The sequence below is a fragment of the Dendropsophus ebraccatus genome, chromosome 1 (genome assembly GCF_027789765.1).
Source record: "Dendropsophus ebraccatus isolate aDenEbr1 chromosome 1, aDenEbr1.pat, whole genome shotgun sequence".
Lineage (NCBI taxonomy): Eukaryota > Metazoa > Chordata > Amphibia > Anura > Hylidae > Dendropsophus > Dendropsophus ebraccatus.
Window position 1 is genome coordinate 223,421,322 of NC_091454.1, and position 138,687 is coordinate 223,560,008.

A 138,687-nucleotide genomic window follows, 5' to 3' on the forward strand; every position below is an offset into this window, starting at 1 on the left:
TCGAACGAACAGTAAAATGTTTGGTTTAAGAAAATCGAGATGTTTGACTTAAACCTAACTTTTCTCGAACAGTTTGATCAACACTATTAGTTATACCCAGATAACCATGACTGGGGCTTGTAATACCGTGACAGGACGGGTAGCTCGTAACTGTAGGGCAAAAGGTGGTCAGACCAAAGTCTAAACACAACTGCAAGTAAACAATACACTACAAAGTTTATCCTCAGGTTCCGGCAGAGTACACAGCTACATTGGGTTGGGGCTCCTTTGACTCACTCCTCCTCTACTCTTCAAGCACCGTCCGCTACAACTACCTATTCTCTACTCCTTGGGTTATTTTTTCCCCTTCTGTGGGTTGCGGTACCGATAGTCTGGGTGGGTCAGTTAGATCACAGGACTACTGTGATCAGGCTGCAGGCTTTGAAATCTACACATTACTACTGTAGATGTGCTCATCTCTAGTTGTGTTAGTTGTGTGATCTGGAAAAGTGGAGGAAGAGAAGACTTCCTGTGAGCTAGAGACTGTGGAGACTGTGTACAGTCAGTAAAGCACCAAGACTGTTGACGTGATGCCCATCGGTCATCTTGGGCTCCCTGAAGGCCTCCTACACCCTGTGTCAAAAACCCAACACATTTAGAGCACTATGAAGCAATAAACATCACTATTATAATTATTACATTATTTGTAGAATATAAATAAAGCTGGTATTAATCCTCCGGACAATGGTGCGGGCTGCGGAGGAGGATCCCAGGAGGAGGAGGGTCCCAGGAGGGTCTTGTAGGTGTATAAAGTGGCTTCATCTGTGTAACTATAGATTATATGTCTTATATCAGGTAAGATGCTGCAGGGTCTACGTTCTATTCCTATACCTGGATATTACCTGGTATCAGCTGATCTATAACCTTCCATGTGAACACGGCCAGATCTGATCATAGGTCCAATGGGGCAGCTGCTGTGGGCAGGGGGGAGGCAAGTCCAGAAATGATGGCGACTTCATGCTCAAGTTATATAGAAAAAACAGTCGCACAAATCTGCCTTAAGGCAACCATACCCACTGTCGGATCTCCACCGATCCCTTTAAAGTCCAATGAAACAACAAAATTAGTGACAGTAGATAGGTGTTTGACCACCCTGTACCTGCGTATCCCAAGGTCGTAGTCCTCTTTTAAGCCAGGATACCCATGATGAAAGGAATCCACACTCTTGAACTGCTGTCCAAACACTGGTTTATTTACGGATACTTGGTACAATATTGCTCACAGGCTGAACCACACAAGGACTTCATGCTCAAGGCCATATTATGGGTAATTATAAAGCACCTATAAAAATCTATGGGCCCATATCGTATAGCGGCTTCTCACAGAAGTATAGAGAGGTGTCAGTAATTGTTCTAAAGGCCACCAGATGCTGTATTAAAGAGGTATCCTAGAACAATGTCTACAATAGAAGCAGTGCCATATGGAGGCGCTATAGGGTGCTATACAGGATGTCACATCACATTGCTAGGGGGACTGCAGTATGGTGAAATTATGGGGGCTTTGTAATATGGTGAGATTATGGGGGCTTTGTAATATGGTGAGATTATAAGTGCATTAGACTATAGTAATATTAGGGGAGCTATATAGCTTATTTACTTAAAGGGAATGTATTCACATTAGACTAAACTCTAGGATCTGCACAGTTTAGCTGCTCTGTTTAAGAATAAACACTCATACTTATAGAAGAACTGTGCAAATCTGGCACACAACACCAGGAGGGTTGAATACAGGAGAATGATCACCGACAGGGATGCTGATCAGCACCATTTTTGACTAAGATGAGAAGAAAATGGTAAATGCCAGAGGGCCCTTGAGCTAATTAACCAACCCTGGACTAGAAGAAGGTGGTTGTAGAACATAAAGCTCTTTCTTGCAGCATGAACTTGACTAGTGACTTGTGTGTAGCAGGTTCAGGTCCTGAAGAGATTTCACATCTCTTTAAATAGAGGAAAGATCTTCTTCTTTGGCCTGACCTTTGCAGACTACCAGGTAGAGCTCAGAGGTAACTTTAGGAGCTGGGAACTTGTCCTGGAATATCTCCCTATTTGCTTGTCTCTCCCTGTATACTGTTATGCAGGATACTGAGAAAACTTAAAGCTTAAGAGGTGAATGAATGGTCTGACTAGCAGGAGCTGAGACTAATTCCAGTCCTCCCCTTTCAAGGTTAACAAGAAGCTAGACTAGGGACTACTCTTCCTGGTTGATAGACATCATGTGACCAAAGCATCTTCCATACATGTGACACTGGGTGTGGTAAACACACAGCAGAAAGGTTACCACTTGCACTGATGATATCTAGCAGTGAGACAAGTAAAATAGCAGCACATACACAGAGACCATATAAAATATTAAGTTTTCCTTGGCCACATGACAACCTTATTCATGGCAGAGAAGCAGGTATGGGGACACTGCATTTGCCACTCCTATACTCACGTGTGGGTGATAATGACTGGCCATAACAATAACGGTCTTGTACATATATTGTTTTCAGCTTTTTTTTAAAAAATTTTTTTTACTTTGACTGACAGATGATAACACTCCGGGGTTTGTCGAGCTTTGTGTGCTTGGTTTCCTTTTGCAGTGGGGGAGGGCTTGTGCTGCAGCCAGGTACCTTACAGCCATAGTCAGGTCTGGTCTGAGGTTTGCATAAAGGAATAGTAGACACTTACAGTATAGTTTGAGGCTACTCTGATCTTCTTCCCATCTTCTATCCTCTAGGGAATGGACAAGAGAAATCAATCAACAATCACAGAATTTCTCCTCTTGGGATTTGGAGACCTCCATAAAGTCAAGATCTTAGTTTTCACTCTGTTCCTGATCGTCCACATCATGGCCCTGACCGCTAATGTCCTGGTGATTGTCCTGGTCGGGGTCACCAGGAGCCTCCACTCCCCCATGTACTTCTTCCTCAGCCAGTTGTCCTTGTCTGAACTCCTGTTCACCAGTAACATTGTGCCCAACATGTTATGGCTGATCCTGGTGGGAGGAGGAAGAGTATCGGTAGCCCGGTGTATAGTTCAGTTCCACTTATTGGGAGTTCCAACCATTGCTCAGTGCTTGCTGTTGGCGGCCATGTCCTTTGATCGCTATGTGGCCATCTGCAGACCATTACACTATGCCACCATGATGACCTTCACTTGTCAGCTTCAGATGGTCGCCTCTTGCTGGTTATTGGGGGTCAGTTTGATTCTATTTGTATATTTTTTTTTCAGGGAGTTAAAATTTTGTTACCTCAACACCATCAACCACTTCTACTGTGATATGGCTCCTCTTCTACGGTTGTCCTGCTCCAATACGTCTGCCGTAGAGCTGGTCGCTGCTGTGGTGTCATGTCCCCTTCTTCTGTCACCATTCATATTTATCATAGTCACCTACGTTTCTATCATTCGGACCATCCTTAAAATTCCCTCCAGCACTGGAAGACATAAAGCCTTCTCCACCTGCAGCTCCCACCTGATCATTGTGTGCATGTACTACGGGACACTGACGTCCATTTATATCTTCCCACCAAGAGATAATTCCATAGACCTGAACAAGGGTCTGTCTGTCCTCTACACACTGGTGACTCCCTTGTTCAACCCTCTTGTCTACAGCTTGAGGAACCAGGAGATCAGAGCCGCCATTTTTAAATATTTTCCATCTTTAAGGTCTTGGAAATGAAATCCTAGCACACAATCTAATGTATATGAGGTCATCTTATGCTTTTGCCATAGTAGATTGCTAGGTTTGGTCTTGAGTTGAGCCCAGGGAGAAAAAGTTTATTTCTGATAAGCGGGCGTTCACTCTACGTAATTCTTGCGGATTCCGTTGATTTAATGGAGTGTATGGCACGGGCGGAGAGTCAAGCGGGAGTGTGCGGGGGCAAGAAGCAGAGTCCCTGCAATGTGCTCTGCATGGATTTCGCAGTGTAAACGCACCCTAACCCTACATTCCGGGAGATGGTAACATAATGGATGACCATGGCTTTCAAACACTCCTAGAGATGGAAGTTGGTGGAGACAACCTTCAGGTACAGAGGAGCCTTTTGTGGTTTCCCCTCAAGTGAAATGCTGAAACCTTGTCCACCCTGGGTGACTGTGATAATGCTGCAGTAGTAACATTAAGATCCTAAAAGTTCTGTACCCCTGCCAAGCACCCAGTCACTATCTTAGATCTAAGGAGCTTGCACCGATTTCTGAGGATCACAGGCCCTGAGTGAACTGTTGAAGACCCAGGGGGCATAGACTCCACTCCATGCTGTGGCCCAACGTCAAACCGGTTTACTATCACAGCAGGTTTTCTTCCCATTACAGTAAGCTTCCTTAAGGCTGAGTTCACTTCCATGTGATCATCTCCATCTTGAACGTGCGATAAACAATCCACCTGGTTAGAAATTTAAGTGATGTAGATGGATTTCTAAAACAAAGACCCCTTATAGGGACCATCATTGTCTGTTATGGTATGGGGGCTCCGTTTCTATTCTCCATAGTAACTGGAGTTCAGCGCAAGTTCTTGAAATTCCCTCTGGCAGCTGACTACTGCCAGCATTGTGACTGATCATGCATTCCATGTTTCATCACTGCATCACACATAGATCACCATAACATCACATATACACTCACCGGCCACTTTATTAGGTACACCTGTCCAACTGCACGTTACCACTTAATTTCTAATCAGCCAATCACATGGCGGCAACTCAGTGCATTTAGGCATGTAGACATGGTCAAGACAATCTCCTGCAGTTCAAACCGAGCATCAGTATGGGGAAGAAAGGTGATTTGAGTGCCTTTGAACGTGGCATGGTTGTTGGTGCCAGAAGGGCTGGTCTGAGTATTTCAGAAACTGCTGATCTACTGGGATTTTCACGCACAACCATCTCTAGGGTTTACAGAGAATGGTCCGAAAAAGAAAAACATCCAGTGAGCGGCAGTTCTGTGGGCGGAAATGCCTTGTTGATGCCAGAGGTCAGAGGAGAATGGGCATACTGATAGAAAGGCAACAGTGACTCAAATAGCCAACCGTTACAACCAAGGTAGGCGGAAGAGCATCTCTGAACGCACAGTACGTCAAACTTTGAGGCAGGTGGGCTACAGCAGCAGAAGACCACCCGTTACTAGCATGGTGTACCTAATAAAGTGGCCTGTGAGTGTAGATCACCATTACATCACACATATATAGAAAGTGCTATTTCAACAACCCCTTCTTGGTGCATTCAGATCATCCGAGGTCCCTACACACTCCTCTCCAAAAAATACTCTGCTGACCCCAATGACATCTTGGCGGACAAAGTAGATGATAAAATAAAACTAATGTTTATTGGTAGTGCAGTCGTCTCCAGTTCTTACAATGATAAATAGTGTTATCCCTATAGTAGCACAGCTCCATGGAGGACGTCGTACTATAGAGAGTGCATAGTCACAAGCCTTCATTATACAAGAAGCTGAGATGTCCTCTCTGTATTATAGCACAGAGCAGACTGACATGTGATGGGCGTCCTCTGCGAGCCCCAGGTCCTAAAACACACACGTCCCCTCTTCATCAGCTGGGATGGCTGATGTGTAGTGTCCACCATGTATACCAAGACTAGAGATCAGGAGGAAGGGAAGAGGATACAGGGCGGGAGGTGATACTGAGTGTAGGAAGCTGTGATCTGGGTACTGGATATAGGGAGCAGTGATCTGAGTACTGGATGGAGGAAGCAGTGATCTGGGTACTGGATATAGGGAGCAGTGATCTGGGTACTGGATATAGGGAGCAGTGATCTGGGTACTGGATATAGGGAGCAGTGATCTGGGTACTGGATATAGGGAGCAGTGATCTGGGTACTGTATATAGGAGCAGTGATCTGGGTACTGGATATAGGGAGCAGTGATCTGGGTACTGAATATAGGAAGCTGTGATCTGGGTACTGGATGGAGGAAGCAGTGATCTGGGTACTGGATATAGGAAGCAGTGATCTGGGTACTGGATATAGGAAGCAGTGATCTGGGTACTGGATATAGGAAGCAGTGATCTGGGTACTGGATGGAGGAAGCAGTGATCTGGGTACTGGATATAGGAAGCAGTGATCTCTACAGAATGATACAGAACTGTGTGTGATCTCTTCTGGATGTGTATACCGAGGAGAGAGCTCTGCTAGTTACTATGTATAGAGGTTTGATCTGTTCTTGTTACTGTGTATACAGAGGAGTGATCTCATGTGGTTACTGTGTATACAGAGGAGTGATCTCATGTGGTTACTGTGTATACAGAGGAGTGATCTCATGAGGTATGTAGAGGAGTGATCTCTTCTGGTTACTGTGTATACAGAGGAGTGATCTCTTCTGGTTACTGTGTATACAGAGGAGTGATCTCTTCTGGTTACTGTGTATACAGAGGAGTGATCTCTTCTGGTTACTGTGCCTATAGGGGACTGTGTGTATACAGACCAGCGGTCTCTTCTGATCACTGAGGGGTGATCTCTTCTGGATACTGCCCACATGCAGAGTGGTGATCCCCCATATACCAGTCAGATTGGTCGGGGTTGCTGCATAGACTGTGGTGTTTTCTTGCCGGACACAGAGGGTAACACAGCGATATGAGAAATGATGCTGATCACACAATGGCCGACAGTTCTGTGGATCTTGCAGATCTTCTGTAACAATGTCTGAGATGTTAAAAAGAGTAGGGATCCTGTGCGGGTGGGTCACGTCCAGACCTCAGTAGGGATCACCCCCTCTTTGCTGCTGAGTGGTGGAAGAAGATTCTCCTCTATAAGAAAGTAGAGCGGGAACTCCACCACGTGTCCCTTCACCCGGGTCAGGAGCTCCCGGGAGAGGCTGGGGTTAGTGCTGGCCAGATTGGGGATGGCCGTGTAAGTCTGGCGGACACGATGACTCTGCACAGCGTTGGTCGGAAGGCAGCGGAACACCTTGGGGGGGAAGATGAGAAGATGGGGACATCAGTATCAGACTGTGTAGTCAGGCCATCTACATCAGTGAATGTGACAGGTGTATAGGACTTCATGTCCATGTCACAGGCCAACCATGATGGCAATCCATGGGACGGGCCAACAATGGTGTTGTGCTGTGTATGCGGCTACTAATACTGGTACCTGGTCATAAAGTGCTGTGTTATTCAGTGCTGTCTGACACCAAACTTCATTAAAGAAATTATCAGATATTGGATCCAAGACATCCAAACATGGCGGCGTCTGTGCACCCAGGATTGTACTAGAGGGACAGAGAGACAATAGTCAGACAAAAGATGAAGCATGTGATGGTGTAGAGGTATGAGGAGGAGGAGGAACATGGGATGGTGTAGAAGTATGAGGAGGAGCATGGGATGGTGTAGAAGTATGAGGAGGAGGAGGAGCGCGGGATGGTGTAGAAGTATGAGGAGGAGGAGCATGGGATGGTGTAGAAGTATGAGGAGGAGGAGGAACATGGGATGGTGTAGAAGTATGAGGAGGAGCATGGGATGGTGTAGAAGTATGAGGAGGAGGAGGAGCGCGGGATGGTGTAGAAGTATGAGGAGGAGGAGCATGGGATGGTGTAGAAGTATGAGGAGGAGGAGCATGGGATGGTGTAGAAGTATGAGGAGGAGGAGGAGCATGGGATGGTGTAGAAGTATGAGGAGGAGGAGGAGCATGGGATGGTGTAGAAGTATGAGGAGGAGGAGGAACATGGGATGGTGTAGAAGTATGAGGAGGAGGAGGAACATGGGATGGTGTAGAAGTATGAGGAGGAGGAGGAGGAGGAGGAGGAAAAGCATGGGATGGTGTAGAAGTATGAGGAGGAACATGGGATGGTGTAGAAGTATGAGGAGGAGGAGGAACATGGGATGGTGTAGAAGTATGAGAAGGAGGATCATGGGATGGTGTAGAAGTATGAGGAGGAGGAGGAGGAGCATGGGATGGTGTAGAAGTATGATGAGGAGGAGGAGCATGGGATGGTGTAGAAGTATTAGGAGGAGGAGGAGCATGGGATGGTGTAGAAGTATGATGAGGAGGAGCATGGGATGGTGTAGAAGTATGAGGAGGAGGAGGAGCATGGGATGGTGTAGAAGTATGAGGAGGAGGAGCATGGGATGGTGTAGAAGTATGAGGAGGAGGAGCATGGGATGGTGTAGAAGTATGATGAGGAGGAGCATGGGATGGTGTAGAAGTATGAGGAGGAGGAGCATGGGATGGTGTAGAAGTATGAGGAGGAGGAAGAGGAGGAGCATGGGATGGTGTAGAAGTATGAGGAGGAGGAAGAGGAGGAGCATGGGATGGTGTAGAAGGAAGAGGAGGAGCATGGGATGGTGTAGAAGTATGAGGAGGAGGAAGAGGAGGAGCATGGGATGGCGTAGAAGGAAGAAGAGGAGCATGGGATGGTGTAGAAGTATGAGGAGGAGGAGCATGGGATGGTGTAGAAGTATAAGTATGAGGAGAAGGAGGAGGAGCATGGGATGGTGTAGAAGTATAAGTATGAGGAGGAGCATGGGATGGTGTAGAAGTATGACGAGGAGGAGGAGGGGCATAGACGGTGTAGAAATATGACGAGGAGGAAGAGGGGCATAGACAGTGTAGAAGTATGAGGAGGTGCAAGGGATGGTATAAAAGTTTGAAGAGGAGGATGTGGGGAGGGTGTAGTAGCAAGAGGAGGAGGCTACTATGGTATCAGTGGATGATGTAGTAGTAGTATGAGAGGATGATGTAGTAGTAGTAGTAGTAGTAGTATGAGAAAAAGTTTGGCCATGTGATAATGTGATCTGGGGGTTCAGGATGTATAATAATTACTTGAAGCAGTCCATGCGGAGGCTGTGTGCGTATCTCCCGGCTTGGTACGGCTGCCCGTCCATCACAGACTTCTCATACTCCGTGTCTTCCACTATGACGGCCAGTTCACTGTCCCTCTTTCCCAGCATGCTCCTGTCATTGATATTAGCTGAGCCTTCACCAAGACATAGAAAAGCAGACTGTCATACACTGCAATGGAGGGATCAACATAGGAGTACATCTATCCCATCATGGATTCCTCATTTAGTAGCCTTGTCTGGGAACGTCCCTTTCTAGGTCAGATCTCCTGGACCCGGTAACAGTCACCTAATTGGTCAGACATCCGGCCTATCAGTGGCTTGTAGGTAGTGACGGTAGGTTATTGGGGGGGTTGTAGTAATCTGCTCAGTAACAGCCACTCGATTGGTCCTGCCTAATCCTGAGTTTGGCCCTTAGGGAGCTCGTCACCTCCTGGTTCTTGTGGTTCTCCTGGCTCTCTTCCCCATTATCTGTGTTCTTCCTCCCGTCAGACTGTATTGTGTGATCTGTACTCCTATGAACCCTTGTATGACCGCAGCAGATATAAGGGGGGGAAATCGGGCAGTGCCCCGGTCCACGTCGCCCCTGAGCAGCACTTACCTATGATAACCTTCCTGTCATCCACAATCAGCATTTTGCTGTGTATATAAATGAGTTCCGTCACCAGAGACCCGTCCGGCATCTCCCCGTGTGTCCTCAGGCCGCACACCGACAGGTACTGGCGCCAGGCGTCGCCCACTGCCAAGAGAGAAGCACACAGGACTAGTGATTCCCATCCAGGACAGAACCTCTCAGAGTATTATATACAGTATATAGTATAGTATAGTATAGTATATAGGATATCACGCTCCTCTTTAGCCCACACTTACTTTGTTCCTTCAGCCGAGAAATTATAGAATTCTCTCCACGGCAAATGGAGCTACGAAAGAGGAAAATTGAGTCAAAGGACAAAAACGTTAACGTGAGACCTCAGTCCAGGCCCAGTATGGAGGTTCTCAGCATGTCAGTGTGGGAGACAAGAGGGGTCTAGACTGAGGCGAGAGCAGTGGGGGCTTCTAGACTGAGGCGAGAGCTGTGGGGGCTTCTAGACTGAGGCGAGAGCAGTGGGGGCTTCTAGACTGAGGCGAGAGCAGTGGGGGCTTCTAGACTGAGGCGAGAGCAGTGGGGGCTTCTAGACTGAGGCGAGAGCAGTGGGGGCTTCTAGACTGAGGCGAGAGCAGTGGGGGCTTCTAGACTGAGGCGAGAGCAGTGGGGGCTTCTAGAATGAGGCGAGAGCAGTGGGGGCTTCTAGACTGAGGCGAGAGCAGTGGGGGCTTCTAGACTGAGGCGAGAGCAGTGGGGGCTTCTAGACTGAGGCGAGAGCAGTGGGGGCTTCTAGACTGAGGCGAGAGCAGTGGGGGCTTCTAGACTGAGGCGAGAGCAGTGGGGGCTTCTAGACTGAGGCGAGAGCAGTGGGGGCTTCTAGACTGAGGTGAGAGCAGTGGGGGCTTCTGGACTGAGGCAAGAGCAGTGAGAGCTTCTAGACTGAGGCGAGAGCAGTGGGGGCTTCTAGACTGAGGCGAGAGCAGTGGGGGCTTCTAGACTGAGGCGAGAGCAGTGAGAGCTTCTAGACTGAGGCGAGAGCAGTGAGAGCTTCTAGACTGAGGCGAGAGCAGTGAGGGCTTCTAGACTGAGGCGAGAGCAGTGGGGGCTTCTAGACTGAGGCGAGAGCAGTGGGGGCTTCTAGACTGAGGCGAGAGCAGTGGGGGCTTCTAGACTGCGCTGAAAGCAGTGGGGGCAGCTGTGGACTGAGGCAAGAGCAGTGAGAGCTTCTAGACTGAGGCGAGAGCAGTGGGGGCTTCTAGACGGCGGCGAGAGCAGTGAGGGCTTCTACACTGAGGCGAGAGCAGTGGGGGCAGCTATAAACTGAGGCGAGAGCAGTGGGGGCTTCTAGAATGAGGCGAAAGCAGCGGGATCAGTCTGGTCCTAGACTAAGGGCAGACCACCTTGGAGATCTAGACCAACATCCACCCTCTCCATCCTCCAGCACCCCCGATATATGAAGATCTGAGGATAATATAGAGAAAAAATGTGGCAATTCCACATCCACAAATGCACTGACAGAAATGATGCCCCCTGTGCAATATATAGGAAAACCTGAACACATGGCATGGAGAAAAGCTGATCCAGACTAATGTTCATGAGATCAGAAGCATCATTTCCTATGCAGGAAACCATTGTTGGTGTGAAGTGTCCCCCCTATAACACCTTCCCCCACCTCCAGTACTACAGACCACCGACAACTCTTCTGGATCAGCTGATGGCGGCGGTGTTACCTGAATGTAAAGTGCAGGATGGCCTGGATGGAGTTTCCTCCTCCCATCTCAATATTACCCTCAAAGCCGGGCAGCAGAGGAATCACAATGAAGACGCGGAATTTCTTCCCTTCCCTGTAGATCATGGAGGAAAAGAAAGCTGTGAGGGGACTAATACCAATGGGGGGGCACAATTATAAAATCTGTAAGAATTATCCAGTACTGAGATCTAATCTGAGGCCCTACAGAAGTTTCCTGCACCCCAAGTGTCAGTATCATTATCCTTTACCCCAAGTGCCAGCATCTGACTCCAGTATCTGTCAACATCTCCTCACCTGTGAGCCCAGGATATTCTCTGTACAATGGCATCTGCGATCATATTCTGGATTGTTCTTCCATCTGTAGAACTGATAAAAAATTGGTTCTAAAGAGAAAAAGGAAATTAGATTGTGATGTCACTCAGGAGCCGGCTGCTATTCACTGATCATCTGGTTCTAAACCACCAAATACATGAGCACCGCCATTAAAAACTACTTTGCGTATTCTGACAGAGGCATCCATATCTTGTACATTCGTAATTCACTTTATTTAAAAAAAAACAAATAAGAAAAAAAGTCGTTTACTGTGTGACGTTATAACATCGGCCACTAGATGTCACTATTTTGAGGTCCACTGCTTGTTGTCTGTGAATGAACGTCAATAATTAGAGCAATTTTGACAGTGACCAGGAAGTGAAGATGGAATCTTCAAAATTCCGTTCCCAGGCTGTCAATCACAGTGCAGGGAGAGAGGGACAGACATTGGAGAGACAGACAGAGAGGCATAATCTCCTGACCTAATGCAATATACTTTCTGTAAATGATCGCAACATCTGTCATTTAATTTTATTTTTTCAATATAAATAAAATTCTGGTTATATTGAAAAACAGTTTTGTATATTTTTATATGCAATTTTGTCGCAATTTATGCAATCCTTGCTAAAATTGCACCATTTTTTACCGCAAATTCACAGTAAAAAATTCAGCAATTTCACAGTGATTGTGGCATATTTTTTTTTACCGCAAATTCATGCTAAAAAAAACTTTTTTTTACAGCAAATTCACAGTAAAAAATGCAGTCCTACCGCGGTTAGTGGCTAAAATAGCGCCATGTTTTAGGGGTCAAAACGGCAGTATTTTGACAAATGCTGCAGCACAAAATAAATGTGAAGCAAAATCAAATTACTGTACAAAAACATGCAAAAAGCTATTTTTCATATTATTATTTATACTATGCAAATAAAATTCAATTATAGATGTCACAATCATGAACACAAAGTATATGGAATTAGGTCATCTAATGTGCCTCTCTGATGTCTGTCACTCTCTCCCTGCACTGTGATTGACAGCATAGGAGCAGAGCTTTGAATCTCCCTCCATCACTTCCTGGTCACCATCTAAATTGCTATAATTATTGATATTCATTCATTGACAACAGGTAGTGGAGCTCAGAACAGTGACACCTAGTGGCCAATGTTATAAGTTTGAATTTCACACAAAATAATACATGATTTTTGGCGCCTCTGTCCGAATGTGCAAAGCTGTTTTTAATGTCAGGTACTCGAAGGATAATGATGATGATGATGATGATGATGATGATGATGATGATAATAATAATGATGATGATGACGACATCTGACTCAATAACCTTTTTATATTTTTTTTTTTTCTTGGCCTGAATATATTCATAGAATGTATTAGTATCAGGGTGACACGTAAGCATCTTTTCTTCATCTTCTGGATTTTTCTTTTGCTTGGCTTTCAGAAGAACCACAGATGAGTCACCCGTCCCGGCGGTGCCAGGAATACGCGGTGGTAGCGGGCCGGGTCATGCTGCTTCATGCCCTCGTGTCTGAGCTCATAGAGGAAGTGGTTTCCCTGCACCAGACACAATGCGTCACCTCTGCACATTACACCACGGCTCAGCTACATCTCTGTTATTAATGTTGGCTCCAAAACGCGCTGGTCCATGTGTAATCCACAGAGCTGAGGAAAGCTGAATGACAACCAAGATGGCTGACGTATACCCAGCTGTATAAGGGTCCGGGGATATAGGAAATGGATGAGTGTGGACTATGGAGGACACTGGCCATACTGTACAAACACCAGACAGCACTCTTTATTATAGAAGCTGCAGAACCTCTTGGGAAGTGTCAATGACTGGCGTCACAATGCACTGGTCGTATATGATGTATATAGAAAGGGTGACCTCACCTCTATGTATATGTAGTGCTCGGCCTGGGATATACATTGCAGGTAAGCATTGAGGATGGAGCATTCATTACACCCGGCCGACCAGCGATCTACAGAGCGCAGCAACTGCAGGGAAACAAAGGAGACGGGTTAGAGGACTCACCGCCATCACCTGCTGAAAACATACCGCACACTACAATGTCTGCTATCTGCTATCCAGACACATATACTATCCAGTACAGATATATTATTAGTATGGATAATAGGTGTTACTAAGGTACATAGTCATAATGTACAAACTGTACAATACTGCACCTGCAATGAGAACACACACAGAGTACACAAACTGAACAGATACAGAGAACACACGGTACACACACTACACAGGTATACAGAACACACATTGCACACAGTCTTGCACAGATATAGAGAACACACACTGCACAGGTAAAGAGAACACACACTGTAGACACTGCACAGGTACAGAGAACACACACAGTAGACTGTCTACTGTGTGTGTTCTCTGTACCTGTACAGTCTGATTTCTGTACAGAGAACACACACGCACAGTAAACACTCAACACAATACTGCACCTGTACAGAGAACACACACACAATATATATATATATATATATATATATATATATATATATATATATATATATATATATACACACACACACACACACACATTATATATATATATATATATATATATATATATATATATATATATATATATATATAAATAATGCACAGTCTGAACCAGTACAGAAAACATACATAGTACACACACTCCACGCAATACTGCACCTGTACTGAGAACACACACAGTATTGCGCACACATACACAGTACACACACTCTCTCTCTCTCTCTCTAACCGTGCACAATACCGCACCTGTACAGAGGCGCTGTGACATCCTGGTACTGTGTAGTGATATCTATCTGCTGTGGTCTGAGATTTCGGGAGCAGATGCGGGAAGGCCGACCGCTTATACTTGCTTTTCATCGTCTATAACAGAGAATCAAAGGGTTAATACACCATATAAGCATTAGCCATAACCCCCGAGATCCCTGCGTCCTGACGCCTCTCACCTTGTTAAAGTTCCATCTCTGAATGAAGTGTCGGGAGGCGTCTCTGGCCGCTTTGCCGTGAATCACCGCCCCCACGTCTCTCCACGGCATTCGAGGATTGCTCATCCGATCAATGAAATCTGGAATTATACATAGATAAGAGGAGGAACTAGGGGTCCGGGGGTGAAAACTCAGATACTGTCCCTTTAAGGAACTTAAGAGATTGCAAATGTTTGGATTGGTCAGAGTCACCGATCGCTAGAACCAGCAGGAACCCAGTAGGCTCTCATCTATTGTAGCGACAGCAGAGTACAGACTGTGCACTTGGCTTTGTGAGAAAAGAAGGGACTAAACACCCATCTGGGAACTCGTGTCCAGTGATCTGAGCCGCCGGATCCCTACCGAGTTTCCCTTACCCTCGAATGGTTTGTCCAGTTGTACCCAGTCCTTAAGGATGAGGTTACTGTAGTCTTTGCCCATCCAGGTCTGGCAGTCCATGATGGGTTCCTCTGCGGGCGAGTCGACAGCTGATGTTCCATTCTGGTGAGAGACAGCGGGAGTCCACCTTAAAGGAGCAGAGAAGACAACCAACAAGAGGACAGACAGTGAAAGAGAAGAGAGATCAGAGAAAGGGAGGAGACCTAGAAGGGTTACATGATGTCACGGGGAGTACTGTCAGCAGGAACCATAGGGGGTTATAATAGGCAAGAGGGATGGGGAGATGTTATAGTGAGGGAGAAGGTATAAGAGGGTTATACTGAAGAGTACAGGGGTGGTTGTATGGTTATGGTGGATGAAGACGAGAGTGGAGTAATAGGAGTAACGTCATACAGTATTGTGCTAGTCCATTGACTTGGTAGAAGAGGAGTAAGAACAGTACCATACTGGGTCACGGGCTGTGATCTGGGCAGATGGCTACCTGCTGCTGTTTCTCCGTAGGTCCCACATCAGTCAGTCGGTAATCATGATCGTCCCATCTGCCATAGGCCAAGTCCAAACCGCCCAGAAAGACAACAGACTGGTCGATGGCCACCATCTTCTCATGGTGAGCCCAGAGGAAGACGATGGAAGACACGTGATCCGGGTGCCGCATCACCTATGATGGCAAGAGAGCACAGAGGCAACTATGAGACCCCGCCACTTGCCATGACCCTGTAATACCAACACAACTTTGAGGTCCTCACCTTAATATTGGGGTGCAGGAGCATGAGTGCCCTCTTGCTGTATCCACTGTTAATACCCAGAGCCAGCTCCACCTCCTTAAAGAGTATGATGCATACGCGCACTCCGGCCTCCTACGGAGAGTGAAACCATCATGAAAATCATACAGTCCCCCAAGTTTAGATGTACTCTACCCAGGGGATCAATATGGTGGCCTCTTGTAGCATTGAGGAGCATGTTCTACCTAATAGTGAATTCTAGATCGGGAACTTCAGGCTTTTAGACTTGACCTGACTTCACTAAAGTCACTTGGGGTTATGCAGAATTTTTTATTTCTAAAGCTCAGCAAAAATCCTTTTTTCAAGGGCAGACCCGCTTCTTAGAGGGGCGTAAGCCCGGGAAATATTTGGCGAATATAGTTAAAAACCAAGACCCGAGGAAGTGTGTAACCTCACTGACTGATAGACAAGGGCTCCTCACACACGAACCTGACAAGATTAGAAATATAGTATTACATCATTTTCAGGAGGTATATAAGTCTGCTGGTAATATTGATGTGGGGAGGGTGAATGCACTGTTAGATGGCCTAGATATGCCCAAAATGAATCCTGAACAAAAAGTTATTCTGAATAGGCCAATAACGATGGAAGATCTGGTTCGCTCTCTTAATAGCCTTCAAGGTCAATCTACGCCTGGTACAGATGGGCTCCCATTTGAAATATACAAAGAGTTTCAGGATGTACTCCTCCCTAAATTGCTAGAGACTTTCAGGGACTCGTGTCTGGAAGAAGTTCTCCCCCGCTCTATGCGGCAGGCCTGTATAGTCCTTGTAGGGAAGAAAAATAAAGATCTAACAAAAATTGACTCATACCGGCCCATCTCCCTATTGAATACGGACTGTAAAATTCTGGCGAAAGTACTCGCCCAAAGACTTGCAGAGGTGGCGCCAGAGGTGATTGGGGAGGAGCAGACGGGCTTTGTCCAGGGTAGGTTCATTCAGGATAATATTTCCAGAGTATTTGCAAACTTACAGTTGGATGAGGATGTCCCCCGCTCCATCCTGTCGCTTGATGCCACAAAGGCGTTTGACAGGGTGGAGTGGGGGTTCCTCTGGAGTGTACTGGGAAAGATGGAATTAGGTGCTAATTTTATTTCTTGGGTGAAGTTGTTGTATTCCCTTCCTCTGGTTAAGGTGCTGGTTAACAACGAGACCTCTGATTGGTTTTCCAGTTCAAGGTGCACGAGACAGGGCTGCCCCCTCTCCCCCCTGTTATTTGTTTTTTATATTGAACCTCTTGCAACTCTAATCAGGTCTTCCCCACAAGTGTTGGGGTTTGGGCTGCAAGGACAAGAAGAAAAAATTCTACTATATGCGGACGACATTTTGCTGTTCGTAAGGGGAGGGGCCAGTCAGTAAAGTTATGGATCTTGTAGATAGTTTTGGAGTGGTGTCAGGACTACAGGTAAATTGGAGCTAATCGGCTTTGCTCCCTCTCAAACCAGATATCTCGTTGGGTGGAGTGAAAATCCTGGTTGTTCAGTTGGGGGGGGGGGGGGTCACTGGAGTATTTGGGTGTCCGTATCTCAAGTAAGGTCAATGACTTTGTGGAATTGAATTTAACCCCATTACGTAAGAAGATTCAGATTAAGATCATTTTTTGATCACGCTTGGCTATTCCGATGGCCCATAGGATGGCTTTGATAAAAATAATTATTCTGCCTCAGGTGTTGTATCTATTATATGCAGCTCCTATTTGGATCTCTAAGAAGTGGTTTGAGAAGCTGGTGGTAGCTCTGAGCCTTTTTATCTGGAGTGGCAATAAGCCGAGACTCAGATATAGAAATTGGACTCCTCCATTGGAAGAAGGTGGGTGTGGATTACCAGATTTCTTTATATATTATTTAGCCATAGGAGCACAAGATTTGCACAAGGGTGAGAATTCCCCGGTTCTAAAATTCATTATGGAGCACAGTAACTGGAGATATGATAATGTTATGGCTGGGGTAGATGCAGGGTTCGGAGGAACAAAAATTTTATCACACGTTAATAAATATTGTAATATTTGGAAGCACTTGAAGAAGATTTGTAACTGCACAGGTAATTTTGATTTTTCATCACTATGGGGTAATGTTATATATAATAGACTATATAGTTAAAACACTTGGAATATCTGTGGAGGATGATGATACATTCCTGATATTGATGGGGACATACGCCAATGACTCTGTAGATGGCAGAATAATAAACAAACTCACTGCGCTAGCCAAAGTAATCATCTCTCGGTATTGGATGGGAACTGCCCTGCCCCCATTTGAGGAGTGGCTATTTTTAGTAGACCGGGTCCATAAATATGATGTTTCTGTTTTATTTTTTTATGTCTTTTCTATTTTTTATTGGTAGAATGTTGCAAATGTATGTAAAAACAAAAATATTAATTCTTGTGGTTATTTTTAAAAGGCTGTAATTGTGGGGAAAATAAAGTATTTAAATATAAAGGTGAAAAAAAAAAAGTCACTTGGGGTCAGGGAATCCACCAAGGATACAATTTGCTTGCAGTGTATGATCTCCCAGGAATAATTCTTCAAAGGTTTTTTATAATCTTAGTACTAAGCACAGACGTCCTTGAAGCACTTCAGATATATGGGCTCCTGAAGGGGCAGCAAGGTTTGCAGTTGCCCCTTAAAGCATTAGTAGACATCAAGGAGCCTTAACTTATCTCTATGGGCCCAAACTGATGTCCCATACTGGATACACAAAAGAAACCTATTAGATTGGTCTTTTGGGCCTAAAGCGCCTTCATGCTACTTCTAGATCCTCCACCATGGTGGATCACAATCTATGACCACAGCACCACCACCACCACCACCATAATCCTGTATTACCATAGATGCATTGTTGCTGACTTATAATAGTTATTGGTGGCTTAAAGGGATGAAACCTTCGATACTGACCGCCTTATGTTTTAGGATAATGTCCAGTCTAAAGTGATCATCCACTGCCGGCCGCTTCAGGTGGATTTCCGGGCTGAGCCTACACACACGAGATAAAGATATATAACTTGTAGGTATACATTTATCTATGTACCCATGATGCCCTTAATGAAGAGAATCTGCTCCCCCATAGACATCTACTGTCTAATAAACTCTGCTGGAACCACGTTATCTCAGACATTAAGATGTTCTAGATTACCTCACTATGTTCTGGAACACCCTGTCTGGGATCTAGGGCACTCTGCTTACTTCTAGACCATCTCACTGCAGTAAAAAGAGACTTTTTTCACCTACTAAACTAAATAGAGTCCATCGATAATGGTCAAATACATATCTAGGTATTTGCAAACATCTGGAGATCAGACCTGAGCTCTGAGCTTGTTCAGAATACCACATTCTAGAGCAGATGCCCAGATATTTTAGGTAGTCCTGATATTGTAGACAGTTCTACTGTGTACACTTGATGCAGTTGTCTTCCCACTATAGTCTACACATCCTATAGATATACCAGGGAAGTTATCCCACCCCTCCAGCTTACCACCAGTCAGTGATGAAGATTTCCTCTCGAGCTTGCAGCAGGGCGTCCGCAACAGCCGCAAAATAACTGGCGCCATTGACAAACCTAGAGAGAACAAAGGATACATAAACCAATGGATGATGACCAGACAATGGTGGTCACATATAAACCAATGGATGATGACCAGACAATGGTGGCCACACATACAAGGATGGGGAAGAAGAGAACAAGGAACATATAAACCAATGGACGATGACCAGACAAGGGTGGCCACACATACGCAGAGGAGAAAGAGGAGAACAGAGGATACATAAACCAATGGATGATGACCAGACAATGGTGGTCACACATGCACGGAGGACAGAGAAGACAACAGAGAATATATAAACCAATGGGCGATGACCAGACAGTGGTGGTCACACATACACGGAGGACAGAGAAGACAACAGAGAATACATAAACCAATGGACGATGATCAGATAATGGTGGTCACAGATACACGGAGTAGAGAGAAGAGAACAGAGGATACATAAACCAATGGACGATGACCAGACAATGGTGGTCATACATAAACCAATGGCCGAAGACCAGACGATGCTGATCACACATACATGGAGGAGTGATAAACTAGAGGACTATCCTCACCATTTCACTTGGGTCTTATGTCTCGCTGGAGCGTGAGCGTCAAACCGGTGCAGACTCAGATAGTCCTTCCCGTGCTCCTCAGCGATCTGGGTGATCTGCTGCTTCCACCAGCGAGCCTGACGGTATCCACTGAACTTCAGGATCAGCGTCCTGTATGGTTTACAAGGTAAAAAAGCAAGACAAAGTTTTACATCACTGGTCACTAAAGCCTCCTCTTACAATAGCAAAACTGATTCCTTGGGCTTCCGTATCAGAGTGTTACATACAGCTCCGTGTCAGGCTGCAGCATGAAAGCTCTGTATCTTTTCCTGTAAATGCTGCAGGCCTTACCGGACATGAGACATGGCTGTCTAACCTACAAGACTAAGACCAGCCATACACATCCAATAGCAGCGGGCTACTTACTGGTGCAGCCAACAGCTCCTAATCATGTATGATCGGCAGGGCTGCATGTGCATGTATTCTGTATGGAGGGGAGGGGGGGAGCCTCTGTCAGACTCCCCAATCCTCACCAGACTCCTACTGTCCACGTCTGCTGAATTAATAAGGATTAAATCTATGGATGAAAGATGTTATACCGCATTGAGTCTGTAGGTGTCACTGTAAGCCATGCAGTTACAGCAAGCACATGCTGCAGGACCTTTTTGTGTTAACGTGTATGTGACACCTGCTTCAGATGAGGCCTGTCAGGTCAACCCTAGGTCAACCAGCTACAGTAACTGTATAAATTATCTGGCCTATCAGAGCCCAGATTCTGTGTCTCCTCATCTTTCTGTCCAATCCCATGTCAAGTTCTCCAATGGAAGCCCTGTCCCTGCAAGATAAAAAGGATTGAGAGCTCCTTGTCAGGGGGTTCAGTTCATTGAGTCAGTGGTCTTAGTCTCTTCATTTGTGTCCCTGGTTTTTGCCAGTGGTGTCTAGTTGTATCTAGAGTGTCTTACACAGGGCCTGGCCCTCTGGCCAGTACCTGATTCTGAGCTGCTGTGCTTTAGTCATGCTACTGTTCTAGTTCCAGTGTTCTTGAGGGACCAGCTGTGGTGTGACTACCACCTGAGGGAACCAGAATGTCCACACTGAGGGGGTCACCTTCAGGTCAAGTCTTCTAAGTCCACAATGCTTCAGTCTCAAGTCAGTGGTTGGAGAAGTGCCTTTCGCCTACGTACCCGCTGCATTACACTGTATATCAGCCAGCGGCCTGCACTCCTGGATGTGCCAGTCGACAGCTTGACAGATTTCATCGTAACTGAACCAAGGTTGTCAGGACACCTTTTCAGCAGAGTACCATGCATATTGGAGAGCGCCCCTCTAGGTAGTCGGCCTCTGTAGTCAAGTCTACCTCTAAGTCACACAGCTAAAAGACTAGTTAAACCCTAAATCTAAACTATCTTAAAAACTCAGTATACCTAAAGGGAAACTCCAACAGGCCAATTCTCCAGCTAAAAGAAAAAGCACCTTGTGAACAGTGACTTTGTACTTTCTCCTGTACTTTTACTTTAAGAGACTCAAGTTCTTGGTTCTGCAACTATCCCTGAATCCATAAGTTACAAACAACATTGGGGGGGGGGATGACTAGGAACACTAATGCGTGTGTGGAGAGCCGTCTACCACACAGGCCCCCATGACAAGTGCGGCAGCCATACCGCATCATCATCATGCATCCCTAGGTCTTGACACTGGCAGAGGCTTATCTCCCAAAGCACAGTCAAGCTGTTACAATCCAGCATGTCTAATTCTTCTCTGCCTTGTCTGAAGTTTGCCATATAAATCAGATGGATGTCCGGGCCTGACTTTCGTCTAGTGTGTTTGGTGGAGGACGTGTCCGTGAATATTAGTGAGCCACCAGGTGACCTAGGACAACGCTATAAGAATACAAGATGGCCGCCAGTTACGTATGAAGAGCAGCTCTGGAGCTCAAAATGCAAGAGGAACGGGATTTCAAGAGCAATGGAAAGCTTATGGCTGATGGTGAAATGCAGCCGCAGCCGCCGGTACCGGGGAGAGGATCTCCACATCTAGTATATCCGAGGTCGACTTGTCTGGTCTGGAAAAACTTGTCCAGCTTTCTAAGTGTTCAGATTCCCCGGAGAAGTCTGGTGCGACACAGAAAGCTGAACAGCTATATGTAAAAACGAATAGACGGCCGATTCCAGATTCCCACTTCTCTAGTGATTTTCACAGGAAAAAAAAATTGTTCAGTTTCAGAGGGGAAAATAGGGGTAATGGTTCCTATTAATGGCCACGTTATCAGCTGGAAGAGGGAGGTCTCTGTATACAGGGTCACATGACAGAGATTTTGGAGGTCACTTGATTTTCCAGAATAGTAAAAACAGATTTTGGAAGGAAGCCGCTCCCCCCCCTTCCCCCAGTGCTGAGGGTCCTGGCAGAGAGAGAGCTGGGAAGGGCCGAAACACAAAGAAGAAAACATCCAAAACTCCAAGAAGGAGGCTCAGCAGCGGTATATACAGAGCTGTGATAATAACACAGCATATTATAGGTCTCCACTATAAGCATTATACTATAGCAAGGCTGGTCAGTGACTGGACCCATATACGAGCTGACAACCCCCCCCAAATAGTTGTCTGAACTGACCCCGTATACCAGCCCCCCCTTACCTCAGATAGTTCTCTATACTGACCCCGTATACCAGCCCCCCTTACCTCAGAGATAGTTCTCTATACTGACCCCGTATACCAGCCCCCCTTACCTCAGAGATAGTTCTCTATACTGACCCCGTATACCAGCCCCCCTTACCTCAGATAGTTCTCTATACTGACCCCGTATACCAGCCCCCCTTACCTCAGAGATAGTTCTCTATACTGACCCCGTATACCAGCCCCCCTTACCTCAGATAGTTCTCTATACTGACCCCGTATACCAGCCCCCCTTACCTCAGATAGTTCTCTATACTGACCCCATATACCAGCCCCCCTTACCTCAGATAGTTCTCTATACTGACCCCGTATACCAGCCCCCCCTTACCTCAGATAGTTCTCTATACTGACCCCGTATACCAGCCCCCCTTACCTCAGATAGTTCTCTATACTGACCCCGTATACCAGCCCCCCCTTACCTCAGATAGTTCTCTATACTGACCCCGTATACCAGCCCCCCTTACCTCAGAGATAGTTCTCTATACTGACCCCGTATACCAGCCCCCCTTACCTCAGAGAGTTCTCTATACTGACCCCATATACCAGCCCCCCTTACCTCAGATAGTTCTCTATACTGACCCCGTATACCAGCCACCCTTACCTCAGAGAGTTCTCTATACTGACCCCATATACCAGCCCCCCTTACCTCAGATAGTTCTCTATACTGACCCCATATACCAGCCCCCCTTACCTCAGAGAGTTCTCTATACTGACCCCATATACCAGCCCCCCTTACCTCAGATAGTTCTCTATACTGACCCCGTATACCAGCCCCCCTTACCTAAGAGAGTTCTCTATACTGACCCCGTATACCAGCCCCCCTTACCTCAGAGAGTTCTCTATGCTGACCCCGTATTTAGTCTCTGTGGTTTTCTTGCCGACATCAGTCTTGAATTGAGGATCGAAGAGCAGAACAAAGGAGACCTCTCCGGAGTCCGGCTTTATGTAAAGAAGGAAGGAGTCTTTAACCACAACCCACCTGAGGAAGACATGGAGGACATGGACCGCTCAACAACACACATCATCAGAAGATTATAGGAACACTAGCAATAATATATTATATATATATATATATATAGTAATATAAAAGCATAGTAATACTATCCAGTAGAAGAAGAGCATAATATACTATATACAATATATATGAAGAGTATAATATACAATATATAAAGACTGCCCATGTACTCCTGTATGACGTGGACATGGAAGAAACTTACCAGGTAGATAGAAGGAAGAACAGAAGAATGGTGGAGAGAAGGAAGAGAATACACAATGTAAGGATCATGAGGAGAGTGTAAGGAGAACGATGGAGAAAGATGTTATAATAAGGAAAACATAGTCACATACAGTACAGAGATGTCTGTGGAACAGAAGTCACCTCCACCAGATGGAATCCCAACCAGGCCTCCATACAGACTGATCCTGATCTGATCCTACACACGAGCCTCAGGGCCTGGGTTATGACATCATACATTGTGTCCACCACGATCTTCTCTAGAACATGTGATGGTCAGGGAATGGCAATGACCAGTGAAGGTTTGGGTTTATAACACAGGATTGGGATGTGACTGGTTACCAACCAACCTATGGAGGGCCAAGGTTATCATCCAACCTATGGAGGGCCATGGTTATCAACCAATCTATGGAGGGTCATGGTTATCATCCAACCTATGGAGGGTCATGGTTATCATCCAACCTATGGAGGGTCAAAGTTATCAACCAACCTATGGAGGGTCAAAGTTATCAACCAACCTATGGAGGGCCAAAGTTATCAACCAACCTATGGAGGGTCAAGGTTATCATCCAACCTATGGAGGGCCAAAGTTATCAACCAACCTATGAGGGGCATGGTTATCAACCAACCTATGGAGGGCCATAGTTATCAAACAACCTATGAGGGCCAAGGTTATCAACCAACCTATGGAGGGCCATGGTTATCAACCAACCTATGGAGGGTCAAAGTTATCAACCAACCTATGGAGGGCCAAGGTTATCAACAAACTATAAAGGGCCAAGGTTATCATCCAACCTATGGGGGGCATGGTTATCAACCAACCTATGGAGGGTCAAAGTTATCAACCAACCTATGGAGGGCCATGGTTATCAACCAACCTATGAGGGCCATGGTTAACAACCAACCTATGAGGGCCATGGTTAACAACCAACCTATGAGGGCCAAGATTACAGGATCTGTAACATGGCCCAATGTTTTTACCTTTTTGACCAGCGATAACAGATCTGGTGATGGCCGAAGCAATTGAGACCTTGAATTCGATGGCCGCCGGATCTCTTTAGAATAAAACCTTCTCTGAAAGAGAGTATAGAATATGTGAGATGATCAGAAAAAAATTATGATGGACAACATCACAGTGACACCTATGGGACCCCAGCCACGTTAGGGCGTTGTGCACCAAAAGCGCAGATGCTGAATACTCACAGTCCTTTGGTCCCCAGATCTGTAATGAAGGAGAGCCGGCTGACCTCCAGAAACTCCATCTGTAAGAGAAGGTGTGATGTCAGAATATAACCCTGAAGACCTGAGCCTGGAGACCAGACCTTCAGCATGACGGTACTACCACTATAATAGGGTGACCCCTTAGCCCGTTCTGTGCACAGAGACATCTGCGTAGGCCAGGTTCATGAGTGGAGACCCCTATCTACGGCTAGAGGACCCCTACTAACATAGTTTAAGCGACATCAATGTGACTACAGACAAGATGGCAGACATTCCCTTTACACGTTAAGCGGTGGGGTTGGCCATGCTGTGCCCGGTTCCGGCCATTGCTTACCATAGCGTGATAGTTTCGGTAGAAGGCCTTGGCCAGCAGCACATTGAGGTATTCTGCAAGGTACTTCTGCAAGACAAAGAATGAGATACAGAAATGTAATACATCGTACCCAAACTCAGCCCCAGCACAGTCCACCACTGTATCTAAGCCCACCATGTGTGATACTGTCTGTTAAACTTGTATATTTAAGCCTATGTGCAACCGTGTATGTTGAGATGGTGTATCTAAATCCATCATGAATAACATGGTCTGTGTAAGCCTATAATATCTGATAAGGACAGGTGTATCTAAGCCTATTACGTGTAACGCTGCCTGGTGTATCTAAGCCTATCATGTGCAACACTGTATGTGAAGGTGGTGTATCTATATCCATCATGTGTGATACTGTTTAGTGCACACCTGTTTACTCGCTGTCCGTCGCGAGGACTCTCCGGAGGCGTGAGGCAGGGAAGGCATTTCTTCTGAGGTGGTTTCAGCTCGGGATCGTGTTATGGCAAATCTGTGGTTGGGAAGACTGATTAGAACGTCCAATAACTTGACCAATTGGGGTCAGAGGTCAAAGATCACAAATGGCAAGAAATGGGCTAGGCTGCTATGGTATTCAAAGCCATTAGGGTACAGCTAGGGTACAGAAGACATCCAAGCTCCTTGAGAACCACCACAAGACCCTACCAGCCCCACCCCGCCCGCGAGGGGCCTACCAGCCCCTCCCCACCCGCGAGGGGCCTCCCAGCCCCACCCCGCCCGTGAGGGGCCTAACGGACACACCCCGCCTGCGAGGGGCCTAACGGACACACCCCGCCCGCAAGGGGCCTACCAGCCCCACCCTGCACGCGAGGGGCCTACCAGCCCCACCCCGCCCGCAAGGGGCCTACCAGCCCCACCCTGCACGCGAGGGGCCTACCAGCCCCACCCTGCCCGCGAGGGACCTACCAGCCCCACCCCGCCCGCGAGGGGCCAACCAGCCACACTCTGCCTACAAGGTGGTAAGAATGACCCTATGCCTAGGAGTGACCCCATGATTGACCCTCAGGTTCAAGTCTGCCCCCCTCCACAGGACATCATAGAATGGCCCTTCTTACCGGGACAGAGGGTTGAGGGGCAGGAGGGAGACAAAGATTTTGTGTCTTAGAAGATCTCGGTGAAGCTCCTGGAAATGCTTGAACTTCTTCTTGATGGTCCATTGGAAGGGACCATGTGTGAGGTTAAAGGAGTATAAGGTGCTGGTCCGGACCTGTAATACAGAGGAGGGGGACCCATCACACCAGAACCGATATCACCTATATACTGGGCTCTATCACCCTGCGGGGGAGGGGCTGACTTCTAGCGCTTCCTGTCGTTGATCACCTTGGAGCCGCTGGTGTAGCGCTCGGTCTGCAGGATATTCGCAGTCACAGGGACGCCTTTCAGGAACACAGGCCCCTGATGCTTGAGCGGCATCATGTCATAGACTGCGAGGAAGGGGCTGAGATGAGACTCTGGAGAGAGAGAAAATAGACATCACCCTGAGGACATTGACAGCCATTTAAAGGGGTTATCAAGCCATAGAAAAACATGGCCACTTTCTTCCAGAGACAGCACGAATCAACCAGTGTCCAGTTCCGGTGTGCTTTGCAATTAAAGGGGTACTCTGGTGAAAAATATTTTCCTCCAAATAAACTGGTTTCAAAAAGTTATATAGATTTATAGTTTACTTTTATGTAAATATCTCCAGTCTTCCAGTACTTAGCTGCTGTATGTCCTGCGGGAAGTGGTGTATTCTCTCCAGTCTGACACAGTGCTCTCTGCTGCCACCTCTGTCCATGTCAGGAACTGTCCAGGGCAGCAGCAAATCCCCGTAGAAAACCTCTCCTGGACAGAGGTGGCAGCAAAGAGCAGTGTGTCACACTGGAAAGAATACACCACATCCTGCAGGACATACAGCAGCTTATAAGTACTGGAAGACTGGAGATTTTTTAATATACGTAAATTACAAATCTCTATAACTTCCTGAAACCAGTTGATTTTAAACAAAAATATATTGTTGCCGGAGTACTCCTTTAAGCTCCATTCACTTCAATGAAGCAGAGTTGCAAAAACTGCACCCAAACTGGAGACAAGAGCGGTGCTGTCTCTGGAAGAAAGCGGTCATGTTTTTCTAACGCTGGATAACCCCTTTAATCTGTCCCCGGCTCCTCCATGGCTGGGGGCGGGGGTGCACTTTCCGCTCTAGTTCTTATGAGATCAACCCAAGGTGTTTGTTTTTCCTCCTTACGTGATCTCTGACAATCAGATGAGACGGCGGGCATCTCTAGTGCAAACCCCAGGTGAGTGTGAGTATATATAAAAGGGCGGGTGTGGGAGGGAGTGTGTGGGGGCCGTCATGCTGAGGGCTCACACCAGTTATACTATAAGTGCAGAAGGTATTGGTGAGTAATAAGTGGAGTAAGGTTGTAATCTCAGTGAAGTGCAGCTCAGGAGCACAAACTGCTGCTCTTATAAGTAAAATGCCACACAGGGAGCAAGGAGGAATAATTTGAAAGGGATACTCCAGCAAAAATCTTTTCTTTCAAATCAACTGGTTTATGAAAGTTATATAATTTTGTAATTTACTTCTATTTAAAATTCTGCAATTATTCCAGTACTTATCAGCTGCTGTATGCCCTGCAGGAAATGGTGTTTTATTTTGCCGGAGTATCCCTTTTAGTGCACATAAGAGATATAGTTGCGGGGTAGGTGATAATGACTGGTGCAGGATACCTCCATCGTCTTCTCGCATACAGTCCAGCTCATCGTTGTCCAGGTCCAAGGCCTTGGTGTCCAGGTGCTCCGGCAGGAAGCAGCCATCGGGGGAGTCCGGGGTCTGCATGTTACACTGCACCTGATAAGGTAAGGGACAGGCTGATGAAATCAACAACATGGTGAACGTTACACGGTCACAACATATGCCTATTGTGGTGTCCCACCACAGGTGTTTCGTATGTCACACCTATCGCAAAAGCCTTTTTACGCCCAGCTAAGTGGCGATGAAGGTAGTCCATTATTTCACCACTAGATGTCAGTGTATTGTATGTAAGCTTTTATCTATTGCACAGCTGTAGTGAACAAAGTCTTACTGTTCCTTATGAATTATATATTTTATTGTCCAATTGAGATACTCTTCTTTTAAAGCCCATCACTTCCCTTCTTTATACAAGCACCTCTCCACCAATCCCAGGGAAGCACACTAGAAAGCCCCTGTAGGAGGAGTTTTGCACTGGTGGGAGGAGGTGGAAGTAGCTCAGTCTAAGGGTACTATTACTCAGAACAATAATCGGCCCTATCCGGCCGATTATTGCTCCGTGTAATAAAGACAACGATCAGCCAATGATCGTTGTCGTCCGCTGATCGTTGATATAGGTTCTGACCTATAATTGTCGGGCGCCGACCGCACACCGCTACGTGTAATAGCGGTGCGTGACCGGCGCTGACGATTAGCAAAGAAGAGTACATTACCTATCCAGGCTGCAGAGCTCCTCTTGCTCTGTGCTTCTCCCCGGGTCCCGTGAGCTCCAGCTTCAGAGTGGCCTGTCTCAGCTGAAAGGCCGCTCAGCCAATCACTGGCTGGGACCGTTGCGGCCACTAAATGGCTGTGTGGCCTGTCCGTTGACGCTGGAGCTGTAGCGCGCGGACCCGGGGAGAAGCACAGAGCAAGAGGAGCCCTGCAGCATGGACAGGTAATGTATAAAGTTTAAACAAGGGCTGCAAGGACATCGGTAACAATGTCCCTGCAGCCCTTGTAAAACGATTATCTGGCCGTGTAATAGGTCCAATAAACGAGCACCGATCTAACAGATCGGCGCTCGTTTACATTTATCGGCCTATGTAATACTACCCTTACTCAGATACCCATAAGAGGAAGACACACAGAGCAAACGTCCCTGCTGTAGTAAAGCCAGGGCTTGGCTCTGCCAGGACCCCTGTCCGGGACAGTTCAGTCTAGTCTAGACAGTGTGAAGTGAGGTAGTGAGACATATGTGTATGAAGCAACAAAGTGCAGGGCAGTATTCTACCATACAAGAGGAAGTAGCATGCATAGGACAAAGCTACCAGAGAATCTACATATCCTATCTCGCAGTGCAGGTGACACCGGGAAGGCTCTGACACTTAGCTTCACCCAGCTAACCATGGCTGGGGCTTGTGTCACTCTATTAGGACGGGTAACTCGACACTGTAGGGCAGTAGGTGTTCAGAAAACAGTCTAAACACGGCCACAAGTAACTTCTCACTCTCAGGTATCTCTCAAGTTCCGGCAGAGCTCAGTACTACATTGGGCTGGAACTCCCTTGACAAACTTTACACTGCCTCCACTCTACTCTAAACTATCTAAGCACCACTACAATTACCTCTATTGTATTCAGCACTTACAAGTATTTCTCAGCACAGATCCAGTGAAGCACTAAAGTCTGTACCAAGGTTATCTACTGCCAAAGTGTTTATATTGTTCAGGGACTGTACAGTAAAGCTGTTCTATTTATTTCACTTGGACTCACTCTCCCTTGCACCAGCACCTATACACCTCCACTACACACCTTTCCCCTTTCTGTGGGTGGCGGTACCGATAGTCCAGGTGGATCAATTGCCACTCAGGACTACCATGACAAGAGCCCAAGGGGCCCATCACAGCCCGGCAGGTCACCGACCATTGGGGAACAGTACAAACGGCCATATATCCAAAGCAGGTACCAACATCACACCTGTGTGCTGGACTAGCACTGGCGTCACGACAATTCCACCATCACTGGCCATGTACTGCACCGTCAGATCATCCCTCACCAAACTATCTCATCTGTACAATTGCTGTAAACATCCTTTATCAAAAAGTTAAAAGTCTTTGCCACTAGATGTCTCCCTTCTCTGCAACCAGCTGTCCCCTGCCTGTTGATAGGAGGATTCTGTCTCTAGCAGCAGATAGACCAAGACTGAAAACTGGAAGTGAGGAGGGGGTTAACTTATGGAGGGAGGCTCCAGAGGCTCAGTGCTGTCCCTAAAAGATAAATCAAGGCTTCCTCGCTCATCTCTTATCATACATAAAGTTCTAGGCAGCTGTCCCCTCTGTAAATACAGGTGTTGTTTCTATGTGCACAGTGCTGCTTCCTGAATGTAATCTCCCCCTTCATTTAGTCATCACCACTACCAGCATTGCTCAGACCAGGGCTGCTTTAGTGATGTAACCCCTTCCTTACTGTGATCCTCTGGGCAGCAACAAGCCCGACCTGGACAGGTAAGGAAGAAGGACGCCCCCTGCTGGGTAGGGCAGTATCATCCTGGGTATTCTCGCCCCGCCAGGAGTCTGGTACAGTCCCTGCGGCCCGGAATAACCCTCTGTGTTTGTATCAGTTATATCAAGATGTTCCCGTAACCAACAAAAAACAAAAAGTAATGTCTGCGCCAGACTGAGAAAGTATTTATATCATAAAGTGATTACATGATGGAGCAGAGCCAAGACACGGCCGTCCTGCCAACCCCACACTACACCAGCCAGACATCCCCTGGGCATCTCCCTGCTGCTCCGCACTGTGTATATACAGAGGGGGAGAGGAAGATTCTCAGGAGCCTGGGAAAGCTGGATGACAGCATGGTTATCAGGCTCCAGGACCTGAGCGTTATATCACTAGGTTATAATAAAGCAGGGACTCACAAGGACCTCACTAACATCACTACCACCCCCTCCACCGATGTCCGGACACTCAGAGAATATCAATGTGAGAAGAGACAAAGCCCCGGCCGGCTGAGTGTTATATAACGGCCACTCCCTGCCAGGATCAGATGAAGATCAGCAGCTCTCTGCCAAGGAGCCGAACGCCAAGTACCAGGAACTACCAGGAGGAATTACTGAGGAATTACTGCTAATAACTACACTGGGCAATCTCCGTGTAATACTACATAACCATATACTATATAATACTACATAACCATACACCATGTAATACCACAAACACTGTGTATTACTATATAACCATACACTGTATAATACCACATAACCATATACTGTATAATACCACATAACCATACACCGTGTAATACTACATTACCATACACTGTATAATACTACATTACCATACACTGTATAATACTACATAACCATATACTGTGTAATACCACATCTAGCACGGCCAACACCACTATAGACAACACTTCTTATACCAGCTGTACATATATAATTATATACCGTATATACCCAGGTTATACCAGCTGTACATATATAATTATATACAGTATATATACCCAGGTTATACCAGCTGTACATATATAATTATATACAGTATATACCCAGGTTATACCAGCTGTACATATATAATTATATACAGTATATATATCTAGGTTATACCAGCTGTACATATAGAATAATATATAGGAGATCCCCAGGCTATACCAGCTGTACATATAGAATTATATACAGGAGATACCCAGGTTCTAGCAGCTGTACATATAGAATTATATATAGGAGGAGATCCCCAGGTTATACCAGCTGTACATATAGAATAATATATAGGAGATCCCCAGGCTATACCAGCTGTACATATAGAATTATATACAGGAGATACCCAGGTTCTAGCAGCTGTACATATAGAATTATATATAGGAGGAGATCCCCAGGTTATACCAGCTGTACATATAGAATTATATATAGGAGATCCCCAGGTTATACCAGCTGTACATATATAATTATATATAGGAGATCCCCAGGTTATACCAGCTGTACATATATAATTATATACAGAAGATACCCAGGTTCTAGCAGCTGTACATATATAATTATATATAGGAGATACCCAGGTTATACCAGCTGTACATATAGAATTATATATAGGAGATCCCCAGGTTATACCAGCTGTACATATATAATTATATACAGAAGATACCCAAACCTGTACATATATAATTATATATAGGAGATACCCAGGTTATACCAGCTGTACATATATAATTATATACAGGAGATCCCCAGGCTATACCAGCTGTACATATATAATTATATATAGGAGATCCCCAGGTTATACCAGCTGTACATATATTATTATATACAGTATATACCCGGGGGGGGGGGGGGGGGGGGGGGGGGGACGGGGGTACTCTTTTTTTTCTGCTCTTTTCAGCCTGACTCACCTGTGTACATAGTCACACACTACATCTGTAGTCACTGGCAGCTCTCCCTGTACTGTCAATAATCTCTGTATAACACTCGAGGTGATGACCCGGGAAAGTAAAAAAGTTATTGCAAGTTTATTTGCAAAGAACAATCAACCAAGTTTCTCATGTTGTCACAGCCCCGCCCCTTTTGGCGACTCCACTCAGAGTATATAGTCCCCAGATTTCTTTGTTTTCGCTCCTGTATTCTAGTTTTTGAGATCTAGTTTTTGAGATCCACCATTATCAGTGGTCACGCAGTGTCCCAGTCCGTGTAACTTGGGGGATCCCGTATATAGTGCCGTCTGTTTATACTGAATCACTAAGTCACACCCTGTCATATGCCTAGGAGTCTGTCAGTCTGGTCACCACCCCTCTCTGAGCCTATCGCAGGGCTCCCAAAATCAGTCTGTTCCTGCCAGCCATGCAGCTGTGATCTCTTCAATGTCGGCTACATCAGTCCACACTGCTGCCATCCATCCTGCATGTTTTCTCATCTAGGTCCAGGGTTGGAGACATTGCGTTCTTGGTTTCGGGCCCCCTGGCTTCACCATCTTCCTTCAGGCCTCCGGTCTGGTACAGATCAGCTTCCACATGAATGGTCACGCTTCGGGTGTCGTGTGGCAGTCTGCAGAGCGTTGAGAGTATGATTTCTCTCTTTTATCAGGTCACAGCAGCCATACTGTGCCGCTCTTCATCAGTGGAGTGTAATAATAATAGGACTGTACTTCTTTTAAAGGGGTTGTTCACCAAATGTTCTATTTTTTATTATAATTTTTTTACAAATCAACAGGTGCCAGAAAGTGTCAGAGATTTCTAATTTACTTCTATTAAAAAAATCGGCAGTCTTCCAGTACTTATCAGCTGCTGTATGTCCTGCAGGAAGTGGTGTGGTCTTTCCATTCAGGAGAGCAGGAGAGGTTTTCTATGGGGATTTGCTGCTGATCTGGACAGTTCCTGACACAGACAGAGGTGGCAGCAGAGAGCGCTGTGTCAGACTGGAGAGAATACACCATTTCCTGCAGGACATACAGCACCTGATAAGTACTGGAAGACTGGAGATTTTTTAATAGAAGTAAATTACAAATCTCTGGCACCAGTTTTTTTTTGTGAACTACCCCTTTAAGTAGTCACTTTCTTAAAGTGAACACGACAAGTCTCCCAGGTCTAAGTCTTCAGTCTACCTACCAAAAAGGAGTGAAATATAAGGGCCAGCGACCCTAATAAGCCGTCTCCACCTTGTGAGCAAGGAACTGTATGTTATATCGGATTTTATGGTTGCAGCCCCCATGACCACCACCAGAGTCACAGCCCCGCCCATTATTTAAAGGGTAACTCCACCCAATCATGACATCTCTGGAGTGCTCCTGCAAGGAGAGCACTGCTTGATGTTATGGGGTAAATAGAGGAACAGAAAGCGGCCTCCTGGGCTTCGGAGTGGTCGCAGCTAGCGGGATATTGCAGAGGTGATGACTAGACGCCTAGGATACACTCAGACGCTAATTACCTGGTGACAATGGCTCCTGTCAACAGAACTGCCATAAAGCGAATTGCTGAAAAGTCCCTGCAGGCTATGATAGAAAGATGTGGAATCATACAAGACCCGGCAGCCTGCTGTGTACGAGGCCCTGCAGACCTGTCAGGGGGCCCGGGCCGACCCCTGGCCACCACCAATGGGGACCTGAGCATGAGAACTGGAGCCTGGGGCCATGCAGGAAGGACCTGTTAGGGCTTCAGGTCAGACCTAGAGACCATGCGGCCACCCAAGCTACACGTCCTCCGAGGATCTGCCGCCACCATGTAAGGGACCTCACTAGGGAAGCAACCAGCGGCCATCCACCTCAGGCCTTATCCCTGCACCTCCCTGTCACGGACGCCCAATATACCATGAGGCCAGACTGTGCCGGCTGTATCCCAGAGGAAACCATCACCAATATCTGTGCCCGCCCGCACAGCATGGCATACCCTCCTCATAGGTAATAACGCTATAATAGAACAGGAGATGGGATAACTTATAGCAGTCCTCTTATGTGTCCCAGCTTGTGTCTGACGTAACCATGGAGACGTCCCTGTATATGTGCTGGATGGTTACCTCTGTACAGCTGGTATATACATATAGACACCCCCCCCAGAGGATATACACCCAGGTATATAGTGGTGTATGGTTACGTCTGTACAGCTGGTATATACATATAGACACCCCCCCCCCCCCAGAGGATATACACCCAGGTATATAGTGGTGTATGGTTACGTCTGTACAGCTGGTATATACATATAGACCCCCCCCCCCCCCCAGAGGATATACACCCAGGTATGTATCCTGTATATGTGCTGGATGGTTACGTCTGTACAGCTGGTATATACATATAGACCCCCCAGAGGATATACACCCAGGTATATAGTGCTGCATGGTTACGTCTGAACAGGTGTTATATACACATAGACCCCCTTCCCCCATAGAGGATATACACCCAGGTATATAGTGGTGTACCCGGGCATATATCCCGTATCTCGCAGCCGGTTACACCCTGTAGTATAATAAGTTATTATAGGAACAGGAAATAACTCACAGGATGATTCATAAGATTTGGGGAAACTTCTCCGGCATTCAGCTCAAACTGGGAAAATATAGAGAATCCTCCATATAGTACTGGAGGAGCCGATATACAGTATATAGAGAAGGTATACAGCCCGGCCTCATATATACAGTATATACAGAAGGTATACAGCCCCGCCTCATATATACAGTATATACAGAAGGTATACAGCCCGGCCTCATATATACAGAAGGTATACAGCCCGGCCTCATATATACAGTATATCCAGAAGGTATACAGCCCTGCCTCATATATACAGAAGGTATACAGCCCGGCCTCATATATACAGTATATCCAGAAGGTATCCGGCCCGGGCTCATATATACACATCAGTACATAGAGAATATATACATGTACACAGCCCGGCCTCATATATACAGTATATACAGAAGGTATACGGCCCGGCCTCATATATACATTATATCCAGAAGGTATACAGCCCAGCCTCATATATACAGTATATAAAGAAGGTATACAGCCCAGCCTCATATATACAGTATATAAAGAAGGTATACAGCCCTGCCTCATATATATAGTATATACAGAATGTATACAGCACTGCCTTATATATACAGTATATAAAGAAGGTATACAGCCCTGTCTCATATATATAGTATATACAGAATGTATACAGCCCTGCCTCATATATACAGTATATACAGAATGTATACAGCCCTGCCTCATATATACAGTATATAAAGAAGGTATACAGCCCTGCCTCATATATATAGTATATACAGAATGTATACAGCCCTGCCTCATATATACAGAATGTATACAGCCCTGCCTCATATATCCATGTATATAGCTGCCTACACCCGGGTATATACCTGTGGGGCTCAGGCAGTGAGGGGTTAACCTGGGCCAGGTGTGGCAGCACTACATTAATAATGGAGAGGGGAGGGGGCGGAGGGGATATGTATAGTGTATAGTGACATGGAGGATGACACATGATGTGGTGTGTACACCGAGCACATGGTGATACTACACACTGGTAACCATGTCACAGCTCAGCCGGCTCTGCTTCATTCCTGCCCCATACAGCCTGCACAACCCAGTCATGGATCAGAGCCGTCACATCACCCACACTACAACCATACCATACAGCTCCACTACACCGCAATCCAACACCATCCCCACATTATACACACTGGTCACATCACCCACACTACAACCATACAGCTCCACTACACCTGCAGAGCATACACCACACTGCAATCCAACACCATCCAGACGTTATACACACTGGTCACATCACCCACACTACAACCATACCATACAGCTCCACTATTCCTGCAGAGCATACAGCACCCCGCAATCCAACACCATCCAGACGTTATACACACTGGTCACATCACCCACACAGCTCCACTACACCTGCAGAGCATACACCACACAACACCATCCAGACGTTATACACACTGGTCACATCACCCACACTACAACCATACCATACAGCTCCACTATTCCTGCAGAGCATACACCACACCGCAATCCAACAACACCATCCCCACATTAGTCACAATGGTCGCCCTCAACACAGCTCTGCTATTCCTGCACTGCCACTACACCATTATATGCGGCTCTGCTATTCCTGCACTTCCACTAAACCATTATATATAGATCTGCTATTTCTGCACTGCCACTACACCATTATATGAGGCTCTGCTATTCCTGCACTGCCACTACACCATTATATGAGGCTCTGCTATTCCTGCACTGCCACTACACCATTATATGCGGCTCTGCTATTCCTGCACTGCCACTACACCATTATATGCGGCTCTGCTATTCCTGCACTGCCACTACACCATTATATGCGGCTCTGCTATTTCTGCACTTCCACTACACCATTATATGCGGCTCTGCTATTCCTGCACTGCCACTACACCATTATATGCGGCTCTGCTATTCCTGCACTGCCACTACACCATTATATGCGGCTCTGCTATTCCTGCACTTCCACTACACCATTATATGCGGCTCTGCTAATGTTAGATTAGTCATACGCTGTGCTGTCTCCACCGCAGACATCTCTGCTATTCCATCATTAGTCACGTCACCAGCACTACAGCAGATATTACATCCAGCTGCTCTGCTATTCCATCACTAGTCATGCACCAGTAATACATACAGCTCTGCTATTCCTACACTAGTCATGCACCAGTAATACATACAGCTCTGCTATTCCTACACTAGTCATGCACCAGTAATACATACAGCTCTGCTATTCCTACACTAGTCATGCACCAGTAGTACATACAGCTCTGCTATTCCTACACTAGTCATGCACCAGTAGTACATACAGCTCTGCTATTCCTACACTAGTCATGCAGCAGTAATACATACAGCTCTGCTATTCCTACACTAGTCATGCACCAGTAGTACATACAGCTCTGCTATTCCATCACTAGTCATGCACCAGTAATACATACAGCTCTGCTATTCCTACACTAGTCATGCAGCAGTAGTACAGCTCTGCTATTCCATCACTAGTCATGCAGCAGTAATACATACAGCTCTGCTATTCCTACACTAGTCATGCAGCAGCAGTACAGCTCTGCTATTCCTACACTAGTCATGCAGCAGTAATACATACAGCTCTGCTATTCCTACACTAGTCATGCAGCAGTAGTACAGCTCTGCTATCCCTACACTAGTCATGCAGCAGTAATACATACAGCTCTGCTATTCCTACACTAGTCATGCAGCAGTAGTACAGCTCTGCTATTCCATCACTAGTCATGCAGCAGTAATACATACAGCTCTGCTATTCCTACACTAGTCATGCAGCAGTAATACATACAGCTCTGCTATTCCTACACTAGTCATGCAGCAGTAGTACAGCTCTGCTATTCCATCACTAGTCATGCAGCAGTAATACATACAGCTCTGCTATTCCTACACTAGTCATGCAGCAGCAGTACAGCTCTGCTATTCCTACACTAGTCATGCAGCAGTAATACATACAGCTCTGCTATTCCTACACTAGTCATGCACCAGTAGTACAGCTCTGCTATTCCATCACTAGTCATGCAGCAGTAGTACAGCTCTGCTATTCCTGCTCAGATTACATCACTGGCTCTTCAGTGCAGGAATCACAGAAACATTTCCCTTCAAAACTTCGCCACATATCGCTCTGCTATTCCTGCACACATCACATCTCTGACACTGCAGCTGACTCTGCTATTTCTGCGCTAGTCATGCACCAGTAGTACAGCTCTGCTATTCCTGCACAGATCACTATTCCTGCACTAGTAGTACAGCTCTGCTATTCCTGCACTAGTCAGGCACCAGTAGTACAGCTCTGCTATTCCTGCACTAGTAGTACAGCTCTGCTATTCCTGCACTAGTCAGGCACCAGTAGTACAGCTCTGCTATTCCTGCACAGATCACTATTCCTGCACTAGTCATGCACCAGTAGTACAGCTCTGCTATTCCATCACTAGTCATGCACCAGTAGTACAGCTCTGCTATTCCATCACTAGTCATGCACCAGTAGTACAGCTCTGCTATTCCATCACTAGTCATGCACCAGTAGTACAGCTCTGCTATTCCATCACTAGTCATGCACCAGTAGTACAGCTCTGCTATTCCATCACTAGTCAGGCACCAGCAGTACAGCTCTGCTATTCCTGCACAGATCACATCGCTGCCACTCCAGCTGGCTCTGCTATTCCTGCACAGCCCCTGGAGAGCTGCCCTCTCTTCTCTCTGCAGTGCAGTATTGATCCCAGACAATGCTCAGCAAATCCCACTGTGCAGACACTACTACACCCATCCAGTCCCAGCACTACAGTCACCTCTGCTGTTCTTCACTGCAGTCGCCTCATCTCACTGCTCCTCCATCCTGGAAACCAACACCGACCCCGTCCTGTCCAACACCGCCCGCCCCTCCCTATAACATCCCGAATACAGCAACGCCCAGACAGGAAGAGCCTGGAGACCGCTCAACTACACCGCGATGGAGCAGAGCCCAACTACACCGAGACCTGGATATACACTACTACACCGAGACCTGGATATACACTACTACACCGAGACCTGTATATACACACTACTACACCGAGACCTGGATATACACACTACTACACCGAGACCTGTATATACACACTACTACACCGAGACCTGTATATACACACTACTACACCGAGACCTGTATATACACACTACTACACCGAGACCTGGATATACACTACTACACCGAGGCCTGGATATACACTACTACACCGAGGCCTGGATATACACTACTACACCGAGACCTGGATATACACACACTACTACACCGAGACCTGAATATACACTACTACACCGAGACCTGTATATACACACTACTACACCGAGACCTGGATATACACTACTACACCGAGGCCTGGATATACACTACTACACCGAGACCTGGATATACACACACACTACTACACCGAGACCTGGATATACACTACTACACCGAGACCTGTATATACACACTACTACACCGAGACCTGTATATACACTACTACACCGAGACCTGTATATACACTACTACACCGAGACCTGTATATACACACTACTACACCGAGACCTGTATATACACACTACTACACCGAGACCTGTATATACACTACTACACCGAGACCTGTATATACACACTACTACACCGAGACCTGTATATACACACTACTACACCGAGACCTGTATATACACACTACTACACCGAGACCTGGATATACACTACTACACCGAGATCTGGATATACACTACTACACCGAGACCTGTATATACACACTACTACACCGAGGCCTGGATATACACTACTACACCGAGACCTGGATATACACTACTACACCGAGACCTGGATATACACTACTACACCGAAACCTGGATATACACACACGCACACACACTCTACTACACCGCGATGGAGCAGAGCCCAACTACACCAAGACCTGCATATACACTACTACACTATGACCTGTATATACACTACTACACCGCGATGGAGCAGAGCCCAACTACAGCGATACCTGGACAACACTACCACACCATGACCTGTATATACACTACTACACCATGACCTGTATATACACTACCACACCATGACCTGTATATACACTGCTACACCATGACCTGTATATACACTGCTACACCATGACCTGTATATACATTACTACACCATGACCTGTATATACACCGCTACACCATGACATGTAAATACACTACTACACCATGACCTGTATATACACTACTACACCGAGACCTGTATATACACACTACTACACCATGACCTGTATATACACTACTACACCATGACCTGTATATACACACAGCCCAGATCCTGTATATACACTACTACACCAACACCTGTATATATACTACTACACCATGACCTGTATATACACACAGCCCAGACCCTGTATATACAGATTACTGCTCCACCACTGAGTCTCCGCCTGATATAGTAGCTCGGTCCATAGGTCATGTCGGGTTACTATCTGACGCTCTTGCTCACTCATCCACTACAGCTCTTTCTGCTGGTAAAGCTCCTATGTTTCGGGTCACTGCTCTTCTTAATCCACATCAGGTTTTTGCTGGTTCTGACATCTCTAGACGACAACAGGGTTGGCGGCTTATTCTAAGAGGATCTCTGGCCATTACATGACTGACATCCACCATCTCTTCCCGGTTGTTGGTTATCGGTCATCTGGTCATATTCTTTGTCATCTCCTGGAGTATGAATGTTATGTAGACCACTTTGAGTGAACGCACCCTAAAAGGTGGAAAACCATGGAACTCCCCACCTCTATCCTGCATCAAACCGATCACAGCTTTCGGGGTCCACATCCTCTTACATGACTCCAAGAGAGCTATGGAACCATAAGGTTGGTGCCACATTTATTCTATTACCTACTGAGGTCTTATGTGGCTAAACAAGTGGTCCAGCAAGGAACATTACCGTAGGAACTCATACAGACTCTCCAAGGAGTCACAAGTCATCTGGATGCTCTGTAGTCCTTCTATGTCCATGGCCCATCAAGCATCCAGTACGTCTACTCAGCTTGACTTCTTCTTGGGTCTAAAGCTGCATCTACCTAGTCCACCATGTTATGTTATACACTTTCAGTAGTGTCCCATCGGTTTCTCTCCATGCCACAGTAACTTACATATCATCTTTACTGTCTGGCAAAGCTCTGGTCTGACCATCACCACTAACAATTGTCAGGAATATTTTATGAAGAGTTACCTGGCCACAACATTCACAAGGCCTTAGATAACCAGGAGAAGTTTCAGGACATGTCCCATGGTATTGGGTCTCTCAGCCCTACCTTTAGAGAAGAGAGCTTGCTACCTCACCCTGTGCACTGCAAAGTAGGAGATCTTCACGAGAACTGTCCCGAACTCCCCAGGATGGTGGAATTTCCCAGACCTTGCTAATTCTTGGGTATTCACTTTCATTTTATCTCAATGAAAAGTTTCTGTTGCCGCTGGCCGTAAACTACAGGAGCAATTGAGGATTGGAGTTCAGAATGGTAGAGATTTTTTTTTTTATCTGCTCTGCCCTTAGGATCCACTTTGCCACCTTCTCAGGATCCATTGCATCTTATCTTTTCCAATAGGTCACAAAGGCCATGTCTCATATTAACCAAATCCTGTCCACATAGCCTTAGGGCTTTATCCAACTTCAGCAGCCACCGCTAATCAAATGCCGAAGGTTCGGGTTCGGATGGACTAGAGCATGCTCGAGGTTCGCTCATCTCTATTCAAGACTTATTGTGGACTCCATCAGTCCTATGACCCTCACCTACGATATACAAGAAGACTATGTCCATTTCTGAAGACTAGTGATCACCACTGGATGTGCCACCATCCAAATCACGGATAGGCCTAACGAATGATTAGAAGATGAAGTGAAGAGTCGTTATGGTTGTCATCAGCATGGAGGAGGTCCTCTCTGTATGGTCAAATATAACGGTGGTTGCTATGAAGTGACTATATGATATCAATATTAACCATCTCAAGTAAAACCGTTAGGGCCATAGTACAGGGGTCAATATCAGCCAAATCTGTGTAATAGGGCTAGCAATCAGCAAAAGAACGAGCTTGATCTTTAGCCACTCTAACCTGCAGAAAAGTCATCATCCATCGGCTGGACATGTCCTTGTGCACTAGAGGGTGTGCGACCGAGGGGAGATTGCCAGAAAGGTCCTTATGAACCATCCAGCTGTCGTCCGTGTGACCTGGCTCCAAGACTGATCGTGCTGCATGAAGGCTCTTTAATCCACTGGTGATCACAGAGATCGGCGCCTATTTATAGATGGCCTGGAGCCTTCTCATAGGGCCCCAAGACTTCCTGTCTAGAACACATTGGCTAGAGCTTACTGAGGAGGCCCCTACCTGTCTGCTGAGAAGACCCTATGTTATAGACATTGGCCCCCACCATGCGGCAGCTATCCCGTCTAGAGCTTACTGAGGAGGCCCCTGCCTGTCTGCTGAGAAGACCCTGTCTTATAGACATTGGCCCCCACCATGCGGCAGCTATCCCGTCCCCAAGATCTTCTCATGTTCTTCATATCCAGCACACTACGTAGTAATAGTGACACGTCTTCTGTATACACTGCTGGGACAGGGCAATGAGAAGCTATAGAGATAACAGTGTTGTATATTGATAAGGAAGAGATAAAAGGTAACTCCGACTGATAACAGCGGGCGTGCGCTACACCGGGATCAGGTCACTGGGAAAATCAGCACTCGCAGCTTTTTCTCACGCTCGTACTCGCACTTCCACCTTTATGTCAGTTTCAATCACTCAAAGTGTCCTGAATTTACACCCGTTCTATTAGTTTGTGCACCAACTAGTGATTTGCACGACTTTTAGAAAGTTAAACGATATTGTTGAGCGAATCTGTCTGATCGGAACTGTTGGGGTTCAACAACGTTCTCTGGACTTGAACACCCGTCGTTTGATTCCCCGTGGCTGCAGAAGTTGGATGCCGCACTAGAAAGTCCTGGAAAACATGGATCCCGCCATAGGCCATAGCTTGTATCCATAGTTTCCAGGCAGCCCTAGAGCGGCATCCAACTTCTGTAGCCATGGGGTAACCAAACGCCGGGTGTTCAAGTGCAGAGAACGTTGCCGAACCGGAGCAGTTTGACAGATCCGCTCAACAATATTTGATATCGATACTTGCTGCCCAATGGTAAGACTAACAATTCCTTCCATACTTGTTATTATCTATTCAGTCTCCTTTCCCCAGTTCTCAGCTGCTGCTTTCTGCTGAAAACACAAAAATCTGTGTGAGCTTATCTCTTTGTCTCCCCCTCCTCGCCCCTCTATTCTGAGTTGGCTGATGTAAACAAGTCCCTGGCAGGCTTTATCTGCAACATTGTAGCTTCTTATGCTGCGTTTATACGGAACGATAATTCGCCCGATCGTACGATTAATGATTTCAAAGTAACGATCAGCGTTTAGACGGAACGATATATCGCATGGAAAAATCGTTCTGCGATCATTTAAGCCTATCTTGCACATAAGTAACATCGGTGAACGACTGTTTACACAGAACGATCTGCAAATTTTTTGCGAACAACGATTTAAGAACATGTTGTAAGATCAAAATGAACGATTTCTTGCTCGTCGTTTGATCGTTCGCTGCGTTTACAAGTGCGATTATCGTTCGAATTCGATCGTTATCGCGCAAATTCGAACGATAATCGTCCCGTGTAAACGCAGCATTAGTTTTGCTGGGAGGGATAATCATCAGCAACTTGACCTCAGATTAACCCCTTTCAGCATTCGAAAGAAGCTGTTGCAGATAAAGCCTGCCAGGGACATGCCGTCTCAGAAGGGAGGGGGGGGGGAGACAGAGAGAAAAGCTCACACACAGATTTGTGTGTCTTCAGCAGAAAGCAGCAGCTCAGAACTGGGGAAGGAAATTGAACAGATAATAACAAGTATGGAAGGAACCTTGGAGTCTCACCATGGGCAGCAACATATCAAAAGGTATGTTTGAGTGAAATAGGGATTTAAGAACTTTTTTACCTAAACCACTTACGGGAAGCCACGGCCCATCGCTGGACAAGATGCAAAAGGATCTAAAACTAAAAAAACTCCCAATTGAGTAAGGTTGCACAAATTATTGTGACTTCTTCACCCCGGAAAGGTGGCATGCCCACCAAAATACCCCCCCCCCCCCCCCTATATAATAAAGGTGACCGACTGTTCTCTATAGACATCAGAATGACTGAACTATCCGACCCCGGATTTGGCACATAGGTACATTGGGGGCCCAGAAAGGTTTTCTGCCGGATGTAGATAGCACCTGCTCACTGTTCTCTGTTATCAGCCATTATCACAGCCTGTATTGGAATCAGAACACCTGAACTGTGTGTGTGGGGGAGATTTATGGCGCTGTCTTATAGTCAGATTCTCTGTGTTGCCCATAGCAACCAATTAGAGCTCCCATAGCAACTAAATCACAGCTCCCATAGCAACCAATCTTAGCTCAGTTTTCACTTTACCAGAACAATGTAAGAAATAAGAGCGGCGCTGTAATTGGTTGCTATGGGCAACAACCGCTGAAGCCTTCTGCTCCCTGGTGCTCGGTGTGAACCCACATCTTGGGAGGGGGTTGGTGAATATCCCGCTCATCACGTACGGGGGATTCTCAATAGCTGTGGGATATACGTCCAACCCCGAGCCGCAGATTCACCGGGAGCTGCAGGCCTCAGCCACTGGACAACCCCTTTAAGAAAGCGTTTATGGTGGTATATAACAATACACGGAGTGCGGAGTGCAGTTTTTGCATATAGACATTGCTATGAAGCTGGAAAGTTTCCATTTACACACCCTGTGCTAACAGATAGCTCTTATACATAGATCACCTGTACACTCCCCTGTGTCACCAGTGTATGTATGGGTACAAACACACACACCGTATATGCAGCGTATTTACTGCTGCGATACGCAGCAGATTAGATCTAAATAACTGAACACAGTATCAAATCTGCAGATCTGCTGCGTATACAGTGTGTGTGTCTGTACCCTAAATATGTATATATCACACAAGCTATACATTCATACATGACACCTTTGTATACAGATCACCTGCAAATATAATATATATAAATATATATACTCATGTGACACCTATCTCTATATATAACTTGTATACTGATATGTGACTCCCGTGTATATAGATCACCTGTATACTGATATGTGACTCCCGTGTATATAGATCACCCGTATACAGATATGTGACTCCCGTGTATATAGATCACCCGTATACTGATATGTGACTCCCGTGTATATAGATCACCTGTATACAGATATGTGACTCCCGTGTATATAGATCACCTGTATACAGATATGTGACTCCAGTGTATATAGATCACCTGTATACAGATATGTGACTCCCGTGTATATAGATCACCTATATACAGATATGTGACTCGCGTGTGTATAGATCACCTTTAGATATAACGTAGAAAAGTCCTGTATACTCCTGTTACACTTGTGCATAACACATGCATTTACAGGTTACCTGTCTATTTCTCTGACAGCTGTGCTGTATAACACCTGTACACCTAGATCTCACCTGTACGTATATATAACACATGTACACCTAGATCTCACCTGTACACACAGATCTCACCTGTACATATATATATATATATATATATATATATATATATCACCTGTACACCTAGATCTCACCTGTACATATATATAACACCTGTACACACAGATCTCACCTGTACGTATATATAACACATGTACACCTAGATCTCACCTGTACACACAGATCTCACCTGTACATATATATATATATATATATATATATATATATATATCACCTGTACACCTAGATCTCACCTGTACATATATATAACACCTGTACACACAGATCTCACCTGTACGTATATATAACACCTGTACATATAACACCTGTACACCTAGATCTCACCTGTACATATAACACCTGTACACCTAGATCTCACCTGTACATATATATAACACCTGTACACACAGATCTCACCTGTACGTATATATAACACCTGTACACCTAGAGCTCACCTGTACATATATATAACACCTGTACACCTAGATCTCACCTGTACGTATATATAACACCTGTACACACAGATCTCACCTGTACGTATATATAACACCTGTACACCTAGATCTCACCTGTACGTATATATAACACCTGTACACACAGATCTCACCTGTACATATATATAACACCTGTACACCTAGATCTCACCTGTACGTATATATAACACCTGTACACCTAGATCTCACCTGTACGTATATATAACACCTGTACACCTAGATCTCACCTGTACGTATATGTGATTCCCCCGTAGAGCTGTTGTGAGTTACAGAACACATCTAGATCATCGCTACAACAGGTACCTGTCAGCCGAGCACCTTCACTTCCTGCAGCACGCACACCTCCACCCTGCCCTCCGAAATCTGTCCAGCACACCTCCACCCTGCCCTCCGAAATCTGTACCACAGCAGGACTCCACCCTGCCCTCCCACTATCCCTACCAGTGCATAACTCCACCCAAGCACTAAGTGTGCAGCCATACCTCCAGCCTGCCCTCTCCAGATTACTTCACAGCAGAACTCCTCCCAGTCCTGTACATAACTTCATCTGGCAGTCAGGCTGCAGCTGTAACTCCACCCAGCACATGCTGCAGCTGTAACTCCACCCAGCACATGCTGCAGCCATGAGAGGCTACACACTATATAGTGAGCGGTGCACTCAGCTGCCAGCATGTGATCCTGTGTAGATCTAACTCGGCAAAGAGTGGAAAATCTCACTACAATAGCCTGTGTGTCTCAGTGTAACTCCACCCATCACTCACTCTGCAGCCTCCACTCCACCCAGTACTCACTGTGCAACCTCCACTCCACCCATCACTCACTGTGCAGCCTCCACTCCACCCATCATTCACTGTGCAGCCTCCACTCCAACCATCACTCACTGTGCAGCCTCCACTCCACCCATCACTCACTGTGCAGCCTCCACTCCACCCATCACTCACTGGGCAGCCTCCACTCCACCCATCACTCACTGTGCAGCCTCCACTCCACCCATCACTCACTGTGCAGCCTCCACTCCACCCATCACTCACTGGGCAGCCTCCACTCCACCCATCACTCACTGGGCAGCCTCCACTCCACTCATCACTCACTGTGCAGCCTCCACTCCACCCATCACTCACTGGGCAGCCTCCACTCCACCCATCACTTACTGGGCAGCCTCCACTCCACATAGCACTGCTCCATGTCTATGGGTGCTGCATGCTCATGGTGACTAGCAGATGATCTATATGCCCTGCAAGAAAAAGCCCAAGTAACTAATACATCTCCACCCAGGCCAGCACGGGCGACATAGTGGCTTTGGCTGCGGCACGTGTCGCATGCCCATAGATCACATAGTAAATGCGATTGTGCTGCGATACAATAGTGCTGGATGGTATTAGCAAGGACTGATGGCACTGTACTACTGCGGGACTTGTCACAAGGTCCCAACACACGTCCATTAAAGGTGCAGACCCTGGTGTCTCTTTTTTCTTTCAAATCAACTGGTGCCAGAAAGTGCCAGAGATTTGTAATTTACTTCTATTACAAAATTTCTAGTCTTCCAGTACTTATCAGCCTCTGTATGTCCTGCAGGAAGTGGTGTATTCTCTCCAGTCTGACACAGTGCTCTCTGCTGCCACCTCTGTCCATGTCAGGAACTGTCCAGAGCAGCATCAAATCCTCATAGAAAACCTCTCCTGCTCTGGACAGTTCCTGACATGGACAGAGGTGGCATCAGAGAGCACCATGTCAGAGAGAGTACACCACTTACTGCAGGACATACAGCAGGTGATAAGTAATGGAAGACTGGAGATTTTTTTAATAGACGTAAATTACACATCTACAAATTTCTGTCGCGAGTTGATTTGAAATAAATTCTTTTGCTGAATTACTCCTTTAAAGAGTGTTTAAAGAGTGTAATAGCCCTGACTCCTCCCTGCAATCACTATACAGCCCTGACTCCTCCCTGTAATCACTATACAGCCCTGACTCCTCCCTGTAATCACTATACAGCCCTGACTCCTCCCTGTTATCACTATAGAGCCCTGACTCCTCCCTTTAATCACTATACATCCCTGACTCCTCCCTGTAATTACTATACATTCCTGACTCCTCCCTGTTATCACTACACAGTCCTGACTCCTCCCTGTAATCACTATACAGCCCTGACTCCTCCCTGTAACCACTATACAGCCCTGACTCCTCCCTGTAATCACTATACAGCCCTGACTCCTCCCTGTAATCACTACACAGCCCTGAATCCTCCCTGTAATCACTATACAGCCCTGACTCCTCCCTGTAATCACTATACAGCCCTGACTCCTCTCTGTAATCATTACACAGCCCTGACTCCTCCCTGTAATCACTATACAGCCCTGACTCCTCCCTGTAATCACTATACAGCCCTGACTCCTCCCTGTAATAACTATACAGCCCTGACTCCTCCCTGTAATCACTATACAGCCCTGACTCCTCCCTGTAATCACTATACAGCCCTGACTCCTCCCTGTAATCACTATACAGCCCTGACTCCTCCCTGTAATCATTATACAGCCCTGACTCCTCCCTGTAATCATTATACAGCCCTGACTCCTCCCTGTAATCACTACACAGCCCTGACTCCTCCCTGTAATCACTATACAGCCCTGACTCCTCCCTGTAATCACTATACAGCCCTGACCCCTCCCTGTAATCACTATACAGCCCTGACTCCTCCCTGTAATCACTATACAGCCCTGACTCCTCCCTGTAATCACTACACAGCCCTGACTCCTCCCTGTAATCACTATACATCCCTGACTCCTCCCTGTAATCACTACACAGCCCTGAATCCTCCCTGTAATCACTGTACAGCCCTGACTCCTCCCTGTAATCACTATACAGCCCTGACTCCTCCCTTTAATCACTATACAGCCATGACTCCTCCCTGTAATCACTACACAGCCCTGACTCCTCCCTGTAATCACTATACAGCCCTGACTCCTCCCTGTCATCACTATACAGCCCTGACTTCTCCCTGTAATCACTATAAAGCCCTGACCCCTCCCTGTAATCACTATACAGCCCTGACTCCTCCCTGTAATCACTATACAGCCCTGACTCCTCCCTGTAATCACTATACAGCCCTGACTCCTCCCTGTAATCACTATACAGCCCTGACTCCTCCCTGTTATCACTATACAGCCCTGACTCCTCCCTGTAATCACTATACAGCCCTGACTCCTCCCTGTTATCACTATACAGCCCTGACTCCTCCCTTTAATCACTATACATCCCTGACTCCTCCCTGTAATTACTATACATTCCTGACTCCTCCCTGTTATCACTACACAGTCCTGGCTCCTCCCTGTAATCACTATACAGCCCTGACTCCTCCCTGTAACCACTATACAGCCCTGACTCCTCCCTGTAATCACTATACAGCCCTGACTCCTCCCTGTAATCACTACACAGCCCTGACTCCTCCCTGTAATCACTATACAGCCCTGACTCCTCCCTGTTATCACTATACAGCCCTGACTCCTCCCTGTAATCACTATACAGCCCTGACTCCTCCCTGTTATCACTATACAGCCCTGACTCCTCTCTTTAATCACTATACATCCCTGACTCCTCCCTGTAATTACTATACATTCCTGACTCCTCCCTGTTATCACTATACAGCCCGGACTCCTCCCTGTAATCACTACACAGTCCTGCCTTCTCCCTGTAATCACTACACAGCCCTGACTCTTCTCTGTAATCACTATACAGCCCTGAATTCTCCCTGTAATCACTATATAGCCCTGACTCCTCCCTGTAATCACTACACAGCCCTGACTCCTCCCTGTAATCACTATACAGCCCCGACTCCTCCCTGTAATCACTATACATCCCTGACTCCTCCCTGTAATCACTATATAGCCCTGACTCCTCCCTGTAATCACTATACAGCCCTGACTCCTCCCTGTAATCACAATACATTCCTGACTCCTCCCTGTAATCACTATACAGCCCTGACTCCTCCCTGTAATCACTATACATTCCTGACTCCTCCCTGTAATCACTATACATCACTGACTCCTCCCTGTAATCACTATACAGCCCTGACTCCTCCCTGTAATTACTATACAGCCCTGACTCCTCCCTGTAATCACTATACATCCCTGACCCCTCCCTGTAATCACTATGCATTCCTGACTCCTTCCTGTAATCACTATACAGCCCTGACTCCTCTCTGTAATCACTATACAGCCCTGACTCCTCTCTGTAATCACTATACAGCCCTGACTCCTTCCTCTAATCAATATACAGCCCTGACTCCTCCCTGTAATCACTATACAGCCCTGACTCCTCCCTGTAATCACTATACATCCCTGACTCCTCCCTGTAATCACTATACAGCCCTGACTCCTCCCTGTAATCACTATACATCCCTGACTCCTCCCTGTAATCACTATACAGCCCTGACTCCTCCCTGTAATCACTATACAGCCATGACTCCTCCCTGTAATCACTATACAGCCCTGACTCCTCTCTGTAATCACTATACAGCCCTGACTCCTCCCTGTAATCACTATACAGCCCTGACTCCTCCCTGTAATCCCTACACAGCCCTGACTCCTCCCTGTAATCACTATACAGCCCTGACTCCTCCCTGTAATCACTACACAGCCCTGACTCCTCCCTGTAATCACTACACAGCCCTGACTCCTCCCTGTAATCCCTACACAGCCCTGACTCCTCCCTGTAATCACTTTACAGCCCTTACTCCTCCCTGTAATCACTATACATCCCTGACTCCTCCCTGTAATCACTATACAGCCCTGACTCCTCCCTGTAATCACTATACAGCCCTGACTCCTCCCTGTAATCACTATACATCCCTGACTCCTCCCTGTAATCACTATACATCCCTGACTCCTCCCTGTAATCACTATACAGCCCTGACTCCTCCGTGTAATCACTATACATCCCTGACTCCTCCCTGTAATCACTATACAGCCATGACTCCTCCCTGTAATCACTATACAGCCATGACTCCTCCCTGTAATCACTTTACAGCCCTGACTCCTCCCTGTAATCACTATACAGCCCTGACCCCTCCCTGTAATCACTATACAGCCCTGACTCCTCTCTGTAATCACTATACAGCCCTGACTCCTCTCTGTAATCACTATACAGCCCTGACTCCTCCCTGTAATCATTATACAGCCCTGACTCCTCCCTGTAATCACTATACAGCCCTGACCCCTCCCTGTAATCACTATACAGCCCTGACTCCTCCCTGTAATCACTATACAGCCCTGACTCCTCTCTGTAATCACTATACAGCCCAGACTCCTTCCTGTAATCACTATGCAGCCCTGACTCCTCCCTGTAATCACTATACAGCCCTGACTCCTCTCTGTAATCACTATACAGCCCTGACTCCTCCCTGTAATCACTATACATTCCTGACTCCTCCCTGTAATCACTATACATCCCTGACTCCTCCCTGTAATCACTATACAGTCATGACTCCTCCCTGTAATCATTTTACAGTACTGACTCCTCCCTGTAATCACTATACAGCCCTGACTCCTCCCTGTAATCACTATACAGCCCTGACTCCTCCCTGTTATCACTATACAGCCCTGACTCCTCCCTGTAATCACTATACAGCCCTGACTCCTCCCTGTTATCACTATACAGCCCTGACTCCTCCCTGTAATCACTATACATTCCTGACTCCTCCCTGTAATCACTATACAGCCCTGACTCCTCCCTGTAATCACTATACAGTCATGACTCCTCCCTGTAATCACTGTACAGCCCTGACTCCTCCGTGTAATCACTATACAGCCCTGACTCCTCCGTGTAATCACTATACATCCCTGACTCCTCCCTGTAATCACTATACAGTCATGACTCCTCCCTGTAATCACTACACAGCCCTGACTCCTCCCTGTAATCACTATACAGGTGGGCACAGCAATGCGGGAGTGACGGGAGAGGTTAGTGCAGCAGGGGATATTATTGCCACCTTGGAGGACAGGAGGTGTCATTATTGCTATCTGGGAACACATGAGGGGGGGGGGGGAATTGTTACTTAGGGGTACAGGGGGGATTATTGTCCCTTGGGGCACAGGAGGGGCAGTTAATAATACTTATTGCTACTTTGGGGCACAGGAGGGGGTTACTAATACTCGGGGGCACAGGAAGAGGGATTATTGTCCCTTGGGGGCACAGGAGGGGGGATTATTGCTACTTGGGGGCACAGGACGGGTGGTTATTAATGCTTAGGGGCACAAAATGGGGGGTAATTAATGCTTAGGGGCACACAATGGGGGTTTATTGTCCCTTGGGGGCACAGGACAGGGGGTCACTGGCGGAACTACCGCCGTAGCAGCCGTAGCGGCTGCTACGGGGCCCCGCCGCATCAGGGGGCCCGTGACGCGGGCCCCTGGAGCTTACATATCCTGCAGCACCCGGCGGCTGAGCATGCCTCCCGGGTGCTGTAGCCGGGGGCCGGTCACGTGCTCCTCCCGACCCAGAGACTCCTTTCCCCAACCATAGGGAAAAGGAGTCACTGGGCCACCGCTCCTATCACCCCGTCTGATGCGCGGCTGCCGTCTGATGCCGCGTCCTAGCCCCGCAGCGCGCGTATCATAGAGTTCTGTGTGGGCTTGGGCTGCGGCCGCGACTTCCGGCACACGTCACAAGTCGCGGCCACAGGCCCACACAGAACTCTATGATACGCGCTCCCAGGGCTAGGACGCGGCATCAGACGGCAGCCGCGCATCAGGGGTGACAGGAAAAAGGCTCGACGGGGGAGCGTGTTGTTAGGTGAGTTTTTTTCTTTTTTTTTAAACTTGCTTTCCTCGGACGGAGTGGGGGGGAGAAGGGGGCATCTATAAGGAAGGGGGGGGGAGAAGGGGGCATCTATAAGGAAGGGGGGGGGAGAAGGGGGCATCTATAAGGAAGGGGGCGGAGAAGAGAAGGGGGCATCTATAAGGAATGGGGGAGAAGAGAAGGGGGCATCTATAAGGAATGGGGGGAGAAGAGAAGGGGGCATCTAGAAGAGAAGGGGGCATCTATAAGGAAGGGGGGGAGGGGGACATCTATAAGGAAGGGGGGGGAGAGGGGGGCATCTATAAGGAAGGGGGGGGGAGAGGGGGGCATCTATAAGGGAGGGGGGAGAGAGGGACCATCTATAAGGAAGGGGGGGAGGGGGACATCTATAAGGAAGGGGGGGAGGGGGACATCTATAAGGAAGGGGGGGAGGGGGGCATCTATAAGGGGGGGGCATAGGGGGAGAGCAGGCCATCTATAAGGGGAGAACATAGGGGGAGAGGGGGACAACATAGGGGGAGAGGGGGATATAAACGTACAACATTGGGGGAGAGGGGAACATCTATAAGGGGACAATAAAGGGGGAAAGGGGGCCATCTATAAGGGGACAATATAGGGGAAGAGGGGGCCATCTATAGGGGGGGCAACATAAGGGACCATCTATAAGGGGACAACATGGGGGGGCATCTATAAGGGGGACAGCGGGGGGGGGGGGGCAACATAAGGAAGCTATCTATAAGGAGGGGCGACAGAGAGGAGGGCCATATACTAAAATGGGATCACATAGAGTCAGCCTATGGGTGTAAAGGGGCAAATACAGATGTGCAGTTGTTAGATATGAGGATGGTGACTAATGTGTGTGGAGCCTAATATGTCTGTCTGGCAGATTCTGTGGATTCGTGGCCCGGAGAAGTTCTCATAACGGCCCAGGACAGATGGAGAAGAAAATGAAAAGGGAAGAACTCCGATCAGAGAAGACGTCTCCTGTAAGTCACCTGATGTAACTGTACTGTAATTTATATGGTGTACAGAACCTGTGTAGAGCTGAGTGTGTTGATGGCATAGTGGTCGATCGAGAGGGGGTGGGGCGGGGGGCCCCAATCAAAAGTTTGCTATGGGGCCCAGCCATTTCTAGTTACGCCCCTGCAGGGGGTTATTGTCCCTTGGGGGCACAGGACAGGGAGTTATTGTCCCTTGGGGGCACAGGAGGGGAAATTATTGTCCCTTGGGGGTACAGGAGGGGAAATGATTGTCCCTTGGGGGTACAGGAGGGGGTTATTCATACTTGGGGGTACAGGAGGGGCAGTTATTATTACTTGGGGGCACAGGAGGGGGTTATTGATCCTTGGGGGCACTGGAGGGATTATAATTTGGGGGCTTTATAGTGGAGGCACAGAAGGGATCTTATCGTCAGGGCAAACAGGGATGTATTTACGGTGTGGAGGCACAGAAGAGGCTGGTTACTGTGTGGGCCTCTAATAGGGGAAACTGTTCATGTTTGAGGCACTATGGATGGGTATCGTATATATTGTGTATATTGGGTATTGTATATATTGTGTATATTGGGTATTGTATATATTGTGTATATTGGGTATTGTATATATGGGATGGGTATCGTATATATTGTGTATATTGGGTATTGTATATATTGTGTATATTGGGTATTGTATATATTGTGTATATTGGGTATTGTATATATTGTGTATATTGGGTATTGTATATATTATGTATATTGGGTATTGTATATATTGTGTATATTGGGTATTGTATATATTATGTATATTGGGTATTGTATATATTGTGTATATTGGGTATTGTATATATTGTGTATATTGGGTATTGTATATATTGTGTATATTGGGTATTGTATATATTGTGTATATTGGGTATTGTATATATTATGTATATTGGGTATTGTATATATTGTGTATATTGGGTATTGTATATATGGGATGGGTATTGTATATATTGTGTGTATTGTGTATATTGGGTATTGTATATATTGTGTATATTGTGTATTGTGAGGAGGGTCTTGGGAAAGTGCGGAGCCTAAAATGTTTGTCTGATAGATGCTGCGGGAAAGAAGTCCTCATGATGTCCCAGACTGAAGGAAAGTGAGCGACTCTGATGTAAGAACCCCCCCCCCTCCCTGTGAGTTACTGACTGTAACTGCACTGTAATCACAATATTATCACTGTATGAGGTTAATGTTGGACTGTAATGTTGTATAGTGTTTTTTATTCAGTAGCAGTACTGGTGGTGTTTATCAGTCATTAGGCAGTGGTAACCTGGTCAGGATGTGGCGGTATTATTTGTCCCCTGTATATAGGTAATATTAGAGACTATACTCAGCCACTATGAGGCGGTACTGTGTGGGCATTGTGTGGCGGTATTATTTGTCCCCTGTATATAGGTAATATTAGAGACTATACTCAGCCACTATGAGGCGGTACTGTGTGGGCATTGTGTGGCGGTATTATTTGTTCCTTGTATAGTGGTAATATTAGAGACTATACTCAGCCACTATGAGGCGGTACTGTGTGGGCATTGTGTGGCGGTATTATTTGTCCCCTGTATATAGGTAATATTAGAGACTATACTCAGCCACTATGAGGCGGTACTGTGTGGGCATTGTGAGGCGGTATTATTTGTCCCCTGTATAGAGGTAATATTGGAGACTATACTCAGCCACTATGGGGTGGTAATGTAAGGGCATTGTGTGGCGGTATTATTTGTTCCTTGTATAGTGGTAATATTAGAGACTATACTCAGTCACTATGGGGTGGTACTGTGTGGGCATTGTGTGGCGGTATTATTTGTCCCCTGTATAGAGGTAATATTGGAGACTATACTCAGTCACTATGGGGTGGTACTGTGTGGGCATTGTGTGGCGGTATTATTTGTCCCCTGTATAGAGGTAATATTGGAGACTATACTCAGTCACTATGGGGTGGTACTGTGTGGGCATTGTGTGGCGGTATTATTTGGCAGTTTAGTAGTATGATGGTAAAATGTATGATGATAATGTGTGTCCCTTGTATAGCGGTATTACTGTATAGCAGTATTATTGTATGGCTATAGAGCTACTATATAGTTGGCTTTGCTGATAATTTTATATTTGGGGGGGGGGGGGGTCAGTTTTGGCCTCGGGCAGCGGATGAGCATGGTCCCCGGCCATGAGTCCCTCACACAGTCAGCCCTTCCATGGTCCTCTCTCTCTTCTGTTATTCTTGCTGACCTCGTGCTTTGTGCGCTACATTCCAGCCCCCTGACTACAGTGCCATGTGCTCCCATCCACATACAGCTATACACTGTGCTGGGATACTCCTCACCGTGCATTATTAGTCACCCCCCACCCCGCATTGTTAGTCACCCCCCACCCCGCATTGTTAGTCACCCCCACCCCGCATTGTTAGTCACCCCCCACCCCGCATTGTTAGTCACCCCCCACCCCGCATTGTTAGTCACCCCCCACCCCGCATTGTTAGTCACCCGCCACCCCGCATTGTTAGTCACCCCCCTCCCCGCATTGTTAGTCACCCCCCTCCCCGCATTGTTAGTCACCCCCCACCCCGCATTGTTAGTCACCCCCCACCCCGCATTGTTAGTCACCCCCCTCCCCGCATTGTTAGTCACCCCCCTCCCCGCATTGTTAGTCACCCCCCACCCCGCATTGTTAGTCACCCCCCACCCCGCATTGTTAGTCACCCCCCACCCCGCATTGTTAGTCACCCCCCTCCCCGCATTGTTAGTCACCCCCCACCCCGCATTGTTAGTCACCCCCCTCCCCGCATTGTTAGTCACCCCCCTCCCTGCATTGTTAGTCACCCCCCTCCCCGCATTGTTAGTCACCCCCCTCCCTGCATTGTTAGTCACCCCCCACCCTGCATTGTTAGTCACCCCCCCTCCCCGCATTGTTAGTCACCCCCCTCCCTGCATTGTTAGTCACCCCCCACCCTGCATTTTTAGTCACCCCCCACCCCGCATTGTTAGTCACCCCCCTCCCCGCATTGTTAGTCACCCCCCTCCCTGCATTGTTAGTCACCCCCCTCCCCGCATTGTTAGTCACCCCCCTCCCCGCATTGTTACTCACCCCCCTCCCCGCATTGTTAGTCACCCCCCTCCCCGCATTGTTAGTCACCCCCCTCCCTGCATTGTTAGTCACCCGCCACCCCGCATTGTTAGTCACCCCCCACCCCGCATTGTTAGTCACCCCCCACCCCCGCATTGTTAGTCACCCGCCACCCCGCATTGTTAGTCACCCCCCACCCCGCATTGTTAGTCACCCCCCACCCCGCATTGTTAGTCACCCCCCACCCCGCATTGTTACTCACCCCCCTCCCCGCATTGTTAGTCACCCCCCACCCCCGCATTGTTAGTCACCCGCCACCCCGCATTGTTAGTCACCCCCCACCCCGCATTGTTAGTCACCCCCCACCCCGCATTGTTAGTCACCCCCCACCCCCGCATTGTTAGTCACCCCCCACCCCGCATTGTTAGTCACCCCCCACCCCCGCATTGTTCGTCACCCCCTCCCCTGCTTGAAAAGGCTGATAACAGAGGGTAGTAGCTTATAGTCTTTTGTCTGAATTGTCTAATAACAGAGAACACATGAAGTGGCTGCATCACTGATCACTGAAGTAGGGTTACTAACAGCACAGAGCATTTCAGGAGAAGAGTGTGGTGGTCACAGAACGGGACTTAACACTGGAAAGTCCCAAGAATTTGTAGGAGGTCACAGACCTTACAGGCTATGTAGCTCCCAGCAGCACAGAGTATGTCAGGAGTGTGGAGTTCTCTGTAGGATTTTGCATACTATGTAGCTCCCAGCAGCACAGAGTATGTCAGGAGTTCTCTGTAGGAGATTACAGGCTAAGGAGCTCCCAGCAGCACAGAGTATGTCAGGAGCCCCCAGCAGCACAGAGTATGTCAGGAGCCCCCAGCAGCACAGAGTATGTCAGGAGCTCCCAGCAGCACAGAGTATGTCAGGAGTTCTGTTTAGGAGTTTGCAGGCTATGTAGCCCCCAGCAGCACAGAGTATGTCAGTAGCCCCCAGCGGCACAAAGTATGTCAGGAGCTCCCAGCAGCACAGAGTATGTCAGGAGCTCCCAGCAGCACAGAGTATGTCAGGAGCTCCCAGCAGCACAGAGTATGTCAGGAGCTCCCAGCAGCACAGAGTATGTCAGGAGTTTTGTGTAGATTATAGACTATGTAGCTCCCAGCAGCACAGAGTATGTCAGGAGCTCCCAGCAGCACAGAGTATGTCAGGAGCTCCCAGCAGCACAGAGTATGTCAGGAGCTCCCAGCAGCACAGAGTATGTCAGGAGTTCTGTGTAGATTACAGGCTATGTAGCTCCCAGCAGCACAGAGTATGTCAGGAGCTCCCAGCAGCACAGAGTATGTCAGGAGTTCTGTGTAGGAGTTTGCAGGCTATGTAGCCCCCAGCAGCACAGAGTATGTCAGGAGCTCCCAGCAGCACAGAGTATGTCAGGAGCTCCCAGCAGCACAGAGTATGTCAGGAGCTCCCAGTGCAGTGTCCCAGAACATGCAGACTACTACTCCTATTATGGCCATTTCTCTTGCTGTGTCAATGCCTGTTCTGGTAAGTGTTTGCACTGCAACTGCTGCTGGTTTTCCCCTAGTATTCTCTGGTAATGTGCATTTTCATGTGTATTGTCATGTATTCCTGTGTATTATTACAGTGTACAGTGGTATGCAAGGCTGTTGATCACGTGACCTGTAACCATGGTTCCTCCAATGGCCGACTGGTTCTGGCCAGGAGCAACCATGTGACCTCCCACTTCCTCCTAACAAGTTAGTCTTCCCCCTGCTTCCAAGCAAGGAGGATGTGTGTCGTCCCTCTCCTGCCTCAGAGGAGTTGGGCTTCTTCTCTGCAGCTCCCACTTCACCACCAGAAGTGTGGATTAGGTGCTCTGCTATATTCAAGTCTTCGGCTGTATCTGCCTGCTCAAGTGTCCGGAGTCTTCTCTCTCATCTGGGTGTCATTCCGTTATCTCTCCTCATCGCTGCAAGGATTCACAGCAAGTATTATTCTCAAGCTAATCCACCCAGCAACGCTATTTCTCTCATACTCCTACTCCCATCATCCGGCACGTATTCTCACAGCCTATGCAGCACCACTCCTGCTTTATTTGTCAAAGCCTGCTATATACCCGGTTGCATCCGGACAGAACTGTTGCTACTAGTTACCTTTTCTACAATAAAACCGCTGTTACTGAACCCTGGCATTGGTGTCCACTAACTGGTGCCCTGACTAAGTGCAGCGAAGAATCGCATGCCCATCATCACCCGCAGATTCCACAGACCGGCCCTACAGCTGTGCCGCCCTCAGGCCTATACCGTGACAAGTATAACCCCTGCAGCTGCCCCGGTCATTGCCCGCTCATAACACCAGCACTGCGGAAGTGGCCCCCAGGGGCCAGGGCATCGCATTTTTGGCGTCACGAACAGGATGCAGACTGTGTTGTGCCAACTGTCAGCGTTCCCAGAACTGTACTGCTAATCCCCCCCAGAGGCTTTGCTATTGCCGCGCTGCGGCCTGCTAAGGGATCAAGTCAGCCGGTGACGCACTGTCTTCGCGCGCGCGCGCGCGCTCCGCCCCGGCCCTGCAGTATCCAAGCCTCTGTTGCAGGAGGGAAGGAGATTGTGCCCGGACCGCCGGAAGTGTTGATGCTGACTTCCGCCCTAGTCCTCTCCGGTCCCGGACACCCTGCCTATCGGTGCCTGCTGTTCCCGCAAGCTCTCCTCGCCCCTACTTTCTTCCAGGCGCCTTACACCAGAACCCCTCGTCATGTCCACCGGCCATCACAGTGACTCTGACGGGTCCGGCAGTTCGCCGACGGCCCGAAGAAGGCTTCCCGCGGCTCCCGTTGCTATGGCTACCGCAGCGGTCCCGTTCTTCATTGGGCCCAACAATCTTCCCAGTTATAAAGGGGAACCCCACACGTTGGCTGATTTCGAGGAAAAAATTTCCCGCACCCTTGAACTTGTCTCACTCTCTCCCACTCAGCAGGTGCAGTTGCTGCTAGGACAACTTGAGGGTCCCGCTGCAGAGGAGGTGCGGTCGTGGCCAGCTACGGAGAAAGCTAATGTACAACAGATCCTGGCCCGGCTGAGTAAAGAATTTGAGGTACAGTCACCCACGGAGGTCCGCCTTAAGTTTTATGACCGACGACAAAGGCCAGGTGAGACCCTCAGAGACTATGCACTAGCCCTCCAATCTGCCTACCGGGCCCTGAGACAGGTTGATACCATAGCCCCCTCGGCTGTGGAGAGTATGATCACTGACCGCTTCATAGAGGGGGTGGACTCTAGACTCATCCAGAGCCAACTGCGTATGCTAGCTGCCCAAAACCCTACAATGCCTTTCCTGGACTTCAAGACTCTGGCTCTGAGGGTGGTTGGCATTGACAATCCCTGTGCCGGCTGTACTCCAGGTTCAGATTGCCCGGACCCGGTGGGACCTATACCCTCACCTTCAGTGCCCGCTATGGTTCCGCCGGTTTCCGCTATACAAGCTGCCCAACAGTCTATCCCGGCTAGTTCTCCAGCGATCCCTGCTCTCCTTACGCAAGTGGTTGACTCTCTCTGCCACGCCCTAAGGGGGCTACAAGGGGCTTATCCAACACCTCCACCACCACAGGACCCCTGCCCTGGGTATGCCGTTCCCGATCGGCCTCCTCCACAGAGACGTAGATCCCCTGAGCGCCCCTACTGCCGCCACTGTAGGCGACATGGACACTACCGCTCTCAGTGCTATCAGTTAAACGGGCTACCCCTGGGTCCGAGGGCCAACACCCAGGAGGTCGAGATCCAGGCCCGCAGGAAGCACAGTGGTTCTCAAGGTTCCTCTCACAATGCCCGCATGTGACTCTCTGGGTGGACGGAGTCCCCCTGGAGGCTCTGGTGGATACAGGTTCCCAGGTTACCACTATCCCGAGGCATGTGTTTGAAGAACATTGGGATCTGAGAACCCTAGGTCCAGTTGAGAAATACCGTCTGAAACTTATTGCTAGTAATGGTCGTCCTATTGTGCAACTAGGTTACTGGGAACCCACTATCTGCATAGGGAAGCGAGAGCTAGCACGTCAGGGTATCATTGTTACTGAGGCTCAGGGAGATAGTGGGACCGTGGTATTAGGCATGAATATTATCCGTCATGTATTCACTGAAGTGTTGGATGCCTTGAATGCCTCTATGTCTTGTGCTTCTCCTCAGTACAGGCAAGCCGTCCAGAAGACCATAAAAGTGCTCACCGCTCAGTGGAAATTTGCCAATCCTCGAGGAGAAATCTGCCGTGTCCGCACTAGAGATGCTCGTCCGGTCACCATCCCAGCTAACAGTGAGTTCCTCATCTGGTGCAGGGTCCGTCCGGGCCTCAACAATGCTGACTATGTGGCTCTTCTGGATGCTACTGAAATTGAGGGGCAACCTCTTGTCAGGGCCGCTAGAAGCCTGGTGACCGTCTCCAATGGTCAGGTCCCTGTCCGTCTGGTGAACCTTGGAGACTCCCCAGCTGACCTACCCAAGTTCACCACCGTGGCCATGCTATACCAACTCGATCCTGAGGACATCGTCTGTGAGGAGACCATCGCCTATCAGAGCTCCATCCGTGGCACTCAAAGGGACTCAAACAGGGCTCTCACCCCTTGGTGGGATGAACTCCATATTGGCGATACCAATACCCCACTTGAATACCTCCACGGCATCCTCAAGGTGGCCAAAAGGTATCACGAGGCCTTCAGCAAAAACTCCCTCGATTTCGGGAAGACCAATCTGGTCCAGCATCGGATCAACACTGGGGACCATTTGCCTATCAAAGAGAAACATCGGCCAATCCCTCCTGCTAGCTATCAGCAGGTCAAGAAACTTCTCAAGGAGATGAAAGACTCTAACGTTATCCAAGAGAGTCAGAGTCCGTGGGCTGCCCCTATTGTCCTCGTGAGGAAGAAAGACGGTAACATCCGGTTCTGCGTGGATTATAGGAAGATAAACACAATCACCCACAAGGATGCCTATCCTTTGCCCCGGATCGAAGAGTCTATTGCTGCTTTGGGGTCAGCCGCCTACTTCTCCACCTTGGACCTCACCAGTGGGTACTGGCAGGTGCCCATGGCACCCGAAGACCGTGAGAAGACGGCCTTCACCACCCCCATGGGGCTCTTCGAATTCACCAGCATGCCCTTCGGTCTGTGCAACGCCCCTGCTACCTTCCAGCGGTTGATGGAAAGGTGTCTCGGCCATCTCAACTTTCAGAGTGTCCTGCTCTACCTAGATGATGTGATTGTCTATTCACGTACCTATGAAGATCACGTCCATCATCTGGCTGAAGTGTTCCAGGTCCTAATCGATCACGGCCTGAAAATTAAGCCTTCCAAGTGCCACCTTCTCAAACCCCAAGTGAACTATCTGGGGCATGTTGTGAGTGCTGAGGGGATACGACCCGATCCAGAGAAGATCTCGGCTGTGGAACACTGGGATACCCCTAAGACCGTCAAGGAGGTGAGAAGCTTTCTGGGATTCGCCGGCTATTACCGCCGCTTCATTCCCCACTTTGCCCAAGTGGCCGAGCCCCTCAATGAGTTACTCCGGGGTTGCCCTCGAGAAAGTTACAACCGACGGCTCCCCGTAGTGTGGTCCGAACGGCAGGAGGTTGCCTTTCAAAACCTGAAGCGCCTGTTGACTACGCCTCCTATACTGGCCTACCCGGACTATAACCTTCCTTTCCGGCTCTACACGGACGCCAGCTTCCAAGGCCTGGGAGCTGTGCTGTCCCAGGTTCAAGATGGCCAAGAGAGAGTTGTAGCTTATGCCAGCCGGAGTCTTCGGGGCGCTGAAAAGAACGACAACAATTATAGCTCCTTCAAGTTGGAGTTACTAGCCCTAGTGTGGGCCGTCACCGAAAAGTTCAAGGACTACCTGGCTGCCACCCCTGTTACCATCTATACGGATAACAACCCGTTGGCGCATCTCAGCACTGCTCGGCTGGGCGCCCTGGAACAGCGGTGGGCTTCTCGACTGGCCAATTTCCAGTTTGAAATTAAGTACCGCAGTGGCAAGGCTAACGTCAATGCAGACCTCCTGTCCCGACTACCCAAGGGCGAAGAGGCCCCAGAGGACAGCGTTTGGGAAGATGTAGAAATGCCTCCCTTCTACCAAAGGTTCGCTACCCAGAGTGCTATTGATGCAGCTAGGCCTGAAACGCCTTCGCCTCCACCTAGGGCCCCGCAAGACTTGGCCAGGTGGCAGACCATCCAGGAAGAGTCCCGCGTCCTGGGAGAGATCTATGACTACCTCTCTACTGGTCGGGTTCCCATGCGGATAAAGAGGCCCTATCCTGATGTTGAGCTAAGGCGACTCTGGAGGCAAAGAAAGAGGCTCTTCCTACAGAAGGGACTGATCCTGCGGAACTCTCTTGACCCGGTCTCTGGGGAGAGGTGCCACCAGATCCTCATTCCCCGACGAGACGCTAAGATGGTGCTAGATGCCTACCATGACCGGTCCGGTCATTTCGGGGTACACAAGACGGAGGCCACTATCCGACAGCGGTTCTACTGGATCGGGATGAGGGCTGACATTGAGAACTGGTGTGCCGAGTGCCCTGCCTGTAATATCTCCAAAGCTGGGGGAAGAGAAGTCAGGGCCCCTTTGCACCCAATCACCTCCCACCGGCCGAATCAGCTAGTCGCCCTGGACCATGTGAAGCTGGCCCCTACAAGATGCGGGTACACCTACGCCCTCACCATGGTCGACCATTACTCCATGTGGGTAGTCGTGGTACCTGTCAGGGACTTGACCGCCAAGACCACCGCCCTTACTTTTTACAAGGAGTATGTAAAGCACTATGGGTGCCCAGAGTCTCTGCTGACGGACCGGGGTCCGGCCTTCGAGTCGCATTTTTTCCAGGAGCTGTGTGCCTACCATGAATGTAAGAAGCTCCGTACCACGGCCTATCACCCTCAAGGGAATGGTCTGTGTGAAAAAGTTAACCAGGTCTTTATCAACATGCTCCGAACGGCTGCAGTGACGAAGAGAGTAGAGTGGCCCCACTTGTTGGATGAACTAGTGGAGATCTATAACAATACCACTCATTGTTCCACTGGCTACTCCCCATTCTACCTGATGTTTGGCCGCCAAGGCCAACTTCCTCAGGACCGTGCTCTTGGAGTCCAAGCTCCTGACACCTTCAACCCCCTACCTGAAACTGACTGGGTTCGGGAGCATCAGAGGAGAATCCAGGATGCCCGGGAAATTGTTGACCGGAGGATGGGGGAGGCTCAGCAGCGCCAAGAGGATGCCTACAACCAAAGGGCGAATGCCACACCACTACAAGTGGGAGATAAAGTTTGGCTAAAGAAATATCATCGCTCTCACAAACTTGAAAGCCTTTGGGAGCCTGAGCCCTATGTCATCTCTTCTATCCCTTACCCAGAGACTGATGTGTATGAAGTAAAAAAACCAGGGCTAGCCCCGCAGACGGTGCACCGGAATAGGATAAAACGTTGCACTAAGGAGGACCTACAGGGCCTTACAGCACCGTGTCCGGTACCTGCATCCACACCTCCGGCTCCCCCAGCAGCTCCAGCTAAACCTCTCTCTCTGGAAGAAATGTTCCAAGTTGAACCGTTCCTCATGGCCATAGGCTATCCAGCGGTCCCTGTGCACATTCCAGTGGCCCCTCCACTTCCAATTGTGCCTCCAACAACTCCATCTCTACAACCAGACACTGGGGGTGATCTTCCACCTGTACCTGCACCAATCACTGTTGAAGAGGATCCTCCGCTGAGACGGTCTGAGCGCTCTACCAGAGGAATTCCTCCACTTCGCTACAGAGACCAGAGCCCTTAAACTGTTTCTGTTGTCTAACTGTTTTGTTCCAGTTCCTGCAATGTTTAAGGTTCGTGCCTGGTCCTCCTGACCAAGTTCCCTGTACTAACCAGCCATGAGCTGATGGACACTTACAGTAACAAAAAGTTCTCTAGTGCCTGTCCCAGAGCCTTTTACATGGACGATGTCTAATTGCCAAAAAGAGACTCTACCTAACAGAGACACTTAATCCATCCCTTCCTAATGCACTTTCCTGTGATTGTGTGTTCCACACAGGGTATTATTACACTTATTTCATTATTGCACTTTTTCTATCATTGCATTCCAGTGTTATCAAAGTCTTTGTATTTCCTCCTCTGAGTAAGCACAAGGTTACATAGATTGCCTCAGAGTAGAGCGCCTCTTTTGTAAAACTGTATATTTTCCAGTGTCTAAGTCAGATAGCTCCTCCTCTGAGTAAGAGAAGTCAGTCCACATATACCTCAGAGAAAGTCCAGTTTATGTAGGAGTGTATTTTCTCATCCAGTCTCATTATTGTGTATTATTATCATATCTATAGCTGGAAAGATTTAGTTGAGCCAGTTCGTATGCAGATTTTTCTCAGATTTTCATTCAGATTTCTCTCAGGTTTCATTCAGATTCATGTGAGCCAGTTCTCCTCAAGACCTCGCAGTATTTGTTGTCCCTTGTGTTTCCTTTCCTTTTGTTTCCAGTATTTGTTTACCTCTGTCTTGTCCCAACGCAGTAGTTATCACACATAGTCTTACCTAATATTCACACTGGTCCATACATATTGCACCTTGGATACCCTTTCGTGTGTTTGGCCTATTGAGTAATTGTGTTGTATGATTGACCGGTATGTAAGGGGCCCCCATGTATGTTTGCTTTTATTATTTTGTTCTTTTCTCTTCCAGGTATCCAAGACACTACTCAGACACGCCAAGGTAGTACACAGGTCTTCACGTTCTCCTCCAGTAGGGTAACACATGTAACAGAAAACCTACTGTCTAACTGGCTGGAATATTGAGGGTCCCCCGCCAGCAGTTAACTTGTCCTGGCTTACACGTCAGATGGTTCACGCACTAGCTACCTGGTCGCCAGAGTACGTTAGGCACCCCTAGGTGAAGTCCTGCCATTAGGGTTTCTCATTCTCTCTCTCTTCACACCTGTGCCTTGGGCGTGGGAAACACACACCTCATCACACTCACTCTCATCATTCATTCCTGTTGTTTGATTGTCCAGTCTCTTCATGTTTGCTGCCTTCTAGATTCGCCGAGGTCGGCTCAAATTTGCTAGGGAGGTATGCAGTGTCCCAGAACATGCAGACTACTACTCCTATTATGGCCATTTCTCTTGCTGTGTCAATGCCTGTTCTGGTAAGTGTTTGCACTGCAACTGCTGCTGGTTTTCCCCTAGTATTCTCTGGTAATGTGCATTTTCATGTGTATTGTCATGTATTCCTGTGTATTATTACAGTGTACAGTGGTATGCAAGGCTGTTGATCACGTGACCTGTAACCATGGTTCCTCCAATGGCCGACTGGTTCTGGCCAGGAGCAACCGTGTGACCTCCCACTTCCTCCTAACAAGTTAGTCTTCCCCCTGCTTCCAAGCAAGGAGGATGTGTGTCGTCCCTCTCCTGCCTCAGAGGAGTTGGGCTTCTTCTCTGCAGCTCCCACTTCACCACCAGAAGTGTGGATTAGGTGCTCTGCTATATTCAAGTCTTCGGCTGTATCTGCCTGCTCAAGTGTCCGGAGTCTTCTCTCTCATCTGGGTGTCATTCCGTTATCTCTCCTCATCGCTGCAAGGATTCACAGCAAGTATTATTCTCAAGCTAATCCACCCAGCAACGCTATTTCTCTCATACTCCTACTCCCATCATCCGGCACGTATTCTCACAGCCTATGCAGCACCACTCCTGCTTTATTTGTCAAAGCCTGCTATATACCCGGTTGCATCCGGACAGAACTGTTGCTACTAGTTACCTTTTCTATAATAAAACCGCTGTTACTGAACCCTGGCATTGGTGTCCACTAACTGGTGCCCTGACTAAGTGCAGCGAAGAATCGCATGCCCATCATCACCCGCAGATTCCACAGACCGGCCCTACAGCTGTGCCGCCCTCAGGCCTATACCGTGACAAGTATAACCCCTGCAGCTGCCCCGGTCATTGCCCGCTCATAACACCAGCACTGCGGAAGTGGCCCCCAGGGGCCAGGGCATCGCACCAGCAGCACAGAGTATGTCAGGAGTTCTGTGTAGATTATAGACTATGTAGCCCCCAGCAGCACAGAGTATGTCAGGAGCCCCCAGCAGCACAGAGTATGTCAGGAGCCCCCAGCAGCACAGAGTATGTCAGGAGCCCCCAGCAGCACAGAGTATGTCAGGAGCGGCCTGCACTTGTGGTGTCCTCACATGCGCTCCTCTTACGGGGCGTCCTCCTGAGGGACAATCTGATGTGAATGAGCTGCAGGGAGAGGAGTCGCCATCACACGCTCCTCTTATCTGATCCTGTGCCCGCCATGGGCAGGATGTATTAGTCACGGCTATGGGTCGGGCAGCGGAGCCCCCATGAGGCTGACTGCACCTGACAAACCAGTTTAATAACACCTTCCATAGCACGCCTAGATGGTTTATAAGGCAGTGATAACAATCCAGGCGCCCCTCCCTGCAGGACAGGAGCTGGCGGTATAGTGTACAGGGGGGCCCGGGGGTATCCATTATTATACCATACACTTACATAACACTGCTACATAACACAACCGCTACCACACAGCACTGACACTATATACTGCACTGTACAGAACAGGACTGAGATAATAGTCACCAAATATCAGCATCATATGTGTGTACAGCCTGTGTGTGTACGAGGGTATGTATGTGTACAGCCTGTGTGTGTGAGGGTATGTATGTGTACAGCCTGTGTGTGTACGAGGGTATGTGTGTGTACAGCCTGTGTGTGTACGAGGGTATGTGTGTGTACAGTATGTGAGTGTGAGGGTATGTATGTGTACAGTATGTGTGTGTACAGTATGTGAGTGAGAGTATAGGTGTGTACAGTGAGGGTATGTATGTGTCCGGTATGTGCGTGTGAGGGTATGTACGTGTCCAGTATGTGTGTGTGAGGGTATGTACGTGTCCAGTATGTGTGTGTGAGGGTATGTACGTGATCAGTATGTGTGTGTGTGAGGGTATGTATGTGTCCGGTATGTGTTTGTGAGGGTATGTATGTGTCCAGTATGTGCGTTTGAGGGTATGTACGTGTCCAGTATGTGTGTGTGAGGGTATGTACGTGTCCAGTATGTGTGTGTGAGGGTATGTACGTGTCCGGTATGTGTGTGTGAGGGTATGTACGTGTCCAGTATGTGTGTGTGAGGGTATGTACGTGTCCAGTATGTGTGTGTGAGGGTATGTACGTGTCCAGTATGTGTGTGTGAGGGTATGTACGTGTCCGGTATGTGTGTGTGAGGGTATGTACGTGTCCAGTATGTGTGTGTGAGGGTATGTACGTGTCCGGTATGTGTGTGTGAGGGTATGTACGTGTCCGGTATGTGTGTGTGACAGCCTCCCTGGCATAATGACAGTCTATGGGAGGCACACGCGCCTCCTCTCTCCGCACTGACATGTCCACTGAGGGGACGTGGCCTCTGCGTGGACGGGCTCTGTGTGCACAGGATTTATGTAGAGGCGGTGCACCTACACATGAACCCTCTGAGCTCCGAGCTGCGGGGACAATTGTAATCCCAACAAACTTAATAAATGTCCCCCTATATGTGTGTGTCAGGATATGTGTGTGCACTATGAGTGTGTGTCAGGATGTGTTTGTGCACTATGTGTGTGTGTCAGGATATGTGTGTGCACTATGTGTGTCAGGATATGTGTGTGCACTATATGTGTGTGTCAGGATATGTGTGTGCACTATGTGTGTCAGGATATGTGTGTGCACTATATGTGTGTGTCAGGATGTGTTTGTGCACTATGTGTGTGTCAGGATATGTGTGTGCACTATGAGTGCGTGTCAGGATGTGTTTGTGCACTATGTGTGTGTCAGGATATGTGTGTGCACTATATGTGTGTGTCAGGATGTGTTTGTGCACTATGTGTGTGTCAGGATATGTGTGTGTGCACTATGAGTGCGTGTCAGGATGTGTTTGTGCACTATGTGTGTGTCAGGATATGTGTGTGCACTATGAATGTGTGTCAGGATGTGTTTGTGCACTATGTGTGTGGGAGAGTTTGTGTGTTTACAGTATATGGCCATGTTGACATGGCGTAAGAGAACGGCCGTTCCGTTACCCGGCTGGGTCACGGAGCGGCTGGTCTCTGAAAAGATCATCCCGGCCGGTACTGTAATGCTGGCGGGATGATCTTTATGTCCGTAGAGATCTGATGCGGGTGCATCACCGCGCGCCCGCAATGGAACTTGCCACTGCACACTATGAAGCAAAGGTCCAGAGCCGCTCGCTCCATAGTGTGCACTGACAGGGTTTCCTACGGCCGCTATTCACTGAATTGCAGCTGCAGAAAACTGACATGTCAGTTGTTTGCGGCGCCGCGTGGGATCCTGGCCGGAGCATATACTATGTGTATACGCTACGGCTGGGATCCCATAGACAAATATGCAACATATTTTTCCGTATTAACTACGGCCGTTGTTGCCAAAAATACGAAAAAATATGTTGTATGAACATAACCTATATAGGCTGGGTTGACACTACGTATATTTCAGTCAGTTTTGTGGTCCTCATATTGCAACCAAAACCAGGAGTGGATTGAAAGCACAGAAATTGAGTGGATGGCCGCCATTTAATGGCAAATTATTGCTGTTATTTTAAAACAACGGCCGATGTATTGAAATAATGGCTGTTATTTACTGTTATATGGCGGCCATCCACTCAATTTCATCATTATGTGGACAGATCCTTTCTGTGTTTTCAATCCACTCCTGGTTTTGGTTGCAATATGAGGACCACAATACTGACTGAAATATACGTAGTGTGAACATAGCTGTAGAGTGTATATAGTATATGTGTATGAGTGCATGTATAGCGGTGCGACCATATACTACCATGGCGGCTGCGTCCTCCTCACTCCCATAGGAGGCGCCTGTCCACCACTAATGTGATTGTATATACTACAATCATACTTCTCTGTGCCAGTCATGTTGTGCGTGCTCTGTGTTACGCAGTCTCTGTGTTATTTGGTCTCTGTGTTGTTGTGTAGTCTCTGTGTTGTTGTGTAGTGTCTGTGTTCTGTGGTCTCTGTGTTGTTGTGTAGTCTCTGTGTTGTTGTGTAGTGTCTGTGTTCTGTGGTCTCTGTGTTGTTGTGTAGTCTCTGTGTTGTTGTGTAGTGTCTGTGTTCTGTGGTCTCTGTGTTGTTGTGTAGTGTCTGTGTTCTGTGGTCTCTGTGTTGTTGTGTAGTCTCTGTGTTGTTGTGTAGTGTCTGTGTTCTGTGGTCTCTGTGTTGTTGTGTAGTCTCTGTGTTGTTGTGTAGTGTCTGTGTTCTGTGGTCTCTGTGCTGTTGTGTAGTCTCTGTGTTGTTGTGTAGTGTCTGTGTTCTGTGGTCTCTGTGTTGTTGTGTAGTCTCTGTGTTGTTGTGTAGTGTCTGTGTTCTGTGGTCTCTGTGTTGTTGTGTAGTCTCTGTGTTGTTGTGTAGTGTCTGTGTTCTGTGGTCTCTGTGTTGTTGTGTAGTCTCTGTGTTGTTGTGTAGTCTCTGGGTTCTGCGGTCTCTGTGTTGTTGTGTAGTCTCTGTGTTATGCAGTCTCTGTGTTGTTACGCGGTCTCTGTGTGGTTACACGGTCTCTGTGTTGTTATGCAGTCTCTGTGCTATGCGGTTGTAAGGGGTGCAGGTGGATGGCGACAAACTCACTCTGACAGCTGAGTAATGTTGGGATAACTTTACTGTAGATAATTCAGCAGTACAACCAATTCTTTAACTTGTATAACAGGTAGATTCTTACTGAACAGGAACACTGTCTCTTTATGAAGCTAGGTAAGTAGCAGGGAGGATATCACTTCAGTCTATGTGGTGTAGCACAACTATATACAGTCTCTCAGGGGGCCCCACTTCCTGACTCTGCTGGTAACAATGGGCTCCCCTGCAGCACCAGCTCTGTCTCCCCTGAGCAGTACCTTTCTCCTTGCTGCAGTGATGAGGCTGGCTGGACACTCCTGTGTCAGTGTCTCTTTGTCCCAGGTGCGCTGCACTCCACTTGCTAGCACTGGGCTGTGTTGCTCTCTTCCTTCACTGCTGCACACTGCTCTGTCTGCTGTAGCTCTTATGGACCTGGCTGAGCTGTCCTGCTTTCTGTGGATCACCTTGTCACAGATCTCTTTAGCTCTGGCACAGGTCACTGCCCTTGACCTCCAGCACTGGAATCTTCTCTCTCTACAGGAACTGGGTGGGTGACACTTCCTGAGTCTCTGGCTCTTCCTTCCCCAGTTACCTCTGTTACTCCTAGCTGGGAACTGACTCCCTCTGCTGGACGGAGGTGATAACCTCCAACCTTTATGCTCTAATACTGCAGCAGAACCTTCTGGCATTACACCTTCCCCCCCTCGTTTGAGGGTAGCCGTCCCGGCAACCTGCATACCCAAGACATAGTCCTCATAACGTGCAGGCATCCTTCCAAAGTTAGCACGTCCAGAATGTCTTAGCTCAACTGAAGGCTCCACAGAGGGAGCGTTGTTCTCCTCTTGCTGCATATCTTCCCTTCTTTCCAAGGGGGTTGGATCTGGTTGGGGTGGTACCCACCATTCCTCTTCCCCAGAGGGTACCGTGGGCATGTTGATACTCTCTGGCTGGGGTTCAGGAACTCTTCTCAGAAAAGTGCATGGTCTAAGCATATTTCGATGCACTATGCGCATCGGTCCAGTTGCACCCTCCGGTCTTACCTCATACACTGGTATGGTTGGGTTGGGTTGCCGGATCACCTCATATGGCGTGACTTCCCACCGCCACTGCAGCTTTCCAGCCCTTCTGGCCGTGCGATTGCGTACCATTACCCGATCTCCCACCTGTAACGGCAACTCCTTCAATTTCTTGTTTGCTGGTAATGTGCGGGGGCCAAGGCGCTGGGCGACCAGGTCGTACATTTCTTGTACCTTCTTCCGATGGTCTCCCATCCAAGTCTCAGGGGTCCACCCTTCACCTTCTCCACTGTCAGGCATCATCATGGTCAGAGGGCATCTCCCATTTCTCCCAAACATCAACAAGAAGGGTGAATAACCGGTGGCTGAATGTAAAGTGTTGTTGTACACCCACACTAACTCTGCAATGTAGTCTGGCCATCTCTCCTTTTTCTGTTCCTCCAGTGTCCTCAAGAGCTGTAGAAGGGTTCTGTTCAGGCGCTCACATGCGCCATTTCCCTGTGGATGGTAAGGTGTTGTGCGTGTCTTCCGAATCTGGTACAACCGACAGAGCTCCTCTATCACTCTTCCTTCAAAGCAAGCCCCTTGGTCAGAGTGCAGTTGTGTAGGACAGCCATAAGGCAGAATGAAATTTTTCCACAGGCACTGTGCTGCTGATTCAGCAGTTTGGTCCCGGGTGGGGACCGCTACAGCAAACTTCGTAAAGTGGTCCACCATGACCAGCAAATACTTGTATCCTCTCGGGGACTCTCCTACTGTAAGATAGTCCATCATCACAAGTTGTAGTGGGTAGCTTGTCTGTATAACACCAATTGGGGCCTGCTGATCCCCAGCTCTTGCTAGGTTGCAGTTTCGGCAGCTTCTGCAAATGTCCTGGGCCACCTTTTGTGAGTTAGGATGATAGAAGAATCTCTGTAGCCATGCCCAAGTCTTGGCAGGTCCAAAATGCCCTTTCCTTTCATGCATCCACTCAGCTACGTTCCTTACCTCACTATCTGGTATTACTACTTGCCAGGTGGGACCAATCTCTGTGGGGAGTTGTACTCTTCTGCATAGGACTCCCTCGCGGAAGGTCAGACGGCCCCTCTGCAGCCACAACTTCTTTCCAAATGATGTCAAGGTCTCACACTCCCTGTACGCTGGCTGGTGATCAGTAAGGAGCCATTCTCTTACTCTGGCAATTTGTGGGTCTTGCTGTTGGCAGTCCTGCCACTCCTCCATGGACCTTCCCGCAGTGATCTCGACAGCCTGCTCCACCCTCTGAACCGGAGCACTCTTCAGTGGTTTAGGCACTTTCATGAAATTGGGGGTCTCGACCTCTTCCCGCTCTTCGTCTGTGGGGCCACTGGGATTCTCCAACGGGTTACGAGACAAGGCATCTGCATTAGCATTACTCCGCCCCGGCCTGTATTGTGTCTTGAAGTTAAATTTACTAAGTCGAGCTGCCCACCGCTGCTCCAAGGCACCCAGCTTGGCATTATTCAGGTGAACCAGTGGGTTATTGTCAGTCATCAACACAAACTCGACTCCTGTCAAGATGTCCGCAAACTTTTCTGTCACTGCCCACACCACTGCCAGGAGCTCAAGTTTGAAGGAGCTGTAGTTGTCGGGGTTCTTCTCACTCTCCCGCAGAGTTCTGCTGGCATATGCTATTACACGTTCTTGACCATCTTGCTCTTGGGTCAGTACAGCTCCAAGTCCCCTCAGGCTTCCATCAGTTTGCAGCACAAATGGCTTTGTGAAATCAGCATAGGCCAGGATAGGGGCACTGGTCAACAATTTCTTCAGCTCCCTAAAGGCCAGTTCGGCCTCCTCAGCCCAGACGAATGGCTTTCCTTTTGTATCTCCAGGCAAGCACCCCTGGAGGAGCGCATACAGAGGCGCTGCTACCTGGGCAAACTCCTTGATGAATCGCCGGTAATATCCAACCAGCCCCAGGAAGGCCCGAAGCTCACTGCTGTTGCTGGGTGTGGGCCACTGTTTAACGGCCTGAATCTTTGAGTCTATGGGCTGAACTCCTTGCCTTGTTACCACATGACCTAGATACTCAATGCTCTTCTGGAACAAGTGGCACTTAGTGGGTTTCAACTTCAGCCCATGCTCCTCTAGGCGGCCGAGGACCACGTCTAACCGCTCCAAATGTTCCGCAAAACTTGATGAAAAGATGATTATGTCATCTAGGTAGATCAGCAGGCATTCAAAATTCAGATCACCCAAGCACAGTTCCATTAGCCTCTGGAATGTAGCTGGTGCATTGTTCAGTCCAAAAGGCATGCGGAGGAACTCATACAGTCCCATAGGTGTAACAAAGGCAGTCTTCTCTCTGTCTTTTTCTGCCATTGGCACTTGCCAGTACCCACTTGCCAGGTCAAGGGTAGAGAAGAATTTGGCACGGCCTAGCGCTGCCAAGGATTCCTCAATTCGAGGTAATGGGTAGGCATCCCGGACTGTACATGCATTGAGGCGCCTGTAGTCAACACAGAATCGCAGGGTCCCATCCTTTTTCTTTACCAGCACAATTGGTGAGGCCCAGGGGCTCCTGCTAGGCTGAATGATGTGACTTTCCTGCATATGTTTCAGCAGGGCCTTGACCTCCTGATACAGTGCTGGGGGTATTTGTCGGTACCGTTCCCGTACTGGCCGAGCATCTCCAGTTGGAATTTCATGTTCAAGCGTCTGTGTCTTCCCAAAGTCTGCTTCGTGCCGGGAAAAAGCATTTGGGTGAGATCCCAGGACCCTGACTAACTGCTCCCTCTCCTCGGGAGTCATCTCTGCACCTTCCAAATGTACTTCGTTCAAGAGCTGCCCTCCTGTAGTCCTGACAGCTTCAGTTCTTACTTGGCACAATGTCAGGGTGGTGGTGGCCATATCAGTTGACTTGATGTGCCAGCTAGGCTCCTGTATGGCTTCAACCTCCTCAATAGGAAACACATCTGCCACCAGTTCTCTAGGTGCCAGTACCACACTGTGGCTGTTAATGTTCATTATTCTCATCAGGACTTGGCCACTCTGGACTGAGCACAAGGTTCGTCCCACTGCTACCCCTTCTTTCTGTAGCACAGGCTCTACCATCACTGTAGCTCCTAGCAATTGGTGACTGGTGCCCACTGGTAGGGGTACTACTACTTCATGGCCTGCTGGCACTTCCAAAGAGGTTGAACAGGGTACTCTCACACATCCCACTTTTCCTACATGGCAGGACAGGGTTGCCTGCATCCGGCACTGTTTCAGCGATCTCTGGAGGGCCACTTGTGGAGGTTTCAGGTTTGGGACATTCTTCCAATACTTGGGACCCAGCTCTTGAGCCATCAGACCATCTAATTCTTTTAACACATTCATTCCCAATATCACAGGGACTTCTGGGTCCATTGCACTCTGTACCACCACCACTCCTTTCTTCTTCATAAATCGGCCCCAAAGCTCAATGTCAACTTGCAACTATTGGAATAGGCAGACTATTGGCAGCTTTAAGATTTACCCATTCTGTACTTCCCTGGTGCAAGGAGGAGGGAAAGTAAGTCTCAAAGACTTTCCTGGCCATTGTCGTCACTTGTGACCCCGTGTCTAGTAGACAGGACAGTTCTATTCCATTAAACTTGGCTCTAACGACTGGACTTTCTCCTACTAAGTCCATAGCTTCCAGAAGGGGGCACAAACCTGTACTTCCTCCTGCGATTCGCCCCTCAATCGCAGGTGGAACTAGTTTAAATCTCTCCTGTTGCTGACAAAGCCACGGTTGGGGCAGTTTCTGGCTAGGTGCCCCTCCTGATTACATGTCCAGCATCTTCTTGCAGGTTGAGCTTCTCTGTAGGACTGTCTGGATGCAGGACAGGACTCCCCTCGGTAATGAGTCTGAGGTGCAGCCGTCTCCACTGTTATAGTCAGTGCCTCCTTGAGTTCTCTTATCACTTCTTCCAATGATGAGACACGTGCCTCCATACTTTTCTCTTTGACTGGCAGCACCTCTGCTTGCTGGGCTATTGTGACAATAGTACCTTGTTCCTCCTTTTCCAGAGTAATAGCTTCCTTAAGCACCTCATGTAAGGTTGAGTGTGGCTCTAGCTTGAATCTCTCACGTAGGGTTCTCCTTAAAGGCTGGCTCCTCAGGCCGAGAAGAAACTGATCACGCAACACTACTTCCGCATTAGTAAAGGAGGTGGCTCCCCGTCCTTCTTTTCTTTGTAATGTGGCCATAAGCTCTTGCAAGCCATTTGCATACTGGGGCAATGACTCATCTTCCCCCTGATATCTGGTGAAGAATTTCTTCCTCAGCATAGCTTCAGATGTTGTATCCCCATACACATCTTCAAGGATGCTTGAGATCTGTTCAAACGTCTGTCTCAGCCTTGCTGGTTGTAGCAATACTGTTTTTCTGGCTTCCCCTTCTAATGTGTTCAAGGCTAGCTCTGCTCTCAGATGTGGGGCAATATTACACAGGCGTGCGGCTCCCTCCAGCCTCTCTCTCCAGTCCTCTAGTAACACACTGGATCCATTAAACTTAGGCAGATGACTCAGTAGCGCCCCCACTGGAATCATGGGCTGCATGCCGCTAACAGATGATGTTGTGCCTTCTGTCGCCATATCCATTTCCATCCTGCCGACTACGCCACGTGTAAGGGGTGCAGGTGGATGGCGACAAACTCACTCTGACAGCTGAGTAATGTTGGGATAACTTTACTGTAGATAATTCAGCAGTACAACCAATTCTTTAACTTGTATAACAGGTAGATTCTTACTGAACAGGAACACTGTCTCTTTATGAAGCTAGGTAAGTAGCAGGGAGGATATCACTTCAGTCTATGTGGTGTAGCACAACTATATACAGTCTCTCAGGGGGCCCCACTTCCTGACTCTGCTGGTAACAATGGACTCCCCTGCAGCACCAGCTCTGTCTCCCCTGAGCAGTACCTTTCTCCTTGCTGCAGTGATGAGGCTGGCTGGACACTCCTGTGTCAGTGTCTCTTTGTCCCAGGTGCGCTGCACTCCACTTGCTAGCACTGGGCTGTGTTGCTCTCTTCCTTCACTGCTGCACACTGCTCTGTCTGCTGTAGCTCTTATGGACCTGGCTGAGCTGTCCTGCTTTCTGTGGATCACCTTGTCACAGATCTCTTTAGCTCTGGCACAGGTCACTGCCCTTGACCTCCAGCACTGGAATCTTCTCTCTCTCCAGGAACTGGGTGGGTGACACTTCCTGAGTCTCTGGCTCTTCCTTCCCCAGTTACCTCTGTTACTCCTAGCTGGGAACTGACTCCCTCTGCTGGACGGAGGTGATAACCTCCAACCTTTATGCTCTAATACTGCAGCAGAACCTTCTGGCATTACACGGTCTCTGTGTTGTTGTGTAGTCTCTGTGCTATGCGGTCTCTGTGCTATGCGGTCTCTGTGTTGTTACGCTGTCTCTGTGTTGTTGTGTAGTCTCTGTGTTGTTGTGTAGTCTCTGTGTTGTTTTGTAGTCTCTGTATTGTTGTGTAGTCTCTGTACTATGCGGTCTCTGTGTTGATGTGCGGTCTCTTTGTTGTTGTGTAGTCTCTGTGTTGTTGTGAAGTCTCTGTGCTATGTATTCTGTGTAGCAGGGTTACTGGCAGGCAGAGGATGGGTTACGTTACATTGTCTCGCATAGACACTACACTATACTAAAAGGCAACAGTGACCCCCGCAGGACACTGAGGGAACTGCTTTAGTTAGTGGTAGAGCGGTCCAGAACTTTCCAGTACTTTCTAGAACTTACTAGAAGATGGGTGGAGCATGCTACGGCTGAAGTGCTGCTGCAGAGGACATGGAGGAGTAAGCTTATGAAGAGAACATGGAGATGCTGCTGGAGAGGATACCTGAGGAGAAGGATGAGGAAGAGAACATGGAGATGCTGCTGGAGAGGATACCTGAGGAAAAAGATGAGGAAGAGAACATGAAGATGCTGCTGGAGAGGATATGGAGGAGAAAGATGAGGAAGAGAACATGGAGATGCTGCTGGAGAGGATACCTGAGGAGAAGGATGAGGAAGAGAACATGGAGATGCTGCTGGAGAGGATACCTGAGGAGAAGGATGAGGAAGAGAACATGGAGATGCTGCTGGAGAGGATACCTGAGGAGAAGAATGAGGAAGAGAACATGGAGATGCTGCTGGAGAGGATACCTGAGGAAAAAGATGAGGAAGAGAACATGAAGATGCTGCTGGAGAGGATATGGAAGAGAAAGATGAGGAAGAGAACATGGAGATGCTTCTGGAGAGGATACCTGAGGAGAAAGATGAGGAAGAGAACATGGAGATGCTGCTGGAGAGGATACCTGAGGAAAAAGATGAGGAAGAGAACATGAAGATGCTGCTGGAGAGGATATGGAGGAGAAAGATGAGGAAGAGAACATGGAGATGCTGCTGGAGAGGATACCTGAGGAGAAGGATGAGGAAGAGAACATGGAGATGCTGCTGGAGAGGATACCTGAGGAGAAGGATGAGGAAGAAAACATGGAGATGCTGCTGGAGAGGATACCTGAGGAGAAGGATGAGGAAGAGAACATGGAGATGCTGCTGGAGAGGATACCTGAGGAGAAGGATGAGGAAGAGAACATGGAGATGCTGCTGGAGAGGACATAGAGGAGAAAGATGAGGAAGAGAACATGGAGATGCTGCTGGAGAGGATACCTGAGAAGAAAGATGAGGAAGAGAACATGGAGATGCTGCTGGAGAGGACATAGAGGAGAAAGATGAGGAAGAGAACATGGAGATGCTGCTGGAGAGGATACCTGAGGAGAAAGATGAGGAAGAGAACATGGAGATGCTGCTGGACAGGATACCTGAGGAAAAGGATGAGGAAGAGAACATGGAGATGCTGCTGGAGAGGACATGGAGGAGAAAGATGAGGAAGAGAACATGGAGATGCTGCTGGAGAGGATACCTGAGGAGAAGGATGAGGAAGAGAACATGGAGATGCTTCTGGAGAGGATACCTGAGGAGAAGGATGAGGAAGAGAACATGGAGATGCTGCTGGAGAGGATACCTGAGGAAAAAGATGAGGAAGAGAACATGAAGATGCTGCTGGAGAGGATATGGAGGAGAAAGATGAGGAAGAGAACATGGAGATGCTGCTGGAGAGGATACCTGAGGAGAAGGATGAGGAAGAGAACATGGAGATGCTGCTGGAGAGGATACCTGAGGAGAAGGATGAGGAAGAGAACATGGAGATGCTGCTGGAGAGGATACCTGAGGAGAAGAATGAGGAAGAGAACATGGAGATGCTGCTGGAGAGGATACCTGAGGAGAAGGATGAGGAAGAGAACATGGAGATGCTGCTGGAGAGGATACCTGAGGAAAAGGATGAGGAAGAGAACATGAAGATGCTGCTGGAGAGGATATGGAGGAGAAAGATGAGGAAGAGAACATGGAGATGCTTCTGGAGAGGATACCTGAGGAGAAGGATGAGGAAGAGAACATGGAGATGCTGCTGGAGAGGATACCTGAGGAAAAAGATGAGGAAGAGAACATGAAGATGCTGCTGGAGAGGATATGGAGGAGAAAGATGAGGAAGAGAACATGGAGATGCTGCTGGAGAGGATACCTGAGGAGAAGGATGAGGAAGAGAACATGGAGATGCTGCTGGAGAGGATACCTGAGGAGAAGGATGAGGAAGAGAACATGGAGATGCTGCTGGAGAGGATACCTGAGGAGAAGGATGAGGAAGAGAACATGGAGATGCTGCTGGAGAGGATACCTGAGGAGAAGGATGAGGAAGAGAACATGGAGATGCTGCTGGAGAGGACATAGAGGAGAAAGATGAGGAAGAGAACATGGAGATGCTGCTGGAGAGGATACCTGAGAAGAAAGATGAGGAAGAGAACATGGAGATGCTGCTGGAGAGGACATAGAGGAGAAAGATGAGGAAGAGAACATGGAGATGCTGCTGGAGAGGATACCTGAGGAGAAAGATGAGGAAGAGAACATGGAGATGCTGCTGGAGAGGACATGGAGGAGAAAGATGAGAAAGAGAACATGGAGATGCTGCTGGAGAGGATACCTGAGGAGAAGGATGAGGAAGAGAACATGGAGATGCTGCTGGAGAGGATACCTGAGGAGAAGGATGAGGAAGAGAACATGGAGATGCTGCTGGAGAGGATACCTGAGGAGAAGGATGAGGAAGAGAACATGGAGATGCTGCTGGAGAGGACATGGAGGAGAAAGATGAGGAAGAGAAGATGGAGATGCTGCTGGAGAAGATACCTGAATAGAAGGATGAGGAAGAAAACATGGAGATGCTTCTGGAGAGGATACCTGAGGAGAAGGATGAGGAAGAGAACATGGAGATGCTGCTGGAGAGGATACCTGAGGAGAAGGATGAGGAAGAGAACATGGAGATGTTGCTGGAGGAAGGAGCTGAGGAGAAAGACGAGGAAGAGAACATGGAGATGCTGCTGGAGAGGACATGGAGGAGAAGGATGAGGAAGAGAACATGGAGATGCTGCTAAAGAGGATACCTGAGGAGAAAGATGAGAAAGAAAACATGGAGATGCTGCTGGAGAGGATACCTGAGGAAAAAGATGAGGAAGAGAACATGGAGATGCTGCTGGAGAGGATATGGAGGAGAAAGATGAGGAAGAGAACATGGAGATGCTGCTGGAGAGGATACCTGAGGAGAAGGATGAGGAAGAGAACATGGAGATGCTGCTGGAGAGGATACCTGAGGAGAAGGATGAGGAAGAGAACATGGAGATGCTGCTGGAGAGGATACCTGAGGAGAAGGATGAGGAAGAGAACATGGAGATGCTGCTGGAGAGGATACCTGAGGAGAAGGATGAGGAAGAGAACATGGAGATGCTGCTGGAGAGGATACCTGAGGAGAAGGATGAGGAAGAGAACATGGAGATGCTGCTGGAGAGGACATGGAGGAGAAAGATGAGGAAGAGATCATGGAGATGCTGCTGGAGAAGATACCTGAGTAGAAGGATGAGGAAGAAAACATGGAGATGCTTCTGGAGAGGATACCTGAGGAGAAGGATGAGGAAGAGAACATGGAGATGCTGCTGGAGAGGATACCTGAGGAGAAGGATGAGGAAGAGAACATGGAGATGTTGCTGGAGGAAGGAGCTGAGGAGAAAGACGAGGAAGAGAACATGGAGATGCTGCTGGAGAGGACATGGAGGAGAAGGATGAGGAAGAGAACATGGAGATGCTGCTGGAGAGGATACCTGAGGAGAAAGATGAGAAAGAAAACATGGAGATGCTGCTGGAGAGGACATGGAGGAGAAGGATGAGGAAGAGAACATGGGGATGCTGCTGGAGAGGACATGGAGGAGAAGGATGAGGAAGAGAACATGGGGATGCTGCTGGAGAGGATACCTGAGGAGAAGGATGAGGAAGAGAACATGGAGATGCTGCTGGAGAGGATACCTGATGAGAAAGATGAGGAAGAGAACATAGAGATGCTGCTGGAGAGGATACCTGAGGAGAAGGATGAGGAAGAGAACATGGAGATGCTGCTGGAGAGGATGACTGAGGAGAAGGATGATGAAGAGAACATGGAGATGCTGCTGGAGAGGACATGGAGGAGAAGGATGATGAAGAGAACATGGGGATGCTGCTGGAGAGGATACCTTAGGAGACTGATGAGGAAGAGAACATGGAGATGCTGCTAGAGAGGATACCTGAGGAGAAAGATGAGGAAGAGAACATAGAGATGCTGCTGGAGAGGATACCTGAGGAGAAGGATGAGGAAGAGAACATGGAGATGCTGCTGGAGAGGACACCTGAGGAGAAGGATGAGGAAGAGAACATGGAGATGCTGCTGGAGGAAGGAGCTGAGGAGAAAGATGAGGAAGAGAACATGGAGATGCTGCTGGAGAGGATACCTGAGGAGAAGGATGAGAAAGAGAACATGGAGATGCTGCTGAAGAGGATACCTGAGGAGAAAGATGAGGAAGAGAACATGGAGATGCTGCTGGAGAGGATACCTGAGAAGAAGGATGATGAAGAGAACATGGAGATGCTGCTGGAGAGGATACCTGAGGAGAAAGCTGAGGAAGAGAACATGGAGATGCTGCTGGAGAGGACATGGAGGAGTAAGCTGATGAAGAGAACATGGAGATGCTGCTAGAGAAGATACCTGAGGAGAAGGATGAGGAAGAGAACATGGAGATGCTGCTGGAGAGGATACCTGAGGAGAAGGATGAGGAAGAGAACATGGAGATGCTGCTGGAGATGATACCTGAGGAGAAGGATGAGGAAGAGAACATGGAGATGCTGCTGGAGATGATACCTGAGGAGAAGGATGAGGAAGAGAACATGGAGATGCTGCTGGAGAGGATACCTGAGGAGAAGGATGAGGAAGAGAACATGGAGATGCTGCTGGAGAGGATACCTGAGGAGAAGGATGAGGAAGAGAACATGGAGATGCTGCTGGAGATGATACCTGAGGAGAAAGCTGAGGAAGAGAACATGGAGATGCTGCTGGAGAGGACATGGAGGAGAAAGATGAGGAAGAGAACATGGAGATGCTGCTGGAGGAAGGAGCTGAGGAGAAAGATGAGGAAGAGAACATGGAGATGTTGCTGGAGAGGATACCTGAGGAGAAGGATGATGAAGAGAACATGGAGATGCTGCTGGAGAGGATACCTGAGGAGAAGGATGATGAAGAGAACATGGAGATGCTGCTGGAGAGGACACCTGAGGAGAAGGATGAGGAAGAGAACATGTGTTTATAGATGTAATACAGCAGGGGGGGGGGCTGGGTATATAGATGTGAAACAGCAGAGGGGGGGGGCGCTGTGTATATAGATGTAATACAGCAGGGGGGGGGCGCTGTGTATATAGATGTAATACAGCAGGGGGGGCTGTGTATATAGATGTAATACAGCAGGGGGGGTGCTGTGTATATAGATGTAATACAGCAGGGGGTGCTGTGTATATGGATGTGATACAGCAGGGGGCACTGTGTATATAGATGTAATACAGCAGGGGGGGCGCTGTATATATAGATGTAATACAGCAGGGGGTGCTGTGTATATGGATGTGATACAGCAGGGGGCACTGTGTATATAGATGTAATACAGCAGGGGGCGCTGTGTATATGGATGTGATACAGCTGTGATCCCTCCTCCCACCAGCAGGGGGCGCTGTGTATATAGATGTAATACAGCAGGGGGCGCTGTGTTTATAGATGTGATACAGCAGGGGGTGCTGTGTATATAGATGTGATACAGCAGGGGGCGCTGTGTATATAGATGTGATACAGCTGTGATCCCTCTTCCCACGCGCAGGGGGCGCTGTGTATATAGATGTGATACAGCAGGGGGCGCTGTGTATATAGATGTGATACAGCAGGGGGTGCTGTGTATATAGATGTGATACAGCAGGGGGCGCTGTGTATATAGATGTGATACAGCAGGGGGTGCTGTGTATATAGATGTGATACAGCAGGGGGCGCTGTGTATATAGATGTGATACAGCTGTGATCCCTCCTCCCACCAGCAGGGGGCGCTGTGTATATAGATGTGATACAGCTGTGATCCCTCCTCCCACCAGCAGGGGGCACTGTGTATATAGATGTGATACAGCAGGGGGCGCTGTGTATATAGATGTAATACGCAGGGGGCGCTGTGTATATAGATGTGATACAGCAGGGGGCGCTGTGTATATAGATGTAATACAGCAGGGGGCGCTGTGTATATAGATGTAATACAGCAGGGGGCGCTGTGTATATAGATGTAATACAGCAGGGGGCACTGAGTATATAGATGTGATACAGCAGGGGGCGCTGTGTATATAGATGTAATACGCAGGGGGCACTGTGTATATAGATGTAATACAGCAGGGGGCGCTGTGTATATAGATGTGATACAGCAGGGGGCGCTGTGTATATAGATGTGATACAGCAGGGGGCGCTGTGTATATAGATGTAATACAGCAGGGGGCGCTGTGTATATGGATGTAATACAGCAGGGGGCGCTGTGTATATGGATGTAATACAGCAGGGGGCGCTGTGTATATGGATGTGATACAGCTGTGATCCCTCCTCCCACCAGCAGGGGGCGCTGTGTATATAGATGTGATACAGCAGGGGGCGCTGTGTATATAGATGTGATACAGCAGGGGGCGCTGTGTATATAGATGTAATACAGCAGGGGGCGCTGTGTATATGGATGTGATACAGCTGTGATCCCTCCTCCCACCAGCAGGGGGCGCTGTGTATATAGATGTGATACAGCAGGAAGAGGGGGGGGGCGCTGTGTATATAGATGTAATACAGCAGGGGGCGCTGTGTATATAGATGTAATACAGCATGGGGGGGCTGTGTATATAGATGTAATACAGCAGGGGGGGCGCTGTGTATATAGATGTAATACAGCAGGGGGCGCTGTGTATATGGATGTGATACAGCAGGGGGCACTGTGTATATAGATGTAATACAGCAGGGGGGGCGCTGTATATATAGATGTAATACAGCAGGGGGCGCTGTGTATATAGATGTAATACAGCAGGGGGCGCTGTGTATATGGATGTGATACAGCAGGGGGCCCTGTGTATATAGATGTGATACAGCAGGGGGCGCTGTGTATATAGATGTGATACAGCAGGGGGCGCTGTGTATATAGATGTGATACAGCAGGGGGCGCTGTGTATATAGATGTAATACAGCAGGGGGCGCTGTGTATATAGATGTGATACAGCAGGGGGCGCTGTGTATATAGATGTGATACAGCAGGGGGCGCTGTGTATATAGATGTGATACAGCAGGGGGCGCTGTGTATATAGATGTGATACAGCAGGGGGCGCTGTGTATATAGATGTAATACAGCAGGGGGCGCTGTGTATATAGATGTGATACAGCAGGGGGCGCTGTGTATATAGATGTGATACAGCAGGGGGCGCTGTGTATATAGATGTGATACAGCAGGGGGCGCTGTGTATATAGATGTAATACAGCAGGGGGCGCTGTGTATATAGATGTAATACAGCAGGGGGCTCTGTGTATATAGATGTAATACAGCAGGGGGCACTGTGTATATAGATGTGATACAGCAGGGGGGGCTGTGTATATAGATGTGATACAGCAGGGGGCGCTGTGTATATAGATGTGATACAGCAGGGGGCGCTGTGTATATAGATGTGATACAGCAGGGGGCGCTGTGTATATGGATGTGATACAGCAGGGGGCGCTGTGTATATAGATGTAATACAGCAGGGGGCTCTGTGTATATAGATGTGATACAGCAGGGGGCGCTGTGTATATAGATGTGATACAGCAGGGGGCGCTGTGTATATAGATGTAATACAGCAGGGGGGGGGCTGTGTATATAGATGTAATACAGCAGGGGGCGCTGTGTATATAGATGTAATACAGCAGGGGGCGCTGTGTATATAGATGTAATACAGCAGGGGGCGCTGTGTATATAGATGTAATACAGCAGGGGGCGCTGTGTATATAGATGTAATACAGCAGGGGGGGGGCTGTGTATATAGATGTAATACAGCAGGGGGCGCTGTGTATATAGATGTAATACAGCAGGGGGCGCTGTGTATATAGATGTGATACAGCAGGGGGCGCTGTGTATATAGATGTAATACAGCAGGGGGCGCTGTGTATATAGATGTAATACAGCAGGGGGCGCTGTGTATATAGATGTAATACAGCAGGGGGGGGGCTGTGTATATAGATGTGATACAGCAGGGGGCGCTGTGTATATAGATGTAATACAGCAGGGGGCGCTGTGTATATAGATGTGATACAGCAGGGGGCGCTGTGTATATAGATGTGATACAGCAGGGGGCACTGTGTATATAGATGTGATACAGCAGGGGGCGCTGTGTATATAGATGTAATACAGCAGGGGGCGCTGTGTATATAGATGTGATACAGCAGGGGGCGCTGTGTATATAGATGTAATACAGCAGGGGGCGCTGTGTATATAGATGTGATACAGCAGGGGGCGCTGTGTATATAGATGTGATACAGCTGTGATCCCTCCTCCCACCAGCAGGGGGCGCTGTGTATATAGATGTGATACAGCAGGGGGCGCTGTGTATATAGATGTGATACAGCTGTGATCCCCCCTCCCACCAGCAGGGGGCGCTGTGTATATAGATGTGATACAGCTGTGATCCCCCCTCCCACCAGCAGGGGGCGCTGTGGATGTTATTAGCTGCACCTGGTGGTGATGCAGCAGCTGATCCTTATTCTGGGGGGATTTGTGGCCCCTGTGATTGCTGCAGGTTGTGGTATCAGGATGGGGGGAGGACACAGACGTGTATTGGTGAGTACAATGTATATTATATACTGGTATGATGTGAGTGTATACAGACTCCTCTGTGTTATGTGCGGTCAGTATACAGCTGGGGGGGTATATATATATATATATATATATATATATATATACCCCCTCCTTCCAGGACTGCCTGCTATGATATGGGGGGGGGGATTTAACCTTTTGTCAAGTTTTTATAATTTACCGATCTGTGTTGCTTTGGGTGCAGTGATATGGGGGTGCAGGGCCTGGGGGGGGCTTCCTGTTCTTGGGTTGTGGGGTGTCCTTTTCCTCAGCCATGTTGGCTTTCTATCTGCACTTTATCTGTTGTTGATGCCTTTCAGGCCGTGTAGTTTCTCTTTTTAATGTTTATACTGTAGATACTTGTAATTCTTGGCTGATGTGCGGTGGTGATCCTGCGATGTGTTCCCTTTGTACCAGTAGGGGGCGGTATCGGAGCCAGGAAGGGATTATTGCTATATTATGTTTTTAAGCTTTTAGAATTTTTTTTTTTGTCTATTTGTTAATGAAGTTTATTGATATCTTATGTTACTGTGGTTGTGCAGATCATATATACCTGCTTCTCTGGTTGTTTGCTGTGTCTGAGACATCATAGAGATTTGTCAAAACTTTTGTTCAGTCTGGATCTGTGTGGTCACACCTGTACCCAGCGGGAGAAGAAGCGCTGCAGCACAGTCCTCTCCGCTCTGTGTAGGAGAGTCGGCCTCCATTATAATCCTGATTTTATTTATTTTTTTCTTACTCAGAGCAGAGAGTGGACCGTGCTGCAGCAGAGTCTTCTCCCAGCTCGTTCTCGATGGGTACAGGTGTGGATACTCAGATTCAGACTGATCAAAAGTTTTGCAGTTTCTGACATTGCAAAAGGTTTTATGAAATAACAGGTACACTTTACTTTTGGTGTTGAGGCATGCCTGGTCTGGGGGTGATGGTGGTGGTGAGGCTGCCCCGTCTGGGGGTGATAGTGGAGGTGGTGTTGAGGCATGCCCGGTCTGGGGGTGATAGTGGTGGTGGTGGTGGTGGTGAGGCTGCCGGGTCTGGGGGTGATAGTGGAGGTAGTGGTGAGGCTGCCCCGTCTGGGGGTGATAGTGGAGGTGGTGTTGAGGCATGCCCGGTCTGGGGGTGATAGTGGTGGTGAGGCTGCCGGGTCTGGGGGTGATAGTGGAGGTGGTGGTGAGGCTGCCCCATCTGGGGGCGAAGGTGGTGGTGAGGCTGCCCCATCTGGGGGTGGAGGTAGTGGTGAGGCTGCCCCGTCTGGGGGTGGGGTGTCTGGGGGCGATAGTGGAGGGGGCAGTGAAGCATGGGGAGTGTGCATATCTTCCCTTCCCTTTGAGACATCGACTCCTGGTTCTTCCTAGAGATACATGTGTGGACTTATGGTGTGTTTACATAGGCAGATTTATCTGACAGATTTTTGAAGCCAAAGCCAAGCACAGACCATAAACAAGGAACAGGTATAAAGGAAAGACTGAGATTTCTTCTCTTTTCATATTCATTCCTGGTTTTGGCTTAAAAAATCTGTCAGATAAATCTGCCTGTGTAAACGCACCATTAGTTATATCAGACATCAGGAGCCTCTTAGGTTTCCTCCTCCTTGTGTTCTTCCTGGGGTTGGCTGCACAAAGTGGATTCGTCGCTCCGGATTGCTGCTGTGTATTTTCGCTCTGTTTCATGTTTTAGATTCCGCCTCCAGTGTGTGACTGTGGACTTTTGTGAAGGGTTTCTGTGCTGCCTTTCTACCCTTTTATTTGGGGGTTCCATCACATGAGGCTTTTTTATGCAGATCTTGGTGGGAGGGAAGCTAAGTAATAGAGGAAAGTTTTCACTTTCTTGTCTTTTTATAAAAAGGATTATTCTAAAAATGACACCATCCCTGTCCTCGGGATGTGTGGTATCACAACTCTGCTCCATTCATATCAATAGCTGCAATACCTCGCACTACCTGAGGACCACAGTGGTGCGATTTCTAGATGAGAACCTTCCGGCAGTGACCCTGATCTCCTCTTAGGTGTCTATAGTAATTAGTGTTGCCTTCTCTGCTGGTGTCGTCCCTTCAGGTTGGTGCTACGATTGTCTGATTTTTCCAGTTTCGTTCATGTCTGACATATGGAAATACTAAGGTATGAGATTTGTCAATGTTCTGGTAGAATCCAGGTCACTTACAGCAATAGAATTCTTAGTTTCGCTGACCCCCCACCCCCGGCCTTGTTCCCCTCAGGAAACGTAACCTTGTTGGATTTCACATGTGTAGGAGGACTACTGGAAGGGACTCTGATCGCAGGTTTTCACAGAAGTTTCTGAGGATCCCTCTCTCGATATACTTTCTCGCGGACTTCCTAAGAAGGTACGTGGGCTCCATAATATCAGTTGTAGATGAGTGTCTTGTGATGAGCTTCTCGGCTGTAACACGTCTGATCGGCCATGTTTCATGGTGCCCGTCCCTGATTGAGTTGTGTAGATGTTTGGTTTGAGCAGATCAGTCTCCTATCTGTTCTATGTCTGTGATTTCAGGGTTGACATCATCTCCACCTCATGGACCCATCTCCCAAGAACAGCAGGGTTAATCCCTCACCACCAGAGTACAATAATGGAACCACCTCAAGTATCGGGTGACCTCCTCAGTCAGCAATCCTCAAGCTTCTCTCAGATTTGGGCAGACCACCCACCTTGAAATTTTCTTCATGGATCAAGATGCCCGCACGAGATGTCTCTCATCATGGACAATGGTAATGTTGGGAATCCGTCCTCGGACTACAGACACGAGGTACAGTAATATATCCGATTACTGGGCCAGGATCTCCAGCTTGTGTAAGAGAGTTCTCTGAAGTCTTTGTAACTGGACCCGGGACATCGTACAAGATGTTCCTCATCATGTGGTCAAGTATCGTGTAGTTTGAGTGGTGGAAGATCATGGTCTTTAAGACGAGACCTCGTAGATGTGGATAAGGGGACCTCAACTATTCCGAGAATCCCCAAAGACCATACACAGTTGTCCTGGTCTACTAGCATTGAGTGATTCTGGTTCGGATGTTGTAGCCACTACCAAGTTGGACTGTCTTCTACATGGTCAACTTATCCAACATTGGTCAGTTTGTTCTGCTGCTTGGACAACTTGGCTTGTGGCTGTTGGGAATGGTGATACCTCCGAGCTTCCATCACACATCACTTTGATGTTGTAGGTATTGACTTTCCTGTTGAAGATAATTGGGAGAATCCATCGTCCAGTGTGAGGGCATCTCCACATGTCTTCGTGTTCCTCATTGACCCCCAGATCATATCCAGCATTAGAAAACTCTCTACCTACCGCTATAGAAGCAGTGCTGCTCTAGTCCTCAGTTTGTATTGACTTACAGTTGTGTCCCTTTAAAATAATTTTAGCGGAGTTGTAATACGCAACCTGAGGGTGGGAGGGGTTTCACCAGCCCCAAGTTACAGTAAATCACCTTTAAAAGGTTTCTTTACACTTGCTCGAAGGGCTTTGTTGGTGTCACAATATCTAGTCTCATATGATCTATCCTATAAGGGGTCTTCAGTAGTGATGAGTGACTAGTGAGATATTCGATCGAATATTTGATCCCATTAAAGTCTATGGGAACAAGTATTCGATTAGTGAAAAACAACTATTTGACCATTTGGATGGTAAAACCGGAAGCTGGGGGATTGAGCGCTTATCGAATGTGTCGAATATTCGTGGAATATTTGTACGAATATCGAATATTCGAATATCTCACTGTTCGATCGAATATCTATTAGATCGAACAGTATTCACTCATCACTAGTCTTCAGAACCCCCAGTTGGCGTTCCTTGAGTATTGGATGCAAAACCTTAATGCAGAGTACTGGAATATACTGGTCACGGAATCGCTTGTATAACTGTTGTATAAGGCAATTCTCCCCATTCTCCCCAATCATCTCCTAGTTTGGGTCGCTCCTCGTATACATTGACAGGATTTATTTCCCTATGACCCTGAGTTCTGTTATAACCCGGACAGTACATGGTGGCCACTTCAGCTGGGACTGTGAAGATAAGAACACTGGGGCCACATGTCCATGAACCCATCATAGGAGAGGCGGCCATCTTTACATATGTGATCTAATAACCTCCGTGTGGGTATACTGCCTGTAATATCGCACCCTGCTTACACAAAGTATGTGTGTGTGTATATATATATATATATATATATATATATATATATATATATATATATAATAATGATCTGTACAGTGGTGGACCGATCTGTCATGTATATCGATGCCCCTTCTGATTACATTTGCCTTGACAGCGTTCCCCGGTGTACATTTTGCCTTGTCAGTGTTTCCCGGTGTTCTCCTATTCAGTATGTAACCTAATCCATATACATAACCTTATTTTAATCTGTGTAACCCTATCCGCCATATCCCATCACCCAGCCTATCCTGATCCATGTGTAAAAGTCCTTTGTGTGGTGTAAATCGGGCTGCATGAATGATCTTTGTATTGTTTGTGCAGCCATTGAAACATGTATATATCTCTGTCCAGCCAGTATCCAAGCAGCAGTCTATACTTACCTTCTGTGCTGCTGTGCGATACGGCATCCTGGTCTCCCATCCTGCCTACTCTTCAGGCTGCCGCCTCTGCCGGAATGATTGACAGATGAAGGAGGCGGGGCCTAAAGAGACAGCTGGTGAATGGAAAGCCAAATGCCAAGCTGGGACAGGAACTGGGTACCCAACTGGAGAAGAAAGGGGGGGGGGGATACCCAGCTGGGACAGGTAGGTGGAGTAGTTATTAGTATTGCCGCCTCTACAAGCCTTGAGGGGCCCAATCCTAAACACATGACACAGATCCATGTGTTGGCTCCGATCTGAGGGTGACGGGTTATTGGGAGCTCACACCCCTGGATTCCCCTTGTGCTCCCAGTATAATTGTCTGTTACAGTTGGATCTCTCCTTTTTGCTCTTCTATGGTGCCCGGAGGTAATTCTTCCTTACAGACACCCAGTATAAGCATGGTGTCTGGGATGCTGTAGTCAGTATATATGGACGGCTCTTACTCTCTGGTTACAGGGAAGAGTTCCTGGAGAGGTTTGAATGGGCAGTGAGTGTTAGACAGAGTTCACACATGTCTGTTAGCTTTGGGCTGAATGGTCTGTTGCACAATAGACAACAGATTCCAACCATTTCCATTGACTTTAATGGGGTGTGTTGGGTTCCTGTCTGGGGCCCATTTATTTAGCAGGGTTGGAGCTGGGTAAATGCTCATCGCGGTCAACTCGGAGGCTCCCATACTGGGGACTTGGCCAGAAATGGAGGATATGGTTGTCTTATACTGTGGTGGAATATGTATGTTCTCAATGTTAGGCCGTTCTATGTTAGTAAGGTTACTACATTACCGCAGTCGTCGTACCCATAGTCATTCCTGGTTCCACACCTTTCTGTTCTTTTCTACGGCCCCTTCCGGTGGGTTTCCTAAAGGGCCTGATGGTTTCTGTGGCGTCTGTTTATTTTTGGAGCCTTCGTGGTTCTTCAGATACTCGAATCCAAAACTGTGGTCCAAAAGTCCATACATTCTAGTTTTTGGCGTTGGTGCTGAAATTTTCTGCTGTCCATTTTGTATGTTCCTGTTACTTTAATAATTTCAGACTCCTCCTACCCACCCGCTCCCTTCTGAACAATGTAAATCCTTGAATATTTATAGCCCAGTCATGTGAGGAGACCAGCCATGTGTCAGTCACACCAACCACATCAATAGACTCCTCCAGAACCAAGGTCTCTAGCGCCACCATTTTGCTGGCTAGACTTCTGGCATTAGTAAACAAAAAACTAGATGGTAATATAAAGTGTAACACCTTCAGTATCAGAAATGGGATTCCTTGAAGTGCTGTGGCTACAATCATCCCCACTGCTTATCCGCAACCAATGGATCTCCCCATCCACTGCTCCTATCCTCCCCCCACAGGACCCTTCTCTAACCTCTATGTTCTGACCCCTCTCTAACCCATCAGCCACTATTCAATAAAAAAAAAAGCTTTATTGGCAGGTCTAATATAGACATTTAGCATTGCCAAAGCAAAGAGTATAATACATATGGGGTGTGGGGGGGAGAGGGGGGTCATGTGGGGAGGAGGGTGGATATGGGATAAGGATTAGGGGATAAAAGGGTGTATAACAGTCCATGGTATCTTATAATCCTCTCAGCCGGTGGCAGGTGGAGACATACTGGGCCGCTACTTACAGGTGGCCTCCTCTTCTCCCAGCAGAATGTGGAGTTTCCTCTCCTCATCTATGGAGGTGAAGTCTGGGATGATGGTGGAGAGTCTCTGGAGTAGGTGACCCTGGGGGATGATGGTGGAGAGTCTCTGGAGTAGGTGACCCTGGGGGATGAGTATTTGCTGCAGTGTAGCAAGAAGGGGGCCTCTTCCTCCAAGGCCCCCTGCTCACAGTGCCGGCACAGTCGGCTCTCCCGCAGCTTGTATGTTTGTCTGTGCCGCCCCGTCTCTATCTCCAGGCTGTGGGCGCTCAGTCTATAGAGGCTTAGGGTCTGCCTGTGTTTGGGGTGGTGCAGCCTCTCCAGGTATGGCGCCATGGTGTAGTCTCTCTGCAGTGACTGGTAGATGGTGAGTTTCTGGGAGTTACTTATTTCTCTCCTCCATTCCTCAGTATATTGCCCCTGGTATGTCTCTGTATATTGCCCCGGGTATATCTCTATCACCCCCTTTTATTTGGGCTTTTATCAGGGCATGTTGTGGGGTTGATGCCCTGTTGGAGGGCACATTGGGCTCCATGGCTCAGGGAGCCTTTGTGGTGATAGGAGTCTGGGTTGCTTCTCTGTAGGTGCACCCAGAATGAGCGCGCCCTCCTCTGTACCTGGAATTATAGCGTGAACCTGCCCAACACACCATGTTGGAGGTGCTGCGATGAACCTGGAGGAGGTACTTACAGAACTAAAGATGAAAGGTCTCTGTTGGGCTTGAATCCCATTTTGACTGATCTGGGTAAGTGGCCGGACCCCAAACCTCACTGCCATAAAGCAGAATTGGGGCCATGAAGCAGAATTGGGGCAATGACGCCATCAAAGATTTTTAGCAAGACCCTCACCGGTGGTTTTAGGTGGTACAGTCGCTTTCGTATGGCATAGAAGGTTCTGCTGGCTTTTCCTTTTGAGGACCTCTATTACAGACTTGAAGCTCCCTGATTATTTAAAGGGGTTATACGGCGCTACAAAAACATGGCCACTTTTCCCCCTACTGTTGTCTCCAGTTCAGGTGCAGTTTGCAATTAAGCTCAATTTACTTCAATGGAACAGAGTTTCAAAACCCCACCCAATCTGGAGACAACAGTAGGGGGAAGGTGGCCATGTTTTTGTAGCTCTGGATAACCCCTTTAAGCTCCAGGCCCAGGTACGTGTAGCTGCTGGTTTTCTCCAGTGCTGAGGGGATAGAGGCTTTTTTTCCTGACCTTTCCTCTGGAACACCATGACCTTGGTCTTCTTAGAAGTAATGGGTAGTGCCCATGTAGTGCTGAATTTTTCCAGAAGGAACAGCCTGTCTTGGAGGCCGCTCTCTGTGGGTGTCAGCAGCAGGAGGTCATCAGTGTACAGCAGTAACTTCACCTCACGGTCATGCAGGAGGAGGCCGGGTGCTGAGGAGTCCTCCAGAGCTGCAGCCAGTTCATTGATGTAGATGTTGAAGAGCGTTGGGCTCAGGCTGCAGCCTTGTCTGACGACTCGGCACTGCTGGAAATAAGCTGTCCTCTTGCCATTCGCCTTCATGCTGCATTGGTTCCCAGTGTATGAGCTCTTGATGACATACGTCCTCCCTTCAATTCCACTCTGCAGGAGTTTAAAGAATAGTCCCGGGTGCCACAATGAGTCAAACGCCTTCCTAAAGTCCACAAAACAGGAAAAGATCTTGCCCCGTTTGGTGTTGTGGACGTGGGTCTTGATGAGGCTGTGCAGGGTGTAGATGTGGTGCGGTGGTTTAGCATGAAACCGGCTTGACTTTTACTGAGGACCTGATGCTGTCTGAGGAAGGTGAGGACTCTTCTGTTGATGATGCCGCTGAATAGCTTCCCCAGATTGCTGCTCACACAGATCCCACGATAGTTCGCTGGGTCAGATTTGTCCCCACTTTTATGGTTGAGGGTTATGAGGCCTCGGTTCCAGTCTTGTGGGAAGTGTCCGGAGCTCAGGACGAGGGAGAACAGTTTGGCCAGTGCGGTGTGGATGTCTGACGGGCTGTATTTCAGCATCTCGGGCAGGATGCCGTCAGCACCATTGGCCTTGCTGCATCTGAGTAGAGTGATGTTCTCCTGTATTTCCTGTGTGGTGATCGGCCGGTCCAAGGGGGTTTGATTGCCTCCTCCACGTGTCTCAGTTTTGTGGTTATTTCTTGTTGTTCCTGGGTTTGCTCTTCTTCAGGGATGTCTTTGTAGAGGTTCCTAAAGTAGTTGAGCCAGATGGTGCCATTTTGTATATGGAGAGAGGTTTTTCTTGGGCTTTGTGCCGATATAATGCCAGGTCTCCCAGAATGAGTTGTCCTGGAGGGAGTCCTCCAGCTGGTGGATCTTGTGGGAGAGGTAGCTCTGTTTTCTCTCTGAGGGTGCGCTTGTATTTCCTCTGTAGGGTGTCATAGGCTTCCCTCGCAGTCTTGTCTTTAGGGTCTCTGTGCTTTTTGTTTGAGGCTGTCCTTAGGGAGTGACGTAGGGCCTTGCATTCCTTGTCAAACCATTTCTGGGATTCTTCATCAGAGGGTCTCTTGACGCTGGTTTGTTCGAGGTCTGCTGGTTCTGCCATTGTGTACAGGATCTTGTTAAAGTCCTTCACTGCCAGAGTGACACCTTGTTGGCTTGGCTGATAGGGAGTGCTGTGAAGTTTTCGAGCATTCCTTTGATCTCTACTCGATTGGTCGCATTGGTGTATTTAGTGGCAGATTGTCTGCGCCTCTTGAAGGACAGTGGCAGGTTGTAGAGACCCGTCTGGCAGGGCTGTGTGGACGGTCTCTTGGTGGATCTCATTATACAGCAGAATCTGGTTATGGTCTGAGAGGTGTGTGTCCAGAGTGACTATGAAGGCGTTTATATTTTTGGGATCTGCATCTGTGATTGCATAGTCCACCACACTGTTGACCCCTCCACCCCTTCTGGGATTCTCTTTCCCCCAGCACAACCACCCCTTCTGGGATTTTCTTCCCCCAGCCCAACAGATCCCCTTCCATTCAGGTGCAAATTGTCTGTGGAAAACAGATTGTAGCCCAATGAGAGATCAGCCCAGTTGTCAGGATATGGGACCAGGATGACTAAGGACAGGTGTGGCCTTACACACTTGCACCCACCCTGCTGTCCCTGCCTATTTGCCTCAACAGCCCTAGCGGCAGCAGGCAACTGGTCGACTGTCCCTAATTATGTGAACACAGAATAAAGACAAGAAACAACAAAACACAATAAATCAGGGTAAGGGGTCAGAGTCAGTAACAGAGCGGTGCAGTTCAAAAAATGATCCAAAAGAGAACTCAAAAGTCCAACAGCCAGAAAGTCAGACTACCAAATACACAATGCAGGGAAATGCTAGGTGAGGACACTAGTAATCTAGGCTCTATCGCAGGCAAGGGAATGGTTTTATGGAGGCTGGAGTTTTAACCCCGGAACATGATTGGGGACTGGGAATTCAGCCCATGTTGGAGCTAACTGGCGGTGCCGGCCACCAGTTTGCAAATTAAAATTAAAATGACATTCACCTAAGTCGCTCTGCTGGGGGTGCCGAAGGCCCATCCGTGGCAACATTAGCTGGAACGTCCCAGCAACCCGGCCGGCAGCTAGGGATGCCGTCGGTGTGCCGCTAACAATCGACCGGGCCAGTTGTCAGGGATGACGTCTGCATTACCAGAGGGCCAGCTGTGTGCTGCTGAGGTGCGGGGAGCGGCCGAGCCCTGACAGAGGGCAGAGTTGTGGAGATGAGGGAGGAGATGTATGGAGGGACAGAGTTGTGGAGATGAGGGAGGAGATGTATGGAGGGCAGAGTTGTGGAGATTAGGGAGGAGATGTATGGAGGGCAGAGTTGTGGAGATTAGGGAGGAGATGTATGGAGGGCAGAGTTGTGGAGATGAGGGAGATGTATGGAGGGCAGAGCTGTGGAGATGAGGGAGGAGATGTATGGAGGGCAGAGTTGTGGAGATGAGGGAGGAGATGTATGGAGGGGCAGAGTTGTGGAGATGAGGGAGGAGATGTATGGAGGGGCAGAGATGTGGAGATGTATGGAGGGGCAGAGTTGTGGAGATGAGGGAGGAGATGTATGGAGGGCAGAGTTGTGGAGATGAGGGAGGAGATGTATGGAGGGCAGAGTTGTGGAGATTAGGGAGGAGATGTATGGAGGGCAGAGTTGTGGAGATTAGGGAGGAGATGTATGGAGGGCAGAGTTGTGGAGATGAGGGAGATGTATGGAGGGCAGAGCTGTGGAGATGAGGGAGGAGATGTATGGAGGGCAGAGTTGTGGAGATGAGGGAGGAGATGTATGGAGGGGCAGAGTTGTGGAGATGAGGGAGGAGATGTATGGAGGGGCAGAGATGTGGAGATGTATGGAGGGGCAGAGTTGTGGAGATGAGGGAGGAGATGTATGGAGGGCAGAGTTGTGGAGAGCTTTATGGGTGAGGAGTTTAAACTGAATTCTGGATTTAATGGGTAACCATTGCAGTGACTGGCACGGGGGGGGGGGGGGGGGGGGGGGGGACGTCAGTATAACGGCTGGAGAGGAAGATGAAAATGGCTACTGCGTTCAGGATAGACTGGAGAGGGGAGAGCTTAGAGAAAGGAAGACCGATTAGTAGGGAGTTACAGTAGTCAAGACTGGAATGGATCAGGGCGACTGTGGGAGTCTGATCGGTGTCAGTGGTGAGAAATGGGCGGATTGTGGAGATGTTTTTGAGATGTAGATGACAGGAGCGTGCAAGGGCTTGGATATAGGAAGTGAAGGATAGATCAGAGTCTAGCATAACCCCCAGACATCGAGCCTGATGCTAGTACCACAGACTGAGTGTAATGGTGCGTTTACACAGGCAGATTTATTTGACAGATTTTGGAAGCCAAAGCCAGGAATGGATTTGAAAAAAAGGAGAAAGCTCAGTCTTTATGATCCATTCTCTGTTTATGGTCTGTTTTTGGCTTTGGCTTCAAAAATCTGTCAGATCTGCCTGTGTAAACGCACCATAAGATGTCTGGTTTGGGTTGAATAGAGGGAAGGAATACAATAAGTTTAGTTTTTAGAAAGGTTGATTTTGAGAAATAGAGATGTCCTAGAGATGTCCTAGACCATAGAGAGGTCACTGTTAGAGCGGTTAGTCATTTTGCAGGAGTGATCTCACGGGAGGAGTGTAAGGAAAATTCTTCTCTATCAAGTAGGACCAAACACCAAGCAAGATTCCTGCTAGCAGGGAGAGCTCACACACAGACAGCGGCCAGATTGAGGTCTGGGGAAGACACAATGGGCGAAGCTTTTATAACAGCTGAATCAACAAGGAGCTGATTTTTTTTACAACATATGGTACAATACAGGGATAAAACTTGCTTATTCAGGAGTCAACTAAGCAGACCCTCAATCTTTATTTAGCCAAGAAGACCCATTCTCTAAGCATTCCTTCACTTGTCTCTTCTTCTATTTATCTTAAACTGTTCATAATAATAAGTATATCAATGTAACCTTTTATAATATATTTTAAAAAATTTTCTAACATTCCCCCCTGATTAACATTTTATCATAGAGTCCACAATTATTGCAGTTTCTTGCTTGTTTTGCAAGTTCCATCATGGAGTGGTCATCTCTTCATCATCATAAGATTCTTCAATTGTAATTACTTGTTACAGGGTTTTGGTTATCCAAGTGTCAATAAGTCTCTGGATTAACCCTCTGATACACGGAATGCAGCAACTTCCACACACAGTCAGTACACTGATAAGTGCAGAGGAGATTAGCATGGACTTCACTACTTCGGGTCATCTGCCAAACCATCCTTCAATCTATGATGTGAAGGGACCATAAACTCCAGAATTTTTCAGCCAGTTCCTCTGAGAGGGCGGTGAGGTCCTCTAGTGCTTTACGATGCTGCCATCTGGAGTGGTGATGTAGGGAATAAAAGTACAGCAATAAGTACCAACATTTTACAGACCCCCTCCTTCCTTCCTCATCCAGTAGCATATGGAGGACCATCCTATTCTCCCCTCTGTGAGGTTGGACCCAGCTGGTCTGCAATGCCCTTTATCAAATCTACATCTATTTTTTTTTTTTTATTGTAGACCACCAATGAAGGAAACCAGCTGCCACCTGGTTTCTGGCCTTGAACTCGTTCAGTACATCTGTAGGGACCCCAATCTTGCCTCTATATAGATTCTAGGGTCAAAGGACCCTCCGAGGACTGACCTCTTAGTTCTGTTCCATTCGGTAAGAGGTCCTCTCACTTTTCCACTTAGTCTCCTGTTGAGAACAGATGGAAGGGCATCAGTAGCTGGACCAGGGCCCAGCATCCCAGCCAGTAGGCCGGAGCTTAGGCCTCAGCTTCTTATCTCCACACAACCACCAAATATAGTCTCTCATTGAAGTCTGACTCTTGAACCCAGATGTTAAATGGCTTTCTGAGTCGTATGTTACGTTCCAGGTTTTTAATCAATAATCCCCTACATACCTACCTGATCCTAAACGAGCAAAGCCTGTATAGTTACCAGGGTAGGCAGTGACCAGGGGTGGTACGTCTGTTCCTTTCACTGTTGGACACAACAAAGAGAATGTTTTACATTTTCCACTAGAAGGTACGAAAGAGTCATTATACAATGAAGGATCCATTGCAGACCCCCAGGATCTGTGGTATTATACAGTCTGAATGGAGTGATACCCAGGTAAGAATGTGGTCTTGCACAAGCGATTGAGTTTGCCATATTGGTTTCCCTAGCTGTATACATCATTCATTTCTTTCTGTATATCCTGTTGTTCCTAAGGCTTATTTATCTTTGACCCATGTTAGTCCATCGATCTCTATTCTTACACTTATCCTGTATCAGGGAGCAGAACTCTACCTCTACCGTGGATGTTTCCGCCACATAGAATGTTCTATTCACAGGATTATAGTCTAAGCCAGTGTCCTAGTCAACCCTGACCTTCTACCTATTACCCTCCTAACATATCTGGTTATTTAATCATAAATTCTACTTTCCCCAAGGGTTTCTATATAGGGAACCATTGTCCCCAGCAGTATCATTACTACAGAGGAGAATATGATATGACTACTCTCTTTTATTAGCCTTTGATGCCCCATACTGGTCCCCCCCCCCCCCCCAGCCACAATTGCCCAGATGGTCTCCACACCCTACCATACTTCCTTTTCCCTATCAATTCCATTGTCACGTTAAGTCTGTCAGCCGTTGGTTTCTTTACTGAGGTTGAGACGAGTCTCCCCCGAATAGGTAGACCCTATTAATTAGAAATCCCTTAGATGTCACCTCTACCATACCCCCCCCCCCCCCCCCCCTATTGAGACATGACTTGTCCCATGGCTCAATATAGCTGCAAACCTGAAAAGATTACTAGGTAGTATGTATTTACCTAGTGGACATACAACTACAGCGTCTTTGTAGGATTGCACCTTAGTTTACCAATTCTGTTACTAATCTCATTATCCCTAATATTATGTTACACAAATTCTAATCAGCATTCAGATCCGCTATGTGTATAGCACCACTATGTGTATAACATCACTATGTGTATAGCACCAGGTATGTATCTAGATATCTGCAGGCTCCTTCATTTCATCTCGCTTTCTTTTTGTTTTTTCTTTTCTGATAGGACATAATATGATGGTTGGGAGGAGCAAAGCACTGTTCTATCTAACTTAAAGGACTGTCCTTCTCCCTCTGAGGTCCCACCTCTTTTCTCCCTCTCGTCTGACACCAGTCTCCACCCCCTTGAATTGGGTGGATTTCCTCTCCTCTTGTTTCCCCAGTTAGTTGCTGTCTGGGAATAAACTCTAACTGTCTGATAGTGACACAAAACATGAACAGACACATAATACAGACATATACAAGCATAGATCACACATGGGCCCATCACGCCATACAACTCATACAAAAATATGAAACTCCTTAAAAAATAACCAAAAAATAGTCAAAATATCTTCGCTCAAAAAATGTGATTTATCAAATCAAAATAGCAGCACTAAGTACAGCATATTATCTTTCTCTTTCTGGCCAAATGTGTTCCTGAAATGTAAGCAGATAATTAGTGACATTTTCACATGTCGGGACTTTCTCCACATCATCCTGCAACTGTGAAATAAAAAGTTATGACTGGACAGATTAGTTGTGGTGTCCCACCACTGCGATTCTTTGTTTCACACCTGTCACAAAAGTCCTTCGCAAGTTTAACTGGTGATGGAGGTAGTATTCTAGTTTCACCACTAGATGTTGCTGTTAAGTATAACTGTATATTGCACAGCTGTAGTATAACATGGGTTAATGGTTTTTGTACCACGTGCTCAATGACCTATTGGTGTTTTTTTTTTTTTTTTTTTCTCTTTTCAACCTATCCTGTCTGTTCATACACACTTCCTGTAGGAAATAGTGACTCGGTGGGTGCAGGCGTAGTATCTGTTTTTAGTGAATCCAGATTCTTGTAGAGTGAACACACTAGACAAAGGTTCCTGCTGTAGTTAAGCCAGGGCCTGGCTGCTCCCAGGACCCCTTACGGGGAACCTATTGCAGATGAAGGCAAAGCTCCAGGTTTCTCCCAAACTACCACAACCGCTATGCAGTGCTAAGCTCACAAAAGGGAGAGGAACATCCTACTCCACACCATGAACCAGTCTAAAAGGTGCAGGGCAGTATCCTGATACAGAGGAACTAGCCTGGATAGAGCAAAGTACCAGAAGGCAACATACTCTATCTTGCAGCGCAGGTAACCCGGGAAGGCTTGGAGGCCTTGCTACACCTAGACAACCAGGGCTGGGGCTTGTGTCACCCTATATAAAGGACTAGTCCCCTGACACTGTAGGGCAAGAGGTGGTTCAGACTGAAGTCTATTTGCGTACTGTACCTAGTATCAAGTGTTCAAGATATATTGCAACTGTGTACCGTTTTCTACGAAAGATCCGCAGCAAAGCTGCTATTTATTTTTCATCTTATCCGGGACTCCGTCGTCTTTCGCACCAGTGCCCGCACACCTTGGGTTATTTTTCCCCTCACTATGGGTCAGTTGCCACTCAGGAATACCATGACAAGAGCCCCAGGGACCCAAACTAGCATGGCAGGTCACCGACCATTGAGGGAACACAAACCGGCCTCTTTAAAAGCCGGTACTTACATCCCACCTGTTCACTACTACAGCGCTGGCGTCACGACAAAAACCACCACTGGCCGAGGACCACATTAGTAGCTTTTCTATAATTGTAAAAACGAACATAATGTGCCCGCGTCCCTGGTGACTGGTTCCCTTTATTGTCAGAGAGAATCCTAATGTGCTCTGTGCTCGGACCTATCACCACGCGGATTTACTTTGTTACACATCAATTCACATGGATCCATCACATCTTACACGTTCCATCAACCTAAGGGCCCTATTCCACCGGACAATTATCGTTGAGATTATCGTTAAATCGTTCGAATCTAAACGATAATCGTTCGATTGAAATGCAGTTAACGACCGAACGAGAAATCGTTGATCGCTTTATAAGACCTGGACCTATTTTTATCATTGCTCGTTCGCAAAACGTTCGCATTGTTCGGTCGTTCACAATAGATACGAACGCAATAGCGAAGAAAAAAAACTATCACAATTATGATCATAAGTGACGATTATCGTTCCATGGAAATGAGTGAACGTCTTCAGGTCTTTCGCAATAGCGGTCGTTTCAGATCGTTAATCGTTAAAGATTATGCAAACGATAATCGTCCGCTAGAATAGGGCCCTAAGATTCCAACAGCTTCACAATAGAACACATTTCTTGCAATCTATATCACACACGCATACTATAGTATATATTCTTTTCCTATATACTCATTGTAAATCTCCCAAATGTAGCTGTAAAGGAAACAAACGTATTAGTTATATCATAAGATGTCATCCATTCTATAGGTGTCATCCTATAACATCAGACCAGCAATTATCTTACTAGTCTCCGCGGCAAGAGAACTTACTCTGCTGTGACACAAACTCTTCCCACACAGCTTTCCCAGGTGTTGAATAACAAGTAATTATCAATGTATTCCTTTCTTTAATTTCTAACGCACAAAGTATATCCCTTCCTGTCTCCCATCACAACCAAGCCAACCACATCCCAATGATTAACATACTAAACTGTCCATTTTTACTCAGTTGACAATGTATTATTCTTAAAATAATTTAATATCCTTATCTGTGATCTCTATAGATATTAAAACACAATAGAAGAGTTAACAGCAGGAAGATAACAAGGAGAATCCCTCCAAACAATGACTATCCACCCAACAACCAGGAGAACCACAAGCATCACCAACACCGGACAATCTTTTGAGACCAGACACAATACATCTAATGGTTGTGATTTTACTTGGACGTGTTCCTTCCTCTTATTTCTTATTCATTAACAAGAAATCACTCCTAGCGGGATCCCTTATACAGTCAGGAGTTTTATCTATGAGTTCCTTATCAGTCACACAGACCACTCTGAGATCCTCATATATGGTGACACATTTGTTGGGCATGTGGGATGAACTAGAAATCTAGTTCGTGAATAACATTGCTCGCTGCGTTCAAGACTGTGGGGTCAAGAGCCGCTTACCAACCGTTATTCTCCTGGGACTTCAGTGCTCCCTGCACCCTGTCCGCACAGGGCCGCTTACCAAACCGTTATTCTCCCGGGACTTCAATGCTCACTGCACCATGTCCGCACAGGGCCGCTTACCAAACCGTTATTCTCCCGGGACTTCAATGCTCACTGCACCATGTCCGCACAGGGCCGCTTACCAAACCGTTATTCTCCCGGGACTTCAATGCTCACTGCACCATGTCCGCACAGGGCCGCTTACCAAACCATTATTATCCTGGGACGTTAGTGCTGGCTGCACCCTGTCCGCACAGGGCCGCTTACCAAACCGTTATTCTCCCGGGACTTTAGTGCTCCCTGTCCGCACAGGGCCGCTTACCAAACCGTTATTCTCCCGGGACTTTAGTGCTCCCTGTCCGCACAGGGCCGCTTACCAAACCGTTATTCTCCCGGGACGTTAGTGCTCGCTGCACCCTGTCCGCACAGGCCGCTTACCAAACCGAAGTCCTCAGAACAGTAAGGCCGCTCACCCTTGGTGACCACAGCGGGGGTGTAAGAGACTATCCCAACTCTTAGTTTTGCAACATTAATTCACGGACAAAATAGGAAGACCAAGACGCACAAGAAAACAAATGAACGTTCAATATAAATGATCTAGATCAGTTTCCTTATAAATCTACGTAGCACAATGGAAGTTATACCTTAGACATGTCATTATAGCCACTCTCTACTATCACACATCCTTTCGGTTATCGGGCATGCACGGAGTATTCTTTCCTGTAGCCTCTCGGATGGCTATGGACCATAGACCAGACCATAAGCAATAAAGACTCAAGCTACCTTCAAGCTATCCTTGCCCTATATCCGTATCTCTGTCTATCTTATACCTTAGTGACTCTAAACAAAATGGTCTTACCTTAACCCAGGTGAGTGGTCCCATTCTGAAGGACTACGAACCCGTCACTCCGCTCCAGTCCAGGTGGACTGGCCTCTTTTTACAGCAGTTCAGCTTGAGGTCTTTCCATCAGAAGTCCCAGACTTCCCTGTGCACAGTTTCAGGCCACGACTGGACAGGAGCTGGAGATGTTGGGTTCTTCGCTGACCCCTTCCTGGATTCTCTAACACATTCCTTAACTTGTCTCTTCTTCTCTGGCACACTACTTATCTTAAACTGTACATAAGTATATCAATTTAACCCTTTATGATATATTTTAAATATTTTGCTAACAAGGAGGTATATAACTGGGTGTCATCAGCGTAGAGATGTTAACGAAGGCCAAACCTGCTGATGGTCTGTCCGATGGGGGCTGTATAGAGGGAGAAGAGGAGGGGACCCAGTACTGATCCCTGGGGAACCCCAACAGTAAGAGGTAAAGGAGAAGTAGAGCCCAAGAAGGATATACTGAAGGAGCGGTCAGAGAGGTAGGAAGAGAATCAGGAGAGTCCTTAAGGCCAAGAGAGCGGAGCCTGGAGAGGAGGAGCTGGGGGTCTACAGTGTTACATACTACAGATAGAGCGGAGCATGGAGAGGAAGAGCGGAGCATGGAGAGGAGGAGCTGGTGGTCCACAGTGTCAAACGCTGCTGAGAGATCCAGTAGAATCAGCAAGAAGTTTCCTTGGGATTTGGCCTTCAGGAGGTTTGACACCTTGGTAAGAGCAGTTTCAATGGAGTGAAGAGTTATCGGAGAGATAGTGGGTTAGGAGAGAGTAGACAAGATGTTCCAGGAGCTTAGAGATGAAGGGCAGATTGGAGACGATAGTTGGCTGCACAGGATGGGTCTAGAAAAGGTTTTTTCAGTAATGGGGTTATAAAAGAGTGTTTGAAGGAGGAAGGAAAGATCCTAGAGGAGAGGGGAGAGGTTAAAAGTGACAGCGGGAGAGAGTGACTGGAGGAGGTGTGAGGGAATGGGGTCACTAGGGCAGATGGTGGGGCGAGAGGAGGAGAGGAGCTTGGCGACTTTTTCCTCTGTCACTGGGTCAAAAGCCGAGCGTGATGCGGGAGTGGGAGAAGGAATAGGGTCTATGGGACTTTGGGCTGGGAGGTGGTCAGAGCAGGTAGTGTCAATTTTAGATTTGAAGTAGGAGGCCAGATCTTTAGCAGAGGTCAGTGATGGGTGACTGAACTTTAGGCTTAAGAAGAGAGTTAAAGGTGTCGAAGAGGCGTTTTGGATTGTTTGACAGTGAGGAGATGAGAGGTGAAATAAGGTTGTTTGGCAAGGTGAAGGGCAGAGTAATAAGATTTGAGAGTGAATTTGTAATGAAATCTGGTGTTTGGTGGCCAGTTTGGGCAGGTGAGGGATGAGATTGGGGAAGGTGAGGATTGTAGGGAGTCTGAGATGTTGATACCACACAGATTTCTGTATATGTATGGGGAAGGAGTGTCGGGAGGGGGACGGATGTTTGTGATTGATAAAGACAGGACTTTGTGGTCTAATAATTCAGATGGATCGTTAGTAAAGTTAGAAACTGAACAGTGGTGGAAGATGATCAGGTCCAGAGAATTCCGACCCATGTGGGAGTCTGTTAGCTGTAAGAGGCCAAAGGAGGAGGTTCGGGAGAGAAGCTGAGAGGCTGAAGGAGAATGGAATATCCACAGGGATGTCACCCAGGAGTAGTGTGGTAACTTCTGTGGATAAGAAATGAGGGAGCCAGGTGGCAAAGTGGCCGAGGAATTGTCGTGGAGAGCCAGGGGGAAGATAGATAACAGCTACTCTAAGGGGAAGTGGGCGGAAGAGCCTGAGGGTGTGAACCTCAAAGTAGGGGAAAGAGGGTGAGGGCTCAGGGGGAATGACCTGGAAGGTGCACTGCGGGGAGAGAAGAACCCCAACTCCTCCACCATGCCTACCCTAAGGTCTGGGGGTGTGGGAGAGATGGAGACCACCATAGGATAGAGCAGCAGGGGAAGAAGTGTCCGATGGTTGCAGCCAGGGTTCAGTGAGGGCCAGAAGGGTGAAGGAATTTGGTGATGAAAAGATCATAAATCTCCGTGAGTTTGTTACACACTGAGCGAGAGTTCAGGAGAGCGCAGGTGAAGAGTACTGGAGAGACAGATGGAAGGGAAGATGGCAAATAGCGGTTCATAGGGAGATTAGAACAGTTCTGGGATGGAAGTGAATAAGAAGGATTAGCAGTAGAGGAAGGTGGACCAGGATTAGGGGAGATGTCACCACAGCAGATGGATAGAGAGAGACAGCAGGTGGTTAAGACTTGTGAGAGGGACTTCTGTGGTGCACAATGGAAGGAGTTATAGGGTGGTGAGAGAGTGTACTGGGTATGGGAGCCATACATGGGGGAGGAAAGGAGGGCTGATGGGAGCTATACATAGGGGAGGAGAGAGGGGCTGATGGGGCAATACATAGGGGAGGAGAGAGGGGCTGATGGGGCAATACATAGGGGAGGAGAGAAGGGCTGATGGGGCAATACATAGGGGAGGAGAGAAGGGCTGATGGGGCAATACATAGGGGAGGAGAGAAGGGCTGATGGGGCAATACATAGGGGAGGAGAGGAGGGCTGATGGGGCAATACATAGGGGAGGAGAGAAGGGCTGATGGGGCAATACATAGGGGAGGAGAGAAGGGCTGATGGGAGCTATACATAGGGGAGGAGAGAAGGGCTGATGGGGCAATACATAGGGGAGGAGAGAGGGGCTGATGGGGCAATACATAGGGGAGGAGAGAAGGGCTGATGGGGCAATACATAGGGGAGGAGAGAAGGGCTGATGGGAGCCATACATGGGGGGGGGAGAGGAGGGCTGATAGGGCAATACATAGGGAAGGAGAGAAGGGCTGATGGGGCAATACATAGGGGAGGAGAGAAGGGCTGATGGGGCAATACATAGGGGAGGAGAGGAGGGCTGATGGGAGCCATACATGGGGAGGAGAGGAGGGCTGATGGGAGCTATACATAGGGGAGGAGAGGAGGGCTGATGGGGCAATACATAGGGGAGGAGAGAAGGGCTGATGGGGCAATACATAGGGGAGGAGAGAAGGGCTGATGGGGCAATACATAGGGGAGGAGAGGAGGGCTGATAGGGCAATACATAGGGGAGGAGAGAAGGGCTGATGGGAGCCATACATGGGGGAGGAGAGGAGGGCTGATAGGGCAATACATAGGGAAGGAGAGAAGGGCTGATGGGGCAATACATAGGGGAGGAGAGAAGGGCTGATGGGGCAATACATAGGGGAGGAGAGAAGGGCTGATGGGGCAATACATAGGGGAGGAGAGGAGGGCTGATGGGGCAATAGATAGGGGAGGAGAGGAGGGCTGATGGGGCAATAGATAGGGGAGGAGAGAAGGGCTGATGGGGCAATACATAGGGGAGGAGAGAAGGGCTGATGGGAGCCATACATGGGGGAGGAGAGGAGGGCTGATGGGAGCTATACATAGGGGAGGAGAGGAGGGCTGATGGGGCAATACATAGGGGAGGAGAGAAGGGCTGATGGGAGCCATACATGGGGGAGGAGAGGAGGGCTGATAGGGCAATACATAGGGAAGGAGAGAAGGGCTAATGGGGCAATACATAGGGGAGGAGAGGAGGGCTGATGGGAGCCATACATGGGGGAGGAGAGGAGGGCTGATGGGAGCTATACATAGGGGAGGAGAGGAGGGCTGATGGGGCAATACATAGGGGAGGAGAGAAGGGCTGATGGGGCAATACATAGGGGAGGAGAGAAGGGCTGATGGGGCAATACATAGGGGAGGAGAGAAGGGCTGATGTACATGTAATTTACTGTGCCTATGGGTGTTGGGTAGGATAGACAGAGAACACAGGAAATGTAGACAAGGGCAGTTTATAAAGTTTAGAAAGTATTTCATGGTGATGAGAATTTGTAACTTGCAGCAGAGTGGGTTTTCAGCAGTTCTTCTCTGTTCAAATTCTGTATTCTGGCCTAATTCTGGATTTAGTAATTAAAGGGGTTATCCAGTGCTACAATAACATGGCCACTTTCTTTAGTGACAACACGACTCTTGTCTCCAGTTCGGGTGCGATTTGCAATTAAGCTCTATTCACTTCAATGGTACAGTACTTAGCAGCAAAACCCCGCCCAAGCTGGAGAGTGGTGCTGTCTCTGGAAGAAAGTGGCCATGTTTTTTGTAGCGCTGGATAATCCCGTTAAAGTTGGCACTTTAACATGTGCAAAAATTAGACCAGGGTCTAAAATAAGACCTTTACTCTGAATTTATACTGCTAGGTCCAGGAAATAGAATCAGATTTGGTGCTCAGGAGGGGAAAATGGGTGGAGATAGGGCAGATGGGAGAAACTTATCCGCAAGGAAAGTAAAGACTGTGCCATGCTAAGGTAACCAATAATACACATCCCAGTGCAACATGAAGACCATTACTGAAGGGATGATGGGGCTTGTAGTGGACACAACCTGTAACAAGAGAAAAGCAGATCAGATGGCAGTTGTAGTAATGTATACGTTTTTGGCCTAATTCTGGATATAGCACTTAAAGATGGCATATTAAGATGTGCGCCTGACACCCCATGGTTCTAGGTGAGGGCCCTATTACAGGGAGAGATTATGAACCAAATCGGCTCCGTGTAATAGAGACAACGATCAGCCGATGAAATGGTCGGTTAATCGTTTCATTAGGTCCGATCCTACATACATCAGACGTACATTAACCAGACGTATCCCTACATACCTCTCCGCGCTACCAACTAGATTCGGCCAGCTACCGGCACTGTCTGCGGTCAAATACTGCTCGTCCTATCAGCAGGATAGTGCTGCTGCGCTGTCCTGGTGATTGGCTGTGCGGCATGTGACCTCAGACAGTGCCGATACCTGACCAAAGGTATGACTTTTTTTTTTTTTTTAAGGCTGTTTATCCAGTCCATAAATCCCTGAACCTGCTCCCTGGGGGTTCTGCCCACTCCCCGCCACCTTCCTGTCTTCTGCCTCTGGCGCCTTACACTGAACAGCGGGGGCCAGAGGCAGAAGACAGGAAGTTACGGGGTAAGTATACAATCTGTTTGTACCCCGTCAGCCATAGACCGTCAGCACTATATTAATGTTAATACATTACTCGTCCACTGGTACCGGGATGCAAGCAGAGCACATGTGAAGACTGGGAGGGTGGACAGGTGATGTGTCACCTGTTTGTTGAATCATTGGATGTCGGCCACGCATCTCTATAAGACATATGTGATTTTCGTTCAGGTCCTAAAGAAATGATCAGATGTTTCATTGGCTGATCGTTGTCTCCATTACACGGAGCGAGAAGCTCTGCAATACCTGGATCAATGTTTAAACTAGCAGAAAACACTCAATGGGGGGGGGAATACTTGCCCATTTCGCTGGGGTTGTCATCCTCCTCGCTTGGCTAGTTTGGGAAAATCTATTTATTTTTTTTTTCCTTTTATATTGTAACGCTAGGTATGTAGATACATCAGTACTAGAGATGAGCGAACCTGGAGCATGCTCGAGTCGATCCGAACCCGAACGTTCGGCATTTGATTAGCGGTGGCTGCTGAACTTGGATAAAGCCCTAAGGTTATGTGGAAATCATGGATATAGTCATTGGCTGTATCCATGTTTTCCAGACAACCTTAGAGCTTTATCCAAGTTCAGCAGCCACCGCTAATCAAATGCCGAACGATCGGGTTCGGATCGACTCGAGCATGCTCCAGGTTCACTCATCTCTAATCAGTACGTTTTTGGTCCTACGATTGTCCTAAAGGGCAACAGCTCGGGGGCAGAGCTGGACAAGTCGATCTAACCAACCCCAAATAAACTTTACAAAAAAAATCTAGGGTGTGGGCAAAGGTGTGTTTCTTGTTAAATATTTGACTACTTCTTGATCAAAAGACTGATTATTCCACCAAAAAATATTGGAAACAAATAAGTTTGTAGCGGATAAATTACTTGTCTGAGGATTTGGTGTCCGCATCAATCAAAGGACCCGTGTTTGTAGTAATAGAAGAGCTTGGTCTGAAAGTAATCCGAATTTAATACACAAAAAATGTGGGGTCTTTCTATGACCACTATTGTAGAAACAACTTAAAAAAAAATACACATTTAGGGTATGTGCACACTACGGAAAACCCGCGGCTTGCATCCGCTCGCAGACTTGGTCATTCTTTGGACGGACGTAAGAATCCGCCTGTGCATAGAATGGAGTCTGACACGGACGGAGAAGCGTGCCGACAGAGTCCGCAAGCGGGTGTGAGCTGCGGAATCCACAGCTGGTTTTCCATAGCCATTCCGTAGTGTGCACATACCCTAATAAAACAGTTTAATACCATCTCCGCTCTTAACTTTTTTTTTTTTTTTCATTTGCTGAGTTTTCTGCGAATTTGGCGCAACTTGTCCGCCTCTTTTTAGCTTCAGATCGGACCACTTTTTTTATAGTTGGTCTTTTAACCTCCGGATGCCAAACTTTTTATTCAGTGCCCTTATGACTCTTTACTGTCCGGTCCTTGTGAGCATTTGGAAGGGAGTAGGTGCCGCTGAGCCGGTTGTAATCATGCCTGTCCATAAGTTGGACCAGCATCTCAGTTTTGAGCGAGCCGAGTGGTGACCTCCCTCCTGCGCTCTTCAGCCATGATGGAAGACTGAAAAGCAGAATAGCGCGCATGTCAGTTTTATTGGGTGCGAATGTAATGACGTATGTAGCATGCCCCATTCTGTGCGCCTTTAGACTTGCATTGCAAACGTATGTGGTACATGTCGTGCTCTATGACTCCGCCTCCGTTTCTGGTCTTTTTCTTAATGACGCATGTAAATATTTAACGAATATTCTCTCATGTGAATTCTTTTGCCGCAACACACGCCTCAGCGAATATGTACAAACTACAATACAAGTGCGTCACACTGTGTAAATGGTCCATGGCGCATGTTGTATTAGCAGTAGTGATGTAAAGTTTGCACACTGAGTTTTGTTTGCACGGGCGAGAAATATGGATGAAAAGTGGCCACAGTAATGTGTTTATGAAAGTACATACAATTTATATACTTGTAGTGTTTTGTGCAGATAAGTGCCGGTCCTCGGGTCGGGAGTCGTGGTATTTACTACTCATGGCACCTACCTACTGCTGCAGTGACTAGAAAGAAGATAAGGAATTTGTAAATGGACGTGCAGTGGGGCAAATGGTCAACACAAAAAAGAAACTGGACCAAAAATGAACCCCTTAAGCACAAGCCAATTTTCGCTTTTGCACTTTTTGTTTTTTTTCCTCCATGTATTAACCCCTTAGCGACCCATGACGTATCTGATACGTCATGGCGCCGCGGGGGGTGTTCAGAGCGGGGTCCCGCCGGGACCCCGCTCTGAACGGCGCTGATCCCGGCTGACACGTGCAGCCGGGCAGTGCCTCTGTTAGCCGGCGCGGGTCCCGTTGCCGCGCCGGCTAATTAAGCACTTCAATGCAGCTGTCAAACCTGACAGCTGCATTGAAGTGCTTTATACACACTTTCCCTGGTGTCTAGTGGGTCGGATCTCCCCCCCGCGATGCGATCGCGGAGGGGAGATCCGTTCTTCTGGCCGGGCCGGCACTCAGCGTCGGAATGACGCTGATCCCGGCTCGGCAATAGATTGCTATGGCCTGCAGCAGGCCATAGTAATCTATGACCGATCTCATGGATCTTTGCTGTGTATATACACAGCATTGATCTCTATGAGAGATCAGTGCTGTCTATATACAAGTCCCCCAGGAGGGCTTCTAGTTACAGTAAAAAAAAAAGTAAAAAAGTGTTTTTATTAATAAAAAATCCCCTCCCCTAATAAGTTCAAATCATCCCCCTTTTCCCATTTTATAAATATAAATTAATAAATAAATAAACATATTTAGTATCGCCGCGCGCGTAATCGCCCGAACTATTAATTAATCACATTCCGGATCTCGCACGGTAAACTGCGTAAGCGCAAAAAAAACCCAAAGTGCAAAATTGCGCATTTTTGGTCGCATCAAATCCAGAAAAAATGTAATAAAAAGCGATCAAAAAGTTGTATATGCGCAATCAAGGTACCGGTAGAAAGAACGCATCATGGCGCAAAAACTGACACCTGACACAGCCCCATAGACCAAAGGATAAAAGCGCTATAAGCCTGGGAATGGAGCGATTTTAAGGAACGTATATTTGTTAACAATGGTTTGAATTTTTTACAGGCCATCAGATACAATATAAATTATACATGTTATATATCATAGTAATCGTAATGACTTGAGGAACATGCATAACAAGTCAGTTTTACCATAGGGCGAACTGCGTAAATGCAAAACTCCCCGAAATCAAAACAAATTCGTTTTTTTTTTTCAATTTGACAGCGCAAATGATTTTTTTCCGGTTTCACAACATATTTTATGGAAAAATTATGCCTGTAATTGCAAAGTACAATTGGTTTCGCAAAAAATAAGCACTCATATAAGTCTCTAGGTGAAAAAATGCAAGCGCTATGGACTTTTAAACATAAAATGGAAAAAGCAAAAGCGCAAAAACGAAAATTGGCTTGGACCTTAAGGGGTTAAAGGTCATAGCACTTACATTTTTTCACCTATGGACCCACATGAAAAAAAAATCAAAAAGCTCTCTCCCTGCCTCTTGATGCGCCCACTTTCTTAACAGAGTGGCTTCAACCACAGTGCCGGTCCCTCCCTTTTAGGAAGTTCAACGGAAAAAAAAAAGGTGACTACAAACGTGGGACTAAGAACACAACAATCTATATACAGATCCGACTAATTTCTCCTGTCTCATGACACAGGTTCATCAGGGAAACTAGTGTAAAATGATATCTTGTTTCAGACTGCCATTTGGTTCATCTCAAATTGTACAACTAGCATGGACTGCTCTTCAGTCTATGATCAGTACTGATGTATTAAACTAGGTTGTGGCTACAATATATAATACATATGCCTAACAACTATAATCCAACAGGGATGTACACAGGGGCCCTTGTGTGAGTGAATAACCAACAAAGATAGGTTGTCATGTACACGTGGGTTGTGGTATCCACCATCCGATCACATAAAGCTAAAGTATTCGAGCTAACCAGGGATGCTTGGCTCTCGTCAGTGGAATGTCCTACGATATTGTCCGCTGTATCTCTGTGGATAAATGGTAATGGTGGTCTGTATGACGTCCTCTCACTGGTAAAGAGTGATGGCACTGCAGGCTCTGCATGGTCTCCTATTTATGTTGCTCGGCATCCCACGTGGATACCACTTCTGGTGAGCATGATTTCCGGTTACCAGAACGCACCTGCGCTCCACCCAATCCAGAGTGGCGCCCCATGTCAATGCCGCATCCGGTAGACCTCACTTCTGGATGCCAGAACATGCTTGTGTTCCACCGCAATATACAATAAGTGCTGCGGGAATCACCAGAGCGCCGTTGGAATACTGCTTCCGGTCAGTCTCGATCCTGGAAAACCAGTCTGCGCTTCACCGGGATGACAAGTTCCGGAGCGTGGAACGCACTTGCGTTTCACTTTGGCTGTTCATACTAGACGGCAGGTCACGCGCACATGGAACGCAAATTCGTTCCACAGTAAATGGACCGACGCCACAATCGTTACGGGTGTGTTCAAATTATTGGTGAACCAGATGGATCTGTAGGTAGAATAGACCCCACATAGCAGATTTTAATATGTATCATTGCAAAATGCCACTGCTATCACTGATGGGAGAGTCCTTCCAAACTGTAATTACGATGATATAATATGAGATTGTAGTAATTTTGAAACCTGAGGGGTATCCTATTCACAATAGGTGATGGAATAATTCTATATGGACGGCCAATGGACTGGGGATTGACCCTCATGTCTATATCTAGTTACAAGAAAATGGGTTGGAGACATAAGGGTTTCACACGTCTGTTTTAATGTCACCTATGTGCTCTAGGATCTGGCGACAGAATTCCCTTTTCGTTTTGCCCACATAATTACGTCTGCAGGGGCATTGGCTAAATATGCCACATACATTGTCTCGCAATTTGCAAAATCACAATTTTCAAAGATCTAGTTAACATTAGGACTAGAGAACGCTTCAGATCCCCTTATGTAATTGGTGGCTTTTCATGATCCACATTTATATGTACTTTTTTCGTACATGGGTTTTCTAGTACCTGATGGTTTAGGGGGGATATGATGGCTATGTGTAAGGTGATCCCTAAGGTCTTTCACTCACCATCTTAGAAATTATTGAATCTGACGTTAAAATTGGTCAAAAGTTGCTTATGATTTGGTGAATATTAGTATCAAATTTTCCAATAATGCGGGTGTTTAATTCCGGAGTATGGAGTTTTTTTTTTAACTAAAAGCATATTTCTCTCTCCTCGCTGCGTCCTGATAGGCCTGTTATAACACTGTTTTTGGGGGAAGCCCCTTTTCTCAGATCTGGTCCTCAGAACTTGTGTCTCCTTCATCGGTGGACCAATTTCTCCTGGCTCTCAAGTACCGACCAATCCAAACACAAAGTGTGCACCAACTTGTATCGGGTGTGGTGTGTCAGTTTTTAAGGGAACGCCTTAAATCCCCTATATCCTGAAACTCCAAGAAAAAAATGTACTGACACAACTGTTGCAGTTCTATATTCAATATTTTGCAAAGTTACAATAGAAAGATCATTCAGAGCATAATCACACCCAGGTGCACCAGTTACTCAAATGAACGCCGTTGTTGCTTCCGGCATGGTTGCTGTTGGAGTCCTTGTATCCTTCAATAAGCAGAGACCTCCATGATGGTCGGGAGGCCAGATGGTGGCGTAGTAACGCACGCGACGTTTCGGGGAGACCTTCCCCCTTTCTCAAGCGTATAGCAAATAAGTGAAACCCATCACCATTTATAACAATTCTGACTTATTCCAATTTCCGATTATGACATCACAATCTGGACTAAAAATGTAATAAGACACAATTTCACTTGTATAGACATTATACAAAATTCCTTTTTATCAATAATTCATAATGATTTACATCCTTTTTATCAATAATTCATAATTTACATCCTTTTTATCAATAATTCATAATGATTTACATCCTTTTTATCCATAATTCATCATGATTTATACCACTTTATAATAGTTTATGACTTTACAGCCGGTGGAAGTATATTGTCATATATAAAATTTAGCCACCAGGTGGCGCCCTAGCCGAGTCCACGCTTAATCACAAGAAACATTGGAAACTGCACAATTCATTCAATCCATTGGGAATCGAGAGCACAGATCCAATAAGTTTCCTTCTGCAGTAGTTTCTTCTTTAGATCGTTCTTATCCTCACTCCATACCTCTTCTAGCTCTGTCCATCTGAGTTCGCTTACCCTATGGCCTTTTTTCTGAAAAAGTCTTCGCTAAGCCTACTTCACCAAACTTTCTCTTATTTTCCTCCTCCTCTCTCTCTGTTCCCTCTGTCCAAACCTCCTGACTGCTGACCTGTGTTCATTTAGTCTGTTTTTGTCTACTTGTTTGACCCACGTATACATCTCCACACGGGCATTTAATTAAATATACGACATTAGATGAATTACATGTATGCATTCCTTTCCGTGGTATGGTGTAACCTTTCCTAGGATGTGATATCTTACCACCTTTGATAATACTTGACATTGCAGACATGGAAACGTACCGTTCCTCTGTTACCAAAACGGCCTGTCTAGATTTGGTTCTATCGCCAATGTCTGCTCTCACCAGACAATCGGAGATAGACCTCCCTTTTCTATATATGAATTTAGGTCTCTCGCTAAACAATCTACCAAACTTGTCGTCATGTTGCAAAATGGACCAATGTTTTAAACTTAGTTTTCTTTATTAAGTTGGCATGGGCATCCTATTTTGAACAAAATTCTATCCTTGCGTTATTGGTCTCATTTTTATTTTTATTTTTCCTTTTTTCAACAACTGTTCCCTTGGTATCTCACTTACCTCACAACTTTATTTCTGTTGTATCCCCTGTTTACAAATTTCTCGATCATTGCTTCACTATAATCCTCTGTACTTCTGCAAGTTCTTTTGGCTCTCATGAATTGCCCTTTTGGTATTCCGTTGAATGTTGTCGGTGCATGATAACTCGATCTGTGTAATAAATTGTTTCTACAATCTGTCGGTTTTGAAAACAATTTAGTTATTATCTCGCCATTTCTTTTTTTTCTATCTCTACATCTAGGTAGTGTATTTTGGTCTCATTTATTTCTGCAGTGAACTCTATCAGACTATGGCGGTTATTTAGATACTGAACATATTGTTCAAGCTCTTCTTTGCTACCTTCCCATAGGATGATAACAAACATCATCCACAAATCTCAGCCATAATGTGAGGTGTTCAAAGTGTTTGTGCCCTTTTAGCCATCTGTCTTCAAAGTTCGTCCGCTGATCGTCCGGGCAGCCCATAGGATATAGCAGATCGGCAGCAGATCGCTGCTATATCAGTCGCTTGTTTTTCAACATGTTGAAAAACAAGCGACTGCAACGATCAGCTGACATAAACGATGTCGGCTGATCGTTGGACTCTATTCCATGGGACGATTATCGTCCGTAGCGACTGATATCTGCCGAATACGGACAATAATTGTTCCGTGTAATAGGGCCTTAAGTCCCACTGGTCAAGGACTTCATTCACAACTTTCTGGAAACTTTCCAGCATAGCGGACTCAATGTCTGGGTCAAACGTACTACGGGTTTTATTAACATTTCTTTTCTCTATTGTGTATGTACGTTTTTTATTTACCCCCATAAAATGCATTTTCAATCTTAATAGATCGACACATCTTCTAAAAAACTGCCATAAAGTTGAATTTAGACATTTTACATGTGGGAATAAATCCTAATCCTTTAACACAAGTCTCTCAGGTTCTGATAACACTTTTTTTTAGACAAGTTCACTACTAACTCACCGCTCGTTTCTTTGGAGCACTTTCTTTTGGTTTGGCTCCCGTGTTCCTGTTCACACCTGAGGATGGGAGTTCCTATACCTATTGGGGGTAATTATCAATGGGTTTAATGTTTTGCAAAGCAAATATTACCAATTTTCCCAATGGCTAAAACTTAACTTTTATTTGTTTTAGTTAAACAAAGACAGAAAAAGGAGTGACAGTGTATATACAGTGCTAGTAATAAAAATAGTTGCGCACGTGTCCAGCCTATATATTAGTATAATATGTAGCCTTATATGTGCAGCAAACACTGGCCCACAGGAGATGCTAATAATTCAGGCTATTCTAACGTGCGTATCCTATATTAAAACTCCTATGCCATCAGACCTGACTAGTTTCGCCAGTACGCTGGCTTTTTCAAAGGAGGCATTAGGGAGGGGAGGGGCTAAACACTATTTATATACTTTTTTTACTGTGGCCGCATCCCCGGTCCTATCAGTCAGAACCTATGGTAGTCACCATTTGAATCGAGGCTTGAAGGGCATTGGAAATGGCCGACTCTGATTGGACAATAGGGATAACTTTGAAAAGGGAATTAGCGCGCCAGAACAGCCCACTGAACGTTGGTCCATGCCGTGTTGTATTGCGCATGACATGGCGCTTAGAAGAACCTCGTATAGAGGGATGTCAGTGCGCATGTGCGGGTACTTAGAAATTCTGGGCTACGGGACCTAGGTTGCGCATGTGTCGGGACTTAGTCTCTGATCAAGGCTCCGACATTCTGCGCATGGCAACAGTCTTGGAAATTGTAAGTGAGGAACGGGGGGCTGGTGCGCGTGTCAGGGCACTTAGATTTATTCCCGGGCAAGAGAACTTATATCGCGCATGTCGCGCATGTTTTAAATGTGTATTTAATAAAGATATTTTTTTGCTACGTGAAATCAGCATTTGTTTTCTTTTTTGGTCATAGTCAGTAGTTACCGATAGTATGCATCATGTCAGTGTGATTCATATGTGTACGATGTATGAACAGAAATATTATGTTTATCTATCCAAAAGACAGTGGATAGGTGTAAACAAAGACAATATGAGGGTAAGACTAAGTATGACACTGCGGATATGTTTGGCCCAGAGTGATGGTAACTGGGGAAGGTTGGCTGGGGCTAGGTACCTTCGCTGAATTTAGAATATCAGTAGGGAATATTGCAAATACTAGGTGCTGACGTATATTGATCCCTAATGGTGATGCGCGTCATTCCGATGTAACTAAACAAATTGTAGATAGGGAGAGGGTGGGAAGGAACAGGAGGCTGATAGACCTAAAAACTAGAGCTGTACATATTCTTTCTCCTAATTTTTGAATTATAGTAGCTAGAGGAATGGAGTATATGTAAACCCTTCATTGAGGCCACTTGGTGATAATGTTTTTAACCTATGGATCCATTTGGCTACTGCCTGTAGGAGTTTGAGATCAAGGTTTCCTCTTCTTGGACCTAACTCGATTTTTTTGGACACCCCAGAATATTAATCCTTTGGGGTTACCTCCTTGTGAGGCGTTGATATGGTGAGCAATGCTCGTATCCGTTTTCGTCCTAATATTACTCAAATGTGAGCCAATTCTATTTTTGAATTGCTGTATCGTTTTGCCAATGTAGAGAAGGCCACATGGGCATTTGGCCGCGTAGACGATACCCTGAGTTTGACAGTTTATGAACTCTTATTTTGTATACATGGTCATCTGTGGGACTTGGAATGACTTCATTTTTGGAACATACTTGCAGTATGTGCATGTCCCACAGGGGTGGGAGCCTTTGATATTTGATTTCAGCCAGGTTGTTTTAGGTTTTTCTTCGTTGTCTGTGAAATGACCATGTACTAGTTGATCTTTCAAGTTTTTCCCCCGTCTATAAGTAAAGGAAGGGGTTGATGTAATGACATCTTTGAGATCTGGATCGGCTTGGAGGATGGGCCAGAACTGGGTGAGTATTTGTCGAATCTCGTTGTGTGCTACATCAAAGGTGCCGATGCAGCGGATGGTTTTTGTGGTATTACTCATTGTTTTCCGATTGAAGAGTTCCACTCTACTGGTGTGTTGTGCCCTATGGAAGGCTCAATGAAGAATTTTCTTTGGATACCCTCTGCTTCGAAATTTTTTATATAGTGTCGCATTCTCTAAGAAAGTTCGTTTCAGTAGAGCAATTTCTTCGGGCCCGAAGGTATTGACCAACCGGTATTCCACGTTTAAGAGGTGCTGGATGAAAACTCTTCCAGTTGAGAAAACTTGTTGTTGCCGTGGGTTTTCTGTAGATGTCAGTGGTGACATTTCCATCAGGGTCAATGCCAATTGTGAGATCAAGGAAGTTTATTGTATCATCGTGAATTTCGCTGGTTAATAGTAGGTTGATATTGTTATTAAGAGCTTGGACAAAGGTCTGAAAGGATGTTACATCTCCATCCCAGAGTACTGGGATATCATCGATGTAACGCCCCCAGAAGATATGGTCCGTATGAGTTTGCATCTCGTCCGAGAAAACGTGGGTGGCCTCCCACCACCCTATAGATTCGTCTAGGTAGGGGCACAACTGGTGCCTATGGCTGTCCCGTTCTTTTGAATGTAATATTGTTTGTTGAATATGAAATAGTTGTGAGTTAACAGAAAGTGTAGTAGTTTAAGAACAAACTGGTTATGGGGAGTAAAAGAATTTCCCCGAGAGGAAAGGAAATGTTGTATCGCTTGGAGGCCCACTTCATGTTTAAAGCTAGTGTAAAGTGCCTCAACGTCTAGGCTTGCGAGTTTTACATTTTGTGTAACTGAAACATCTTGAAGTTTGATAACTGTTGAAGTTGTGTCTTTCAAAAAGGACTGTAAGGTTTTGACAAAGGGGAAAAGGATTTGATCTACATATTGGCTGATTGCTTCCGTTAGGTTACCGTTTCCTGATACTATGGGGCGTCCAGGTATGGGGATTTTCTGTTTGTGTATTTTTGGAAGTGAATAGAAGGTAGGGGTGGGGTTGTACATTGCTTTATATTCCGCATCCGTGATCAGTCCTTGACCTTTAGCTTCCAGTAGTAGCTTCCTAAGTTCCAGTTGATAAGTTTTGGAGGGGTCATGTCTGAGCATTTCGTAGGTGTTGCTGTCTCAGAAGTCTCAAGCACATATTTTTATAGTCTGAGGAGTCCATAATGACCAAATTTCCTCCTTTGCCTGAAGGTTTGATTGCGATATCATTGTAGTCGGTCAGGGTCTTAAGTGCCAGTTTCTCTTGAGTCAAATTGGAGTTATATCTTGAAACTTTGCAATTGATTTTTTTCGATGTCATTGCAGACTAGATTAACGAATTTGTCGATGTTATGGAATGTCACTAGTGGAGGTGTAAATAATGATTTGGGCCTTGGGTTTGAAGCTGGAGCTGAGAATTTGCTAAACCCTGTCTCATTCTCGGATTGGAGCTCAGTTAGTGCTTCCAACGCTTCTCTTTCACGAGCGGAAAGAATTCCTGGGTTCTGTTTATTCTTGAGGAATTTGTGAAGTGCCAGCTTTCTGGCAAATAGGTGAATGTCTTTGATCCAGTTGAAGGTGTCGAAGTGAGGAGTAGGGGTAAAGGTGAGACCCTTTTCTAGTAACTGTAGTTCGTGCATGTTGAGAGTAGTGTTTGACAGGTTTAGAATCTGTGGCTTATCTGCTAGCGCCTCTGTTTGTACGCCCACAGGCTTCTGTCTCGTAGCTGAGCAGGTCCTAATTGGTGGAATGGTTGGTGTATTCGTTTGTGAAGATTGGAAAGGTGCCTGGGGAGGGGGACCCATTGTGTATTGTGTTGGTGCTTATACTAATATATAGGCTGGACACGTGCGCAACTATTTTTATTACTAGCACTGTATATACACTGTCACTCCTTTTTCTGTCTTTGTTTAACTAAAACAAATAAAAGTAAGTTTTAGCCATTGGGAAAATTGGTAATATTTGCTCTGCAAAACATTAAACCCTTCCTGTTCACAACTGGCGGTTTTTGGTTTGGATCTTTGTCTAAAAAACGATCACTACCTTTAGCCGATGACCTCAACACACGACCTCCTTTATCACTCGGGCTGCTCGCACTTGCTGATAAACTTTCATAACCATCTCCTTTTGTATTTTTAGATCTTCTTTCTTTCTCTCCGTTCCTCCATCCAAGTGTATACTTTATCATGGAGGTAATCCTGAGTGTCTCTCTCAAATTTGTTCAGTTTAGTTTCAAACAAGGTTGATTTTAAATAATTTTTTTTTTTTTTGCTTTGATTCAATGTGAATTTTGTCAGTCTTTTATTGTAGTACTATTTGTTTTAAAATCCAAGTCCACTACTTCTATTTCCTTCTGGATATTTTCAATAGCACTCTGTAGATGTTGAATGGTCAAATAGATTAAATCTAGTGAAAATCTGTTACATAGGGCAAACCATTTTTGTTAATAAACAGTGTCGTCTTTCAGGAGCATAGGTCGAAGTTTGCTCCTTAAACCTCTTGGGATCCTTTGTACTTTAGCATATTCCGTTAGCGTGGAGACATGTAACAGCAGGTTAGCTTCTTTGGTTTTTAGTTCTAATTTCTTTGGAAAGTCAATCTTTACATCACTTCTGATGCCAGCAAGATTTAAACCTGCTGTATCGGCTAGTTGCAAGTACCGACCCCTAAGGATCCCTTTCCTGAGAGCCAGGGGGTGATGGCTCTCCCACCTAGGAGTGTTTCCTGCTGTGGACTTCCTAAAGAGCTTGGTCTGGATGTGTCCATATTTTCTAAAGTTACATCTGAAAAGCACAGTTCCTTTTTCCTGTATTTCATGGGTGAAAGGTAATTCTGATTAAGAACAACCATGGATGCTTCAAATTGGATCCCCAAGGCCGACCCATAAAACCGCCACGTTGTCTACGAATCGTCCCCTATAAATGATGTAGCCCTGGTACTGTTGAAGAGATTCATCAAAGACCACTGTCGCCTCCCACCAGCCCAGGAACAAATTGGCATACTGTAATTCAGCCGTTACTGATGCCAGGGTCTCCAAAAATTTTAACATGTACATAAACATACAAAGCCATCTGACACATATATTTTGAGGGATTTAAAAAAATAATACAGTAAAAACCAGTACAATTAGAAAAAAACCAAGGGTAACGATTAACAATCAGCGTAGTCAATAAGACAGGTCTTATGGGCATAGTTTATTCCAATAAACAGCAATGGGATGAAAAGATGGCAGAGTTATACGGATGGTGTCTTGCTATGTTATAGCTCCTACACCATTAAAATTTTTGTACAGATCCCGTCATTTAATGGCGTTGTCACTGTGCCGATGGATAAGACTATGTTGTAGTGGTGCAAAGTGGTCGACTGCCTCCTGGTGAAGAATGTGCATCTCCGTAGTCTTCACTTGTAGATGGGCAATATGCCTGCGTGTCGTGGGGCCAAAGGAAATTGTGTAGGACGGAAAAAGCCGGCACCACTTATCAATATTGTTAGGTTTGAGATTTAATTGTCTGGAATATTCTGGATCTGTTGGCCAAGATGCAGAAGGTTCTCCAACTCCCGTGGGCACGGGACAATCTGTCGTTTTTTTTTTTGTCTGGTGTGAGACTCCTCCGTGGTACGGTTTAAGGAGGTTTGGCTTTAGGGGGGGGAAGCTTCCTCCCCAACAAAACCAAAATTAAGGTTTGCCACTGTGTCCTTGCCTGGCCAATGCAGAGATGACTGACACAACCTTTGGCAGAACTCCATACGCTTCAAAACTCCGCCATCTGACGTTCTGCTGTTGGTCCCAATGTCCACCATTAAAAACTCATATATTTGCATTCACTTGAGCCATTGACTGGCAATGTCAATTCTTTGGACAGACGGCGGAATCTTCCCGAGCATAGAATGCAGCCATTGGTATGGGTGGAGAGTGAAGTGGAAACGCATGGGGCAAGTGTTGGAATCTGTGAGAATTCTGTAGTGTGAATGCGCCCTTTGGTGGTTTAGTGATCCTGATATTTTTGCCAAGGGCCCCTCTACAGTTTGGGAATTGCCACAATTCCTCATAGTCCTCAGCCACAGCCAGTCATTCCTGTTGAGAACTGGGAAACTACATAAAAGGGGGGGGGGGGGGGGAGGGGTATTAAGTTTTAAAGACCATAACAAATTTAAGCAAAGGTGGAAAATAACTGGGGTCAAAACTGGCTGTAGGCTGCGCCCCACTAACTCGCCACCACAGTTTTAAAACTTAAACGTCAGGAAGTGTCCAGAGCTGCGGCAAATCCCCATAGAAAACCTCCTGCTCTGGACAGTTCCTGACATGGACAGAGGTGGCAGCAGAGAGCACTGTGTCAGACTGGAAAGAATACACAATTTCCTGCAGGACATACAGCAGCTTTTAAAGGAAAAACTTTGTACATTGAGGGGTAATTCTGTCAAATGTTGTAGCATAGCAAAGTAGAAGACACAAGGATCGAGGCACTGTATGCAGCCCTAGGGAACAGGTGCTGTACACGTGGCCCCATTAAAATGATATTGTCACCCCTTTTTATATCGGGAGTTCTCAGCACCTTCTTAAGCTTTTATTGTGGACATTTCATTGTGGACATTTCATATCCTACTTTTATAAAGGATTTCTTTGTAATCTCTTGTATTGCTTGTGGACAGTGTCATAGGAGCAGGGCTTATTAACACCAGTGAAACCCCATATCTCTGCCCAAATTGGCACCGTAATACCCCACCCCCTTCATGACGTCATCACCGCCTGGGTCCTGCCCCCTCCTGACCCATTGGAATGGGCCAAAGTAAAGAAGACTGGGCTTAGGCCTATAGGTTTGCCCATTCCAATAGCTGTGAAGGGGGGGGGGGTCTTTGATGGCGATTTACTAGTAAAGGTGGTAAGACCACGGCACTCTTTAAATCATGCGAAGAAGTGAAAATTTATTGTACCGTGAAAATATACATGATATTACTCTGACCGTTGTGAGAAGTACATGAGAGCAAGAGACTGTGGTTTCGGTCCAGCCAGCACCTTCCTCAGGCCGTGGGGTCTCTGTCCAGTAGAAGTAGTACCAGTAGTTTCCCCTTTTTATAGGTGATACTCGGGGTTGATATTGCGTGTAGTGGGCTGTTTTCTGACCATATTTTTTGATCTGTAAAATGCTGTGTAATACTCACTTGGGGTATCCCCCATCTATCAATCTTTCATACAATAAATTGCGATCCTGAATAAAAGATTGCTCGTAAGTACTGACCTAGCAGAATGCCTCTTTCAGAGGAAGAGGATGGTGGCTGATCGATTACAAAAATCTATTGGTGGAAGGTGAATTTAGGATATTATCAATGTACCTCCCCCAAAATATGTTCTGTGTAGCCGAAAAAGTGTCGGGATGGGGGGAACCATTTCAGATAACCACCACTTGTTGTACTCATCTCTGTTCCGATGGTCTGGAGGTAATATTTGCCTTTTAAATGTGAAAACTTTCTGTTAAAGGGAATGTGTTCCGGGGAAGTCCTTTGCTGCAACGGTTAAACCCTTGTACTAAGCCCCTTCACGTTCCTATATCAAAGCTCTTCCCATACACTATAGGTCTTTCACAAAAGAATAGTAATAGTGATGGAGCATGGACCTGGCCTTGTGGTTACTGTGTGATCTCTTTGGCGTCATACCATCTGTGTGGTGAGATTCCACCTCCATAATAACCAATATTGTGCCTTTGGTTGTGGTCCTAGGGCTGTAAACGGCGAATGTACCTGGAGTCCTGGACATGGCTGGTGGTGCATCTCACCAAGGGCTTTAGAAGTTTCTCCATCTGGCCAGAAATGTTCTTCTCCAGTTGAGTAGATGGGGCCATTTATGTTCCTTTCTAATAGTTTAATGGGGTCTGAGGGCTGCAAATTTTAGTAATTTTATAGCCTCCCAAGAAGGCTATGCAGAGAGGGTTCCGTGTCAAATTCAGAGTCTGGTTGTATCCAGTTCGTCTACCTCCTGATGGTTCCTGTTCGTACCGCCTTGTGAGGTCATATCTGCTCTGTTGTAAAATGTCTTATAACCATAAAATTGTGAAATTCTGTAAGAAAAAATTGTAAATTTACTGCAAAATGTAGCGCTTTTTTTTTTTTTTTTTTTTTTTTTTTTTTGGACAGATTGTTGGCTGTCAAGCCTGAACATTAACTTCTGCTGTGGTTGGCTCCTAGTGGGAGGGGGTGATGAGTCCAGTTACTATGAGAGTGCGATGGGTTCTAGGCTGTGGAGGCGTTTAAAGGGAAGAGAATGTAAGCAGGGTACGGTCAGATACATGGAGAAGGGGGAGTTCAAGGGGAAAAAAATTAAGGCATCACGAGAGGCCCGAGGAGGATAGTTATACTGGATGAAGTCCATGGAATATTGGTGCTGGACTACATATTTTTAAATAGAACAAACATATATTTAACAGAACTTTACAATCCGGGGGGGATAGGAAAAACGTGTGTGTGCTTTTATGTCATAACTGTTTGGCTTCCCTTGGGTATGCCCCCCCCCAATCCCAGATGACATTATCTCCTCCCCCCCCCCAATCTGCTTACATTCTTTTTGAGAACTCTGCATTCTGCTTTTCCTTGGTCATATTTGGGTTTGGGACGCACGCCTACGGAATCCCACTTTCGATGACTACTTTATGGACGTATAATAAAGATGTCGTCAATGTATCTTGTCCATAGGAAAATACAGTCAGTTCATGCCTCAGATTATAGACTATTGTGTTCTCCCACCATCCCAGGAGTAGATTGGCGTAACTGGGGGCACTAGGGTTCCCCATAGCCAATGCTGCTGACCTGGCAGAAGAACAGAGTCGGACATGAAATAGTTGTGGTGAAGAGCACAAGAATTGGCACAAGATGTTCTCGCTTGGATTGTGTACCCCAGATACTGTCTCCAAACCTTTATGCACCTTTGTGTGACTATCGCTGCTCTCGGGGTGAGTAACACTATTGAGCCTATCAATCTGTAACATAAATTCATATAGAGTCCCCTCTGGATGATAGAATTATACTAGATTACTCCCATAAGTTCCCGCACCCCAATATCTTACTGCCACCACCTATACTTATCAGCCAATAGGGGCCTCTTATGGATATCTCACTATATCCCAATACTCAAACTAATCCCAGTATAACACAATGGTACAACTAATCTCCATATAACACCATGGTAAGACAAACTGTAGATGAAATTGTGGATGTCTGGATTGGGATCTGGATTGTCCAGAACTTGCAAGAACCGGACTGGATTTATTGGTGATATCCCTATACCTTGATATGTTCCCAAGTCCTTCAGAAAAATTGCTATTAACACTCAAGTACGCATAGTACAGTAAAATAACACACATTTATACTATCAGCATAACAAAACGCATTCTAGGTGTGAATTGGGTCTAATACACTTCAATGGACGAAGTAAACAGCAATAAGTCTGGATCAGAGAAACCAATCAAACATCAGTACCATATTGTATGTTTCTTAATGGTGAAAAGGAGGATAGAATTGTGGAATATTAAAATTACAAGTAAAGATAAATAAATATGCAAAATGTATAGAAAAGGAATGACTGTGTGGAGAGCAGAGACGACATGGTGCTGGGAAGCTGCCGGACTCGCCATATGTCAGCAATCTGCAAACAAATGCATAAAATTCATTTAAGCTTAGTTTGTAGATGGTAGATTGTCTTGGATTCTACTTGAGACATTTTTGCTATGATTCCCACCTCTCCAGAAGCGGAGAAGGTGAGGCCTGATGGATCCTGATTAGGGATGGTCCGAACCTGCCGAGGTTTGGGTTCGCACAAACCCGGACTCTCTGTAATGATTCCCGCTGTATTAAACCTCCGTGGAGAGGGTGGATAAAGCGAGAAGACCGCCTGGAAAACTTGTATACAGCCTATGGCTGTGGCTGTATCCCGGTTTTCCAGGCAGTCCTCCCGCTGTATCTACCCTGTGGTGTATCAGTCCCACACCAGTCACTAGCTTAGAGGAAAGGGACCTCCTATAAATGACATAACCATTAATCTTCCAGGCATATCCCAAGCCACCATTTATGCCAAACATGGCGGCATACAGTCTGGATGATATCTAATACAGCCTGGTTGCTCTGGGCATAGTGCCGTGATTTTGACGTATCCCCAATCATAAATGCTGAGTTTGGTAGCTCCAACTATGAATTATGTTTTTCCTTTTGATGTAATTTCACCTTGAACTCTCACTGTTCTACTTTAATCAGGTCCTAGTTAGGTCAGGAGTGTGAGTGAGGGTGAGAGATGGGACTCCTTGTGTCGGACTCCTCCATGTAGGTGCGAGTATTATCTGTGGTGTCACAGGAGAGGAGCTGTATTTAAAGATTTGGGGGTCGGGTTTAACACATCCCTATATATACATACACTATATTTTCTATGGGTATATGTTTAATTGTTTATATGCTCCGCCTACTCTAATGATTGGATGTGTATTCCCTCTGGTGATTGGGTTATTGTGATATAAAATGGCGTCTTACATAACATGTTCTTAGGCTTGAGATGGAGAGCCGAAACGTTGTAAACTGGGCCAATAAAGAGATGGCACTTTGAGGCGTTGCTGTCCTTCCTTGCTCTCTCTGGATAAATAATACTATCAGATCCTTGACCGGTCACCTCTTATATCCACCTAATAAAGACAGTAGTGGAGACACCAATAACCTATGTCCCCCATCAAGCTTGTGACGTTGCAGGTGGGAGACATGGACGTCTCTGTTAGATGGTATACATTTGTATATTTTGGGCAGTTACTGTAATAGTTTAGTTTCCGTAATTCATTGGACGATACTGGGGCCCAATGGATTCATAGGAACTCATAGAAAAGGAAAAGTATGGAGCACGTTACGAATTTGCGTGTCATCCTTGTGCAGAGGCCCCACTATCCCATCTCCCCCCACAGAGAAAGCTTGCAGGGCTGGGCAGACATTGGGTTTGTTAATCAAACTTTTGTTGCTACAAGTTGTTAGTGCAGCCCAGAGCCTGTGCAGAACTCTCCCCCACCCCCACCCCCCCAACAGCCTGTGCAGAACTCTCCCCCATCCCCCCCCAGAGCCTGTGCAGAATTCTCCCCCCCCAGAGCCTGTGCAGAACTCTCCCCCATCCCCCCCCAGAGCCTGTGCAGAACTCTCCCCCCCCAGAGCCTGTGCAGAACTCTCCCCCCCCCAGAGCCTGTGCAGAACTCTCCCCCCCCCAGAGCCTGTGCAGAACTCTCCCCCCCCCCAGAGCCTGTGCAGAACTCTCCCCCCCAGAGCCTGTGCAGAACTCTCCCCCCCAGAGCCTGTGCAGAACTCTCCCCCCCAGAGCCTGTGCAGAACTCTCCCCCCCCCCAGAGCCTGTGCAGAACTCTCCCCCCCCCCAGAGCCTGTGCAGAACTCTCCCCCACCCCCATCCCCCCCACAGCCTGAGCAGAGCTCTCCCCATCCCCCCCCCAGAGCCTGTGCAGAACTCTCCCCCATCCCCCCAGAGCCTGTGCAGAACTCTCCCCCACCCCCATCCCCCCCCACAGCCTGAGCAGAGCTCTACCCATCCCCCCCCAGAGCCTGAGCAGAGCTCTCCCCCATCCCCCCAGAGCCTGTGCAGAACTCTCCCCCACCCCCCTAGAGCCTGTGCAGAACTCTCCCCCACCCCCATCCCCCTCCACAGCCTGAGCAGAGCTCTACCCATCCCCCCCAGAGCCTGAGCAGAGCTCTCCCCCATCCCCCCCCAGAGCCTGAGCAGAGCTCTCCCCCATCCCCCCCAGAGCCTGTGCAGAACTCTTCCCCATCCCCCCAGAGCCTGTGCAGAACTCTTCCCCATCCCCCCAGAGCCTGTGCAGAACTCTTCCCCATCCCCCCCAGAGCCTGTGCAGAACTCTCCCCCACCCCCATCCCCCCCACAGCCTGAGCAGAGCTCTCCCCATCCCCCCCCAGAGCCTGTGCAGAACTCTCCCCCATCCCCCCAGAGCCTGTGCAGAACTCTCCCCCACCCCCACCCCCCCCCACAGCCTGAGCAGAGCTCTACCCATCCCCCCCCAGAGCCTGAGCAGAGCTCTCCCCCATCCCCCCAGAGCCTGTGCAGAACTCTCCCCCACCCCCCTAGAGCCTGTGCAGAACTCTCCCCCACCCCCATCCCCCTCCACAGCCTGAGCAGAGCTCTACCCATCCCCCCCAGAGCCTGAGCAGAGCTCTCCCCCATCCCCCCCCAGAGCCTGAGCAGAGCTCTCCCCCATCCCCCCCAGAGCCTGTGCAGAACTCTTCCCCATCCCCCCAGAGCCTGTGCAGAACTCTTCCCCATCCCCCCAGAGCCTGTGCAGAACTCTTCCCCATCCCCCCCAGAGCCTGTGCAGAACTCTCCCCCACCCCCATCCCCCCCACAGCCTGAGCAGAGCTCTCCCCATCCCCCCCAGAGCCTGAGCAGAGCTCTCCCCCATCCCCCCCCCAGAGCCTGTGCAGAACTCTTCCCCATCCCCCCAGAGCCTGTGCAGAACTCTTCCCCATTCCCCCCAGAGCCTGTGCAGAACTCTCCCCCATCCCCCCCAGAGCCTGTGCAGAACTCTCCCCCATCCCCCCAGAGCCTGTGCAGAACTCTCCCCCATCCCCCCAGAGCCTGTGCAGAACTCTCCCCCACCCCCATCCCCCTCCACAGCCTGAGCAGAGCTCTACCCATCCCCCCCCCAGAGCCTGAGCAGAGCTCTCCCCCATCCCCCCCAGAGCCTGTGCAGAACTCTCCCCCATCCCCCCCAGAGCCTGTGCAGAACTCTCCCCCATCCCCCCCAGAGCCTGTGCAGAACTCTCCCCCATTCCCCCCAGAGCCTGTGCAGAACTCTTCCCCATCCCCCCCGAGCCTGTGCAGAACTCTTCCCCATCCCCCCCCAGAGCCTGTGCAGAACTCTCCCCCATCCCCCCCAGAGCCTGTGCAGAACTCTCCCCCCATCCCCCCCCCCCCCAGAGCCTGTGCAGAACTACTGATTTAATTACCCTATCCACAAGGGCCCTGTGGATTTTTTTAATGTTTTGATATATTAGTTTTTATCATGTCTGATTAAACTACAGGAGCCTGTTCATGGTGTCTTGAGGGCTGTCTTTTTTTTTTTTTTTCTGTTATAGCTGCGGCATCTACCCTAATACTCCAGACAGCCCGCTCCGTGTTTTCAGAAATCCCACCAGAGTCCTCCTGACTGGTCGGGGACAGAAAACCTCCAATTATCTTTGTCCCCTTAGGTTGCATTCACACAGATGGAAAGAGGCGGAAATTCCGAGTGAAATCCCTGCCGCAGCCTCTGCCTTCGTGTCTCAGTGTTGCGTATAGGACGCCTCCACTGTCACATGTGAATTATAAAACCCAGATTCCCATCCCTTATGTAATACAGGTCACAGATTTAAAATATATATACAACATGGTGCAATGCAAAAAGTGGCCAATGAATTCTATATAAAGTGCACAGTGATTATTTATGATCTTGTACTTACGGTTAAGACTGAGGAGAGAGAAGAGCGCCTTTTGCCAGAAGAGCCCAGAGAGTCAGGTCTGGTAGTACGAGGGTTGAACAGCTGGGTATAGCTAAAGGCCCTATGACACAAATCGATTATTGTCCGTTTTTGGCCGATATTCGCTTGGTTAAAGGCAACAATCAGCCAACATGCGCAATGTCAGCTGATCCTTGTCTTTCAACATGTTGAAAAAAAACTAGAATGATTGTGTGTAATAGGAGGCAGAAGACCGCCGCTATCTCCTATGGGCTCCCCCCCCCCCCTTACCCACTCGCTGTTGGTGCATGTAATAACCCCCACAGTGAGCTGGGAACAAGGAGCACATGAGGGCTGATCTGACAGGTGGGCGCTCGCTTGCTCCTTCAGATCAGGCAGTGTAATAGGGTCTTAACCCCTCAAGGTTTCCCGAGTAGGTTAAGCAGGTTCTGGTGGAGTTCGTCGGCTTTATGCACTTTGCTCCACTGCATACTGTTTCTAGATAGTCCTGACTAGATCCAAAATGGTTATCAAAGGCATAGGCCAGGTTTATCCCGGTGACCGCTACCCCACTGCATACCTGTTACTGGAATTATCGGAAGATATCGGAAATCCCTTGTTCCCAACAAAGGTGCTGACCAAAAGCGTTCCTGCTGAAGTCGGTACCCTGGCCTGGCCACTCACTAGAACACTGAACAGAACCCTCCCACCAGGAACTAACTAACCTAAGTAGGGGTGACCAGGACTAACCACCTAATAGTGGGTGAGTGTGATGGGTGAAGGGGTGGGAGACACCCAAGCCAGTGATTGTATGTTGTACTGAAGTTAACCCTTTATACCTTCAGCTGTGCACAGAAATAGTGGAGAGTAAGACACCAAGGGGGGATGGTGATTTCTGCTGTCCTGTATGACAGGTATAGACACTATAACTCCATGTTTTTATAACCTGTTGTCCTTGGTTACGACCTGCCTTCTGACCATCCTCTAAGGTGGTCGCACATGCTCAGTTCAGCTGCAATCTCCTGAGCTGTCCCATTAGCACTGGCAGTTGGTCTATACTGTGCCTAATAGCAAGGGGGATTGTGGGAAAGTGTCTGCACTGCGACCCTGTGGTTGCCATGGAACAATGCAGAGAGGAAACCAGGAAGTGATCAGATCCAGGTGTGAGTTATTTTATTTATATGTGATGAGGTACACAGGTTTATGTGTATATGGCGATGTATGATGGGAGTGGTAGACGGTAATAAATGTAACCTGTACATTGTATATTATACCACATGTATTACTAATGAGTATTCATCCTCTGTACCTGTACACTAGATTGTGAGCTCCTGGGGACAGACACCTGTGTATAATGTGCTATATGGGACTTCTGTTGTAATATTTGTGACTTTACATATTTGTGATGTCATCCTCTGTTACTCATATGTGACGCCGCCATGTTCAGAGAGGCCTCAATAAAATATAAAGATATATCAAGTCGTGTGTGTGTATATATAGCGCTCATTGTGACGGGTACACTGTAATGTCGGACACTAAGAACTGATAGACACCATGCTGATCTGGTCTGGTGGAGCAGCTGTTTGTCCGAATAATAAAGAAACCAGTAATGGACTGGAAACCACCAGATCAACATGGAGATGTTTTCTGTTGATGTAATATCTTCATGTGGCCACTAGGTGTCATTGTTACTGCAGGAATCCTGATACGTCACACGTCGCTGGCTGCCATAGACAACTACATGCCAATACAATCTGCATTAGAATCCTCTACACTGCTGTATATACAGTAATTAAAGGGGTTTTTCAGGATTGGAAAAAGTTACACTCCAAAAACAGCACCACCCACTCTCTCAGGATGTGTGTGGTATTACAACTCTGCTCCATTCACTTCAGTGGAACTGTGCTACAATACTGCACGCAACCTGAGGACAGAAGGAGCACTGTTTCTGCAAGAATAATAAAGAAACCAGTAATAGACAGACTGGATTAGTCCCAGCATGGCCCGGCAGTCTGTAGCTAGAGAGGCATGCTGTGGGGACCTCCGCACTGACATTGTGTATAGTGTAGGTGATCAGTACACGTCCACCACTAGGAGGAGCTCCACACTGACATTGTATCCAGTGCGGGTAATCTGCGCACAGACACACATTCACCACTAGGGGGAGCTCTGGACTAACATTGCTGATTACCTGCACTATACACAAACTCATATCCACCCTCAGGGGGAACCGGACTGACATTGTATATAGGGCAGGTAATCCACATGGGGTCACATCCACCACTAGGAGGCACTCTGCACTAACACTGTATACCGCAGGTAATCCGCACACACATCTACCACTAGGGGGGAGCTCTGGACTGACATTGTGTATAGCACTGATAGCAACCTCTAGGGGAGCTCCAGACTGACATTGTGTATAGCACTGATAGCAACCTCTAGGGGGAGCTCCAGACTGACATTGTGTATACAGGGGCGGTCTTGGCATTTCTGGGGCCCCAAGCGAAGTTATGTCTGGGCCCCCCCCCCTCGACACGCGTTCCAAAACAATAGACCGCTGTGTGTTGCCCCCAGTAGTATATACCCCTTGTGCTCTACCGCCAGTAATATATGCTCCTTTGTGTGCTGCCCCCAGTAGTATATACCCCTTGTTTGCTTCCCCCAGTAGTATATAGACCCCTGTGTGTTGCCCCAGTTATATATAGCCCCCCCGTGTGCTCCCCCAGAAGTATATAGACCTCCTGTGTGCTGCTCCAGTTGTATATAGACCCCCTGTGTGCTGCCCCCAGTTGTATATACCCCCTGTGTGCTGCCCCCAGTTGTATATACCCCCTGTGTGCTCCCCCACTAGTATATAGGCCCCCTGTGTGCTCCCTCAGGGGTATTTAGCCCCCCCTGTGTGCTCCCCCACTTGGATATAGACCTCCTGTGTGCTCCCCCACTTGGATATAGACCCCTGTGTGCTCCTCCAGTAGTATATAAACCCCTTGTGTGGTTCCCCCAGTAGTATATAGACCCTCTGTGTGCCCTACCAGTATTATATAGACCCCTTGCGTGCTGCCCCAGTAGTATACAGACCCCTGTGTGCTCCCCCAGTTGTATATAGACCACCTGTGTGCCTCACAAGTAGTATATAGACCCCCTGTATGTTCCCCCAGTAGTATATAGACCCCCTGTGTGCCCCACCAGTAGTATATAGACCCCTGTGTGCTCCCCCAGTAGTATATAGCCCCCCTGTGTGCTCCCCCACTTGGATATAGAACACCTGTGTGCCTCACAAGTAGTATATAGACCCCTTGTATGTTCCCCCAGTAGTATATAGACCCCTTGTATGTTCCCCCAGTAGTATATAGACCCCCTGTGTGCCCCACCAGTAGTCTATAGCCCCCCTCTGTGCTCCCCCAGTTATATATAGCCCCCTGTATCTTCCCCGTTATATGTGCTCCCCCCATTTATATAGACCCCCGCTGTGTGCTCCCCCAGTTACACAGGCCCCTGTGTGCTCCCCCTCCCATATAGTATATAACACAATAAAACAAACACTTATACTCACCTGGGTCCGGGCGTCTCCTCTTTTCTTCACTCTTGTGGCCCCAGGAAGGGTTTTCCCTGCGATCACAAGAGGCCGCGCTCCCCTTGTCCTGGCGCCGATGCTCCAGTGATGTCACTGGAGCGCCGGCAGCACAAGGACAAAGCTGCCACTTGTGACCGGAGGGAAAACCCTTCCTGCGGCCACAAGAGTGACTGACAGGAAGGGAGCCAATGTCTCCCGCCCTGTCAGTGCTGCTGCATGTAACTATGAGCGCTCATTACGAGTGCTCATAGTTACAGTTCAGATGGCAGCAGCGAGCGGGGCAGCGGCCCTGTCCAGCGGTCTTGAGCACAAGAGCGGGCGTGGGGGCCCCCCTGGATGTTGGGGGCCCCAAGCGATCGCTTGGGGTGCTTGGTGCCGAAGACCGCCACTGTATGTATAGCACTGATAGCCACCTCTAGGGGGAGCTCCAGACTGCCATTGTGTATAGCACTGATAGCCACCTCTAGGGGGAGCTCCGGACTGACATTGTGTATAGCACCGATAGCCACCTCTAGGGGGAGCTCCGGACGGACATTGTGTATAGCACCGATAGCCACCACTAGGGGGTGCTCTGGGCTGACATTGTGTATAGCACCGATAGCCACCACTAGGGGGCGCTCTGGGCTGACATTGTGTATAGCACCGATAGCCACCACTAGGGGGTGCTCTGGGCTGACATTGTGTATAGCACCAATAGCCACCACTAGGGGGAGCTCCGGACTGACACTGTATAGCACCGATAGCCACCACTAGGGGGTGCTTTGGGCTGACATTGTATAGCACCGATAGCCACCACTAGGGGGAGCTCCGGACTGACACTGTATAGCACTGATAGCCACCACTAGGGGGAGCTCCGGACTGACACTGTATAGCACTGATAGCCACCACTAGGGAAAGCTCCGGACTGACACTGTATAGCACCAATAGCCACCACTAGGGGGTGCTTTGGGCTGACATTGTATAGCACCGATAGCCACCACTAGGGGGTGCTCTGGGCTGACATTGTGTATAGCACTGATAACCACCACTAGGGGGAGCTCCGGACTGACACTGTATAGCACCGATAGCCACCACTAGGGGGAGCTCCGGACTGACACTGTATAGCACTGATAGCCACCACTAGGGGGACCTCTGGAGCTGTGATGTCATATGGCTGTGGCTGATTCTGCTTTTCCAATCTCCTGAACGGTATATACTGAACGGTATATACTATCTGCTATACGGCTCTGTGGAGGTGAGGAGTGCACGGCTGAGGCTGCACCTTTTGGCTATGACAGGGTTACCACGTTGGGCTCTTGGGATTGTAGATTGTACGGAATTGGAGCTAATATAAGTGAATGGCCTGATCCCTGAGTCCCCCCCCCCCCCCCCCCCCCCCCCCCCGGGGACTATAGTGGTTGTCACCCAGCTGGATCCGTGTGCTGTGACACATCCTTCTGTCCCTTGGGCACTGAGGGCAGGACATGCTGAGCCATCTAGTTCAGTCTGTACCCCAGTATATGTGGACACCTGTGAGCAGCACCCTGCTCTCCTCCATTACACTGATAACCTTTAACCCTTGGTTTACCAGGCAGCGCCCGACATGACGTTACACCCTCGGTAAGCACGCCCTCTGAAAATATTTACTGACTGCTCGGTCACCTGTGAAGAGTCAGCAAATCTTAAAGGGACACGAATCCAATGTAACATATATACCCCCACTCCTGCCAGCTGGCTGCCATCTGTCCATGAGGCAGAAAACCTACAAGAGCTGCAGAGGTGGCACTCACCAATGTAAAAAAAAAAAAATGCTTCTATTCACTGACAGCAAGCAGAAATCCTTAAAGGGATAAATTAACTTTAACAAAAAATTTAATTAACAGCATAGGGGACAAGTTAGAGATTGTGGGGGTCCAAACCCCCCAGCTTCTGTGTTATGAACAGAGCTGATGGTACAGAACGAGACCCACCGCTCCATTCATTCCTATGGAGCTGCCAGTGTTCCGGCTTACTCTGCTCTTTCCAGCGGCTCCATAGGGGTGAATAGAGCTGTGGGTCTCGTGCTGTACCCGCACCTCTGTTCATAACACAGAAGCTGGGGGGTTTGGAGATCAGACCCCCTCAATCTCTAACTCGTCCCCTATCCACAGGGTAATTTTTCTTGGAATACCCCTTTTAATGGCTAATAACTCACTAATAATTCAGTGGTACAAGTAAGAATAATACATAATGAATATAAGTAGTACAAGTAAGTGTAAGATACTTTGTAATATATCTTGTCAGACAAAAATCATTTTCCCCATGTCTCTGCTCAATCCTAAACTCAAAACTCCTAAAAGTATAGTACTTATCAATGAGGGATCAGGTTGCAGTAGCATCTAAAAGCTTATGGAAAGGAGCTGAGACAGAACATGTGCCAGAGCATTTAGCAGCTGCTTCTGTCTGAATCTCCCAGTGCTGGATTCATAGCTTACACTGCTCAGTACTGCTCTATAATGTCCTTTATGCAGCAGGTTTTAGAGGAGGTGCTATAGATATGTAGGAGGAGCCAGATCCTCTGTATGTGCAGTGTATGGAGACATCATAGAGGTTACACTCCACCCGCTAGCTCAGAAATTACTGAAAATTAGAGCTGGAGTCGGTAGAGGGGGAAAAATACCAAGTTCCATAACATGTAGATCTAGTGCTGCTCCTCATGTACACAGCGGATTATCCTGAGATGACGGGAACATTCTCCATTATGCAGTGGCTCATGTCCAGTCAGATCAGTCACAATGAAGTCACCAACCTCAATACTGATGTATACGTAGCCGTCATGTAGATCACTTATCCTGGAGATGTCTAATTATTTTGTTAATGTTTTGTTAATGTTGTGTGATCCAACGTAAGGAGGTCAGTCCCATCTCACCCTGATCACCATGTCTTGTTATAGGGCATCAAGGACAAGCGCTCTGTTTGCTGGTTCTAGGAGAGTCTTCCTGAGGAGATGGTGCTCAACATCCAACCTATGGTTTATTGAAATGTATATGTGATGTGTGATAAGACATACGAGAAAGGGTTGTCCTCTCCAATCAGAAACATCAGAGAACAAACCCCTTGCAGCCATTGCTAGAAGAACACAAGGTGGTGGGGGCAGTGTTATGGTCAGGGTTGTGTTCTCTGGGCCACTCATCCTGGTGGAGGCACTCTCAGCCGATCAGGGTATAAATCCATGCCGATTGTCTCCCCTGGGGCGGATGGGATCTTCTAGCAGGACAATGTAACCTGTCACATGTATGACATTGGTTTGAAGAGCATGACCAAGACTTCTCAGTACTACCATGGCCCCTAATTCCCAAACTGAAACCAAATTCCACATCTGTGGGATCACCATGATGGTGTTGGCTCTATGGACCCTCCAGCAGCTGTGGGATCTGGATGGTGGTGGCTCTCTGAACCCTCCAGCAGCCGTGGGATCTCCTGGATGGTGATGTTTGCTTTATACACCTGAATCTGGATCATGGTGTTTGCTCTATGAACCTTCCAGCAGCTATGATCTCCTGGATGGTGGTGTTTGCTCTATGGACCTTCCAGCAGCTGTGTGATCTCATGGATGGTGGTGTTGGCTCTATGAACCCTCCAGCAGCTGTAGGATCTCCTGGATGGTGGTGTTGTCTCTATGTACCCTTCAGCAGCTGTAGAATCTCCTTGATGGTGGTGTTAGCTCTATGGACTCTCCAGCAGCTGTGGTATCTCCTGGATGGAGGTGTTGGCTCTATGGACCCTTCAGCAGCTGTGGGATCTCCTGAATGGTGGTGGTGGCTCTATGAACCCTCCAGCAGCTTTGGGATGTCCTGGATGGTGGTGTTTGCTCTATGGACCCTTCAGCAGCTGTGGGATCTCCTGGATGGTGATGTTGGCTCTATGGACCCTCCAGCAGCTGTGGGACCACTTGGATGGTGGTGTTGACTCTATGGACCCTCCAGCAGCTGTGGTATCTCCTGGATGGTGGTGTTGGCTCTATGGACCCTCCAGCAGCTGTGGTATCTCATGGATGGTGGTGTTGGCTCTATGGACCCTCCACCAGCTGTGGGATCTCCTGGGTGGTGGTGTTGACTCTATGGACCCTCCAGCAGCTATGCGATCTCCTGGATGGTGGTGGTGGCTCTATGTACCCTTCAGCAGCTGAGGAATATCCTGGATGGTGGTGTTGTCTCTATGTACCCTTCAGCAGCTGTAGGATCTCCTGGATGGTGGTGTTGGCTCTATGGACCCTTCAGCAGCTGTAGGATCTCCTGGATGGTGGTGTTGGCTCTATGGACCCTTCAGCAGCTGTGGTATCTCCTGGATGGTGGTGTTGGCTCTATGGACCCTTCAGCAGCTGTGGGATCTCCTGGATGATGGTGTTGGCTCTATGGACGCTGTGGATGCAGTCAGTTTGGCTCCAGATACCAGGACCTTTTTATAGAGTCACTCTCAACCCGTCTAGCTGCTGACCGACTGCACACACCATATACTTTGGATATTATATAACGATTATCTCCACTCCAATGCTCCTTGTTGATGGACAATTGCCACTATGGAGTCTTATTCCACGGGTAAGGGTCGTATTCCACGGGCTGAGCAGCGATGTAAATGAGCGCCGATCTGCTAGATCACCGCTTGTTTACTAGGCCTATTCCATGGCCCCAATGATCGTTACCGATGTCCTTGCAGCCCTTGTTTCATACATTACCTGTCCGGGCTGCAGGTCTTCTTCTCCTGGTCCCGTGTGGCAGCATCGGCTTTGGAGCAGAGCTGTCTGAACTGACAGACCGCTCAGCCAATCACTGGCCGCTGCGTTTCCGGCCAGTGATTGGCTGAGTGGTCTGTAAGGTCAGACAGCCCCGCTCCGAAGCCGCCGAGCGGGACCGGGAGAAGAAAACCTGCAGCTCGGACAGGTAATGTATGGTTCTGCTGAAATCGTCGGTAACGCCGCCACCGTAGCGATGCACTGGTGACGAACAAAGATTTTAGGTCTGAACCTAAATGAATGATCAGCAAATGACACGATCATCGGCTGATCGTTCTCTCTATTCCATGGAGCGAAAATCCGATTTGGCAGAAAATCTCTTCTGTGGAATAGGACCCTTTCACTCAAAGGTCATTATCAAGGATGAGGTTGGCTCCTAACTGGGGGCACTGTCATGTCCGAACAGGAAAGGGGCAGAACCCAAACTGTTCCCACAATGCTGGAAGCGACTATTGTCCACAATGTCCTTGGTTTCTTACATCCAGTGAAGCAGGTAATATAATGTATACAACTCCAGAAAAGCAGCCCCAGACCATTCTCCCCCCTCCTCTACGCGTGTACATTCTCCGGGGAGG

At 47.6% G+C, this 138,687-nt stretch overlaps 2 protein-coding genes across 5 annotated transcripts; one reads left to right on the top strand and one right to left on the bottom strand.

Moving 5' to 3' along the window:
• The first annotated feature begins 1,185 nt into the window (after positions 1 to 1,185).
• Positions 1,186 to 3,699, top strand: LOC138785225 (olfactory receptor 6F1-like). Its single transcript, XM_069960920.1, has 2 exons — positions 1,186 to 1,305; positions 2,758 to 3,699. Exons 1-2 carry the CDS (start codon positions 1,186 to 1,188, stop codon positions 3,697 to 3,699), a joined length of 1,062 nt encoding a protein of 353 aa, XP_069817021.1.
• A 1,615-nt stretch (positions 3,700 to 5,314) lies between these two features.
• PLD2 (phospholipase D2) lies at positions 5,315 to 74,970 on the bottom strand. Of its 4 annotated transcripts, none has more exons than XM_069949390.1 (25): positions 70,767 to 74,970; positions 27,896 to 28,016; positions 26,504 to 26,634; positions 26,239 to 26,390; positions 25,556 to 25,655; positions 25,157 to 25,222; positions 24,805 to 24,863; positions 24,583 to 24,675; positions 23,194 to 23,346; positions 19,717 to 19,866; positions 19,093 to 19,176; positions 18,516 to 18,594; positions 15,587 to 15,697; positions 15,322 to 15,498; positions 14,819 to 14,942; positions 14,424 to 14,542; positions 14,227 to 14,340; positions 13,347 to 13,451; positions 11,430 to 11,518; positions 11,116 to 11,229; positions 9,670 to 9,719; positions 9,401 to 9,538; positions 8,783 to 8,936; positions 7,115 to 7,232; positions 5,315 to 6,931 (listed from the first exon to the last, which is right to left on the bottom strand). In XM_069949390.1, the coding sequence occupies exons 1-25, from the start codon at positions 74,907 to 74,909 to the stop codon at positions 6,707 to 6,709; spliced, it is 6,969 nt and encodes a 2,322-aa protein (XP_069805491.1). In that variant the 5' UTR covers positions 74,910 to 74,970; the 3' UTR covers positions 5,315 to 6,706. The 4 variants fall into 4 exon arrangements, with proteins under 4 accessions (XP_069805491.1, XP_069805520.1, XP_069805501.1 ...); XM_069949419.1 differs by lacking the exon at positions 70,767 to 74,970 and adding an exon at positions 46,298 to 46,377; XM_069949400.1 differs by lacking the exon at positions 70,767 to 74,970 and adding an exon at positions 46,222 to 46,364.
• Between the last annotated feature and the right edge of the window lie 63,717 nt (positions 74,971 to 138,687).

Excerpts from the sequence above, each read along its gene's own strand:
- LOC138785225 (XM_069960920.1), top strand. The coding sequence starts at position 1,186 with ATGAAAGGAATCCACACTCTTGAACTGCTGTCCAAACACTGGTTTATT. Across the intron at positions 1,306-2,757 it reads TGCTCAAGGCCATATTATGG|GGAATGGACAAGAGAAATCA; the intron begins GTAATTATAAAG and ends TCTATCCTCTAG.
- PLD2 (XM_069949390.1), bottom strand. The coding sequence starts at position 74,909 with ATGAAGAAGAAAGGAGTGGTGGTGGTACAGAGTGCAATGGACCCAGAA. Across the intron at positions 19,177-19,716 it reads CATAAGACCCAAGTGAAATG|GTTTGTCAATGGCGCCAGTT; the intron begins GTGAGGATAGTC and ends TGTTCTCTCTAG. Across the intron at positions 9,539-9,669 it reads TTCTCGGCTGAAGGAACAAA|TGGGCGACGCCTGGCGCCAG; the intron begins GTAAGTGTGGGC and ends CTCTCTTGGCAG.